The following is a 116701-nucleotide window of genomic DNA, read 5'->3' on the forward strand; positions in this document are numbered from 1 at the left end:
GAGGATGCGGGTTGGATCCCTGGCCTCGCTCAGTGGGTTAAGGATCCAGCATTGCCACGAGCTGTGGTGTAGGTCACAGAGGCAGCTTGGGTCCCGCACTACTGTGGCTGTGGCGTAGGCCAGCAATTGCAGCTCCAATTCAACCCCTAGCCTGGGAACCTCCATATGTTGTGAGTGCGGCCCTTAAAAAAAAAAAAAAAAAAAAGATTGGGCTTCTGGCACCAATCTGCTCTGTACAAGTCTTACTCCTAGCACTTACTTCCTGTGTGATCTTAGGCAAATCACATAGCACCTCTGTTGTTCAGTTTTCTAATCTGTAAAATGGGTGGTGTGATAATAATAGCTCCTTCTCCCCCTGCTTAGAGGGTTGCTTGAGGATTAAATGAGCTAATAATATGCTAATAATATATGCTGAGTAGGACTTTTTAATTTAAATGAAATACTCAAACTGAGAGCAGAATGAGATTACATTCTGGCCTTTATGTATTAAGCAATACTTAATACATCCTAATATTGCACAGCTTAGCTACTATTTCCTCTTTTCCTAAAAAGTCATGAGGAAGGCCTAAGTCATATTTATTTGAGAGTCATTCTTTCACATTTATTCAAGGCACTAATTTTTGTCCCTAAGTGTTTACAAGTGGACCAGATTGGTTCCTGGCCTTTATCTACATGTCTTTTGTTTCCAAATCCAACTCCTCTCTTTGATAACCACTTCTGAAAAAGCTACACCTTTTCTTCCCCACAGGCAAACTGATTGTGGCCAATTTTTTAAAACACAAAGCCCTCAATTAGGCTGTTTGCCCTTTTAAGGCAGGGATAGTGATTTCTACCTTTTAGTTACTTTAGCAGCCAGGAAGTTGCCCTACATAAAGTTTGAAATAAAAACAGTATGTGGTGCTGGTGATGGTGATGATGGTGGTGAGGGTGGTACCATAACTTATCCTTAGTTTCCATCCATTGATCTTTGTGGTAGTAGTAAGAGAAGGGAATATGGCGCTCTGAGATTCAAGTTCTAGTTCTACCACTGACCAACTGTATAGTTTCAAACTTAAAAACAAACACAATGCTGTAAATGGTTTAGTAACTTATTAGCAACTTTCTCTCCCCTCTAGTTCTTGCTGACTACAACTTTTAGAACCACTAACAGAACAATGTCCTCCTTAAGCCACCCCCGTCCTAAAACTTCCTCCCCCTGCCACCAGAAGTGAAAGGTGAGAATGCCTTTTCTGCCTAAAGTCCTTCATGCCACTACCTGTCACTTCCAATCTCATGGATTTTCCCTTCACCCACTGGGGCAGGTTTATTCCATGTTATGTTTATTTTTAAATGCTTTCCTTCTGTTCTTCTCCGGCACTACCCCATTTTGCAACATGCTCACCTCCTTCCTCTAAGATCTCTTTCTGCCTCATGCACAGTTGCTGAATTCTTGCTCTATAATACCTTTCATTTCCCCCTAAATATCTGACATGACTTTCATTTTTTCATGGTGTGAAAAATACACAACTATTTTTGCTTTTAACAGGGTATCTGTTAAACGTGAGTTCAGCTGCTCTGCCTGTGTAGGTTTTATGATGAGCGCTAAGGAGAGATGATCTGATCTACTTTGACTACAGCGAGTGTAGGAAAATATATGCAGATAATTTATAAACTTCTGGTTGCAGTGATGCCTTGAGAAAGGTAAAAAAATTAAAACATCTTTAACTCTCGCAAGAATCATATATTTCCATTTTTGATTACAAAATAATGGCATATACCCATCTATCACACACACACAAAATCAAGAATAAAGATTTTTAAATCCTTCATTAAAAGGTGGCCATTTCACATTAAAATCTTTATATGAGAGTTCATGTTTCATATTCAATTTAAAGGACATATTCAATTAAAGCTGTGAAATATTGACGAAAGGAGAGGCAAGATGGAGGAAAAAAAGAGAGCAAAACACGAGAACATCTTTTAAAATTTCCAGTAAATGATTCTATGTACAGTGGCATTTAATGTGAGAAATTTTACCCACACAAATCCTGAATTGTGCTTTAAATTTTTTAAAAAGTGTCTTTGCTTCACAACTTTCTGAAGGTATTTCTAGCTTGATTGAAGTACCTCTCAGACTTTATGCCTGTTATGAATACTCCATTATATATAATAATCCCACAGCCAATCTCCTTTCAAATAAAGACATTATTTTAAGTGTCATGTCTATAAAGTGACTATTTTTTAAACAGATGTACCCAAACTTCCAAATGTAGGAGAACATGATTTTCTTGGAGAGCTTTGTTTATTCCAAGAATGCAGCCACTTCTTAAGATAGTTTCTGAATCCCTCTTTGGAAGCATCTTTGGTTAGCTAAAAGCTACATAGGTTAGCCAAGCTTGTTATTTTATAGTGCTGTCATATATGTATATATGCATTACTTACCTGATTCAATCAACTTGACTTCAAATTACATTTTTGGCTGCATCAAAAATCAAATTTATCTCAAAAGCAAAGATTTTTCTACTATGAAAGTTACCTTTTTAAGACCAGGAAAGCTTTCTGAGAGTGGCAACTCTAAATCATTAGAAACAAAAGTTGCTGGTTAGACTAAGTTTCAAGTCTCAAAGCTTCCAAGGCAGATAATTTAGGGGTCAGATGGGGGCCATTAATTTATAAATATAATCTTGGAATACTTTTTAAAATAGCCACACTTTATTTTCATGCTTTTATTTGTCCCTCAAATGGTTGAATTTTATAGTAAGAAAACACCTTTTCAAAATCCTAAAATGGTTTTAGGTGGGATATAAACTTAAAATTTCACCCAAAGATTGGGGGTGGGGGTGGGGGTTGGGGTGGGAAAGAAATGCACGGAAGTGTGCGAAGTGTGTAAGAATAAGAAATTTCTACTCCCAACCTAAGTACTCAAAGCATGTGTCAGAGGTGCAAGTTCTAGAAATCTTAAGTTCTGCTGAATGCTGGTGATTTAGAGGGGCCTTCAAGCAATTCTTAAGGTCTCCATTCTTTCCTGAAACACTATATATTTGAACAGACACCAGTTGCATTTAATGAATTTTTTGTTTCACAGTGTGATTCCTGTAATATGAGCTTCTCAATAATTGTGAATTTTATTTTTGTCATTTTTGGCACTTACAGTTCACATCGCTTGGTTGTGTGGTTTAATATAGTTTTAATTTTTGCATTTTACATTGCTTTTGGCACTTCTGAAGGAAGGGTCACTGTCTTGGTAAACCTCTCCCCTAGGTCTCTTTCTTAAATGTTTGGCTTTACGAAATACACGATTCTCCCTGGAATCCTGTGTCATATGACGCTGGTGACAATTTGCCTTCACGAGCTGCGCATCCCAACGCTTCTTAGAGGCTGGTATCCCTGGCTTCGGATTTAGGCTGTTTGGCCGCGGCTCTTGCAGGCTCTGGCGGCCCCTCCTGGCAGAAAAGTACGACTGGATTTTTGCAAGCCCACATGGCCACGTCCCCTCCCGCGCCGCTCGGCGGGTTGGAAGAAGACATCCAGCTGCAGACCCCCAGGCGGCTGGTATAACGGTTTCGAAAACGATTGCGGCTTCTGGCCTGCAGAGCCCGGCCATGGTTGGGCAGGAAAGTGTCCACGTTCCTAGTCCGGTAGCCCTCTTCACGACTGCGCCCCAGGAGCATCGAAATGTTAGGGTTGCGAACGGCATAGATGACTGGGTTAATGGCCCCATTGGCCCAGGTCAGCCAGACGGCCACCACGTTGAGGAACGAGGGAGCCTGCGTGGCCTGGGCCTGCCGGGCGGCGGCCAGCAGCACCAGGAAGCAGTAGGGCCCCCAGCAACCGATGACGAAGACAATCATGATGAGCACGGTGGTGGCCGTGCGCACGTCGCTGAAGAAGCGCAACACGCGGGCGTAGGTGGTCAGCGGCCGCACGCGCACATCCCACAGGCGCACGGTCCTGCAGATGTGGTAGTGGCAGAAGCACATGAGCAGGAAGGGCAACAGGTAGCAGGCCACCACCAGCCCCACGCTGTAGGCCGCGCCCAGCTGCGCGGGGTCCGGGGACGCCCGGTACAGGCAGCCATGGAAGCTCTGCGCGGCCGGGGGCTCTAGAGGCCCGAGGAAAAGCTCCCAGGGCAGGGAGAAGCCCAGGGCCGCCAGCCAGGCGCCCGCCAGCAGCTGCAGCGCGCGGCGGCGCCCGATCTTGTCTCGCGGTGGCCGCACGATGGCGCAGTAGCGGTCCAGCGAGATGAGGGCAACGCTTAGCGTGGACACGATGCCGAAACACGAGCTGAAAAAGCGGCTGGCTGTGCAGAAGCCGTGCCAGGGCCGGGAGGCGGCATCAGCGGGCGCCGGGCCCCCGGGCGGCGTGAAAAGGTCCAGGAAGGCGGCAGGCAGGCAGAGCAGCGCTGTTAGTAGATCCGACAGGGACAGGGACAGGATGAAGGCGTTGGTGACAGTGCGGAGCTGCCGGTGCTTCACGATCACCCCCATCACCGCGCAGTTGCCCAGGCTAGACAGCAGGAAGATGAGCAGGAGGACGAGCGCCTGGGCCGCCATCGCCGCCCCCTGCGACAGCGGCGGCGCCGCCTCGGTGTCCAGCGGCAGCCTCCCCACCGTCCCCGCCGCCCCGCGCCCGCCGAGGCCGCCGCCTGCCCAGGAGCCAGTACTGTCGCCCCCGCCCCCGACGCTCTGGTTCCCCAGCGCCGCGGCCGCCGCAGTGCTGAAGGAGAGCAAGGCCGCCGCCGTCGCCGCGGAGGAAGTCCCTCCAGGCCTGCCGGCCACGGAGAGGGCGGCGGGGCGTGGGCTGCCCGACAAGGCCGTGGTCACTAGCGGGCGGACCGGCGGCGGCGACGGCTCCTCCATGGGGCCCCGCGGCTGCCGCGCGTCTAATCATCCCGCACCAGGGCCGGCGGCCACCAGCCCGAGACCTCTGCCGGGAGTCGCGCTGGCCAGAGGGGTGGCGGTCGCCCGGGACCTAGTGAAGCCTTTGACATGCGTTCCAGGCGTTGCCCAGGGAACCGCGTGTTTACGCAGGAGGGCGGGGAGGGCCGCCGGCCAGCGGAGTACTCTCCGAAAAGCCGGTCCAGAACATCACCTGTCCTGGAGGTAGGGAGCTGGGGAGCCAGGGAGCTGGGCTTCCAAGTGCTACGTCGACCTCCTCAGGGACCCTGCCCGGCTAGATGAAGCGGGACTGGCCCTCATACAGATGACCAAATTCAACAAGGGTTCACTCTCAACCTCCCTTGTTGGATACAAATGTCCTACGGGAAGGCCCAGGGAGGGGTGTGTGTGCTTTTCGTAGAATCTTAAGTGGAAAACAATCCAAATCCGGAGACATTAAACTTGGTGGGGGGCAGAAAATTTAAACAAAGTGTTCTCAAACTTTAGCATGCAACAGAATCACCAAGAGGGCTTGTTAAAACCTAAGTGGCTGGGCCCAACCCCAGAGGTTCAGAATCACTAGGTCTGGGGTCCTGGCCGAGAAATTGGCTTTCTAACAAGCTGCTGGTGGTAATGATGCTGGTCCAAGGACCACACTTTGAGAACATATAGTGGGCTTATTCAAAGGGATATTGACTGGCTGATTCCCAGAATTACCAAGGGTGGGCCCGAGAATCTAAACCCCTTAGGTGATTCTGATACTAGTGCTCTGGGGAGCTAGGATATGGATATTGGAGGTAGAATGTCACATTGTTTTCAAGGACCTGGACCTCAGACCCATAACTGGCTCCCACATGTAGGGGGAGAGGGGAGTGTGACTGGCTCCTTGCCCTACTTGCATCCTTCATAAATTCTCTGGAACAAGGTATGTTTTGAGTCTAAGATGCTGCCAGTCAGGCGGTTACCACGCATGCAGCTTCAGGTATCTGGTGGGAGATACAGGAAAAGGAGGGGCCTGCGTGCCCTGGGGAAGTTGCATCTCAAGTTGTTGGGGCATGGTCTGTAATGGGGGAAAGTGTGATAAACCCTTGGGTTCTCTAAAGCAGTGGTTTGCAAAGTGTGGACCCTGGACCAGCAGCATCAACAGGACCTGGGAGGTTGTAAGAAAGGCAGATTCTCAGGCTCCACCCCAAATCTACTGAAGCTCTGGGGGTGGAGCCTAGTCACATGACCCGCAAGTGCTCCCCATGCACTTCCAGAAACAATGATCTAAAAAAAAATGATGAGTTCCAGTGGTGGCTCAGTGGTTAACGAATCCGACTAGGAACCATGAGGGCATGGGTTTGATCCCTGGCCTCGCAGTGGGTTAAGGATCCTGCGTTGCTGTGGCTGGCAGCAACAGCTCCGATTAGACCCCTAGCCTGGGAATCTCCATATGCCTCGGATGTGGCCCTAGAAAAGACAGAAATAAATAAATAAATAAATAAAAATTAATTAATTTAAAAAATGACTAGTATAGTATACTGTTGCAGATCTTAGAATCAATCATATTAATGTTTGGGGTACTTCTTTCAGTGAGGAAAAATATCCTACTGGAAACTAATAAATAAAAATTCATTTTAGGTGGTTAACTAGGACAGGGCTTCTCAGTCTCAGCACTATATACATTTTGAGCCAGGTCATCCTTTGTTGTGGAGGCAACCCTATGCATTGTCAGATATTTAGCAGTATCCCATGCCTCTACCCACAAGATGCCAATAGTGGCAACCAAAAATGCCTTCAGATATGGGCAGATGTCCTGAGGTAGGGGGTAGGCAACCTCAGCTTAGACTCACTGAAGACAAAAATATGTAACAAAAATATGTATGATTAATTTATTTAGCAAATCCTTTCTATGCTAGGTTTTCAGAAACAACAAAGAACACCAGCCCAAAGAACATTTCAGTTTTAGGCAAACAAAAAATTTTTACAATGTCATTAATGTTGTTTCAAAACAAAAATGACTGGAGGAGGAGAATCTTGCAGCAGGGAGACTAGTTAAGAAAAGGCTTTGGGAGTTCCCGTCGTGGCGCAGTGGTTAACGAATCTGACTAGGAACCATGAGGTTGCGGGTTCGGTCCCTGCCCTTGCTCAGTGGGTTAATGATCCGGCGTTGCCATGAGCTGTGGTGTAGGTTGCAGACGCGGCTCGGATCCCCCGTTGCTGTGGCTCTGGCGTAGGCCGGTGGCTACAGCTCCGATTCAACCCCTAGCCTCGGAACCTCCATATGCCGCCTGAGCGGCCCAAGAAATAGCAACAACAACAACAACAACAAAAAGACAAAAAAAAAAAAAAAAAAAGAAAAGGCTTTGTAATAGCCCAGAGGGAGAAATGAAAGAGTCTGAACTAAGGCATTTACAGTGAAGGAGAAAATATTTTAAGGAGGATTAGGATTAGGATGTTTGAATGTAAGCAACAGAAACAGTGAGTGTACTGGCTCATTTAGGCATAAAAGTGATTTACTGGGAGGATAGGAGGCATATTCAAAAGGGGGGGGTCTAACACTGCCAAGAACAGGAGAGGTTGGGGCAGCTCTGCAGGTGGAGCAGAAGCAAACTGCAGGTCATATCTTTGGGCTCTATAGGAATAATCTGCTTCAACCGTTTTTCAGATCTCAAAATCTCAGATCTTGGAGGAGACTGATCATATCAAGTGAGTGTTATTTTTTGGAGATAAGAGAATTCTTTGCTACACAGTTTAATAGATAAGGAGTGGAAAACATTAGTTTTTGTGTATTTACTATAGAAATCAAGAACTTTAGAGCCTTCATTTTGGCCAGGTAATTCAATTACAGACCTAATAATTGGTTGACACAGCCAGTTGAAATGAATTAATTATTTCGTTGTCTGTATGCTCAGAAAAAGAAATACTCTTATCTCAAAAGAGTCTACTGGGAAGTTCCCATGGTGGCTCAGGGGGGTTGAGAACCCGAACAGTATCCATGAGGATGGGGGTTCGATCCCTGGCCTCATTCGGTGGGTTAAGGATCCAGCATTGCTTCAAGCTGCAGTGTAGATGGCAGATGTGGCTCAGATCTGGTGTTGCTGTGGCTGTGGTGTGGGCCTCAGGTGCAGCTCCAATTCAACCCTATCCTGGTAACTTCCACATGCCACAGGTGCAGCTGTAAAAATCAAAATATAAAAGAGTCTACTGAATATTGTGAGAATCACATATTGAATAGTTTTTAATACTTCATATTATAATTACTGAGGATGACCAAATTTTAGTTTTAACAGGCTCACAGACAATTAACTAGCAAGAATGCCAATAGGTAACATTTCTTTCATGTTTTAAATCTACCTGACCTATAGTTGGTAGAGCATGAGACTATAGAGATTCATTAATTGACTTCTACTGTGTACCTGAACTTGAATAAGGCAATAAATGACCCCTTTTATTAAAAGAGCCGTTAAGATACATCAAAAACCTGATTCTTGTTTGTCTCTCATGAGTCTGAGACTTCAGTTACCTGGGTGTAGGAGCTGGGCTTTGTAGCACAGAGGACATCCTGGCAGCAGCTACACCATCCTCCACCCCAAAAAAGCTGCCACCCCACTCCTCCTCGGGTTATGACTGCCAAGTGTTGGGGACCTTGTGATAATCCATCTCCCTTGCATCCTGCTTAGGAAAAGGGCATTATTTTACTCAAAAACTGGAAGGCCGAAATAATGAACTTGTAAGATTCACTGTTGTAAGGGCTACAATTCAAGCTATTATTCACATTTAATACAAAATATCATAGAATTACCAGAGAATAATATTTTAAGAGTAACAAGAACTAAGTTTTAATTTTTACCTGATGTGTGAACAGGAAGAAAAGTATTCTGCATTTTGTATTCTACAAGCATGCAAATATGAAGAATGACTTTATATTTAGCCACAGTGTACTATTTTAGAAAGAATAGAAGTTGTCTTACATGTACAATTTGGATATAGTTTCCCAGGTAATTCAGAGAAAAATTAATTATAATAATTTCTTTAAAAAGAACGCCCTTAAAAGTCACAGAAGTCACTTGAGAAGAAACCCATCCCTCAGTGGGTCATCATCTTCTACTATAAAGCTCGCTGTACCTGTGTAATGGGCTTGTCCAGAGACTTCCACTATGACAGCTTTAAAATCACCACATTTTGTTTCCTGAGAAAAGAAGATGAGAGTATCAAAATACTGCCTTCATATTGTATCTAGTCTCAAAGCTGTATTCTCAATCTATTTTTTTGTTTGTTTTTAGGGCACACCTGGGGCATATGGAGATTCCCAGGCTAGGGGCGAATCAGAGCTACAGCTGCTGGCCTACACCATAGCCATAGCAACGTGGGATCTGAGCCATGTCTGCAACCTACACTACAGCTCACGGCAACGCCAGATCCTTAACCCACTGATCGAGGCCAGGGATGGAACCCACATCCTCATGGATCCTGGTCAGGCCCATTAATCACTGAGCCACGAAAGGAACTCCCTATATTCTCAATCTTTATCATTTTAAAGAAAACCCAAGAGTTAATCATCTAGGCAATGGGAGGATTTTAAGGAAGGTGACATGATAAGATTTGTGTTTTTAGGTAAGCATGGCTGTAAAGTGGGGGACAAATTGGAAAGGAGAGGGACTAGAAACGCAGCAACCTATTAAGAGGTAACCTCAATCATCAATTGAATCTAGAGTCAGGAAGGTAGTCTTTAGTGAGAATTGAGAACAAAATATAGAGACACTTTGCAGATAGAACTTAGACCTGCGGACTGATGTGATGAATTAAATAAATGGCCATAGATGCTAGCTTGGAAGTGAAGGGGGCACCACCGGGGGATGAGAAGAATACATTTAGGAAGGAAGGACTTTTCAACAACTTGAGTTTGAGAGATCTCTGGGACAATAATCTTGAGATGGGTTTAATGCACACTGTTAGACTTTGGAGAGAGGCACAGGATAAGCATGGTAGGGCTGAAAGTTTGAGAGTAGTTGGGTGGTTGAGAGTTGAGTTCACCCTCAAGTGGGTGAAATGGCCCGTGTGCATCAAGTTGCAGATCAGATGAGAAGAAGCTAAAGATAAATTGCTGGGGGCCCCTAAATGGAAGGGCAGGAACAGACACTGAGAAGACAGCATCAGAGAACCTGGAAGAGCCCAGAGAGGGAAGGAGGGCAGTGCAGGGGAAGCTATTCTGGCAAATATAATTAGTAACCATAAAGGAAATAAACTTTGAATCTTAACTACAGGGTATCTTTATTTTCTAATTTTTTAAAAATGAGAATAAATCCTAAGGTAAAAATGTCAATTATTAGATTAGGGTACAGTAAGTTTATTATCTTTTTTATAAAGCTGCTATAAAATAAAGCCTCATTGAAAACTAGCTTTGTCTAAGAGTAGTAAAACAAGGTGCTTAACAGTGTAGAGTCTGATCAGAGAGACCCACCTTCATAGCCTGGCTCTGTTACTCACTATTTGACCTCTGGCAAATTACCTAAACTCTAATTCTCCATTTAATCATTTGTTTAAAAAAGATGATAAAAGTTCTGACCTTGTAGGATTCTTGTGAGAATTATATGACATGCTATATATATATAAAGTACTTAGCTTAGAAAATGATGCATGGTGAAGCAACCAATAAATGCTGGCAATTATTATTTTATCTTGAATCTCAGACCTGAAGACAATGTATTCCAAATTTCTGCATATAGAATAAATGGTTTGGTACCCATAAGATCACTATATTACATAGGAATCCTAACTTAAAGAAGACTCAATATACGGAAAAAACAAACTTTAAAAACAGCTATATTAGGATAAACTGTTTGCTATATTAAAGGACTCTTTACGAGTAGATTCATTTACTAGATGCAAATTAATCAGCCTGCACTATATTTCACTAACTACTGTGAGTAAATTCATTAGTTAGCTCTGCTAGTACATTTAAAATTTGATTCCATTACAAAAATTCTACTTTCTATAACTTTTCAGGATTTTTGCATCCTATTATATAAAATGGAACATTCCTATAGAGTAAAAACAAAAAATCCAAAACCTAATTTCATTCAATTGTTCTCAAACATTTTGATCTCATTACCCCCTTATGCCCTAAGATTTGAGGATCTCACCCACCATTACCCTGATATCTACAAGAAAGGAAAATGATAGGTTAATATCTTTGATGAATATAGATGCAAAAATCCTCAATTAAACATTAGCAAATCAAATTCAACAATACATAAGAAGGATCATACACTATGGTCAAGCTGGATTTATACCGGGGTCACATGGATGGTTCAACATACACAAATCAATGTGATACACCACATTAACAAAAGGAAAGACAAAAACCACATGATCATCTTGATATATGCATAAAAAGCATTTGACAAAATTCAATATCCATTCATGATTAAAAATTTTATAGAAGGAACATATCTCAACAAATGTCACTATGTGCAGTTGACATGATACTATATAGAAAATCCTAGAATCTCCACCTTAAAACTATCCAAACAAACGAATTCAGCAAGGTTGCAGGATACCAGATTAATTAACAGAACTGTCACAATTCTATGCACTAATAATGAAATATCAGAAAGGGAAAGTAAAAAACAATCCTGTTTAAATCAGATTTAAAAAAACACCTATGAGTAATAAGCTTAACCAAAGAGATGAAAGACCTATATGATGAAAACTATAAAACATCAATGAAGGAAATTGAAGATGATTTAAAGAAATGAAAAGATATTCCATACTCTTGAATTGGAAGAATTAGTATTACTAAAATGGCCATACTACCCCAAAGCAATCTATAGGTTTAATGTAACCCCTATCAAAATACCCAGACCATTTTTCACAGAACTAAAACAAAAATCCTAAAATTTATATGGAACCAGAAAGACCCCAAATTGCCAAAGAAATCCTGAAAAAAAAGAACAAAGCAAGAGGCATAACCCTCTTCAGACAATACTACAAAGCTACAGTATGTAAAACAGCAAGGCAGTGGCACAAAAACAGACACATGGATCAATGGAACAGAATAGCCCAGAAATAAACCCATTCACTTATAGTCAATTTACAATAAAGGAGGCACAAATATACAGTGGAGAAAGTACAGTCTCTTCAACAAGTGGTTCTGAGAAAACTGGACAGCCACATGTAAAGCAATGAGAATAGAACATTCCTTCACATCATACACAAAAATAAACTCAAAATGGTTTCAAGACCCAAATGAAACAAAAAACACCTAGAAGATAACACAGGCAAAACACACTTTGACATAAATTGTAGCACTATTTTCTTGGATCAGTTCTCTAAGGCAAAGGAATAAAAGCAAAAATAAATAAATGGGTCCTAACTAAGCATAAAAGCTTTTGCATAGCAAAGGAAACCATAAACAAAATGAATAGATAACCTACAGAATGGGAGAAAATGTCTGTGTCTGCAAATGATGTGACCAAGAAGAGCTTAATCTCCAGAATATACAGACAGCTCATACAACTACACACACACACACACACACACACACACACGGAGGGAGAGAGTGCACACTATACACTATATATATGTGCGTGCGTGTGTGTGTGTGGACATACACACATGCACACATATATAAGAACTAACAATCCAATAAAAAAGTGGGGAGATTTGAATAGATATTTTCCCTAAGAAGATGTACAAATGACTAACAGGCATATTAAGTTATTAGAGAAATGCAAATCAAAACAACGAGGTATCATCTCACACTGGTGAGAATGGCCATCATCAAAAAGTCTACAAATAACAAATGTTGGAGAGGATGTGGAGAAAAGGTAGCCCTCCCACACTGCTGGTAGGGATGCAAATTGGTCCAGCTCCTATGGAAAACAGTATGGATATTTTTCAGAACACTAAAAATAGAACTACTATATGATCCAGCAATTCCACTCCAGAGTATATATCTAGAAAAAATGAAAACACCTATTCAAAAACATACATGTACCCCAATGTTCATTGCAGCACTATATACAATAGTCAAGGCATGGAAGCAACCCAAGTGCCCATCAACAGACGATTGGATTAAGATGTGGTATACACACATACATAGAAATATTACTCAGCCATAAAAAGAATGAAATATTGCCATGTGCAGTGATGTGGATGAACCTAGAGGCTATTATGCTTAGTGAAAGTCAGAGAAACTCAAATACTATATGACATCACTTGCGGACTCAGAAAATAATACAAATAAATGTAAATGCAAAACAGAAACATATTCACAGATAAAGAAAACAAACTTGTGGTAGCCAAAGGGGAGAGGGAAGCAGATAGGGACAAATTAAGGGTATGGGATTAATAGATACAAACTATTATATCTAAGATAAGCAACAAAGATATAATGTATAACACAGGGAACTATTCTCAACATCTCATTATAACCTAGAATATAATATGCAAAAACACTATCACTATGTTGTACACCTGAAACATCATATTGTAAATCAACTACACTTCAAATTAAAAAAAAAAGATCTTAGGACCTCAAAGAATTTTTTATTTAGGTTATATCAATTAATATTTGTTGGTAGTTCCCATCATGGCTCAGAGCAGAAACAAACATGACTAGCATCCATGAGGATGCAGGTTTGATCCCTGACCTCGCTCAGTGGGTCAGGCGTTGCTGTGAGCTATGGTGTAGGCCGGTGGCTAAAGCTCCCGATTTAATCCCTAGCCTGGGAACCTCTATATGCCACAGGTGCGGCCCTAAAAAGACCAAAAAAAAAAAATTGTTATATTGGGAATTAAAGACATTTGCTCATGAATTCATTTAAAAATAATAAACCTATTACATGTAACAAAAACCAAATTTTTGTGAAAATAAGTAATCTGGCATAACAACAAAAAGAGAAATACGACATTGTTTTACATGTTTGCAAACCTCTTTAATGTCTGGCTGAACAGAAGGCAGCTAGACTTTCCTATCTGCTTCTGCATTCAACCAGCTGGGACGCCACATATCACGCTGCCCCCAAAGAACACGGCTGTACATTTGTGAAAGAATGAAAAGAAAGCAATGTCTCTGTATTATTAATAATTTTGACCCTGTGAACGCATGTATAGGACCCCAAGGTCCTTTCTACATTTTGACGACCAATGTCCCAGGTGAAGGGACATTTTTACAGACCCATCTTAAAATCCTCTTCTAAGAACTACATGAAGAAACTTACCTAACACTCAATTTAGGTCTCAAAAGGAACACATTTGCAGATGAGAAGCAAACGGTGCCACTCACCCTCACAGCCTTCCCTGTGAATATGGAGCTGGTTGCACTGCTTTTAAAGGCTCTGGTCTGGTTCAGTTTTAGCAGCCCCTTGTGATACTGTAAAGCAATTCGGGCTGTCACTCCTGAGCCGGTAGGACTTCTGTCAACCTGTTTCAGAATAAATGAGGATAAGAATGTTCAGTGTTCTAGTTCTATATTACCCTGCTTGTGTGCCTAAAAATTCCAGTTTTAATACCTGTTCATCTGCAAACACACAGATGTTTGTGGTTGGTTCCTCACTATAAGTGTCTTTTCCATCTGTTAATATAGTTCCATATAGAAAGGCAAGGTCTTCACTGTCAGGATGATTAATTTTAAACTGAAAATAAAATAAGCATCAACCACATATAAAATAAATATTTTGATACAAGTTTATCTTTTAATGCATATATATGGGGTACTCAGACATAATTTTTCATCTTTATCATTTAAAAATATATTTTGGGTCACAGCACTAAATACTAGAAGGTATGTCTTTGTCTAGATAAAGACAGTTTTTATCTAATCATTGGAAGTTCCAATTCTTATATTTTGAGTCCTTTCTAAGGAAGTTGTCCTGCACACAACCTGCACTTAGCCTCTACTAAAGGAACAGTCCTATTTTACACACACACACACACACACAGTTTGAAGCACTGACCCCAAGAGAGTCAATCCACAGACTGGCCAAGGATGCTCAAACAGGAGGAGCTAAGGCTAAGTTCTCTCTCAGGAACTTGGAGGGGATAATGTGGAAAAATTAAGCAGTGAGTATCTAGAGCTAAAATTAACAGCATCAATAGAACTGCCAGAGGCCATGAGCAAACAAAATGTGCAAGAACATAGAAGCTATTGGGTAAGAGAAATAACTGGATGGGGGAAAAATAGATTTATTGCAAAGGATGAAGTCCGTATCATAAAAAGCAGCAGGTAGACACAGAAAAGCAGAGTAGCTAAGTCAAGTCAGTGGTAAAGCCCAGTCAGGCCCACATGTGCAGGGCTTCCTGTTCTTGGAGGCCATGGTTTAACTTCTCCTGGATTTCTGTAATGTCTCTTAGCTTGACCAAAATGACTATCATCTTACTTCCATGTGTATTCTTAGAGTCAGCCCATTCCACTACCTTCCACTTAGCTGTCATTTATATCAGCGGAACAGATTTGGATTCTTAAAATCCAAAAAGTCCATCTATAACACAGCTAAAGAGGCCCACATAATGCTATCTGTCCCCTTGAAGCCCCTGCTCCCCACTCCATGCAGCACACAGTACTACACTGCACTGCTGGGGGGTGCTTCTCCCGATAGACTGAGTCCTTGAAGGTGGGGGATTGTTCTTCCTCTGGGTCTCCAGCCTCTAGCATAGGGTCTGACATACAATAAGGTCTTGGTAAAGATTTGTTAAAAGAAAGAAGGAATAAAGATAGACCTATGTTGTATTGCCTTTAACTGCCTATCCTGACTCGTGGCTTTTGCCTAAATCTGTATGAACAGTATGAATGGTCAGCAATTCACAGTAGCCCTACTGTCTGCTTCATCACTAAAAGAACTTCTCATCTTTTTCTCAGAATCCCTCCTCCTTCAAAAGTCTACCCTGGGCTACCTTGGTGAGAAGTCCTACCTTTAATAAGAAGTTCAAAATTACTCCTTCTCTTAAGAAAACGATGCCTTTTTCTTTTGAATTTGTTAAAAACAAGGTCAAATTATTTTAGGTCAAATTTTTAACTCAAATTATTAGCTGTCTGCTTATTGGAACAGAAGAATGATATAAATTCAGAGTTTCAGAAGTTACTATGAAAAAATAATTCTACCTATTGGCATTCACAGTCCAGAAAAAATAATTTAAAACAGGGATACGCTATCTTTCACTTTGTTACTTAAGTTATAAATTATGTTAAAACTTCAGATATATTAAATGAGCCCATAAATAATTATCGGTACAAATATATGATTCTATCTTTACCGTTATTTTTTACTTAGAATGATAACTGAATTCTCAAATGCTAAAACACTCAAATATGTATATCAGTTTTATTCATAGGTCCCAATTAGATAAAATGGCAGACTTTTGCTAGAAATGAAATATTCTAGAATTATTTACTTATACTGATTTTATTAACAATAGTTTTCTCAAAAGAAACTAGAGTTACTTGAGTAGTTATTTAAGTAACTTCTTAGCAATATAGGAAAAATTCACTAATAGGAATTAATGTTCTCTGTGAAATGAGAGTCTCAGCAGACTGAATGACATCTCTTTTGTAAGCTACATTTTACATTCATTATTTTCAAGTTCTGCAGAATGACCACACATAGCAAAGCATTTCAAATTAGTGGAATATTGCATGATACATTTTCTCTATGTTTAAATAACCACAAATTAAATTAGTATATATGCATTATTAAAGTTAGTAGTAACCATTTATTGAATATTTACTATAGCAAGGCACTGTTACAAGTCCTTTACATTTATTGACTTACTCTTACAACACCATACAAAGCAGGTATTTCATAATTTCCATTTACAAATGGGAAAACTGAGGCACATGGAGGTTATGCAACTCGTTCAAGGCTGAGGCAGTGAAGGTTATATAATGTGTTCAAGGTTACAAAAGTTACAAGTAGCAAAGTTATAACTCCCAGGTAGACTTGCTCTAGAGCCTAAAAGTAGAGCTAGTATCCTATTCTTAGTCCTAGTAATAATTTGAATATAGAAGATATTTAATTTTCTGTATAGAAGAGTCACTTATATTCACTCCATGCCACAGAAGAGGGTATGAACTGGAGATTGGCACTTGCTTTCTGCCTCTAATCGGATTGAATTGTGAGCTGCTGCAGCTGCTGACCCTCGGCACCCCCTGCGGGGAGCTCAGGGTGGAGATCAGGAATGGAGTGCTCTGTGTTCTGAGGAAACTGGCAAAAAAGGTCTTCACATAGTTAGATATTTTCAGAAGATTATGAGCCCAATTCTTGTATCTCCTCATATCTAGAATAGCACAAAAATCCTTCATGGTGATGTCTGCTCCTTGTGACCTTCATGAGACTAGCAGCAACCTTCAGCAAAATGTGTGCTTGGTTGCAAGTACCTCCCCCTTCACCAAAATCACATGTATACTGACCTTCCCCCTGCCTCTCTGGAGCAGTATTTCAGAGGCATCTGAAATGCTGCCTCCTGGGCTATAGTCCTCATTTTGCCCCCAATACAACTTAACTCTCAGCTTTTAGATTGTGCTATTTTTTTTTTTTAAAAGTTGATAAGGGCATCTGTTCCCATAATAGCATCTGTACTGACCTGGGCTTTCACGGCTTCTGTCACTGCACTTGCTGCATCCACAAGGTCCCTTGTCTTTGAGGAACATACATCGAGTCCTAACTTTTCAGCACTAACAAATGCATAAAATGCGCCACCATATGCAACATCCACCACTACCTTTCCATGACCAGGAACATCCACTAGGAGATCTAAAAAAGATGTGTTTGAAAATAAGGTTGTTTTTAGTATTTCAGCAATAAAATTCACAGCGTTTTAAATATGTGTATTTGGGGAGGGGGGGTCACTTTTTCCTATCATAAAAAAGGAATGAAGCAAAAATCCATTTTCAAAATGAGTATGCATCTGGTAAATAACAACTGAACTTTAGATCACTCAATTAAAAAGTAGAGAAATATACTTATTTAAAGTTCTTATCTAAAGCATCTCTCTCTTTTGTTTTTGTTTTTTTGTTTTTTTAGGCCCACTCCTGCAGTATATGGAGGTTCCCAGGCTAGAGGTCAAATCAGAGCTACAGCTGCCAGTCTACACCACAGCCACAGCCACATGAGATCTGAGCTGCATCTGTGACCTACACCACAGCTTACAGCAACGCCGAATCATTAGTCCACTGAGCAAGGACAGGGATCAAACCTGCAACCTCATGGTTCCTAGTTGGATTCATTTCCGCTTCGAAACTGGAACTCCTCATCTCCTCTATTTTTAACTTAGTGAGGTTTGCATAAGTTTTAGAACGAGTGCCATGTTTTCCTAAATCATACATACATGTTTTGTTAACTAATGTGAGGATCTTTTCCAGAAAACATCATAGAGGCAGAGAGAGAGAAAACCCTGGGACATGAACATGTGAAAACTACAAAGGAAAATGTAGGTCCCTTCTCATACTACCGGGAATGGTTTAAAACAATGAGGATTTTGGAGTCTATTCACAAAGTGGTCTTCTTCAGCTGTAATGTTATATACTCTCTCTCTCTATATATATATGTTATATATACTTATCTACTATATGTTATATACACTTATTTATCTAGATATTTTCATGTCATGAAAGTATCCTGCAGGCGAATACCAAGAAAAAAGTCATTGTAGCTTTGCATCAGGGTTTTTATTTGTGGGTATTTTATACCCCTGACATACCCAAAGTTTCACCTGAAATGCTGTTATTTGAAATCCTGAATTTGTATTTCCAAAGGGATGGGACTGGGTGATATTTGGGGACATTAAAACTGTTTTATCCCTCCCCTACCTCCTCCCCAATTCAAGTGGGCTTGGTGATCATAGCCTCTGGGGGAGGCACAGGGCAGGGGAAAAAGCAGGTCTTTATGCTTTTGTTTTATAGACACTTAAGCTATCGGGGGAGGTGACTGTTTGGCAAAGGAGTGTCCCAAAGGGAGAATACTTCTCCTGGTCAACAGAGAAACTACCTCTGGACCAAGAAAAGAGGCTGAAGGTTCTGAGTGCAGAGGACCTGTGTGGACTTTCCCAGGGCACCTTAAGGAGGCTAAGGGGTGTGACCGAGACAGCAAGGAGAAACAGAAGGCAGAGGACAGGGCAGGGTCACATGGCCAAAGGAGATGGGGCTTTGCTGGCTTACCCTGCAGGCCGTTAAGGCCCTCCTTTCCAAGACTTGGCACCTTTAAGAAACCTTTGCTCAGGCATACATCAGAAAAGGGGGCAGCACGTGGAGCAATGAGACTAAGTCAACCAACAGGGTAGAGTGGGGTCTTGAATTCAGAAATTAAGTTGTCCGCCAGAGCCACAGCAACTTGGGATCCAAGATGTGTCTGAGATCTACACCAGAGCTCACGGCAACTCCAGATCCTTAACCCACTGAGCGAGCCCAGGGATTGAACCCGAAACCTCATGGATACTAGTTGGTTCGGTAACTGCTGAGCCACAATGGGAACTCTCCTAAGTGGTATTCTTTATCAACTTGTGTGATTCAGCAGCCTGAGATTGCTATAAGACTCAAATGCCTGGGCTAACAATGCATCATTCATAGCAGTCATAATCAGGCTAATCTGGAATTCAAATCCAAGAGGAAGATCAAGATCAAATTAACAGAAGGATTTGCATGGCCTGAAGACTCTGGAGAAAAGGAATGATAACCCTGTTCCTGGACTGTCTAAATCAGCTTCCAGCTCACTTCAGTCAGACTACTAACGCATTCTCAGTGACAGAATTCAGCCTTTACTCATAGAATTTGTAGGAATCTCCCTCTTTGTAAGGATTACAGGCATAGACACTCCATTTCACATGACATTCAGGCTCTGTACCACAGAAACCACCAAAACCTTTGAAAGGCTCTGCACACCTAGAGAACTCTAACTAGCAACCCTAATATTCTGCAGTCTTTCTGTCTCTAAGAAAATATATATTTTTTAAAATTCTAAGTTCCTTGTATATACTCTCATTAAACCCTCACAAAAAAACTTCAGTGAGTTAACAAACGAGGACACAACAGGCACAGAGAAGTAATTTGACAAAGGCTGACAACTTTAAGGAGGTATAAGGATTTGGACCCAGGCAATGTCTGTTTCTATTCTTAAGGCAACGTCCATATCTTCTTGAAAAGATTTGATTCTTTAATTCTTCCCTTAAGAAGTGGGCAAAACACTTTTTGCAGACGAGTTTTAGTAACTTGTGTCTACTAACTTGTCAGGGGGTAATAACATGTTAGCAAGCAAATTCTGAGCCAGCCTGGAGCCCCGGTAGGTCGGCTGTTTTTTGTACTTTCCTTGACCCTAGTGGACCTTGCTTTATCCAACTGTGAAATCTCTAGGAATGTCTGACGAGTGGGGAACTAGGCGCTGAGTAAGGGAAACACGGAATTCTGCACTCCTCAAGGCTCTCCTCAAACCACAGTTGGACAGATCTGCAGGATAATCAAATTGCATGCACTACACAAATTCACAAGGCTAAGATGCTGACACACATTTGCAGTGATTTAGGATTACCTTCTTACTGATTGCAAAGGCTTGTGGAGTGGGTTAGTTGTGCTGCGTGCGTGAGTTCCAGCCTAGAGAGAGTTAATGTAATTAGTTGGGTCCCAGGCTGCAGGGCTGGAGGAGTCCTACGGGTTACCTGTGGCCAGCGCAAAGGCTGGGACGCTGTGGAAGCGCACCGGGCCGCGACTGCGGCCGCCCTCGCACTCCACGAAGGCGGTCACCAGCCCGCACGGGCAGTGGATGTTGACGTGGGCCTCGCTGGCGCCGGTCGGGGGCGCCGGCACGAGGCCATAGTCGAGCGCGAAGCGGCCCAGCGCCAGCACTGCGTGGCCACACATGGAGCTGTAGCCCTCGTTGTGCAGAAACAGGACGCCTAGGTGCGCTTCCGGCAGCTCGCTGGGCACCAGCACAGCTCCGTACATGTCCCTGTGCCCCCGGGGTTCAAACATAAGCCGCCGCCGCACGTAGTCAAGGTGCTGGCGCATGTAGCGCCGCTTGGCCAGCAGTGTGGGTCCAGCCACCTCCGGACACCCCGCCAGCACGATTCGCAGGGGTTCGCCGCCCGTGTGCATGTCCACCACGGACAGCGCCGGGGTCCCCGGGTCGTGCGGAGGCAGCTGAGCCATCGGCAGCCTGCTTGCCATTGTCGTCGACCGGGAGATCAACCACTACGCGACCACCAGCGCTTTAAGCCGCAGGCCCACTCGCGTCGTCCGCGCCAAGGGGGGGGCGGGGCCACGGAGCTTATACCAGGAAGCGCGAGGCGGGGCGGGGCTTCGGGACGGTCACCGGGTTACCAGGAGGCGGGGCCGCCGAGGCGGCTTTGGCCCGGATGTCCGGGCGCTGTGGCGGGGTTGGCTGATCCCGGAGCTTCTCCCGGGAAACCTACAAGCTGCTGATGGGTGAGTGGTCGCCGAGGTCCTGGGAAGCGTTTAATCCTAGTCCCTGCTTCTTCCCTATGCTGCCAGCTCTGGGCTCGGCCCCAGCGGGTGGCCTCCGAATAGCAGCGAATCTTTGTCCCTTGTTTCCAACCGCTGTCGGCTGGGCCGAGGTGGGATGGGGCTGGGCTGCGCTGCTCACTAGCCGCAGAGGGGAGACCGACTGCAGAGGGAGAACGGCTGCGTACTGCAGGGGAAAGGCCAGGCCTTTGTTGTTTGTTCAGAATGTCACTTCAGCCCCTCTGTTTCAGTCCCTTTGTTTAACATTCCTGTGGGTTGACTCGACATTTAAAGCAAGGGCGTAAGTAAGTGCAGGAAAACAGTAAAGGAAGCAGAAACTAATTGCTGCATAATTGTTGTGTCCTGCTTCAGCATCTAACGTAAGTTTTTACGGCCCTTCACAAAGAAGCAAGACGGTTGCAAAAAAAGTCCTTTAGACCTCCTTTAATAAGGGAAATGAAAGGAAAAAATGAGCGGACCCTGGGAGCCAGGGGTTTTTTTGGTCGATGATAAGCTGTTGCTTTCAGTTTATCATACCGGTTTTCAGGCTTTGGATTTGGGAAACTTTAGATTGTTTACACCCAAATGCATTTATTAAGCATCTACTAGGTGCAAAACCAGTATAGAAGAAGTTTCCAATTCTTAACTTCTGCTGTCTTGGAAAATCTGAAACAACTCGTTTCCGTCTATAAGTTTAGAACCTTATGATTGCACTTGGTGTATTACGATTGATTTAAAAATAAGTTCTAAGTAAAGAAGCCCATGGATTTTTTAAGAAGTCGGGAATTTGGCAAAAGTGAAAATATTAAGCTTGAGGCATTTAAGTACTATTTCTGTCTTTCTCAACAGCACACGGAGAAAGAAAGAAAAAGTCTACTTGAACTTGAAAGAAGAAAGGGTATAGTGGATCAGGCAGTCTCTAGATTGTGAATTCATGAAGAATTTCGGAAAGGGTTGTTCAAGAATAGTCATAAAATGCATAATTTCTCAAACTAGCTCACATTTGACCCCATTTGTTTGGGATTTATTCCACACTGGGCTGTAGGTTCTTTGACGGAGTGACTCTGTAGTGTTCCTGTGTGGGTATTTTGTGGTCCCTAACCTGTGGAATCAGACACTTAATGCATGTTTACTGATGAATGAATCCGTGATCAAAGGGAATCGGGTGTCACTGATATTAAAAAAACAAAAAACAAAAACAACCCTCCTTCAATAACTTCTTCCTGTAGATGAGGTCAATGACAGTTTGTAGGCTCTGAGTTTTTAGGTAAAAAGGAGCCACTTTTTAGGTTCTCCAAGCCTTGACATCAGGGGTTGATTCTAAAGCAGGGGTTCCCAAGTATTGGTCAGAGGCCTACTCCACCTTGATGAAATTTTCACCTGTCCTCCACAAAAATCACCGAAGTTAGGACAATTTACTAAGCTTCTTACGAATGTATTTATTTTAAAGTCCTTACCTATGTTCTGAAATTATGTGTCCCTTCTGCTTTTCTGGTATTAAAATGTGTTCTATCACGAAGAAAGGTGATAATAGATTTTGTGTGTGTGTGTGTTTGTCTGTGTCAACTTAATGTCCTGACTGTGTAGAATAAAAAGTGGTGATTGATAAGTCCTTTAGTTTTAAAAAAGAGAAATTCTAGACCATCTAATCAAGGGCAGTGGCTGGCTGGAGCCACTGGAGACCAACCAAGATACGCTTTGAGTTCTGAGGACAGAGTGTGCTCTGCTGTTTGGGGACCTTAATTTTTAGGAACAATATTAGCTACAAGGTTCCATATGACTTTCTGCAGTGTCACAGGGTAAAAGGAAAAATTTAAATAAACGCATCAAGACTTTTGTCTAATACATATTTTTAAATTGAAACTGTCTTGAGATACTTCGGCCAAATTTTCAGCTATTACTGATTTATTTTTTATAATCACAAGAGATGTTACTATACTGGCATTTGTTTTTAAAAAGCTGTCGATATTCAACCAGCATGCCTTGGACTTTATTGTGGGAAGACCCTGTTATTTAAAAATGGCTCAACAGAAATATATGGAGAATGTGGGGTAAGTGAACATTTATATATTATTTCATTTGTGAAACCTTTTTGCTTCTGAAATATTGTCATGTAGAAACTGTTTTCTTCAATGTACTCAACTTAGAATATGGAGGCATTAATAAAATCCTTATTTGTGTTGTCATATTGGTTGTGTATAATACATCTTCTGACAGTCACAATTACTATTTTTTAATTTGATAATTTTATAATAATTTCTAATGAACTTTTCATTAATATAGTACAGTGACTTGGACTGTAAGTTAACATTTACAACTCCAGAGCATTTCTCTGAAGTTACTTTCATTATGTGAATAACTAGGTTTTTGATGTAATATTATTCAACCATTTTGGTGACTTAATAAAGAGAGTCATTTAAGAGCATTATATAGATATAGCAAATACAGTGTAGATTGCTTTTTATTTTACTTATACTCTCTCTTAGATGCACATGTAAATAGAAGTTTAAATTGAAGTGGGATGTCAGTGAATGATTTGTGGGGGAGGCGTTAAGGTTCTAAAATAATATCTGTACATAAAATACTGTTCTTATATATTGTAGGTATGTCCAAGAGGACAGAGAACAAATGCACAGAAATATTGTCAGCCTTGCACAGAGTCTCCAGAACTGTATGACTGGCTCTATCTTGGATTTATGGCTATGCTTCCTCTTGTTTTACATTGGTTCTTCATTGAATGGTACTCGGGGAAAAAGAGGTTAGCACTTTCTGTGAATCTTCCTGGATGGACTGATGTTGGAATAATTATCTTTTATAAGACCTTATCAAGCAATTTTACTTCTATTGTTTTAAAAGTGACCAACCTGTTTTTCCTTTATCTTCTGATTACCTTTGACTGTGGTAAGAAAACTTAATGATAGGGCATACCTCAGTAAATATTAAGGGAAATATCCTTTGTTTCATGCTGAGTTATTTTTATGTATATTTTTATTTCTTAATTATAATCTTTATTGGTGTTCTACAAAGTATTGGCTATGATTACAAACTGTTTATTGTTCTAAAACAAATACTTTGCAGTTTAATTTAATACTAGTAATCTGATATAATGTTAAAATGTTATAGCTGCAATCTCATTAAAAAAACTCATAGTAAAATATTAAATCAATAAAAATATGTTGAGCACTGTGTTTTATGTTTAGAAGATCAGGGGAGGAAACAAAAACATAACTGATGTGGCTTATAGTCACAGTCTTGTAGAGAAAACAAAGGCACACACAACTGATTCTAATATAAATCAGTCAAATGTAATTAAGCAAAAAGTATATAAAAGCATTATAAACAAAATGCTTTGGAATCACAAAGAATAGAAGAGATAAATTGTGCCTGGTGGCATCTGAAACACTTCAAAAAAGGAACATTCTAGGCAGACGCAACAGCATGAACACTGGCATAGAAGTGTGAAATGCGTGATCTGTAGTGGGTGGGAATGGCTGTAGTTGGGTGGTCAAATGGTGGATTGTGTATGAGAGAAAGGTAACATTAAGGGGAGTAAGAAAGGGGGTTGAGGCCAGAATGTGAGAGCTCTTGATGATGTGAACCTTATTCCCCTGGGAATGAGGAACCACTTTCTACCTTTCCATCCTGCCTGTTAGTTTCTCTAACATCTCAGCATCTTTCTTGCTTTATTTCGGTCCTGTCTCTTTCCCCAAACTCTGCTCTGCCTGAAATACTTTCTTCTCCCCACAGCTTTTTACCTAGCTGCCTTTTTTCCTTTCAGATCTCAGTTTAAATTACAGCTACTTGGAGAGGCCTTCCCTGACCCAATCTAAAGTCAGTCTGTCCTCCTTACTTTTCCTTTTTAACAGCACTCTCATTTTGTTGTTGTTTTTGCTTTGTATTTAGCACTCAACACAATTTGTCATTATGTTTGCCTCCTCTTGTAATGTTTTCCCCACCCTGACCATAGGCTCCATGAGGGCAGTGGCCAGCACTGCTGTTGTTCTGCCTGGAATCTCCAGAGACCAGTACAACCACTGGCACATGATGGATGTGCACTTAGTATTTGCTGAGTGAATGATTTATTAGTGAAGGTTTTGATTTAGAGAAGTAGCATCTTGGTTGTGTATTTTAGGAAGATAACTTCTGTGGAGAGAGGGTTAGAGGTGAGATGTGTGAGAAGGCTGTGGTCCAAGAAATAGTGACGGCCAGCTCCAGTGGTGGGAATGGAAGTGGAAAGAATGGTCAGATGGGAATAGAATCAGCACTTTTCTGGACCTACCTACTAAGTCCACAGTGATTATTTATATGGGAAAAGCATTTGTTATTTTTCAGAAGACTCTATTAAAAATTTTTAAAATTTTTGCTCAGTTAACTATTAGAACTCAGCTCAGAGTAGAGAAGAGGTGAGGTTAATGGAGGTACCTCACCAAATGCATTTGAACTAAAATATCAGCTATGTTTTGAGGGAGAATCTTAACTTGCCGAGAGTAGAGCTTTGGTTTGGGGGGTAAAGCAGAGGTGTGATCAATGCTTGGGCAGGAAAAGAAGTAGGTTTAAAAAGAAGGAGTTTGCAGAGTTCCCATTTTGGCTCAGCAGGTTAAGAACCTGACTAGTATCTATGAGGATGAGAGTTCCATCCCTGGCCTCGCTCAGTGGGTTAAGGATTCGGTGTTGCTGTGGCTGTGGTGTAGGCTGGCAGATCTAGCTCTGATTCGACGCCTAGCCCTAGAACTTCCATATGCCTCGGGTGTGGCCCTAGAAAGAAAAAAAGAAAAAGAAAAAAAGGAGTTTACTTAGCTATGCTTTGCCTGGGGAATTAGTAGCAAGGAACACAAGGGCCATCTTTTGCATTTTCCTGAGATGTTTTACCTATAATCAAAGAAGTAGCGGCTAGACCTGTGTTTCGCAACCTTTCTTTCACTGTCTCTTCCTTAAAGAACCTTTTTAGTTACCTTTTTTTTCCTAATTCCACCTACCCCATGAAATTTTAATATCACAGACATACTATTTATTGGTTTGTATAGGATATGTATACATGTGCTCTCTCTATAAAAAGTGTAATGTTATTTTATACCCAAGGATCAATTCTTGTCCCCTTGGCACTTCTGTCATCCATTGAGAATATATGGACTAGACACTAATAAAAACTTCCCTTTCTGGCACACTTGCTTTCCCCAGAGTTTAGTTAAATTTGTTTTTCCTTGAGGCCAGCGTGGAAATAGGCACAAAATGCATACTTGTATGTAATACAGCCAGAAGCTGTGCTGCTTCTATAATTTTTTTATATAATTTATAACTTTTCAAAGGCATTCATTCAACAATCTTTAGGGATGTTTTCAGTGCACCAGGTACTATACTAGGTTGTGGGATTCAGAGATGACTAAATGTGGATGAGATAGACCATCACAATATATGTGAGGCGCTATAATAGAGGTATGCACCTGGCATAAAGAAGGAAGAAGTTAATTTTGTCTTCTCAAAATAGGGCAATGTCACAGAATAAAAAACTGACTTATGTCCGAACTTTGAAAAATGAATAAGTTTTTGAGAGAGGAATCGAAGAAAGAGTCTGTCAGACAACAGGAAAAATATGTGCACAAGTTTAGAGCCAAGAAAGAGCACCATATAACCAAGAAATGAGAGCTGAGGGTGCTGAGAAATAGGGACTAAGTGAGATCAGGATATAAGATTTGGGGGAGGGGGAATAACCCCAAAGCTGACCTTGAAGGGTACACCTGTTGCCAGATAGGTGAGATGTGTTTTGAGGTGGAGTATGAAGCATGCTCAGATGAATGGAAGTGTGAGGAAATGCAGTCATTTAGTACGGCCATGAAGTGTGGAAAATAATACTTGTAGGAAATATTTTTCCTGAAAGACCTATGGGACTCACTGAAGTAGTTTAATAAAGGGAGTTCTATATTCAGATTTCATTTGGTAAAGATCATGTGGTTGACTGCAGAGGGCTTGAAAGGGAGCATGAGAAGAAGGGACCATTAAGGAGGTTGCTAACATCATGGCAAGAAATGCTGAGGTTGGGATTTTGCCTTTAAAAATATGAATTCTGTAAGGAAGCAAAAGATCAGATTATATAATATGAAAGAGTACATGTTAACTTACATATTTAGTGTCTTCATCTGTGTGATATGGCACAGGAATTCTGCTTCTGGATGTGGGCTAATTAGGAGCTTCTGCATGAAATAACTAAAGTCTGGAAGAGACATACCATTGAAGACATTGCTGGTCTCATAGGAATAGGGGGATCTCCGAGAACCCTTCTTTTTGGAAAACAAGCAAACCCACCCAGAGCTGGGGTCAGAGTGACAGAGCCGGAGATAGGGTTGGGGGGGTTGCCTGAGGTTAACTGCTGATAGCTGCAGTTCTGTCTGGGTACTGAATCTTGGGCAGCCAGGGCTAAACTAGACTCTCGAAGAGTCTAAAGCCCAAGGCCGTGGTGGACAAGGCTGCTGGCAAAAGCAGCAAATCCTCTTTGTTGGAAGCTTCCTCATTTGCAATTTAGACCCTTCTTTATTAAGATATATTAATGACCTCATTATCTGTGATTATTAAATAAGAACTATGTCTGACAGTAGCTATAACAAACAGTATATTTATGCTACAGATAATGGGCTTTCAGGTACAGAACTTGTAACTTTATAATGCTTAAATAAAGGGTGCAGTCACAAAGATCTTCAGTCAACAAGAGATTATTAGGGATGCACAAACAGATTTGGTAAAATAACAGCACCAAAAAAAGAAACTTTCAGAAATGAAAATTTGCACTAGCCTAAATTAAAAGTGATAGATCAATCAGTTGATTAAACAGTTGAAGATAGAATTAGTCATTAGAAAATATATGTATATAAAGGAATAAAAGAATGCAGCACTGGGAGAAAAAGAGATGGAAAATTTGAAATATGTTAAAAGACATGGAGCATAGAATGAGAACCTATAATATGTATCTCAAATACCTACAGAAATCCACCTGGGCTCAATTGAACATTCAGACTTACAAGACTATCATAGGTCACACCCGGCACCACTCACCTCAGAAGCAACACATCCTGCCAGCAGGACAGCATGAGACATCTCCTGTCAGCAGTAGCTTTTGAAGCAGTTTACCTCGGCTGCAAGGAGATCTACATTGAGTAGGTGTGGAAGTCATCTAGGCTTAAAAAAGGCTTATGCTCCAAAGGAGCTAGTCTTTCTATAACATCTCCATAGGTATAGCTTCCAGAATCCTACCAATTACAAGAATCACTGAACTCAGGAAAGCCAAACCATGGCGTCCCCAGCAGGTGTTTATCATTTATTTATACTTCACCCTAATCCAAACTGCTAACCAGAAATTTAAAAATTGATAAAGCCAACTGTATTAAAATTGAGAATATCTGTTCATAAGATAGACCTCACAAAGAAAATGAAAATTCAACCACAAACTGAGAGGAAGGCATTTACAACATATTCACTAACAAAGCAGATAAATGGACAAATAATGGAAAGGTCACATAGTGGAATATTATACAGCAGTTAAAATTTAAAGAACATAAGCTATAAGCAAGACCATGAATTAATCTTAGAAATGTAATTTTGAGTGGAAAAAAATCTCAGAAAGTTTACATCACTTTCTCATGTTGAAAAATAAGTAAAACTACATATTCATTTTGAAACATAAATAGAGTAGGAATAATATATTAAACTATTTAGAAAAACCAATGAAGACAGTGTAGAAGAATGGTTATTTCCAGGGGTGAGACAGGAATCTGGAATGGGGAAGAACAGAGGTAGATATAAGTTGTTAATGTGCTAGTTATTGAGTTAGGTGGTGAGCTTACAATGTTTATGGTATTTTATAACTAATATATATTACACATAATTGCTTGTGTACCTTTTATGTTGAAGATCATTTAAAATGATATATAGATAACTTGAATTTTTTTTTTTGTCGTCTTTTAGGGCTGCACCCGCAGCATATGGAGGTTCCCAGGCTAAGGGTTGAATTGGAGCTGTAGCTGCTGGCCTACGCCAGAGCCACAGCAATGCCAGGTCCAAGCCATGTCTGCCACCTACACCACAGCTCATGGCAACGCCAGATTCTTAACCCACTGAGCAACACCAGGGATCGAATCTGTGTCCTCATGGATGCTAGTCAGATTTGTTTCCACTGAGCCATGATGGGAACTCCTGAAATTTCTAATAATTCGGTGAGATACTGAAGATAAGTATCCTGTCCTCTACACATTTAGACAACACTGGCACAGTGTTATCTGGGATGAGCATTTATCCCTTTTTAGTAAACAAGGTTAAACTCTTCTGAAGTGGTTTTCATATGTGTTTGGCTTTCTTACCTACTTAGAAGACTTTTTAGTTTCAGGATTTGTCAATTCAAACTTCTCTTTGAAGCATACACGGGTCTTATTAAAAACCACTAAAATTTGAGAATTTCCTGGTGAACATGCTTCCTTTGCTTTTCCAGTTCCAGCGCACTTTTCCAGCATATCACTGCACTGTGTGAGTGCAGCGCGGCAGCCCTCATCACCCTTCTTGTGAGTGATCCAGTCGGAGTGCTTCATATCCGTTCATGTCGAGTACTGATGCTTTCCGACTGGTACACGATGCTTTACAACCCAAGTCCAGATTATGTTACCACAGTACACTGTACTCATGAAGCTGTCTACCCACTGTAAGTATGTACTTAGACTTAAGATCATTTTTTTAAAAAGTGGTAATTACAGATTTCATTCATTTCAGCAGATTGAGCAGTGTGAATGGCTTCTAGATGCTGGGGGAGACACAGGGAAGTGATTTTCTGCTCTTAAGCAATACACAGTCTGATAGGAAATTGAAATACATTTTAGTATAATAGACACGGAAGTGTTTTTGTGTCAGTGTTGAAGTGCATCTAAGCACTTCTAAAATCAGCTACATCTGTTTCTTAAAAAGGGAGTGATAAGGAAAACCTTTTTGATATGCAGAAAAGTGATATCTGAATAATAGGAAAGAATATGGGCTTTGGAGATAAAAACAGGCTTGAGTTTGAATCTCAGGTCTGTCAGCTGTTAGCTGGAGCATGTTAAGAGCCTCTTGTAACCTCAGCTTTCCTGCTGGTAAAAATGGGGATAATGACACCTTATAAGGTGACTGTGAGGATAAAATAAACGCCTTACATGTACGAAGCAACAAGAGGCATTATCGTTAGAGTTCTTGGATTAATGTTCTTTCTCTCTTCTTTTCCCAAATAAATGTTTGTCATTTTCACCAGAATGTTTTGTTTTAAAAATATCAGGTTCATAAGACTGTATAATAATTACGTCAGACTACATTTATAGAATTTCTGTGAATTGTTGGTGTTCATTTTCATGTGTTTTTCTTGGTAAAAGTATTAATAGAAGCATCTAGTATTTATGTTCTCATAGTTGTAGCAAGTTACCATTATGTAATATGCTCAATAAAATAGTCCTTTTTGTGTAAGTTCTTAGTAGAACTAAGTGTCAACAACACACTCTGTAAAAAGGTAATCTTCAAAAAACGAGATCCAGAGATGTAAAAATCTTATCTACCTGCCTACATTTAAGTTCTGCAAACTATTTATTCCATGCATGTATAAATTATATATATATATATAGACAGCCAGACTTACAATTTATATATATAAACTATCTAAAAGACTGATGGTATGTTCTTTGTTGATTTCATAGAGCTATAACATTCAGCATTGATTGTTTTCTTATCATGTATTGTCCTAAGGACATGTGGAACTTAACCTGGTCCTATTTAGAGAACTTAGTAACTGAATCAGATATTATATTTAAACAAGATGTATAACCATCTTATTTAAAACAAAATCAGGCTTATTTACTGCTAGTCACATCTATAGTGTTTCTCATACTATCTATAAATCCTACAGTAGGAGAGTCAAGAAAAAATAAGAAATTAGAACAGAGATGGCAAATAGGTGCTCCCAACTCTCATTCTCAGTCATAACAACCACTTCTAATTTATTACAGCACTTATCCTGCCGAGTTGGGTATAGCCTCTGAGTCTCGTCACAGCACTCAATCAAAATCATTGCACAACTTCATTGATTAGGACATTTTCCATCTGTTCAGCATCTTTGAATTTAGGTATTTTCCCCTCAGCACCTCTACCAATAGTCACTGTGGGATGGCCTGTCTGCCTTGTTCTATTAATTAAACAAAACAATGTTTTATTAAAAGTATGAGAAGATTTTGTAGTATTAGCATTTGGATTTATACATGTTCTGTACTTTATGTAACCATTTAAACTTACATAATGACTAGACTGGGCCTAAACATTTCAGAAAGCTGTCGGACTACCAACTCACAAAAGATTTTTTTCTTTTGTGAGTCAACAAAAAGTAATGGCACAATATTATCAGAAACCTTTGGAACACTATTACATTAACTAATGGGGTATATCTTCTCTGTTGGTATATAAATTCCTTATGAACTGAAAAATATCAGAGTACTTTTGCTGGTAGTTGTAGTTTTGAGGGGACATGAGATAGATATGGAAAAATATGCAAGTTTCTGTCATCAAAAACTTAGTGCAAAAAGTAGCATTTACCAAAACTATGAATTACTGACAACGAGTAGTAATTACTGTTGTAACAAAAATTAGCTTTAGCTTGTCAGATTTATCCTATCTCCCTAAGTAAGTGGCGGGGGCATGGATGAGGGGGAGGAGGTGGAAGATGAGTTCTGCTGGAGGGGGGGTGGGTACCTGCTTCCAAAGACGAGTTTCCTAGTTCTTTAGGCAACATAAGGCAAGATAGTTTCCTTCTGATTAAAATAATCATCTTTTGGAGTTCCTGCTGTGGCGCAGTGGCTTAATGATTCAGCTTGTCTCTGTGGAGGTGCTGGTTTGATCCCCGGTCTGGTGTAGTGGGTTAAGGATCTGGCATTGCTGCAGCTGTAGCACTGCTGCAGGTCCAGCTCGGATTTGATCCCTGGCCTGAGAACTTCCACATGCTGTGGCTGGAAAAGGAAAAAAAAATAATTAAAAAATAAAATAATAATATTTTTGGAGCTCTTAAGGAACTACAAGCTGTAGAAATAGATTTTGTTTTGGTATTGGTAGAAAGTAGCCTAACAAGATAAAAACAAAAACAAAAACAAAAAAACTCATCATCTAAGAGGTCAGAAATGTAATAGTGCAGTGTGGTACAGGGCTGGACCTGAAAGCATCATGAGAGCACAGGGACCTGGTATCATCCTGCTGTGTGGAGAGGAGGCATGTGGTCAGTTACTTGAGACAACTTCTTTGCTTCCCGTGACTCTCCCCTGCATAGGGAGATGGTTTGAGTAAAAATAATATGAAAATTCTCATGAAAAGGAAGTTATAAATAAGTGCATAGAAATCATATTATTCTAAATGAAGAGCTAGAAACTATAGACTGGCGATTCAGAGAGATCTTTTTGCAGCTTTTTTTCTGGTTATAAAAAGTATATTATAGGATATTTGAAAAACAGAAAAACTACACACAAAAGAAAATAATCAGTAATTCCATTTCTTAAGATAATCACTGCTAAAAATGTCTTTCCAGGTGCATTTCTGTACGTATGTATTTTTATAGAATAGTTTTTAAAAGAATATTAAGGTTATGCCATCACATGCTATTTTGTAACCTGTTCTTGTTACTTAATGTATGAGCACAGCTACTTTTGTCATTAATAATTCTTTCATAACTAGATTTTTAATGTCCACGTAGTATCCCAGCAAAGATTTACTCTAAAATGTAACCAATTTCCTATTGTTGAATATTTATTTTCTTCCTGAGTTTTATTATCTGATTCAATAAAAATGCTTATTTATCAGGTTTTTGTATATACTTGATTGTTTACCTTTGATAAATTTCTACAAGTAAAACTGGACCAAAGGTTATAAACATTTTAGGATTTCTGATACACATTTTCAAACTACCTACCAGAAAGGAACCAGCCTACACTTTCCAGCCATATTTTGGCCAACTCTCCACCAGTCTGAGTATTTGATGGATAGGCTGTTTTTAGGATCTGTGGTTTTAAAATAATCAATACTAAAAAGATATTTGAAAACATTTTTGATGTTATAATTTTTTGTTTTCCAGATATACCATTGTATTTATCTATTACGCATTCTGTTTGGTATTAATGATGCTGCTCCGACCTCTTCTGGTAAAGAAGATTGCCTGTGGGTTAGGGAAGTCTGATCGATTTAAAAGTATTTATGCTGCACTTTACTTCTTCCCAATTTTAACTGTGCTTCAGGCAGTTGGTGGAGGCCTTTTATGTAAGTGTGACGGGTAAAGTCAATGAAATATGTTTATTGTATGTGATAAACAATATTTTCTCTGGGGATAATTTTGAACTTTTTTCTTTAGACTAGTTTTTTGTTTTTATCCTTGAAAATAGACCATAGGATATATTTTTGCTAAAAAAATATGATCATTCTAATCAAAACTTATTTCTGTTTAGAGATACTTTGTATTTGTAGCTTTTAATAGGAAGATTTTAAAAACCTGAGTATAAATTAAAGACCAAAAACTGATTTTACATATACTAAATAGAAATTACTCTTGATAATACATACTGCTTACCATTAAGTTAGGTCTTTGTTTTCTGAGTTCCTTTATGAAAAACTTTTAGATACAGTAAAAAAAAAATCCTCAATATATTTTTTATTTTAATATAACCATTCATTCATGTATTCAGCAACCATTTAGACTGTTCTGTGACTCAAAAGAAGAATGAGAAAAAGTTAGTGTTAAAAGAGCTTACATACTACTAGGAAAGCTGTAAATAGCTGAGAAACATAGTGTGGTACTTTTTGAATGTGTGACACTGACTGATTGTAGGGATGTTGGATACCATCTTTATATGGAGACGGCAGGATGCAGAGGGCAAGCCTCTGGCCTAAAGGAACTGTGCCAGATGGCATCATGATGCAAGGTAGTTTAGTCATGAACCTGGTTCAAAGTGAGGGTAGAGCTGAGGGTAAGGCCAAGGGAAGAGGAAACTGGAGACTCGTCAGGGGTCCTTTATTCCTCATATTCTGGTTTACAGATGTAGTGTTTCTTTTGGCCTGATGGTGTTTGAACATCTATAGTTTCTTCTAGCTCTTAACCATTTCCTATTTTCTTAGATTTGGCCCACTTGAGTTATCCTCCTGGCTGACCTCTGTAAGCATTTGAGGTTGCTGTTCTTGCTCCAGGACTAGAGACCTACCCTTAAAAGGATTTCAGGAGGAAGAGTGACATGGCTAGGCTTGCATTTTAGAAAGACGCCTTGGTAGCAGGGTAGAAGATGGGCTGGAGGGAAGAGAACCTGGGGCTCAGTTAAGAGATTACTGCCGTCAGCCGAGCCTGTCTGACCTAAAGCAGAGAAACACCGGAATGGAGAGCTCTTTCAAAGACAGAGTTAACTAAACTGGGTAACTAATTAAATACAGGGGTTGAGGGAATGGGAGGAGAATATGATAAGGGAGCTTTCTGACTGAGTAACCAGTAAATATATGGACAGTGAATGTTAAAAGAAGCAATTGCTGGTGAGAACTGAATTCAGTTTTAGGTGTTCATGGAATATTCAAGAGTACAGGTAGTTGTTTGTACTAGACAAGTTTGGGAGAACTGACTAGGCTGTAAAGATTTAAGAATTGTCAGCCCTCAAATCCCAGTGTTGTAGAGTGCAGCTGATTATTGTATAGAACCTCTTGGTTACGAAATGCAAGGAAGGGAAAAGCTGTGGAAAACAGGGAAAGGTTTGGAAAGTTAACCTAAGGAGACTGTCAGAGAGTGTTGCTGCCTATATTGAGAGATGCCTTTTCCTACACCAAATGGCATCCATTCAAAGCACATTCATAGGGAGGATCAAACAGTTATTGTTTATCAGCACTAAGTGTAAACTCATGCAGTCTGTTGAGCTAATCACAGAGGGTATCATATCAACTCAATTTTATGATGTTGAAAAAAATGTAATTTTTGGTTTGTAGGAGTTATCTTAGTTCAGGCTGCTATAACCGATAGATCACAGCGTGGCTCATGAACAACAGAGACTTATTTCTCACGGTTCTGGAGACTGGGAAGTCCAAGAACAAGGCACCAGCAGATGTGGAGGTGTCCTGGTGAGGACTCGTTTCTTGGCTCACTGATGACTGTGTTCTTTCAGTGTCCTCACCTGGAAGAGGGGAGAGGGCTCTCTGAGGTCCCCTTTATAAGGGATTAATCCCATTCATCATTCATGAGAGCTCTACCCTCATGACCTAATCACCCCAAAGGCCTCAGCTGTTTATCTCACATTGGGGGTTAGGATTTCCCCAATAAGAATCTGAGGAGACACAAACATTTAGTCCATGATAAGGGAATTTAGCAGCTCTGAGCAAAGTAGAGCAAAGAGGCTGATAGCTTAAGATAGCAGGGTCTAGGGAGAGGGTCACGGAGGGGACCTGGGAAGAATGTCAGTGACAAACTTTTACTTGTTTGAAAGAATATTGAAGCCAGTTTTTAAGTACGATCTGCATCTGAACCACCGGCAGAACTAAAATGCAGCTTTCCAGGCACTAAGGACATACCTAGTTGCTCAAAATTTGCATCGTTTTAGACCCTAGAGTAAGAACCACTCTACATCCTGCCTCGAGCCCAGAACCTCGCTCTATTCCCCACAAGTCTGGGCCCTGTTGGAAACTTCCTCTTTCTCCTTTTTACTACCAGCTCTTAAATTGATATCATTAGCAACAATGTTTAGCTATTTCTAAGTTAATTAGGATTTTTTTTTTTTTTGGAATGGCTGGTTAGGACCTAATCTCTGTCTAGGAAATAAAAGGTTCTAAATGTCAGACAAGTCATTCAGTTATTTAGTAAGTTGGAATCAGGCCTGCATAGATAATTCAGAGTTTCTGGCTGTCACATCCTTAATTAAGATTTGAAAATGTTCCAGATGGTTTCCACTTTATTGTAGAATGACTAATAGTTTTAATAACTGAAGTTAATTGTTTTAAAATAATCATATAAAAAATAATTCGAGCTTTTCTTAATTCGTCCGTTTGTTTTAGTGAGCTATAAATTTATTCAAAACATTTTAAGAGAAAGGTGGTATTTTTAAGAAGAAATTTCACTTGAAGTATTATTTTAATATTATCTATATTTGAATTAGAAATGTCTAGAATTTTGACATTAAGAACACTGAATGATCCATTTAGCCTTCGAGGTTTTCTTTTGACACATGACCTTTTCTAAAGAATAATTAAAGCTGAGTTATTCTTATATATAGCCTTTCTCAATTTAAGTTCCTCACCTGGATCACAAAATATAGAAAATTGTATAATTATTTTCCCACTTCTCCCAAGTTTGATACATAACTACTGTCATTCTAGATACATAGGAGAGAAGCTAATTCTTTACAGCAGCAGAAGCCTTAAAGCAGGCGTCTTCAAAGCTTGGCTGGAATAGTTTTACATTTTTTTAATTGCTGGGAAAAAAAGAAGAGTAGTATTTCTTGAAATGTGAAATTTGAATTTTATTGTCTAAATAACTTATACCTTACAGACTTATAAAGTAAGTTTTATTGGGACACAGACGCATCACTCATTTATGTAATATCTGGCTGCTTTCCCACTATAACTGCAGTTAGGTGACCGAGACGGACACTGCATGGCCCACAAAGCCAAAAATATTCACTGTCTGGCTTTTTACAGAAAAGGTTTGCTGACACCTGCCTTAGGGTACCTGCATTAGGGCTTCAGTCTCTCACAGGACTGGTTGAGAAGGTTTTGGTCTATGGAAAGAATTATACTGTTTGAAGTTTCTGATGGTTGATTCAGAAAATTTCATTTTCAACATACTACCAATGTTTGTCTTTCAGATTATGCCTTCCCATACATTATATTAGTATTATCTCTGGTTACCCTGGCTGTGTACATGTCGGCTTCAGAAATAGAGGTAAGACATGTTTTTTACCTTTGTTAGAAGTTTTTTTTTTTAACAGATTTGACAAATGGGAGAGTAGTGGATATATGTTACAACTGGCTTAGTAATCCTTGGCTGAACAGTATCACTCAGTAGCTTTTAGCTCATTGTTGATGAAAGGTTGTATACTAGACTATTTGCTTGGGAAATCAGTGAAATAGTGATGCTTAACTATCCAGAACATTAAGAGAAAAAAATCATTTATCATTTATCCACGTAGAAAATGTTTTATTGAAATGTTGAACCTTATTTAACACTCTTTTGTTAAAAATGCTTTATTGAATCTAGAACTCTAGACTTTTTAAAGTAAGTACATTGTGCATTCCATGCCCTTATATGTTCTGTCCCTAATTTTATTTTCTTGATTTTGGAATGTACTTTTGCCCTCTCACATCTATAATATTTTGGTGATTTGGAAATAGCATTAACACTCACATTAGTTCTGATACTATTCGTGTTTTGAGATGTCCTTTCTGTGCTTCTAACTTTTTAGTATTCCAGTGGAAGGCCACTGTTAGAAAGAACTCTTTATTTTGAGAGGAAACTCTAAAGGAATCAAAGTGTAACGTGTCTTAGTATTATTCTTCCATCCTGTGCTTGCTAATCCAGTGCCTATGTGCTGTTTTCAGCTGCCCACTACAGTTGATATATGCTTTCTCATAAATCTTTTTATTTATTTATTTATTTATTTATTTATTTATTTTTAGGGTCTCACTTGTGGCATCTGGAGGTTCCCAGGCTTGGGGTTGAATAGGAGCTGTAGCTGCTGGCCTACACAGCAATACCAGATCGGAGCCACATCTGCGACCTACACCACAGCTCACAGCAACGCTGGATCCTTAACCCACTGAGCAAGGCCAGGGATCGAACCTGCATCCTCATGGATACTAGTCAGATTCATTTCTGCTAAGCCACAATGGGAACTTCCTTTCTCATAAAACAGGAAGGTTCAACCCAGAGAAAGTATGTCATTAACTTATTTTGGAGGGGTTGCTGTCAAAGCTCCTGTTTCTGTTCCATTAGTGAAAGAATGGGGGGGTGGTGGTGGCGGAACCTACCTAGAAATCATAGTGACCTTTAGGTAGACTAGTAGTAGCGGAACTAGACAGACAGTTTCATGGTCTCCATTTGTTTTCTGCCCCCATTTCGCCTTTGTAATCTTTAATCGACATTGCAATATAATTGATTAAAGAAGATAAGCAAATTAGTTTTGGCACTTTATCAACTATAGGGAAATACTTGCAGGGGGAAATGATTGGATATTTGAGTAAAATGAAGTTTTTGAATTTTTGTTTATTATCCATACCTACCATACCTACCATACCTACCATACCTACCATATCCATACCTAAGTTCCATTAGCTTGAATTACATTAGTTTCTCTGCTACTGGGAATCCCCCCTGTAAAAAAGTCCATGCATTTCAGTTAGCATGAATCAGAAAAAGGGATCCAAATCAGGAAAAGACAGTCAAGCTCCAGGTGAGTTGATGAGCCATTTAATGAGGGAACATTGTTAGCTTACCAATTGCAAATTACCTTTCAGTGTGTTTAATAGCACATTTGGATATTACTTTTATTATAATTTGGTGCTTCCAATTTCTGTATATTATAGAGTGGTATTAAAGATGAAAAAGAAATCAGAGTAGTTACATGTCATTTCTGCTCCCTTCTAATTATCCGAGCAGCAGACTAGGGATGCTAGGGGTTAAGGAAGGTGGGTGTACGTACCTCCTATTTCTCACCCATAGATGCAGCTCCTGTGGATCAGGGCAGGAGGAAGGCACGTCATGTGGCACTCCCCTTCCAGTGCAGATCTTTCGGAAGAAGCCATTGTGTCCAGGGTCAAATGGTGGTCTAGACCAGGACTTAGACGCATGGACTCTGGTCTTGGTGCTGCCATTGAGTGCTTATACATAGGGAGCCTCAGTTTCCTCATCTGTAAAGTACAGTAGCAACACTGGGTGATTTCTAAGGTGCTTTTGGCCTTAGACAGTCTGTGATTCTGAGGTTATGATTTTGTGTGAAAATAATATGTTTTAAGTTAAAATGTAATAAAATATGTAGCTGATTCAGCACGATGATCTGTATTTCTTCTCTCTTTTTTAAAATTACATAGAACTGCTATGATCTTCTGGTCAGAAAGAAAAGACTCATTGTTCTATTCAGCCACTGGTTACTTCATGCCTATGGAATAATCTCCATTTCCAGAGTGGATAAACTTGAGCAAGATTTACCCCTTTTGGCACTGGTGCCGACTCCAGCTCTGTTTTACTTGTTCACTGCAAAATTTACTGAACCTTCACGGATACTTTCAGAAGGAGCCAATGGTCACTGAATGTAAAATGCCAAAAAAAACCCTAAGAAGTGTTCTTAATAAAAACGTAAAGAAATTAAAAAGTGTATTTTACTCTTCTGTCATACATAGGAATATAACTGTCAGTGCATCTAATATTTGGGGGAGTTTTGCTGTGTGGTTTTGTTTTTTGACTTAGACTTTGTGATATGATAGAAATTATCAAATCGTAGAATACTATACTGTTTGTTATATTACATAGTATAATACAGTACACACAGCACACTCTTAGGTTAGTTACTCTAGGAGCCTATTAGGAAGCACTTGCCTCTTGTGACAATTCAGCTATTCTTTAGAGCAAAATCATATTTCTGTGTATCTAGCACAGTTGTTCCCATTTTTATTTAGAAAAACTGTAATAAGTATAATTTGAAATCCTTAGCATTGGCATAATTGTGCATTCCTGTTGTGTTTCAATTTGTTTTTCAAGCAAAGTGAATTATAAAGACATGTATTGGTGGGGTCTGATAGCAAACATGGACATAAAGTACGTTGTTTTTTGTTATCTATTTATTTTCACCAGTACAGTATTTTGAGCTATTACAAAAATAGAGTATAATTTATATTCTGTTCGTAGGTGGTTTGGTTGAAGACATCTTCAGATTATTCCTGTTCCTGTAAAGAAAAACAATAATAAAAAGCTAAACTACCAAAAAAAATCTCCAACGTCTGGTATTTAATTTTATTTGCCACACTAATTGTGGAAATAATTTGAAATATTAAGTAGTAAGGTTAGTGTCTCTTTCCCAAATGAATAAATATGCATACTCAAATATTTCCTTCCTCTTATGTCTCATTTTTGAAGGATATATACACATGCCATATTTTATAAATCCTAAGACATTTTTTTTGTCACATTGTGACATCTCTGAGTTAGGATGCATTAGTTACAATTGAGTTAGTTACAATTGATGGCTTCTTAGATTTAACAAAATACAGAATATATACAGTATATAAACAGATTTTTTCTGTAGTTGGTTAGTAGCTATGCTCTGACGCCTTCAGGAGAGTCATGGTTGCAAACATAGGAGCAAAATAAGACTTTTTTCACTTATCTTAATAATCTGACCATGCTTATTCATTTGTATTATTTAGAAGGTTATTTTCTGATTCTGCTCCTTGGTGAGGGTTGCATGAGTTTGTTAAATCTCCAACTTTTAAAAGACTTCCATTGACAGTTGCAAAATACGAAATAAAGTGCACTCACTTTTTCTGTAGTTTTGTACCTTTTGAATTCATGACAGTTGTATTCTTTTAAGTTATTTTGCTAGTTTTTCTTTGTTGATGTTTTTTTCATAGTACATTCAACCACTGGGAAATGGATTCTTTTGATAGGACTGTGTTTCTTCTTCTTTTCTGTAGGAATAAATAAAATATAAAAGTTCTATATGTATCTCACTTAGGTTTAGGTGGTTATTAGTGTCCGTTACAATTTGAAATTGCCCAAAGAATTCTCAATTAGGTGTAAATCTGGGGAAGGGGTGATGGTGCCAGGGGACCTGCAGGGCTGCAGTGACCTATTGTGTCCAGAAGGTGGCAGGAGAGGGCTGTTACACTGGTAGAGCTTGACGTGCTTCTGAAATGTCCAAAAGCTGACAGCAGGTGGCTCAGAGATAGTCTGGGTTGGCCTAGGGGCCAAGGTTGACTATTATCTCCTCAGCAGGGCAGCAGATTTCAGGAATCTCAGTGCCTAATTTGTGTCTGAGGCCTTATTTATTATTCCTGTTAGTTACCACCCATAGTTTACAACCAGGTGAACTGAAGAGCAGAGGTCAAATAACATGTAGGAAGCAGAGCTGAGGCTCGATCCCAGGGCCACCTTCCTTCAAAGCCCACGAGCTTCTGGAGCAGAAACAAGTGGAGTTAGGTAACCCAGAAATTCTCCTTTACATCTTAGCTCGCTTTCAGTCCTTCTGAAAACTCTTGATTCCTTTCTGGGTCAAGTCTCTCTCCCTCTTAGGCTCTCTCATAGTTCTCATGCCCTACCTATAAATTCACCATCACAAAAGGTTTTCCATACATTTGTATGATACCCGATTCTCCTACTGTATCGAGGTGGGCACACTAACGGGTGCAATTCTGCTACAATGGCAGACCTAAGTAGCTGCTGCAGAGACATTATGGATGGCAAGGCTAAAAATATCATGGTCTTTTAACATGTGCCAACTTCTGTACTAGACCCTGAGTTCCATTTGGCCAGGGATTCTGTTTTCATCCACCAGTGTAACCTTAGAGCCTAACACGGTACTTGGCAAGGAAGAGGCATTCAATAAATACTTGCTGAATTCAAGTTGAGAGTTAATAGTGAAACACAGATGGACCCTAAAAAACAGGGAATTTCAAGTATCAGTGTTCCCAGTTAGGAACATTCCAGTGGCTGCAAATAGTACTGATATTTTAAATAGAAATTCTCCTAGTGATCTAGTGACTGAAAATATTTTTGGTAGGAATATATATTTTTTCTTATAAAATCAAGTGGCATTATTTTTACTTCCAATGACAAAATGAGAACATTTAACTTTTCCCAAATTGTTCCTTGTGTAACAGAGTTTGCTCATCATTGCATGGCCTAGAACAAAGAACTCTTCCCTCATTCTCTATTTGTCTCTGCCGATGTGATCCTTAGGGTTTGCCATGTTGCCAGGAAAGCTCTCTCACTCTATAAGTGATGGAAGGAGAAGATGCAACATTCTAGTTCAGAGTTTGGCAAAACTTTTCCATAAAAGTCAGGTAGTAGATAATTTTTTAGGCCTGGCGAGCCACAATGTCTCAGTCACAGTGTTTGCCACTGTAGCACAAAAGCAGCCATGTGTAATATGTGAATGTATGAGCGTGGCTAGGGTTCAGTAAAATTTTACCATAGAAATTTGAATTTTATACAATTTTCTGCTATCAGGAAATAGAATCCTTTTGACTTTTTCTAACCATTTGAAAATATAAAACCCATTCTTAGGTCTGTGCCCTATAAAAATAGGCAGGGGGCAGGTTTGGCCCCAAGATTGCAGTCCACTGACCCCCTGTTGCAGACAGTAAGACTTGCCCAGGAATCTCCACAACACTGTTAACATCTGAGAAAATGGGCAACAACTGGGGAGGAGTTTGAAATTAAAAGGCTCCAAGCTTCCTTTCTCCACAGCTCTCATCCTTAAGGTCTGTGGTTTGGTTATAGTGAAACTGTGATCACAGGAGACTGAGATTAGTGCTCTCCAAACTCTTCTGACTCTTCACCTATATCATGTGCCCCAATTTATTTATATACTATATATATATATATAATGATGCATATAATATTAAACAGACACAAATATAAGTTTTAAAAGGTAACAAAATATTGAATACAAACAGAACTTTTAAAATCTGCTTCCTAGGTGTGGATTAATCATCACATCACAGTTTGGAGGTCCTTGACTGCTCTAGAATCTAGAATCTATGATCCAGAGTCTACATCAGAGCCAAATCTCAATGTACCAGCCCTCAGCTGCAGCTGGAGAAGTAGGAGTGCTCCAGAGTGGCCAAGAGACAGCTTGACTCCCCCTGGTGGGCATCTTCTGGAATTGAGCCCATAGCTGGATTCTAGATCCAGTCACCTTATCATTTAAAGGGGAAGAAGATATATTGCTGGGTTGTCCAGGTGGGAAAGTCTAAAAAAGTAAATATTCATTTGTCTTCTCATTTTACTAGCATTTATTGAGACCTTATTATGTATGATGCTCTGTGCTATACACTGGAAATAAATAGTGCACAGGCCTTCATGAAGCTTATGATGTGGTAGGAGAGACAGACAAAAACACAAGCAAACAAATAAAATAGCTGCTAGCTATAAAAATACTCATATGGAAATAAATACTGTGCTACGACAGACAGTCTACATTAGAGGCTCTTGTAAGATGTCTCCTTGGAGGTGACCTTGTTAGTCCAGCTCTAAACCCTGTAGCATAGGGAAGAGTATTCTAGGGAGTGACTCAAGGTAGTGATAGGATGTAATGCAGGAGGCTCTGCTTACAGTACTATTATCACTGATGATCAAGTCTTTCAATTTATTATGAACTTTGGTTTCTGGGAAGGATGAGTAGACTAATCAGAAAGCCCTCCTTGTATACTAAAACACCAAGAAACCTAGGAGGAGTGATAAATTTCCTTTTCAATGTGGAGCTAAACTTGCCAGCAAGTAAGGGTTATCTGCAAGGCCCAAACAAACAGGGGATAAAATCCTGAGTAGTTAATGTGAGCTTTTGCTTTGTCTTCAGCCTGAGGTGGGAGAGTGGAGAGGGTGTGCTTCTCTTAAGTAGGAGGAAGAATTCAAAGAGAGGCATTGATTTTCTTCCAGGCAGGCGACTGGGACTGAAAAGACCCCTTGGAGACAGAAAAGACCCCAAATAGCCAAAGCAACTTGAGAAAGGAAACAGAGCTAGAGGAGTTAGGCTCCCTGACTAAAGACTATACTATAAACCTACAGTCATCAAAACAGTATAGTACTGGCACAGAAACAGAAATATAGATCGATGGGACAGGATAGAAAGCCCAGAAATAAACCCATGCACATATATTCGATTAACCTACCATGAAGGAGGCAAGAATATACAATGGAGAAAAGACAGTCTCTTCAAAAAAGTGGTGCTGGAAAAATGGGCCAGCTCCATGTAAAAGGCTGAAATTACAACATTCTCTTGCACTATATAAAATCAAACTCAAAATGGATTAAATATATAAATGTAAGGCTGAATACTATACCACTCTTAGAGAAAATCACAGGCATAACACTCTCTAATATAAACCACAGCAATATCTTTTTGGATCTACCTCCTAGAAAAATGACAATAAAAACAAAAATAAACAAATGGGAACTAATTAAACTTAACTTTTGCATAGCACAGAACAAAAAGACAACCCACAGAATGGGAGAAAATATTTGCAAACAAAGCAACTGACAAGGTACTAATCTCCAAAGTATAAAAACAGCTCATGTAGTTCACTATTGAAAAACAACCCAATTAAAAAATGGGCAAAAGACCTAAATATACATTTCTCCAAAGAAGACATATGGCCAAAAAGCTCATGAAAAGATGCTTAACACTACTAATTATTAGAGAAATGCAAATAAAACTACAATGAAATATCACCTCACATTGGTCAAAAAGACCATCACCAAAAACTCTACAAACAATAAATACTGGAAAGGGTGTGGAGAAAAGGTAACCCTGCTACACTGTTGGCGGGAATGTAAATTGGTACAACCACTATGGAAAACAGTATGGAGGTTCCTTAAAAAACTAAATATACAGGTACCATATGATCCAGCAATCCCACTCCTGGGAATCTATCTGGAGAAAACCATAATTCAAAAAGACACATGCACCCCAATGTTCATTGCAGCATGATTTACAATAGCCAAAACACAGAAGCAACCTAAACGTCCATCAATAGATGAACGGATGAAGAAGATATGGTATATGTATACAACAGAGTATTAGTCATAAAAAAGAATGAAATAATGCCTTTTGCAGCAACATAGATGGATCTGGAAATTATCACTCTAAGTTAAGAAAGTCCAACAAAAACAAACATCATGTGATATCACTTATATATGGAATCCAATTTTTAAAATGATACAAAAGAACTTATTCACAAAACAGAAACAGAGTCAAAGATTTCAAAACCAAACTTAATGTTTCCAAAGGGGAAACATTGGGGAGAGGGACAAATTAGGAGGCTGGGATTAACATACATATACTACTATAGATAAGTAACAAGAACATACTATACAGCACAGAAAACTCTACTCCATATTCTGTTATAACCTATATGGGAAAAGAACCTGAAAAGGGATGGATATATGTATATGCATAACTGATTCACTTTGCTATATACCTGAAACTAACAGAACATTGTAAGTCAACTATACTATACTCCATATAAATAAAATAAATATGCTATTTACCCCTTTGGGAAATGAAGGAGAGAGGGAAATGGAATTAAGCAGTATATAAGGGATTGTGATTACATCTGTTGTTTTCGTTCTTGAGAGAAAAATATCATAAGTAAACATGGAAAAATACTAAGGTTTGTGCTTGATAGTGGATATACAGGTAAACTGGTATGTGTATGTGTGTGTCTGTATGATTTTTATACTTTTTATACTTGGAATAGTTCATGATAAATATTAACTTGTTCCTTTTATCTAGAATAAGGGCAGTTTAAGTCATATATACTGATTGCCTGTCAAATGCACTTAAATTTTAATTAAATGACTCTACCATTTGCATGAAATAAAAATGAATGGCATATACTGGATTGGCCTATTATTATTATTTTTTTCTTTTTTTTAAGGGCCGCACCCACGGCACATAGAGGTTCCCAGGCTAGGGGTTGAATTGGAGCCTACACCACAGCCACAGCGACGTGGGATCGGAGCTACTTCTGTAACCCACACCACAGCTCAGAACAATGTCAGATCCTTAACCCACTGAGCAAGGCCAGGGATCGAACCTGCAGCGTCTTCATGGATACTAGTCAGATTCACTTCCGCTGAGCCACAGTGGGAACTCCCTGGATTGGCCTATTAGTTACTTTTTTATTGGGGTTGGTTTTCATCCAACACAATTTACTCTCATCTGAACATGATACTTTAAATTGAAAATGGAAGTAAAAACTAAAATTCATGCTAAGAGACTGAGTATACAAACTGACAATGGCCAGATCATACATGATGACAGAATTCTGAATCGCAGCCTCGGCAATTGGTCCAGAACAGTCATAACTTGTTCAATAACCATCAACTTTATGACCCTTCTTCTAACTCAGGACCAACCAGAGAAAAGCCACATATGCTCACTAATCAATCACATAGGCTTTCCTGCTTCTAGTTAGCCTGTTATTAGCTTCCACATGTCAACAACCTCCAATCAGACACTCCTGAATTCCTCCCTTTTTTTCCCCACATTAAACCCCTCCCACTCCTCCACCTGCCTCTGAATCTCTACCAAAAGCAAGGGATTGTGATTCTGACCCCCTTACTCCACCAAGCTTTATGCCTTGTAAAAAGGCATAAAAAAGCCTGTTCTCTTTTGGGAGGCCTTCCATTATTTCCATGCTACAAAAAGATAGTTCTCAAAATACATGAAAAACAAAATGTGATACAAGTTACTCAGTAGGTCTAGCTTTTCAATATCATCTATTTAAATTTGCTCCAATGCAAAGATTCCATCAGGTTTCTGACAGAAATGGAAGATTTTCTCATGTGAAAATAGTGCAACGGATACATAGGGATGACTTGGCTCTTAAAATTTTGCTTGATCTACAATTGATAGGGATGGCTTGGCCTAGCAAAAAAATGCAGAGTGAAGCAAGACTCTCCAGGGACCCTTATGCATTAAAACACAGTAAGTATCACCATGCTGAAGCAGGACCACCAAGACAGCGTTTAGGTTGATAAGAAGGTTCATTCACAAAATTCCTCATTGGCTGCTTTTGACTATTTCTTTGGTCAAGCAATACTTTCAGAACTCTTGGCTTTTCCAAATACTGAGATGTTTTTACTCCTATCACTTTCTCTCATTTTATGTTTATCTCACTTCATTTTCTATAACTCACCTTCAAAATTGCTTATCTAATGATGATGCTCTTTGAAATTAAACCCTAGTCACCTCTAAAAGAGCCATACACTCAGAAAGAAGTTGAGATTCACTTATTTAGGTGACTCATTCTGATGGGAAACTTGCCTGAAACTATTGCATCACCAGCTCCAACCCCACCAATGAAAATCAGCATTCACTGAATACAGGTGACATTATTAGGAATGGATTATTGGGGATAACTAAATTATTGGTTGGCAGTTTTTTTTTTTATTTTCTGATGTCACCAGCTACAGTTAAATAAAAGAAAGTTCTTTTGTTACCCAAAGCTATAGAGGTTATCGAGGTGTCACTTACTGAGAAGGTCCATTTGTGATTCCTGTTGCATAAGTAAACGCAGCTCTTCAAGATTCCCTTGTAGCCAAGTACTGATTTGCTCAATTTTTTCATCTCTTTCACACAGCTTGTCTATCAGATTTTTTATTTCTTGCAAGGTCTCATTACCTTTCTCTAACAATTCCTTTGAAAAAACAGTATTTGGGGGTATGTGAATATAAATTTCAACAAAATAAATTAAAAATTTTGTATGAGTGAATCATGTACAAGACAAAAATACATATACAAAATTGGTACTGGTCATATAAAATAAGTGTCTGTACACAGAAAATTCACAAAATTCTGCAAAATATCTCAGGAAAATGGATTAGCAAATTAGAAGATTTAATGGAATGCTCACAGATCTTCCATTCTTAACTAGGTAGGGTAGTGGTGGTGGCATAGAAAGCCAGTTCATCTTAGGAGCAGCAGAGAATTGCAGAGGAGATTCAGAATGGCTTAAAACTGAAGAGAAAGAACTTTGGAATTAGGCTGGATCTGAGCTTTAAATCCCTGTAAGTTCACTAACTGGTCTTGGGCAAGTTGCTTAAACCCTCTGAGCCTCAGAAGCTTCATGTAAAAAAGGCACTTTTAACCCTTCCCTTATCCAGTGTTTTAAGGGTTAAGCAATAATCACATGTAAACTTTAAATACTTAGAAAATATCAGAACCAGACTTTGAGCTCCAATCTACCTGCCTCTCAAGGCGGGGAAGGGAAGGGATGGTGTCTGCCTGATAAAACATGGAGGACAGATGGAGCTCAGAACTGGCAACTCTGGTCTCCAAGAATCTGTGTTCAGTTTGTGCTTAAATCAAAAATGTCATTCCTCACATTCCCACCTAAAGGGGAATTAAGTGGGATTGAGATTTCACAGTGACGGCTGGCACTCTTAAAAATAAGACCACATGGCCCAAATGGAGTTGCTCACACCAAGCTCCACATTACCAAACTGAGGCTTTACTTAATTATCGTTTCAGCTCTCCTAGAAAAGGAATCTTAAACCAGTCATTCAGGAATCACCTCACAGATCCCTGCCATCCTCTAAAGGACAGCAACCTTGCAATAGCCAACCTGCTATAGCTTCCTTGTTCCTGCTTCTTTCTGCCTATAAATTCATGTTGTACAGCTCCTCAGAGCTCCTTTCTTTGCTTTTTTTTTTAATAATTTTTAAAAGATTTTATTTTTTTCCATTATAGTTGGTTTACAGTGTTCTGTCAATTTTCTACCATACAGCAAAATGACCCAGTTACACACATATATACATTCTTTTTCTCTCATTATCCTCCATCAGGCTCCATCACAAGTGACTAGATATAGTTTCCAGTACTATACAGTAGGATCTCATTGCTTATCCATTCCAAAGGCAATAGTTTGCATCTATTAACCCCAGCTTTCCAGTCCACCCCAGTCCCTCCCCCTCCCCCTTGGTCAAAGCTCCTTCCTAACTGCTAGCTTGGATGCTGCCTGATTCATGAAGCATTGAATAAAGCCAAGAAGATCTTTAATATTTACTCAGTTGAAATGTGCTTTTTTTACAGCACAGAGAACACATTTTAGGATATGATAGTCATACAAGCTCTGCCACTTCCCTGGAATCCTGACCTTCCTTACACACAAACACACACACACACACACACACAATAGGTGACTATCTTAGAAATATGATACTTATGGAGATAATACAAAAAGGCTCACCTTAAGTGTAGTCTTAAATTCAGCCCACAAATCTGAATATTGTGCTAAAATAAAGATGTTTTAAATGCAAAGTTTACTGAAATAATTTGAATATTCTTCTAGAAGTAATACAAATTGTTTTTAAAAAATTATTTTTATCTGAAATTTTCTATTTCCAATGTCAAAATAACTGAATCACACTTGCCCCCCCCCCAATATAAACAAGGAGAAAATGGGGTTAAATATATTAAACAAATGCATTTAATATCCAGTTTTCAGATACTGGAGAATGGGCAGCACAAGACTGTGACACCTGAAAGGAGGGAGACAAATGAGGGGAGCCCTATGGTCACTGGGCTCTCTGCAGGGCCACTTTCCAGCCCAGAGTGCAAGCAGAGCAAGGCAATCTCACAGAGAGATGCAGGCATCTGTTCAAAGATTAGCAAATCAAATCCAGCAACAAATGAACTTAGTAATAGCTTTTGAATAAGTGGATTTTAATCCCGGGAGTGGAAGATTGGTTTGACATTCAAAATAATGCCATTTGTAGCAACATGGATGGAACTAGAGACTCTCACACTAAGTGAAGTAAGTCAGAAAGGGAAAGAAAAACACCATATGATATCACTTATATCTGGAATCTAATATACAGCACAAATGAACCTATGTACAGAAAAAAAAAAAAAACCTCATGGACTTGGAGAACAGACTTGTAGTTGCCAAGGGGGAGGGGGAGGGAGTGGGATGGACTGGGAGTTTGGGGTTAGTAAATGCAAACTATTGCATTTGGGGTGGGTAAGCAATGAGATACTGCTGTATACAGGTAACTATATCTAGTCACTTGTGATGGAACATGATGGAGGATAATATGAGAAAAAGAATACATGTATATGTATATGTGTGTGTATATATATATACATACATACATACATACATATATATATATACATACATACATACACATATATATATATATATATATATATAACTGGGTCACTTTGCTATATAGCAGAAATGGAATCCTGTAGCTGCTTGAGTAGCTGAGGTCAGTCACATAGGCCCACCCAAACCCATGTGAGCTCCCCCTGCCCACACCACTTTGCATGCGTTGCAAATCACTGTTGCACAAACCCCACAGGGAAAGGACACCTGGTTTCCTCCATGTCCTTTTTCCCTTTGCTGATTTTATTTGCTATTCTTCATTGAAATAGACAATAATCATATATAACAACTTCTGAGTCTATGAATCCTTCCAGTTAATCATTGACACTGAGGGTGGTTTTGAGGACCTCTGAAACAATACTAAAAACTGCAAAATCTTGCTGAGAAAAATTAAAGAAGTTCTAAATAAATGGAGATACTGTGTTTTTGGATTGGAAGTCTTAATTCTGTTAAGGTATCAATTCTTTTCAAATTGATTTAGAGATTCAACTCAAACTCAATTAGGATACCAGCAGGTATGTAGGTATGTGTGTGTTCAGATTAATACGCTGATTCTAAAACTAATATGGAAATCAAAAGATTTAAAATAACAAAAACAATTCTAACAGGGAAGCACAAATGTGGCTAAATGAGAAGCTATAGTGAGCAGGACAGTGCAGTATTGGTGTAAAATCAGATATTTAGAATAAAGGAACAGATTCATGAAATTGATTTTTTAAAAGTTGTTTGGATAATACAATGCTAAAAGGAAAGTCTTTTCAAAAATGGTGCTAGAACAACTGAATATGCATAAGCGAAAAACAATGAAATTTCAACCCTTACCTCACACCACACAAAAAGTTAATTTTTTTGTTTGTTTGCTTGCTTTTTAGGGTCGCACCCACGGCATATGGAGGTTACCAGGCTAGGGGTCTAATCGGAGCTGTAGCTGCCAGCCTACACCACAGCTAAGCAACATGGGATCCAAGTTGCATCTGTGATCTACACCACAGCTCACAGCAATGCCAGATCCTTAACCCACTGAGCAAAGCCAGGAATCGAACCTGCATCTTCATGAATCCTAGTCTAGTTTGCTAACTGCTGAGTCACAAAGGGGACGCCAAAAAAGTTAATTGGAAATGAATCAGGGATCTAGACACAAAAGCTAAACTAAAAACTACTAGAGAAAACATAGGGGAAAAAATCTATGAGACCTTTGTGCATTTTTGCCTAAGCCTAAGGCAAAAATGTATTAGGACACAAAAAATACCAATCTTAAAAGACCAAGTAGATAAAATGGACTTTGTTCCAAAGAAAGTTTTTTACTTTTAAGACACCATTAAGAAAATGAAAAGTGGAAGCTCCTGTCATGGTGCAGTGGAAACAAATCCGACTAGGAACCATGAGGTTGTGGGTTCGATCCCTGGCCTCACTCAGTGGGTTAAAGATCTGGCACTGCCGTGAGCTGTGGTGTAGGCCAGCAGCTGTAGCTCCAATTGGACCCCTAGCCTGGGAACCTCCACATGCCACAGGTGGAGCCCTAAAAAGCAAAAAAGAAAATAAAATGAAAAGTGAAGCCTCAGACAGAAAAAGGATCCATTTCCAGACTATATAAAGAGTTTAGCTCAGTAAGAAATACAAACAACACAAAGCAATGAGCAAAAGATTTGGGCAAACATGCGGCAGATTATATTTTCTAGAGATGGACCCACAACGTATTTCATCTCACATGCTCTTCCCCAAACATGATGTTAACACTCCTTCCATTAGGGTGATGCCTCAGTCCCCACCCCTGTGCCTGGGTGACTGCCTCGACCATTAGAACATTGTGGAAGTGGCACTCCGACTCCCAAGGTCAAGTCCCAGAATGCTATGAACTTACACTTTGTTCTCTTGGAATGCTGGCTTTTGGAACACAGTAGACAAGCAGTTACACATATGGAGAGGCTGCAAGGAGGTGTTTTTGTTAATGGTCTGTCCTGAATTCAGCTGACAGCCAGCATCGACACCAGACATGTGAGTGGCTCTTCAGATGATTCTGGTTCCCACCTGCTAAATTGTCCCTGGCCATCAAGCTGCCCCAACTGATGTCATGTAGAGCAGACATGAGTTGTCTCTACTAAGTTCTGACCAGATTGCCCATTTGTGAGCAAAGTAAGTGATTTTTAATATTTGTTATGCTGTAATAGATAACTGATTCAAAATACCTCCTCAAAGGTGAAATATGGGGCCAAAAGGCACATGAAAAGATGCTCAACAACATTAATCAATAGGAAACTTTAGTCAAGAGGAAATATCATTACGTACCTATTAAATGGGTAAAATGTTAACAATTTTAAGTGTTTCGACAATTTTAAGTTTTAGTAAAGATATGGAGTATTCCATTGCTAGTTGGATTATAAATTTGTACAACCATTTTGGCAAACTGGTCATTTCTTACAAAGTTAAACCTGCAATTTAGCCCAGCCATTCCCAACCTTTGTATTAACCCAAGAGAAAGGAGGATAAAAATTCTCAAAAACCACTTATAAACAAATAGTAAACACAGGCCGGAAACAGTCCAATGTCTTTCAGCTGGTGAATGAATGAACCAAACATGGTATATCCATATAATGGAATACTATACAGCTATAAAAAATAACAAACCAATGATACATGCAGCAACATGGATGGAACTTAAAAACAGTCTGCTGAGTGAAAGGAGTCAGGTGCAAAACAGTGCATGCTCTATCATTCCATTTATATCTAACCCTTAGAGACAGAAGACAGATCAATGGTTTTGAGGAACTGGAGGCAGGGTGGGATATCAACTACAAAGGGACATGAGGGATGTTTCCAGTGATAAAAATGTTCCATATATTTGTTGTGGTAGTAGTGGTTACAGTGATATGCGCATTTGTCAAAATTTACTGAACTTTAGATGGGAGCATTTTATTATATGCAAATCAGTAAAATGGATTTAAATAAAACTTGATTTTGTATATGTACAGTTCACCCACGACCCATTACTTACTGTTAAGAGCTGTTAGCTGACAGAATAGATCACTTGAGGTGCACCTGAGGTCTTCTTCCTTTTTGTATTTCTCTATGTTTTTCTTCATGTACTCAATATACTGGAAATTAAAGATGTCATTGCTTTAGGCTGTAGAGTTACTTATCCATCCAGTCACCTGGCAAATATCTATTGACCCCTCCTCTGTGCTACCTTCCATTCTAGATGCAAGAGTAACAGTGGTGAACGCAGCCCTTGTCAAGCTTACCTTCTGGTGAGGAAGATAAAGGATCTTGCTTCCTAGTAAGCATTTCGGCACCCAAATAAACATGGTATTCTGAATTTACCACAAAAATAAAAGTTATTCTGCTTAAATGCAGAATTGTGTCCACAGGGGGGAAAATGATCCTTTTGCAAAATGTGTGTTCAATACATGTCACAAGGCAGGGATGCTGCCTTCCTGGAAGAATTCATAAGACCTCAAGAAAGGAATATGATCAAATCAGGAGACCCTGTGGTATTGCTCACTCTAGCTGGATGTTTCATTGGGTAGGCAGTGGTGGTGGCAATGGTTTGGTTATTAAAGTCCTGTATTTCTGTTCTGACCACTCAATGCTCAGAAACTCTAAAGTCTGTGGAAACTCTAAAAGCATGGCTTTGGGATGTGAAGTTGGTACTGGCTCAGCTTTGAAAGAGAGATAGTCAGATACTAGATAGAAACTGCTGATAAAAATCATAGAAAGAGTGCCCAGTACCACAGGAGGAGTAGACACAGAATTGCTCTATAGGACTGATTATAAACATGGATTAGAGGGTCTCATATGCAGCCTTGATCTTGTGTCAGTCTTTGCATGGCTTGTTGGAAGGTTTTGGAGTAAACCAAATGAAAGCCACCCAAAGCCAAATCCAAGTCATTCGTCTTGCTCTCTCTGAACGTGGATCACTGTTCACAAACTTGTCTGGTTCAGCTGGCCTCCCCTACCTCTCTGTCCTCTCTTAGTAGCTTTTTTGGTCTTTTCTTCCAATGTTTACTCTTTCAAAGTTGTCTTTCCCAAGAGCTCTGTTCACATCTCACTGTTCTCATTCAGTACACAATCCCGGAGGAATCTTGTCCATCTCCCAGGTGTTAAGTCCAACTGCTATGCTAACAACACTGTCAGACTTTTCCCTTGAGCTCCTCACCTGGTATGATTAGATGCTCTTGCTCTGGGTGATTGTGTATATGTGCCCTGGATAGTCACATTTAACAACTGAATGGTAACTATACTTTTGTATAGTGAGCTTTCTAAGGGCTTGGGATACTAACTCCTATTCGTATTCACTGTACCTCTCTTCAAGTTTGGGATTCAGTGGTGTGGTGCTTAAAACATTTGTTGAATTAAGGATTGTGATCATCAAAACAAAAAGTGGCTAGTGACTAAGATGAAAGCATGGGGTCATCCAGGGGCTAGAAGATGGACCTTGAATCCCAAAACAGAACTTTTAGAATCAGTCTTTCACAAAGTCAGTCATCCATTTGTTCACCCTTTGCCAAAATAGCAATTAAAATTTCAAACCTTTTGGGGAGGGAGTGGGATGGACTGGGAGCTTGGGGTTAACAGATGTAAACTACTGCTTTTGGAATGGATTAACAATGAGATCCTGCTGTGTAGCACTGAGAACTATGTCTAGTTACTTAGGATGGGGCATGATAATGGGAGAAAGAAGTATGTATACATGTATGTGTAACTGGGTCCCCATGCTGTACAGTGGGAAAAAAAATTGTGTTGGAGAAATAACAATAAAAAAATTTCAATCCTTTTTTCACTTAAAAATTTTTGAGAGCTATTCTCTCTTTTTTCTCTGATAACTAGTACAGGTATAGCCCAATCAACAAAGATCAATGCACAAGTGAAGTGCTCTTGAACTTACCTCTTTTAACCTTTTATTTTCCAGGAGCAAAGCATCTGTTTTTAGGTCATGTACATAGATTTCATACTCTAAGTTCTTTAGAATTTCAAAATGAGTTTTGATTTTATGGCTTTCATTATCTCGTAATTGTTTTAATTCTTGCTTCACTTTCTTCTGCTCAAACATAAAATCCATAGTTATCTCACAGAGTTCAATTATCTGGGCACCAGTGTATCAGGTTATCTGGACCACATTTAGAGAGGGTTCTAATTACAGCTGACTCTTGAGCAATGTGGTACCAACCCTTGCACAGTAAAAAAAAAAAAATCTGTGTATAAGTTTAGAGTTGGTCCTCTGTATTCTGTTTTGCACCCACTGATTAAACCAACCATGGATCGTGTAGTACTATAGAATGCATTCATTGAAAAGAAATCTGCATATAAGAGCACCCACATAATTCAAAGATATATTGTTAAAGGGTCAACTGTAATTTCTTGACCATCAGCAAAGGCTACAGACACCTTCCCTTGAAAAACTTTATATTAAATTCCAATGCTAATGGACTTTGGGAAGTGAGTTTATGGATCCCAAGACCCAAAGTTGTTCGAACCATATCACACAATAGAATATACTTGGATATATATATGAACAATTGCTTCACATAAATAGGGAAGAGGAGAGTGGAATTTAGTGAGGCTTTTTCAGGGAGAATTTAATATTTCAAAAAGAAGAATAATATCACATTACGGATTTTTCAGAATTCTCTGCAGCATTCTCTACTGAATTGTCTCATCAGTTCTTTTTGTTTGTTTGTGGCATGCAGAATTCCCAGGCCAGGGATCAAACGCTCATCAACAGCAGTAACCTGAGCCTCAGCAGTGGCAATGCCAGATTCATAACATGCTGAGCCACCAGGGAACTCCTCTAGTCAGTTCTTAATCATTATACTATTATAAATCACATAATTTTTATACATTGTATACCCATCCTTAGCAGCATCTTATTAAAAAAATGGAATTGTATATATAGTATAGTTACTAATAAATTTCCCCTTCATGTTTTTCCACTTCTATAATGTATTGTTACTTTTGATATCAGTGAATCACAAATAGAATGTTTCTATTTTTAATTAACCAACTCCACATACATATGTTGATCATTAACTACTGATTATAAAATTTTAAAAGGTAGTAAACATCTATTTTACCTGCTCCCATTTCATTCACTCCCTCAACCCCTGCAACCTTTGCCCACTTATCCTTGTCTTCATAGGAATTTACCAGAACAACAGATCTGAAAAGAAACCTGGAAAGCGCAATCCAATCTCTACCTTGTAAATAAAGAAACTGTCTCCACCTCCAGTAGTTTTCCAACAGTTACAGTTACACATTAATTGCTTCTAAAGTCTCTTTCTCTTTTCTCTCTCATTCATTCTCTCACTCCACAGACACACACACACATATGTTGTATCCTGTGACTAAAAATTTCAAAACATTAACAGAATATGTTTTAAATATGTGAATTTCTTAAAGGTATCCAAACTGGAAGGGAAGAGATAAAATTGTCATTACACACAGATGACATGATACTATATATAGAAAACCCAAAAGACTTCACACGAAAATTACTAGAACTGATAAATAAATTTAGCAAAGTATCATGATACAAGATTAACATACAGAAACTGGTTACATTTCTTTACACTAACGATGAACTATTAGAACAATACCCTTTAAAATCGCATCAAAAAATAACCCTGACCAAGGAGGTAAAAGACATACATGCTGAGAACTATAAAAGACAAACCCAATAGAAAACTAGTCACAGGATATAACAGGCAACTTAGAGAAAGAAAATACAAATGATAAAGGGATAAAAAGACATTCAACCTCATTGCTAATAAGATAAATGCAAATCAAACAATGAGATGTAAGAGATGAAAACTTTTACCCTTCAGATAGGAAAAAGTTTAAAAGGTTAATAATGTCCAGAATTGATGTTAAAAAAGAATAAGGTGTATCTAAACACAGAGTTATTTATGATAATGTTTTATTATACATTTAATTTTTAAAAATATTAAGTTTAAAAGCAACACAAAACAATATAGACTTAAAAACAATATATATTTTTAAAAAGATGAATAAAAGAAATTGAAGATGGTTCAAAAGTTGGAAAGATATCTCATGCTCTTGGACTGGAAGAATTAATGCTGTTAAATGGCCACACTGCCCAAAGGCACTCTATAGATTTAATGTGATCCCTATCAAATTATTCATGACATTTTTCTCAGAACTACAACAAATAATCCTATCAATAATAATAATCCATACAATCATCAAAACCATATGGTACTGGCACAAAGGCAGAAATACAGATCAGTGGAACAGGATAGAAAGCCCAGAATTAAACCCATGCACCTATAGCCAACTAATCTATGACAAACAGGCAAGAATATACAATGGAGAAAAGACAGCCTGTTCAATAAGTGGTGCTGGGAAAACTGGACAGCTACATGGAAAAGAATTAAATTAGAACACTCCCTAACAACATACACAAAAATAAACTCCAAGTGGATTAAAGACCTAGATATAAGACCAGACACTATAAAGCTCTTAGAGGAAAACATAGGCCAAACACTCTCTGACATAAACGACAGCAACATCTCAGATCCACCTCTTAGAGTAATGACAGTAAAAACAAAAATAAACAAATGGCCTTAATTAAACTTAAAAGTTTCTGCACAGCAAAGGAAACCCTAAACAAAACAAAAAGACAACCCACAGAATGAGAGAAAATCTTTGCAAGTGAATCAACAGACAAGGGATTAATCTCCAAAATTTATAAACACCTTCTGCAGCTCCATACCAAAAAAACAAACAACCCCATCAAAAAATAGGCAGAAGATCTAAACAGACAAGTCTCCAAAGAAGACATACAGATGGCCAAAAAAACACATGAAAAGATGTTCAACATCACTCATTATTAGAGAAATGCAAGTCAAAACCACTCTGAGGTACCACCTTACACCAGCCAGAATGGCTGTCATCAAAAAGTCTACAAACAATAAGTGCTAGATCGGGTGTGGGGAAAAAGGAACCCTATTACACTGTTGGTGGGATTGGAAATTGGTGCAACCACAGTGGAAAACAGTATGGAGATTCCTCAGAAAACTAAACATAGAACTACCATTTGATCCAGCAATCCCACTTCTGGGCATCTATCCAGAGGAAACCATGACTCACAAAGACACATGTACTCCGATGTTCATTGCAGCACTATTTGCAATAGCCAAGACACGGAAACAACCTAAATGTCCATCGACAGAGGAGTGGATAAAGAAGATGTGGTACATGTGCACAATGGAATATTACTCAACCACTAAAAGGAATGAAGTACTGGCATTTTTAGCAACATGCATGGACCTAGAAATTGTCATGCTAAGTGAAGTCAGTCATACGATGAGACACCAACATCAAATGCTTTCACTGACATGTGGAATCTGAAAAAAGGACAAACTGAACTTCTTTGTAGAACAGATGCTGACTCACAGACTTTGAAAAACTCATGGTCTCCAAAGGACACATTTTGGTGTGGGGGGATGCACTGGGGCTTGGGATGGAAATCCTATAAAGTTGGATTGTTATGATCATTGTACAACTATAAATGTAATAAATTCATTGAGTAATTTAAAAATCCTAAAATTTATATGGAACCATAAAAGACCCAGAGTTGCCAAAGTAGTCTTGAGGAAAAAGAACAAAGCAGGAGGCATAACCCTCCTTTTCAGACAATACTACAAAGCTGCAGTCATCAAAATGGCATGGTTTTGGTACAAAAATGGACAAATGGGTCGATGGAATAGAACACAGTTCAGAGATAAACCCACACTCTTACAGTCAATTAATCTTTGACAAAAGAAGGAAAGAATATCCATTGGAAAAAAAGACAGTCTCTTTGGCAAGTGGTGCTGGGAAGAAGTTGGACAGCCTCATGTAAGTCAATGAAGATAGAACACACCCCACACCATACACAACAAAAACTCAAAATGGCTTAAACACTTACATACAAGACATGACAGTATAAAACTCTTAGAGGAAAACATAGGCAGAACACTCTCTGACATAAACTGCAGCAGTATCTTTTCAACTCCACCTACCTATTTTTGTTGTAATAAAAACAAAAATAAACCAATGGGACCTAATTAAACTTCAAAGCTTTTGCATAGCTTTTCCTAAACAAAATGAAAAGACAAAACCACAGAATGGGAGAAAATACTTGCAGACAAAGCAATGACAAGGGATTAGTCTCCAAAATATATAAACTCATGCGGCTCAGTATAAAACAAACAAACAAAAAACCCAATTGAAAAAATGGGCAAGAAGACCTAAATAGACATTTCTCCAAAGAAGACTTACAGGTGGCCAATAACACATGAAAAGATGTTCAACATCACTAATTAGAAATGAAAATTAAAACTACAATGAGGTCCCATCTCACACTGGTCAGAAATGCCATCATTAAAAAGTCTACAAACAACAAATGCTGAAGAGGGTGTGGAGAAAAGGGATACCACCTATGCTATTGGTGGAAATGTAAATTGGTGCAGCCACTATGGAAAACAGTATAGAGGTTCCTCAAAAAAACTAAAAACAGAGTTGCCATTTGATCCAGCAATGCTACTCTTGCACATATATCTGGAGAAAACTACAGTTCGAAAAGATACATGCATCCAAATGTTCATTACAGCACAATTTATGATAGCCAAGACATTGAAACAACCTAAATATCCTTTGACCGATGAATGGGTAAAGAAGATGCAGCATATATATATAGGTATATATATATGTGTGTGTATGTGTGTATATATATATATATATATATATATATATGTATGTGCATATATATGTGTGTCTGTATATGTATATATGTGTGTGTGTAATATAGAATAGAATATTACCCAGTCATAAGAAGAATGAAATAACACCATTTGCAGCAACATTGATGGACCTAGAGATTATCATGCTAGGTGAAGTAAAGCAGAAAAAAAAGACAAATATCATATGATAGCTATAACTTACATGTGGAATCTAATATATGACACAAATAACTTATCCAGGAAACACAATCAGACTCATATAGAGATGAGACTTGCCAAGGTGGAGGGGGGTTGGGGGAGGGATGGAATGGTAATTTGGGATTAGTAGATGGAACCTATTATATATGGGATGGATAAACAAGATCCTACTGTACAGCACAGGGAAGTATATTGAATATCTTGGGATAAACCATAATGGGAAAGAATATGAAAAAGAATGTATGTGTATGTATATATAACATATCACACTGCTGTACAGCAGAAAAGAACACAACATTGTAAATTGACTATACTTCAAATAAACTTTAAATCAACTATACTTTAAATAAAAAATTTATTTAAAAACAAATGTTTTGGGAGGCAGAGCAAGATGGCAGAGGAGTAAGAGGTCACGTTCACCTTCTCCCACAAACGCCATCAAAAAAACACATCTATTTGTAAAACGACTCGCACAGAACATCAACTGAATGCTGGCAGAAAAACTTAAACCTCCAAAAAGGGCAAGAAACTTTGGACATAACTGGGTAGAACAAAAGAAAAAAAGAGAGAGAGAAAAGGAATCAGGATGGGACTGGCATTCCCAAGAGGGAGCAGCGAAGGAGAAAAGGAACCCACATCCTGGGAAGCCACCTAACTGACAGAAAGATCAGCTGAGTCGGCAAGACCCCAAAGTCTCCGAGAAAAGTGCAGCAGCTGGACTGAGAACTGCAAAGCAGAGTGAGAGCCGCATGGATCATCTGAACCACTGGCCTGGACACCACAGTGTGAGATGCTCGGCAGGGGCTGGGCGCTGAGACTCAGGCTCCAGAAGTCAGTCCCTGGGAGAGGACTGGGGCTGGCTGTGCAGGGACAGCCTGAGGGGCTAAGGAGCAGTGTACCACTGGCAGGGGAGCTGTATGCCACGGGCTGAGGAGGGGAACACCACAGCAGAGGGAACCTGGAAGAAGGTCCGGATCCACAGGAGAGGCAGGGTGCCATTGCTGGGGAGGGGAGAGGAGGAGGGGTGGACTGCCATAGGAAACTCCCTGCACTGGAGCGTGTGTGTGCCCGCAGACTCTCAGAGGGTGGGGCGGCTTGGCCATAGGCTACTGTTGGTGAGAAGCCTCTTGCTTGTTTAGGGGAGACTGGGCACTCCTTGTGCAGGCTACAAGTAGCCAAGCACCTCTTGTGTAGGCTAAGGGCATCAGGGGGCTAAGTGTGATGTGGTGCCTCTTGCATGATCTACAGGTGGCAGGGACAAACCTCGGCTGTCATCTCAGAGGCCAGAGGGAGGCATGGCTTGCCACCACTGGGGGCCTGTGAGTGGGCTCCACCTGTGACCCCAGTCACCTCAGGGGTTGGCAAAAAAGAAAAAAACAGGGCACTGCAACCAAGCACCATATACTGTTGCTCTCACTCCCTTGGGAACACACCTGCCCTGCAGCTGCCACTGCCAAATGCTCTGGGTGGCACCCAGACACTTTGTCACTGTCCCTTCCCAAGACCCTACAACTAGGAGCAGGTGGTGCAGCACCTCCCATGTGGCCTAAGTGGAACAGGGTAATTCTTGTGTGGTCTGCAGGTGTTGGGGGCAAACTGCCACAGTTATCTCTGACTCCAGAGGTGGGTGTGGCCCACCGCCACTGGGGATGCCTGAACAAAAATCAGTTGCGGCCCCAACCACCTCAGAGGGCACCACAGAGAAGAACATTGCGACGGAACACCACCTTTTGTTGCTCTCACTCCCCTGGGAGCACACCCATCCTGCTGTTGCCATTGTCAAATTCTCTGGGCAGTGCCCAGATGCTTGATCACTGTCCCTTCCCAGAAACCTGCAACTAGGAGCAGCTTGTACAGCACCTCATGTGGGGGTGGCAGGATGAGGTGCTTCTTGCATGGTCTACAGGAGGTGGGGGCAAATCGCCACAGTTATCTCTGGCTCCAGAGGTAGGAGTGGCTCACTACCACTAGGGATCTGTGAACAGATACCACTTGCAGCCCCATTCACCTCAAGGGCACCACAGAGGAGGGCGCTGTGACCAAACACCACCTGTTGGTGCTCTCGCACCCCTCGGAACACACCTGCCCTGCTGCTGTCCCTGACAAATGCTCCAGGCAATACCCACACACCTGATCTCTGTCACTTTCCAAGATCCTGCAAGTAGGAGCAGCCTGTACAGCACCTCCTATGTGGGCTAAGTGAGACGGGTTTCTTTATGCATGGTCTACAAGTGGTAGGGAGAAACCACCACAGTTATCACTGACTCTAGAGACAGTTATGGCCCGGTCCCACTAGGGATCCCTGAACAGGCACCACCTGAGGTTCCAGTCACCTCAGAGGAGGGCACTGCAATCGAACACAAGCTGTTGTTGGTCTCACTCCCCTGGGAACTCACGCACCCTACTGCTGCTTCTGCCAAATACTCTGGTCACCTTGGAGATCTTCCTAGAGCTCATTACCACATCCCAGGGCCTTGCAACTAGGAGCAGCCTGTGCCACCTTCCTGCAGGTCCTTGCTGCTGTTGAGAGCCCAACGACCAGACACTGACTGCTGGCTCTACCCATTGCCTCCTTTTCCCTGAAAATATACTGATCATCCTTGGAATAACAGTCTGCTCACACCAAAGAAAGAGACAGCAAATATTCAAGCTCCCACACCAAAAATAAATAGTAACCCCCCTGAAAAATACAAAGGGGTACTCTTGCATAGAAGTAGCCTTACAAGACTACAGTTTGGCTTCCCCAAACTCACAGAAAAAGAAAAACACAAGCAAGATGAAGCTCAGAAACCATTCCCAGTTAAAGGAACAGGAGGAATTCACCTAGAGCAGTCAACAATGAAACAGACCTCTGCAGTCTGACAGACATTGAGTTCAAAAGGGAAACAGTGAAAATACTGAAGGAATTGAGAGGCTACGAACAGCAATGCAGATTCCTTTAGAAAGGAACTAGAAAATATAAGGAAGAGCCAAGAAAAACTAGAAAATTCATTTGCAGAGATGCAAACTGAGCTAAAGGCAATAAAGACCAGAATGAATAATGCAGAGGAACGAATTAGTGATTTGGAAGATAGAATAATGGGAATCATCCAATCAGGACAGCAGACCAAAAACCGAATGAAAAAACATGAAAGCATTATGAGACCTATGGGATGACATAAAGTGGGCCAATCTACACATTATAGGAATTCCAGAAGGAAAAGAAAAAGAAAAGGGGATTGAAAATATATTTGAAGAAATTATGGCTAAAAACTTTCCAAATCTAGAGGATACTGATTATCAAGATACAGGAAGCACAGAGGGCCCCAAACAAGTTGAACCCAAACAGGTCCACACCAAGACATATTATAATAAAAATGGCAAAAGTTAAAGAGAGGATTTTAAAGGCAGCAAGAGTAAAGAAAAGCATTAATTATAAGGGAACCCCCATAAGGCTCTTAGCTGGTTTCTCTACAGAAACACTACAGGCCAGAAGGGAGTGGCAAGAAATATTTAAAGTGCTGAAAGAAAAAATATTGCAACCTAGAATACCCTATCCAACAAGAATATCATTTAAAATGGCAGGGGAAATAGAGAATTTATCCAAAAAACAAAAGCTAAAAGAGTATAGCAATACTAAACCCATTCTAAAAGAAATACTGAAAGGGCTTCTCTAAATTTAAAAATAAAAAGTAAGAAGAATTAAGAAGGAGGAAACCACAATTGGAAAGCACTCACTTAAATAAGCCAGCATACAGATCTAAACATGAAGATGCTAAAAAAAAAAAAGACATCAAAATCATACAACATGGGGAAGGAAAGTAAGAAAATACAGATTCTTTTTTTATTTTAATGGTGTGTTTGAGCCTATATGACTATCAAGCTAAAGCAAGCAGATATAGGAAAGGAATAACATACTTAAAAAACAGGGCAACCACAAATCAAAACCAAACATTACATTCACAAACACTGAAAAGAAAAACACTCAAGCATAAAATAAATGGAAACCATCCAACCAAAAAAAAAAGAAAAGAAGAGAAGAGAAACAAAGAATCAACTGGAAAACAAGGTTTAAAATAGCAATAAACACATATATATCAATAATCACTTTAAATGTCAATGGACTGAATGCTCCAATCAAAAGGCACAGAGTGGCAGATTGGATAAAATAGCAAAAACCTTCAACCCGCTGTGTACAAAAAACTCACCTTAGGGCAAAGGACAGATTGAAAGTGTCAAAGGATAGATTGAAAGTGAGGGGATAGGAAAATATATTTCATGCCAATGGACAAGACAGGAAAGCAGGAGTTGCAATACTCATATCAGACAAAATGGACTTTAAAATGAAGGCCATAAAGAAAGACATAGAAGGACACAATTTAATGGTAAAAGGATCCATTCAAGAAGAGGATATTATAGTCATCAATGTATATGCCCCTAATATAGGAATACCCAAAAACCTACAACAAATCCTAACAGACATAAAAGGAGAAACCGATAGGAATACAATCATAGTAGGAGACTTTAACACCCCACTCACATCAATGGACAGATCCTCCAGACAGAAAATCAATAAGGCAACAGAGATCCTAAATGACACAATAGAAAAGTTAGACTTAAAATTGACATTTCCAGGACATTACATCCAAGAAAATCAGAATATACATTCTTTTCAAGTGCACATGGAACATTCTCAAGGATTGATCACATCCTGGGGCACAAAGCTAACCTCAACAAATTTAAAAATTTAGAAATTATTTCAAGTATCTTCTCTGACCATGATGGCATGAAACTAGAAATCAACCACAGGAAAAGAAATGAGAAAACACTGACTATATGGAGGCTAAACAACATGTACTAAAAAAAACAATGGGTCAATGAGGAAATCAAGAAGGAAATTAAAAAACACCTCGAGACAAATGATAATGAAGACACAACCACTCAAAATCTATGGGATGCCACAAAAACAATGCTCAGAGGGAAAATCATAGCAATACAGGCCATCCTCAAAAAAGAAGAAAAATCTCAAATCAACAACTTAACCTACCACCTAAATGAATTAGAAATAGAACAAGAAACAAAACCTAAAGTCAGCAGAAGGAAGGAAATCATAAAGATCAAAGAGGAAATCAATAAACTAGAGATTAAAAAAAATAAAACCAAGAGCTGGTTCTTTGAAAAGGTAAACAAAATAGACAAACCTCTGGCTAGTCTCACCAAGAAGAGAAGAGAAAAAACCCAAATAAACAAAATAAGAAATGAAAAGGGAGAAGTCACAACTGATACTACAGAAATAAAAAAAGCCATGAGAGAATACTATGAACAATTGTGTGTTAAAAAAATTTGACAAGACGGAAGAAATGGACAACTTTCTAGATACTTACAGCCTGCCAACTGAATCAAGAAGAAATAGATCAGCTGAAAAGACTGATCACTAGAAATGAAATTGAATATGTCATAAAAACACTCCCTACAAATAAAACTCCAGGACCAGATGGCGTCACAGGTGAATTCTACCAAACTTACAAACAGGAACTTATACCCATCCTCTTTAAACTTTTTCAAAAGTTTGAAGAAGGAGCACTCCCAAAGACATTCTATGATGCCACCATCACCCTAATTCCAAAACCAGACAAAGATACCACCAAAAAAGAAAACTATCGGCCAATATCTTTGATGAATATAGATGCAAAAATTCTCAACAAAATTTAGCCAACTGAATCCAACAACATATAAAAAAGATCATACACCACGACCAAGTGGGATTCATCCCAGGTGCACAAGATGGCTCAACATATGCAAATCAATCAACGTCATACACCACATTAACAAAAGAAAAGTCAAAAACCACATGATCTTCTCAATAGATGCAGGAAAAGCACTGGACAAAGTTCAACATCCATTCATGATAAAAACTCTTACCAAAGTGGGTATAGAGGGAACATACCTTAACATAATAAAAGCCATTTATGACAGACCCACAGCAAATATAATACTCAATGGAGAAGAGCTGAAAGCCTTCCCACTAAAATCTGGAACAAGACAAGGATGCCCACTCTCACCACTGTTATTCAACATAGTACTGGAAGTCCTAGCCACAGCAATCAGACAAACAAAAGAAATAAAAGGCATCCAAATAGAAGGAAAAGAGGTAAAACTGTCACTGGATGAAGAAGACATGATACTATATATGGAAAACCCTAAGGACTCAACCCAAAAACTACTTGCACTGATCAACAAATTCAGTGAAGTAGCAGGATATGAGATTAACATTCAGAAATCAGTCGCATTTCTGTATACTAACAATGAAATATTAGAAAAGGAATATAGAAATACAATACCTTTTAAAATTGCACCCGAAAAAATCAAATACCTGGAAATACACCTGACCAAGGAGGCAAAAGACTTACATGCTGAGAACTATAAAACATTAATCAAGGATACTAAAGAAGATGTAAAGAAATGGAAAGATATTCCATGCTCCTGGGTTGGAAAAATTAATATCATAAAAATGGCCATACTACCCAAGGCAATCTACAGATTCAATGCAATCCCTATCAAATTACCCAAGACATTTTTGACAGGACTAGAACAAAGGATCCAAAAATTTATATGGAACCATAAAGACCCAGAATTTCCAAAAAAAATCTGAGGAACAAAAACCAAGCAGGAGGCATAACTCTCTAAGACTTCAGGCAATATTACAAAGCCACAGTCATCAAGACAGTGTGGTGCTGGTACCAAAACAGACAGACAGACCAATGGAACAGAATAGAGAACCCAGAAAAAAAACCCAGACACCTATGGTCAGTTAATCTTTGACAAAGGAGGCAAGAACATAAAATGGGAAAAAGACAGTCTTCTCAGCAAGCATTGCTGGGAAACCTGGACAGCTGCATGCAAATCAATGAAATTAGAACACACCCTCACACCATGCACCAAAATAAACTCAAAATGGCTGAAAGACTTAAATATAAGACAAGACACCATCAAACTCCTGGAAGAGAACATAGGCAAAACATTCTCTGACATCAACCTTACAAATGTTTTCTCAGGTCAGTCTCCCAAAGCCACAGAAATAAAAGCAAAAATAAGCCAGTGGGACCTAATCAAACTGACAAGCTTTTGCACAGCAAAGGAAACCAAAAAAAAATAACCAAACAACTTACAGAATGGCAGAAGATAGTTTCAAATGATGCAACTGACAAAGGCTTAATCTCTAAAATATACAAACAACTTATACAACTCAACAGCAAAAAAGCCAACCACCCAATTGATAAATGGGCAGAAGACCTGAATAGACAGATATTTCTCCAAGGAAGATATACAGATGGCCAACAAGCACATGAAAAAATGCTCAACAATCCTGATTATTAGAGAAATGCAAATCAAAACTACCATGAGATACCACCTCACACCAGTCAGAATGGCCCTCATTAATAAATCCACAAGTAACAAATGCTGTAGGGGGTGTGGAGAAAAAGGAACATTCCTGCACTGTTGGTGGGAATGTAAGTTGGTACAACCACTATGGAGAACAGTATGGAGGCGCCTTAGAAACCTATACATAGAACTAACATATGACCCAGCAATCCCACTCTTGGCCATATATCCAGACAAAACTTTACTTAAAAAAGACACATGCACTTGCATGTTCAATGCAGCTCTATTCACAATAGACAAGACATGGAAACAGCCCAAATGTCCACTGACAGACGATTGGGTTAGGAAGATGTGGTATATATACACAATGGAATACCCCTCAGTCATAAAAAAGAACAAAATAATGCCATTTGCAGCAACATGGATGGAACTAGAGACTCTCATGCTAAGTAAGTCAGAAAGAGGCAAATACCATATGATATCACTTATATCTGGTATCTAATATTTGGCACAAATGAACCTTTCCACAGAAAAGAAAATCATGGACTTGGAGACAGACTTGTGCTTGCCAAGGGGGGAGAGGGAGGGAGTGGAATGGACTGGGAATTTTGGGTTAATATATGCAAACTATTGCCTTTGGAATGGATTAGCAATGAGATCCTGCTGTGTAGCACTGGGAACTATGTCTACTCACTTATGATGGAGCATGACAATGAGAGAAAAAAGAATGTATACATGTATGTGTAACTGGGTCGCCATGCTGTACAGTAGAAAAAAAATTGCATTTGGGAAATAACAATTAAAAAAATTTAAAAATCAAAAAATAATGAAAACGAGCTGTAAAAAATAAAGTAAATCAGTTAAAACTAAAAAAAAATAAATTTTTTAAAAAAAGAAAAAAATGAGAATTTCTCAAAAACTCTAATGATGGCAGGTTAAGTATTACTATCTATATATACACCAGTCTTCTAATAAAAGAAGGAAAGAACAAATACATTGACTCTTTACCGCATTGTTCAAGTATCGTAAAAAGTCTCTCGACAGTTGAGAAATGAGATTGTTCAGTAAATTGTGATCCTGTTTTTGTGCTATAAAAAAGAGAGAAAAAAATGACTATCTGCAATGTTCTTTAATTAAAAAAAGTAACCAAAAATAAGACACATGCCTGGTTTTAAAAGCCAAATATTTTTGTAAGGCTTGTAACAAAAACTGGAAGTCAGGTGCTCTCCAGTGCTGCAGCCACTCGGTACAGCCTGAGGGTTCGACTCCTCAGAATCAACCAGTTTAAACTTATTTTAACTTCTTTTTCTTCCATTTTCTTTAAAAATGTTTTCTTAAAACATGCTTATATAGCTATTTCTTGATCTGTCATTTTATGACATTTTCTATGTACTTCCTGCTACATAGAGGAGGACAGAGCTGTTTCCATCCCCACATCTCCCACCTACACCCACAACCCACCTTGCTTCCCTCTAACCTTCTCTTCAAGTCAGTGGATTTCGTTTAAGTGAATTTTAACTCTTTGGATCATTATGACAATGTAAATATTGTTCACTAGTGAGACAAATGGTATAGTAGGATTATATTTCCTTTCTGGCATAGTTTTTTTTTCTTTTTTGCCTCACTTTTTAAAAAATTGCTTAGTTTTCCACATCCATATCACTAATTCATTTCAAAACCTATACCTGTAAAATCTTTCTGAACATGACTTCCCATGTGGTCAGTTAACCCATCAGTCCCATTTCTCTGCCCGTTCCTGCTACTTTGTATACACTTTCATTAGTTCTACTGCTCAGGGGACCTCCTGGGACTTCCCCCTTGCACCTGCCTCATGTCGCACCTCTTGCTTTCTCATAGCTCCCCCTTCTCTTCATTAATTTCCTCTACTTCTTGAGGCAAATTTTGTGTAGTTTCCTGAGAATGAGTAAATGAGATCTTGTATATCTAGAAATATCTCTATTCTATATCTATACTTGACTGATAGTTTGCTTAGGTATTTAGTTAATGTTGGGAATTATTTTCTCTCAAAAGTTTGAGGGCAATGCCTCCTAAGCTCTAGTGTGATACTGGTGTTAAGAAGTCTGAACCATTCTGATACCTAATCTTTTGTGTGAGATCTGATTTTTCTCCCTAGAAACCTTTAGGATCTTCTCTTTTTTTCCTCTCCTGAAATACCACAGTGATGTGGCTTAGTCGTTTCTATCATATACTGTACTGGGGGTTTGACAGGCCATTTCAAGTAGAAAACTCATATTTTCCAGTTCTGAGAAATATTTTTGTATTATTTCATTCATAATTTTATGCTTTCCTTTTTATTTTCTTTTTCTGGCCTTCCTATTAGTTAGATACTTGATATCTCAGAATAATTTTATAATTTCATTACCCTTTTATCCTGTAATTTAATTTTTTGTTCTATTTTTGGAGAGATTTCCATAATTTTTCTTATAATCCTCCTATTGAATTCTAAATTTTTAGTTATATTTTTATTTCTTTTCTATCTTTTTTTGGGGGGGGGTCTTTTTGTCTTTTTAGGGTTGCACCTGCAGCATGTGGAGGTTCCTAGTCTAGGGGTCTAATTGGAGCTGTAGTGGCTGGCCTATGCCACAACCACAGCAACGTGAGATCTGAGCCATGTCTGCGACCTATACTATAGCTCATGGCAACGCCAGATCCTTAGCCCACTGAGTGAGGCCAGGGGTTGAACCTGCATCCTCACGGACACTAGTTGCGGTTGTTAACCACTGAGCCATGACAGGAACTCCCATATTTTTTATTTATAAGAGCTATTTTTTTGTTGTTCTGGCTGTTCTTTCTTTTAAGCACTTTGTTCTCTTTTCATAAATGCAGTATCTTATTTTATTTCTCTAAGACTATACATTTAAGATATATTCTCTATAATAATAGAATAATATTCTCTATTTCCTGTGTGATTTAGTTTCTGTCATTCACATTAGAGTTTTTCCTGAGATGTCTGGTGATCTGCCTATCCTATTTAAGAGTGAGGGACCAACAAGTTTGGTCCTAGGTGGGCTTCACTGCACAGTGATCAGGAAGGGACCAGCCATGCTGTTGGAGGACTCTCGAATGTTAGATTCTGTGGGGCTTTTCTCTCAAACTGTTCAGTTTCCTTGGGGAAGAATCCAATCATCTTCTCAAGGTGGGGAAGGGATTATAGAAGAGTCATAACACAACTGGCTGGCAGCCTTCAACAAGCTGAGCCATGGAAGAGGGTCGCAAAACAGCATCTGTCTTCTGCCCTCAGCCACATCTGATATCCTGAAGTTTAAAACCCTCTGGCCCAATTTCTCTGCTGGCATTGGGGAAGAACGATACTCAGCTGTACCTAAGAGAGGACCTTGACCTGGAGGTCTAGCTGCTCTGCTTGCTATAAAGACTTGCAGCCCATCTTTAGCTCCATGACTTATCTCTGGCTTCACAGCATCCTGAGTCAAGGATGTCCCTAGTCCTGTAGAGAGAACTTCTTGCTCTCATGCCATGATTCTCTGCAAGCACCTGCTATTTACACTTCTCTTTCAGCTAATAGCTTTATCCCATTACACCTTCCAAAACTTTGTTGATATTTATTATCTGCTGATGTCTTCTCTGCCAACCTCATTGCACTTAACAGTTTATATCTTTAAAACAACCTTTTGCACATATTTTTATGAAGTTTTATTAGGGAGAAAAGATAGAAGCGTGTGTTTTACCCATCATATTTAACCACATCACAGCATTCTTCTGTCTGCGTACTGAGCCCTTATATATTATACCCTCTCTAAGTCTCACTGAGGGCAGGTAAGGTACATTTTCCTACTCGCTGAAGCACATTGCTAGTAGGCCCCCTTTCCTTCTTTTCTTCTACCTGCCCCTCTTTTCTCTTCTTTCTTCAGTATTTTACCCACATTTTCTTTGATCTAAGAGAATCAGTCCTTACAACAGACTGCAATATATAGCTTACTTTCATACTCATAGGGTTTCTTATAAGCCTCCACCTAGTGCAAGAAGGTATGGAGGAAGGTTAGGGAAGTAGAAAACTGGGAACATGTATATTGTAAGTCTTTGTAAAAGACCAAGAAAACCTAAATTGACTAAATGAAAACCTGGCAAAAATGGAAAATCAACTGAAGAATGGGGATCAGACCAATGACCCACGTACGTACCCTTACACTATTCTTATACTCTTAAAAATCCACCTTCCTTGACAGTTACCACTCTTCACTTGAATACTTGTTTATTTCACATTTGGACATATTTAGTTTCCATATGTCTACCCTGTTTTGACACACTCTTTAAATTCCTGTCCCCATATTCGTCTTTGCCAGGTGATCAGTTCCACTGCAGTGCATGTTTATATACTCCTGTTCCAGTATTTTCTGTAATTTGGGTCCTGGCCTTCTGATTCCAATGGCATTTCTTTAATCATCTAGAAGAAAGAAGTTCTGGAGGTCGTCCTGCTTAATAACCTAAATCCTTTACTCCCCAAGTTCAAGACAAGACTTACACCTCTAGCGATGGTTCTGGATCTGTGAACTTTTGTGTTCAGGGTTGGATGACCACACCCAATTTTTGTGGAGAAAATAATTGCTTTTATATTAAACACACACGGTTGTGCCATGCAATAGAATGCAAAATATGCATACTTTCAGACACATTTCACATCCTCTATGAAGCCCCCAGATCTTGGATAAACTCTTATCCACCTCTTCCTCAGGGGTAGGTTATGGAAAAAATCTGAGGAGTACCTACCTGATAAGCTTCATGATAAGAAACAAATAATTCCCCAACATAGTAGGAGATGAAGGAGCTGGCACTACCTTTACCAAGTACATAGAGAAACTGTGTAATATGGTTGCTACAAATTCTTAATTTTAAACATCTTTAAAAGAGAAAAGGAAAAAGTTGACAAGAGTAACAGTAATACTGTGGTATGGAGGACAGGAGATTAGTGGAAGATGCAAAAACTAGAGAATAGAGAGTTAATGCTGATGGGAAAAGATTGGAGAATTTCAACACTGGCTTGTGATGAATGACCCACCTTTGTTAGAACACAACAGTGAAAACCTTACCTGGGCTTGAGGTCAATTACTGCTTCATATGTACCTGTAATGACATCAGTGAGCTCTTCAAATTTTTTGTTTTTGTCCATGTACTCTTCTTCTGCCACATGAAGTTGTGGAAGACACTCAACCAGTTCATCTTCCTTTACTTTGTTAATTTGTGCTTCTTGAACAAATCTTTGCTTTAAAGACAGTAAAGCTGATTATGAGGTATGATTGTGGAGAATTTCCACCCTATTCTAGAATAGCATGTCAGGTCTTTGATGGGGAGAGTTCTGTCTATCTTGGTCTCCTCCTATCCTAAGATGCATAGAAAGGTATCTGGCACATAATAGGCATTTAATGAACATTTATCAGCCAACTCATGGGCTTTCTATCAATCTCTAGTGTTAGGAGATTAAATTCACTGGACTCTACAAAGATCCTTTCAGGTCTATAGCCCTACTGCTATGGTTCTAATACTGCTACCATAGATGTATCCCCTAAAACATATCTGAGAATAATTCTATTTATTGATATTTTATGGAAAAAAATAATAAAACCAGGCAGCAAAACAAAATGTACACAAGCTCTAAGAAATGTGGCTGTAAGGAAGAAATGGGGAGGGGTAGAAATAAACGGATATAATTCCACACTACAGGGGTTAAAAGTGCCCAAAACAAAACATGAAATGCTTGCTTATATATTCAAACTCAGGTTTTATTTCATTTCAAATGGAATATAGTTGAACCTCTCTTAGGAAGTCAGGGTGGATTTAAAATGGTGACTAAGGCAAAGACAGCCAATTGACATTTATAATCTATTCCCCCATCCTCCAACATCAGGACTGCTGAGTTTTAGTTGAGCATACAGCTGCCAATTAGAGTGATTTCCCAGCTTCCCCTGCAGGAGGGTATACCATCGGGTTCATGGACAGGGTGCTGCATGAGGTTTCTGGTCCTGCCCCTACAGTAGGAAAGGGGTATGTGCTCCCTGGGTCCTTCCTCCTTCCCCCGTCTGGAAGTGGATGAGAATGAAAGCTGCCACTTGCACCCAGAGATGTCACCCTCATGCTGAGGGTGGCACAGCCGCCCTTCCTTTCCTCCACCTGTTTCATTCAGCCTGTACTGGGAAAGATTTTCTCCTCTGTAATAACCATGTCAGGGAGACTTCTCAACTAGATACCCAGACTCTTAAGATTTGAATAGGCCGTACTTGACCCAGTTTACTCTTAAAGACTTTTATTTTCATTTTTTATTTTTATCTAAGTTTCATATATACATAATTTGAAGGAATCCCGAAGTACCAGAAGACCCCCAGACATGCTTCTCTGGTGGGAGGTGTCCTCAGAACACAGCCAACCAGAGACTAGCTCTATTGATAGTGATAGCTCGGTGCAAGAGAAAGAGACCCACGGGGTGAGGTGTGAAGGCCTCCCTGGCTGAGAAGCCCCATGCTCAAATAGGAACCAGCATCTCTTAGGCATACAGCTCACGGCAATGCTGGATCTTTATAACCCACTGGGGGAGGCCAGGGATTGAACCCCCATCCTCATGGATACTAGTTAGGTTCATAACTCCTTTTGAGGGGGGTTGTCTACTGTTTATCTTGCTTATTTTCAAGCCCCACCCCCATAAGGGAAAGCTCTTCGGTTTGGGTTTTTTTTTTTTTTTCTCTCTTTTTAAAAATTTCTGTTTTTCAGCACTTAGAAAAATCCTGGGCACCCCAGGAGTCTACAACCAAAAGAGAAATAGTTCCCACCTTTCCTCTCCTCCCTTCTGTTCCTTCTGATTTTGTATGATTTGTGCAATGCTTTTTTTCTCTTGTTTGTTCCCTGAGTGGTGCCAATTTCCATCTCTCCTCTTCCTATTTCTGGCCATCCCCTTCTGACGTCTCTTCTCTGAGTTCCTATATTTCCATATGGCTGATCTTCCTTGGCACCTCTATAAAATGATTTATTCTGCATTCATGGAGGAATGTTGAGTCACAGTTTTCATCTTTCCGGCACCATTTTTCTAAGGGTACTTCCTTTGCTGGAAAGTTTCACTCTCCTATCGCTTGTTTTTCTCATAACATTTTTGTGTGGAGGACGTATCTGCTTCTTTTTTGCTATTCATCTTAGAAAGAATTGGCTTTTCCTGGGACCAGTAATCTGCAGAGAGTTTCTGCAGGACCTGGCAGGGTGTGTGCGATGTGGGAGGAGTGGGCTTGGATCTGGTAAGATCTGAATTTTGACATATAAGGACTGCTCACATGTAAGGACCTACTCCCTTGCTACAGCCAGGCACTGCTGCCTTCAAATAAAGCTCCTCTTTGGGTACAGACAGGCCTTTTCCTCTGTCTTCAAACTGAATCAAGCCTTGAAGCCTTCTCCTCCCATCCCTTTTTTCCTCAGCTCCTCCACCAACGGTGGTTTCCAAGAAACATGCCTTGCCTGTCCAGGTAACGCCATCTCCTTAAAAGGTTTGTTTTCCTTGTGTGTCTGGAGACCTGTCTTCTCTGGGCCTCCTGGGGCCTTTCAGTGCCGTCTCCCTCCACTTCCCCAGCATCCCTGCTCTATTCTATCCCAGGCTGGCTCTTGGCAGTTCTCTAGCAAATATAATGGCCTCTCTTTAAGGAGGTCTGAGGTCGGCCTCCCTCGCCCTTCATTACTCTCCCCAGCCTTTCCTGTTTCAGTGGTCTATGGTTTTCTCCAATACGCCACCTCTCTCTACGGACTTTGCCAGCCTTCTCCTAATAACTTGGAGTGTGCAATATTTTTTTTAACTGAAAAAAGAAAGAGATTTCTAATTGCTCTATTTCTTTTTTAGGAAAAGAAGTAAGATTCTGAGTTCAATTGCAGGCTTGCTCATACCAGGAGATTTACTTTACATTTAACTGATCAGAATGGCAGGAAATACCCCCCAACACACACACACAGCCATCTAAAATTGTTCTTAGATGTAAAATAAAATTTACCTCATATATGCTCAACTCTTGAATTAACTTTTTTTCTTTCACAACAAATTCCTCCTCCTCTTGTTTTAATTGTAATGTAAGTTGTTCAATCTGTGCCAAAAATTCATGGATCTCCTTTTCTCTAAAACTGGTCTAATTGGGAAAAAGAAAAAAAGAGAATGTATCATTTGTCTTATAGTGTGCAATACAACATTTGCAACATTTTCAAACAGCCAGGTAAATTAACATCTCTGTGTAGGAGACTTGGCTCTGATTTCAGGTTATATTATTTTTCCTGGAGGGGGATCTTTTCACCCTCTAGTGATTAATTCCTTCCCCAAACAGTATCTATAAATGACATGAAGAAATGGGGAATGGGAGTAGCAGGGGATGGAGGGTAGGCAGAAGATAAATATAGGAGCTAAATAAATGATGCTTCGTCTCTATTTTTAGAGATAGTTTCTCTAAATGCCATTCTCAAGTTTTAGTTTTATGCTTCAAAGCCATATTCTGCTGAGAACTGCTACTCTGCTAAATTCTGATAGTTAATACATAGCAAATGGATACATTTCTGAAGTTACAAATTCACTCTAAACTTGAAATCAGCAGAAAGGAAAATACCTTTTAATAAGGAAAGTATAATGAAATACTGAAGAGTTACTGACAAGCAATATAGCTAGCCAGTACTAAGCCTCTTAAGTGCCTTTACCTCTTGCAATAATCCACTGCGTCTCAATTCAGCATCCTGAATTTTACCTATAATTTCTTGTATTTCAGCCTTTATCTGGATGGCCCAACGTGTGTGTTTCTTTAGCAAACAAGCTTTTTTCCACTGGGTTATAATACTAGAGATTAGAACAGAAAGTGTTATCATCAAATTGACCTCACAGTTTCCTGAAAAGATGAAGGAATTGAAAACAAAACAAATCCTATTATGATTATACAAAATTGTTTGTGCTGTTGATGATGTAGACTAGGCACATTAACTGAAAAAATAAGATAGGACATTAGCTGATTCAATGTCATCTTTACATATTAAGTTGTGCTGGTACATCCAATAGGACAATGCGCAAACCACACGTGGTAGCCTGGTAGCTTGCCTGCTTCAGGTAAAGGACAGAAATGGGGAAGATCCAGGGGTAGGTGGAAAAAGATAAGTCTCAGGCAGAAATACTAATGGAGTTACAAATTACTCAAAATGCTAGTAAGGGATTTCGAGCTACTGGGCTCTCAAATTTTTCTCTCCACCATAATATTAAAAATCTGTATAATTAGAAAAGGATAAAAATGTCCCTTTGGAGTTTTATGAATAGTAATAATAACAATGACAACAACAAAAATATAGCTAAGTTTCTGCAAGTGTCTTCTAGGCGCTGGGCCCTGAGCTACATACTTTTTACATGGATCTTACCCACAGCAACCCACTAAGGTAGGTGCTACTATCATTCCTCACTTTATAGGGATGGGAGCAGAGACATTATTAAATAACTTAGCCCCGTCACAGAGCTAGTAAAAAGCAGAGCAACCAAAGCAGTCCATCTGCATAACCTGCGTGTTTGACCACTCGCCTCTGGCCTGCAGATCACCTCCCTCACTGGTCCACACAGAAGCCTGGATAAGCAAGAGGCACTGTGCAGATCTTGGCAATTTTACTCTTTGGAGACTGCACATGATTGGAATGAAAACCTCTGGTTCTGTTCAGTGATGAAAAAGGCAAACAAACAAACACATCTGGATCCAAGAGCACTCATATCATTTAATTTGGGAGAACAATTTCCTTGGACTCTAGCAACTGACAGACACTCTGAGGAACTGTTAATTAAGATAACCTATATTACTTATAATATAAGTAGGCTTTTTTTTTTTTTTTTTTTACCATCTCTCATGTTCTCTTTGCCGGTTATCACTCAGGACTCTTATTTGTTTCTGATATACTTCCTTTGTTGCTCTAAAAACAAGAAAAATATATTGGATTTTGCATTTGTGGGAGCTGTTAAAATGTATAAAAGACTTTCTGCATAATTCTTATGCACAATAAAATTACTATCTAATTTAGAGACAAAACAAAGCTTGTGACGGACTGATAGACAATCACAATTTTCTGCAAGTGCAAACTGCCTTTGCAAGTATTGAACCCAAGAATATGTAAGGACATATTTTAAGGAGATAGTTGAGGAAAGGTTATTAGTGGATAATGTTTTATAGAAGGAGGAACATGGGATGCCAGGATGGCAGTACAATCTTACCAAGGAAAGGATATCGTCATGTGCAAAGACACAGTGGAAAGGAGAAAGTCAGGATTCTGGTGGCCTTAGGCAAACTTCCTGCATACAGAGGACACGAAGGGAAGTAACCCTCTGACAAAGGAGGGCTGAAGATTAACAAAATGGTGAGGAATCTGGATTCTAGACTGAGTGCTGATTTGATGCGATGTATAGCTTAGAAAGTCAATACAGATTCTTGAACTAGGGATGAGTGGTAATTAAGGATGGAAGATGTGCCTATGAATCTGGGATAGAGGGGAATGTGAAGGCTCTAACACAGATATCAGAGCAGCTTACATAGAATTCGGCTCCTGGCTAACCTTTCAACAAAAGAATCAATGAAAACAATTTATCTGGGCTGTCAAACAGTGAAAGCCAATTAGGAACCTCCTCTTCCATAGTATATGAGCAATTGACATAGATTTACTATCACCATTGATTAAAAACATAAATGCAGAGGAATAAAGATTAAAAATTTCAAAGGCAACAAACATACCGATGAAGATCATTGAGGGTGATAAGTCCTTCTTCCATATTTTTGATGTCCACCCTTCTTTTTGATAGGAAGTTTTCTTTCTGAGCTATAAATGCCAGTTGTTTCTGATTTCTACCATGACAAATAACAGTTATCATTTGTCAAAGGTTGAAATAATCATTTTTAATTTCTCAGTATAATAAAATATGCAATCACAAACAAGAATTTAAAAAGTCGTTTGCAAAGTTCAATTCATGAACTAGCTACCAAATAAACTATTGAAAATAGAAACAAAGTCTTTTTGATAGTCATGGCTAAATCTAAACTTATGAAACTCTTTGAGCCATGAAAGGCACATTAACTGCAATAGCAACCATAAAACCATAAGGACAGGTCTACAGTACTTCATCCCTCTGAGTAGGTACGTCTCTTTGAATGAATTTATCAGTTCTGTTATTCTTTTGTAAAAGGTGAAGGAGTCGATCAGGTTGACTTTGGATAGGGCTCTACCTCTTTCCAGCAGTGTAACCTTAAAAAGAAACTTCACCTGTGGGTGATCCTCAGGATCCCCCTCCAAGAAATGGGAATCTCAATACCTATCTCACTGAGTATAAGGATTAACGAAGATGTAACGTGCTCAAGCCAGTAGGTGGTAGCCATAAGGTATTTTATTAAAAGTTGTTTTATTTTTTTTGTCTCTAAGTTTCAGAGAGAATAATGAGATGTTTTTGTTCAAACTTCCAGACATTGACAGGAACGTGCCTATAACAGGACATGCTTTAAGTGTCTCGTCTTCTTCAAAATTGTTGTGGACTATATTGTGTCCCCCTGCCACCCACAAATTCATATGGTGAAGCCCTGGCCCCCAGTTCTGTGGTCTTTGATTTGACTTATAGGAAGTCATGAGGGTGGAGGCCTCTTAGGCAGAGACATCAGAGAGCTTGCTCTCTTTCTCTCTACTGTGTAATGACACAGTAAGAAGGCAACTGGTCATCTGCATGTCAGAAAGGGGGCTCTCACCAGAACCTGACCACAATGGCACCCTGATCTCAGACATCCAGCCTCCTGAAGTATGAGAAATTTTTCTATTGTTTAAGCCTCAAAGTCCATGGTAATTTGCTATGGTATCCCACGTTAAAGAAGACAAAACCCAACAAAAATGCTTTAGTGTTACAATTGTTTTTGTAATCAGTACATTTTATGATTCAAACTGATAACTTGGTATTAATCTGAGGAAAGATTTTGCCTGAAGAATATTAAAGTATCATTCTTAGTAGGTTGTTCAACTGGATGAGATAAAATGATTGCAATAACACTTAAATGCTAAAACACTGACCATAAATTCAGCTGCACACAAGTGGGCCTTGACCCCATAATTACACTTCCATATAGCTTAACTCTGAGTGTAGTAATGGATTATTACTTACATACTTCATGCTTGTAAGATGTTATTCTGTAATACTCACTAGGAAAACACTGGTAAATGCCCACTACCTCATAAGCAATGGGCAAGATCCTGGGAATACAGTGCTGAGTAAGACAGAACAACTGACAAGGCAATTTGTACCCAGCTGGTAACAATGCAGTGAATGATGGAAAAGGAATGGCCACAGAGAGATTTTCAGAAGGACCATTCTGGTGAAAGGGAAGCAGACAAGTTAGGGGTGGTAGAGAAGAAAGTAGAAAACTTTTTTTTTTTTTTTGCTTTTTTAGGGCCGCACCCATGGCATATGGAGTTTCCCAGGCTAGGGGTCGAATTGGAGCTACAGCTGCCAGCCTACACCACAGCAACACCAGATTCAAGCTGCGTCTGCCACCTACACCACAGCTCACAGCAATGCAGGATTCCCAACCCACTGAGTGAGGCCAGGGATCAAACCCACATTCTTATGGATACTAGTCAGATTCATTTCCACTGAGTCACAATGGGAATGCCTGGAAAGAACTTTTGATAGGAAAGCCAAACCAAAGAGGCTGAAAGGAATGAAAAGAAGGGAGTTAGAAAGGAGGATAGGATATATTTGAGAACTACTTGAGAGGTGGAATTGACAAGCCTTGATGCTAGAGCAGAGTTTTAGTAAAAGATAGGGGTTTCCTTGAATAATTTCCCATCCTCTGAGTTAGGGGATTGTGTCAATGACCAAATCTTTTTCTGAGATAGGAAATGCAGGTGCAGAGCCAGTTTCTGATGAAAACAGAACTCATACTTCTTATAGACAGTCTCCTAGAGTAAAGGCATGGTTATTCTTTTTTAAGAATCTGAGTTAGAAGTAAAAATAGCGGATTTAGTATTTATGGGTTCTGTCTGGCTTACATGAGGAAAACATTATGCAGTATATATAGAGGTGAATTAGGAGTATATTTATTTATGATTGGGTAAAGAATATTTTATTGTCAACAGATCTTAAAACTAGAATAAGCTTAAGTGGAGAGTGACCATTTTGATAGCAAAGGAAGCATAACTATAGCATGTGGATTCATGTATGGATCATGGATAGAAACATACTCAATATGAATTTTCCGTTTCTGCATGAAAACTTTATTCTCCTCATTTAAGACAATTTTATATTGTCTGGTAACAGTGTTCAATCTCTCTTGTAGATCTTTGTTCTCTAAACGACAGTTGTTCAGTTTTTCAGCCACCTAGAAAAAAAGGAATTGAAGTAGAAGATTTGCTTTATGGCTTTTTTGAGAGGTTCAGGGCACAGTCATGGGGGTAGCTCTCTAGAGCATTGGGTATATTACTTCATACACAATGACAATACCATGAATGTTGTGGGGACTCTCCTATAAATTATGACAAAAGTATAGAAAGGTAGTAAACACTGATGCAAAACCATAAAGTAATAATTCATTCTGAAATAAGGATTGGGATTGATAAACTGGGACCATTCAGCAAGATCTGTTATGTCCTTTTCCCAGAAGATAAACTACACAGGGAAAAGAAAATGTAAAAATCAACAGAAGCTCTTTCTCAAAACCTGACTGGATATCATGCTTATCTATTGTTAAATATTTCTATTCAAGAACAAAGGATGATACCCATCAGTGTTCTGAAGAACTTTGTGTTTGGATGTCTCTACTGAATTGCTTCAAATGAAGTAGGCAAGTTAGGTTAGGAAGGGATGTATATATGGATATATAATAGAGAGAGTCCATTGGTCTGATGTGTCATTTATGGCTCTTGTTTCCTTATTGATTTTCTGTCTGGATGATCTGTCCATTGATATAACTGAAGTGTTAAAGTCCCCCACTATTATTGTGTTATTTTCAATTTATCCCTTTATGTTTGTTAATATTTGCTTTATGTATTTAGCTGCTCCTATGTTGGGTGCATATGTATTTACAATAGTTATTTCTTCTTGTTGAATTGATCCATTTTTCCCATATGTATTGTCCTTCTTTTTCTCTTGTTATAGCCTTTGATCTAAAGTCTATTTTTCTGATATTAGTATTGCTGTCCTTGCTTTCTTTTTATTTCCTTTAGCACTGAACACCTTTTTCCATGTCCTCACTTTCAGTCTGTGTGCCTTTATCTGAAGGGAGTCTATTGTAGGTAGCATATATATTTATTTATTAATCCATCAGCCACTCTATGTATTTTGATTGGAGTATTTAGTCCATTTACATTTAAAGCAATTATTAATAGGTATGTACTTACTGACATTTTGTTGATTGTTTTCTGATTCTTTTGGTAGTTGCCTTGTACATAGCCAATTGCTTTTCCTTTTCTGCTTTTTAAGATTCTCTCTTTATCTTTAATTTTTCCCATTTCCATTACAATGTGTCTTGGTGTGGATCTCTTTGGATTTATCTTCTGTGGGAATCTCTATGCTTCCTGGACTTAGATAGCTATTTTCTTTCTCAGGTTAGGGAAGTTTTCAGCTATTATTTCTTCATTTATGTTCTCTGTCTCTTTCTCTCTCTTCTCTTTCTAGGATCCTTATAATGTGAATATTAGTATAATGATATTGTCCCAGAGGTCTCTTAAACTATGTTTATTTTTTTAATTCTTTTTTTTTGTTTTTTTCTGTTTAGCTTAGTTGACTTCCATTATTCCCTTCCAGCTTACTGATTAAATCTTTAAATCAGTCACAGTGAATGACCAGGATTATTATTGGTTAATGAAAATGCCACTTATGGAAATTTTTACATTTTCAGATATACTTAAAATATTAACTAAAAATAATTATAATCTTAAAGTCATCATTTCTATGTTCCTACCTGTTTTATCTTCAGCAATAATTCACTTTTTTCAACATTAGATGCATCATCCAGTTTTTCCTTGTTAGTCCTAAAAAAAAGCCTATGAACAAAGGAAGCCAAATAAATTCCTATTAGGACATGTTTTCCAGCAAAGCCACATTTATCTCTGACATCAGAAACTTCCAGTCCCCATCTACCTATGCAATGTTTTTATTTATAATTTATTAAATAATCATTTTTATTCTTTTGAATTGATATATATTAATACTTTATATATTAATTAAGAATCAATTTTTGAATAATATGCTCTGAAGGTGTTATAGGTACTAGAGATACAGAACAAGATAAGTCTCTACCCTCACGGAAATTATACTCTAGTGGAGTACTCAGAATATAAGCAAGTTATAAAAAATAAACATATTTCAGAGAGTGTTAAATGTTCCAAAGATCACAAGGTAGGGTAAAGGGTAGAGAAATCTTGAGAGTGAGGATAGTACTATAGATAGGTGATTAGGGAACATTTCTTGGGATAACTTGCAAAAGACCTGAAGGATGAGATGCTTTTAAGGAAGAGCTCTTCATACAGAAGGAAGAGCAGGTGACAATATCCTGAGAAAGCAACAAGTTTTGTGTATATGATGAAGAAAGGAGTGTGAAATTGCTGAGGAAGTATACACAGCCCACATCATTTAGGGTCTTGAAGTAGAGGTTCAGATTTTATTTTGAAGGGAACCAGGGAGAATTTTTAAAGGAAAATGGTGATACGAACTGATTTGCATCTGATAATTCTGGCTACTTAGTAGCAAAAGACAACAGTATAGGAAGACAGGCCATGTAGGAGTTTATGACAGTGATCCAGAAGAGATAATGGCAAGTGGCTCAGATTAAGATTGTAGTGGTGGAGGTGGTGATAGCTGGGAATCAGGATATATTTTGAAGATGAAAGCAAGAGGACATGGCTTCAGATTTGACTGGAGTTAGAGCTGGGTTAGGGTTATGTTAATTGGTTTGTTAGGTTAGGGTTAAGTAATGGGGAAAGCAGGAATGGTGGATGACTCTTTGTTTTTCTGGCTGGAGTAACTAGGTAAATGGTAATATGGAAGATGAAAGGAAGACCTATTTCAGAGAGATGGGAAATTAAGAAGTCTGTTTGGGACATGTTATACATGAGATATCCTCCAAATGGAAAGGGCAAAGAAACTGTAGACTATATCCATTTAGAGATCATGGCTGGATATATAAATTTGAGAGTCACTGTAGAAGAGAAAGTCTGAGGTTTAATGAAATCATGTATAGAGAGTACCAGTAGAGAACAGAGAATCATGAAGAGTTGAGAACTCCAAAATTTAGAGATAGAAAGAAGAATAGTACAACTAGGGTAAGTGCAATAGAGTAAGTGAAATAAGAGAATGTGATGTTTGGGAAGCCAACTGAAGAAAGTACTTCAAGAAGATGGAAGTAAGTGTCTGTGTCAAATTTGATTAAGAACTCAAACATTTTAAGGAGTAGACAAGATCACTAAAATTTTGCAGGATGGAAGTCACTGGTAACCTTGACAAACCTGAAACTATTTCAGCCCTTTAAAAAAGCACCTATATTGGGAGGGTGGGAGGGAATAACATATACACACTACTATATAAAGTAGGCAATTAACAAGAACCTACTGTATAGCAGGTATACCTACTGTATAGGAAAATCTACTCAATAGTTTGTAGAAACCTATATGGGGAAAAAGAATGGATATACTTATATGCATAACTGATTCACTTTGCTGAACACCTGAAACTAATACAACATTGTAAGTCAACTATACTCCAGTGAAAATTTTTTTAAATAGTAGAAAATGAAAAAAACCATCTATAATTTTCATAGCTTCCTACACTGTAATGGCAAGTACATAATTTGGGACACAATACAATTTCATTTATATAAAATATTTAGCTTCCAATACCCCACATCCCTTGTGCTGAAAACTAGCTGATTGGCAAAGAAAGGTCACAGAAATTTAGAAAGATAGGCACTGATTTGCTTTATTATGTAAACACATAATGCTTGTTATCAATAATAACAAAGAAAGAGGATTAAAGTCCTGTGGACTTGTGGAAAATTTGAGGTACTTTTAACTGTCCACATACAGAATTTAAACTTGTTGAGTGATTTTTGGTTTTCCTCAATATTTTGACCTCAAAATACTAATGAGGTGTGGGGAGGGGAATTAAAACTTACAGATCAATAGGAAATTGAGTACAAATTATTTCATTTTCCTGTATAATTTTTTCTTAAAGAATCTTACAGAATATTATGAAACAACACTGTTTGATTTTTCACATCCATAAAACAAGAGCTAAGCTGCCTCTTCCCACTTCCCACGGAGAAAATGAACTAGGTGAGAAAATAAGAACATAGAGAATTTTCATTTAATTTACCAAGTGGTAAAGAGGAAAAAGTAAAGCTTTACTAATAAAAAGTAGGGAAGGGCTGAAAAAGAATGGATATATGTATATGTATAACAGAATCACTTCGCCGTACACCTGAAACTAACAACACATTGTAGATCAACTATACTCTAATATAAAATAAAAATTAAATTAAATTATATCCTCAATCACAAATTAGTCAAAAGCACTTTTCCTCAGTAAGATTCCACATGAAAACTCTTGAAAAGATGGCATTAAAAAAAAAAGATGAGCCATTCAAAGTGAAAGATAAGTGAATCTCAATTTCCTTCTAGAACATATACTTAACACCAGTTAAATAACATGAATACAGATTACAAATAAAACTTCATAAGTATAGCAAGGCTTTTCATCATAACTCCTAAAAGTAATTTAAGAGGTAATCTATATTTTACACTATGATTCTTTGCCTATTTTTTTTAAAGTATCAACTAAAACTCCCAAATCACTTTTAAAGAAAAAGACTTTTTATTCTGAGTTTAAATTAATGTATTACTTGAGCTTTCCTTTTTTTTTTTTTTTTTTTTGTCTTTTTAGGGCTGCACCCATAGCTTATGGACATTCATTCCCAGGCCAGGAGTCTAATCAGAGCTGTAGCTGCTGGCCTAAGGCAATGTAGCATCCTAGCTATGTCTGCAACCTATACCACAGCTAATAGCAACACAGATCCTTAAACCACTAAGCAGGACCAGGGATCAAATCTGCATCCTCATGGATACTAGTTGGGTTTGTTATCCCTGAGCCACAATGGGAACTCCGAGCTTGCCATTTTAAAATCTGGTACTGAGTTTAAAGATTATTGCATATTTTATGGTATGCCTATTTTATGCATATTTAATGGCAGAGTAGCACTGTACTGTGCAATTACTGTTTTAGAAGACATAATTTGAATTATAGTCAAACCTTTTTTACTAAAGCCTTATTTTAACAAGATCTCACAGATGAAATTACTTGTCTTTTGGGGTATCTGCTTAATCCACAATTTGTCTTTTAAACTATCAGCAAACCCTGAAGGTAAGCCCAGAAGTAATATTCATATTAAAAGACCTGACCTTCCTGTCTAGAGTTGAGTCAAAGAGCTTTTGCTGGGAAATATGGTAATTATCCTAGGAGAGAGAGCTGTTGGTCAATGTCTTAAGATGGATCAGTGACAAGTGAACACAGAGGATTTGGAACAGTCATACTTAGCCATGGGCTCACCAAGAAGAGAAAACAGCATGTAAATAGAAGAACAAACAGTTTTGCAGAAAGTAGCAAAGACTTTGGGCCTTGGGATGGATGGAATATTTCCCATGGGTAAAAGTTTTTGCCCTGAGGTTCCCTTTACTTTCTCAATAAGTTCTGCAGGTCCCTCTTGACTAAGAACAATAACTCTGGAGTTCCCGTCATGGCGCAGTGGTTAACGAATCAGACTAGGAACCATTAGGTTGAAGGTTCGATCCCTGGCCTTGCTCAGTGGGTTAAGGTTCTGGCATTGCCGTAAGCTATGGTGTAGGTTGCAGACGTGGCTCGGATCCTGCATTGCTATGGCTCTGGCATAGGCTGGTGGCTGTGGCTCTGATTAGACCCCTACTCTGGAAATCTCCATATGCCACAGGAGCAGCCCTAGAAAAGGCAAGAAGACAAAAAAAAAAAAAAAAGAACAATAACTCTAATAGCATGGTTAGGTGAGTTTGTAGTCTTTTTGTTGTTGTTGTTGTTATTGTTGTTGCTATTTCTTGGGCCGCTCCCACGGCATATGGAGGTTCCCAGGCTAGAGGTTGAATCGGAGCTGTAGCCACCGGCCTACGCCAGAGCCACAGCAACGCAGGATCCGAGCCGCGTCTGCAACGTACACCACAGCTCACAGCAACGCCGGATCGTTAACCCACTGAGCAAGGGCAGGGACAGAACCCGCAACCTCATGGTTCCTAGTCGGATTCGTTAACCACTGCGCCACGACGGGAACTCCAGTTTGTAGTCTTATGGCGGTGCTTTCCTCCTGGGACATATTCATTTGTAGGGAGTCAGGATCTGAAGTGAGGACAATACATATTCAAAAGTCTTTGCATTTTCCTAAACTATGTCATCCTCTATTTTTCCCCTTGATTTTCCAAAAGACTGGTTAATTTCAAAATGAAGTTGTTCTATAAAGCTAACAATCACACAAATTTTCATAAAATAAAAGAATATAATTTTGATCTAATATTAATGAATTTTAAATCAACAATAACACAATAATACTGAGGGACTTTTACACCCCACTTATAGTAATGGACAGATCATCCATACAGAAAATTAATAAGGAAACAAAGGTCTTAAATGATGCATTAGACTAGATGAACTTAATTGATATTTACAGAATATTCCATTCAAAAGCAGCAGAATTCACATTCCTCTCAAGTACACATGGAACATTCTCCAGGATAGATTCCATTTTGGGCCACAGATTAAACCTCAGTAAACTTATGAAAATTGACATCATATCAAGCATCTTTTCTGACCACAACCCTATAAGACTAGAAATCAACTGCAAACAACTCAAACTTGTGGAAACTAAACAATATGCTACCAAACAACCAATGGCTCACTGAATAAATCAAAGAAGAAATAACAAAATACTTAGAAACAAATGAAAATGAAAACACAATGATCCAAAACCTATGAGATGCAGCAAAAGCACTTCTAAGAGGGAAGTTTATAGCAATACAAATTTCTCTCTGGAAACAAGAAAAATCACAAACAATCTAACCTTATACCTAAAGCAACTAGAGAAAGAATAAGTAAAACCTCAAGTTAGTAGAAGGAAAGAAATCATAAAAATCAGAACTGAAATAAATGAAATAGAGATGAAGAAAACAATAGAAAAGATCAATGAAACTAAAGCTGGTTCTTTGAAAAGATTCATAAAATTGATAAACCCTTAGCCAGACGCATTAAGAAAAAAAGGGAGAGGTCTCAAAGCAATAACATAAGAAATGAAAAAGGAGAAATTACAGTGGATGCCAAAGAAACACAAAGAATCATAAGAGACTACTATACACAACTATATGCCAACGAAATGAACAACCTAGAAGAAATGGACAAATTCTTAGAAAGGTACAGACTGAACCAGGAAGAAACAGAAAATATGAACATACCAATCATAAGTACTGAAATTGAAAATGGGATTTGAAAACTTCCTAAAAACAGAAGTCCAGGACCAGATAGCTTTACAAGAAAATTCTATTAAACATTTAAAGAAGAGTTAACACCTATCCTTCAGAAATTATTCCAAAAAAACTGCAGAGGAAGTAACACTCCCAAATTCATTTTCTGAGGCCATCATCACCCTGATAGAAAAACCAGACAAAGATACCACACACAAAAAAAGAAAATTACAGGCTAGTATCACTGATGAATATAAATGAAAAATCCTCCACAAAATACTATCAACCTGAATCTAACAATACGTTAAAAGGATCATATACCATGATCAAGTTGGATTTATCCCAGGGATGCAAGGATTTTTCAATATCTGCAAATCAATCAGTGTGATACACCATATTAATAAACAAATCAAAAAGACAATCCACAGGATGGGAGAAAATATTTGCAGGAACTGACATGGGATAATCTTCAAAATATACAAACAATCCATTCAGCTCAATATCAAAAAATCAACAACCCAATCAAAAAAATGGGCAGAAGACTTAAACAGACATTTCTCCAAGGAAGACAGGCAGATGGTCAAAAATCACATGATGAAAAGTGCTCAGCATTGGTAATTATTAGAGAAATGCAAATCAAAACTATGATTAAGTATCACCTTAGTGTTGTCAGAATGGCCATCATCAAAAAGTCTACAAACAATAAATGCTCGAGAAGGTGCAGAGAAAAGGGAATCCTATTACACTGTTGTTAGGAACATAAGTTGGTACAGTCACTATGGAAAACAGTATGGAGGTTCCTAAAAAACTAAAAATAGAACCACTATATGATCCAGCAAGCCCACTTCTGGGCATCTATGCAGAGAAAAGCATAATTTGAAAAGATACATACATCCCAATGTTCACTGTAGCATTATTTACAATAGCCAAGATTTGGAAGCAACCTAAATGTCCATTGACAGAGGAATGGATAAAGAAAATGTGGTACATATATGCAATGGAATATTTCTCAGCCATAAAAAAGAATGAAATAATGCCAATTGCAGCAACATGGATATACCTAGAGATTTTCATACTAAATTAAGTCAGGCAAACATCATACAATATCACTCATATGTGGAATCTTTAAAAAGGATACAAGTTTACTTAACTGTAGATCAGAAACAGACTCACAGACTTTGCAAACAAATTTATGGTTACCAAAGGGGGGGAGGAGGGATGGATAGATTGGGGCTTTGGGATTGGCATATGCACACCATGATATATGGAATGGTTGGCCAACAGAGACCTGCTGCATAGCACAGAGAATTCTACCCAATATTCTGTGATAATCTATGTGGGAAAAGAATCTTAAAACTAGATCACTTTGCTGTACAGCAGAAATCATCACAACACTATAAATCAACTATACTTCAATGAAACTTTTTAAAAAATACATATATGTGTTCATGATTATGATATAAAGTCCTTTTAAAAATAAAAAAATAAGAGCTGGTAGGTATGATAATGGAAACATATGTTTATTGTACTATTTTATATCCTTTTTTTTAATATTTAAATTTTTTCTCAAATCCTCCTAACCCTGAAAAATTAAATGGACTAAGATTCAGGTCAATTGCTTTTTAAAAAAAATATTTCTGTAATTTTTAATAGAACTCTTTCCCATAAGACCACAAATTCTTGAGGTTCACCATTATGTCTTACAGGATGGCATACAGCAGTTAGTGAATTAAAAACTTTGAAGCAACTGAATGAAAGCGAGTAAATGAATGAATGAATAAAATTATATTGTAAATAAAAAAAATTTTTTTAAGTGAAAGAAACATGATATCTAGAAATGCTTCAGTAAAATTATAGTATCAGGAGTTCCCATTGCGGCTCCACAGGTTAAGAATCTGACTAGTATCCATGGGGATACTGGTTTGATCCTTGGCCTCGCTCAGTGGGTTAAGGATTCAGCATTGATGCAAGCTGTGGCTTAGGTCACAGATGCAGCTCAGATCTGGCATTGCTTTGGCACAGGCTATCATCTAAGGCTCTGATTCGACCACTAGCCTGGGAACCTCCATATGCCTTCAGTTCAGTCACAAAAAATGACAAATACATATATATATATATATATATATATATATATATATATATATAGTATCATACTTACATTTTATCCTCTAGGTTCTTACAGGATTTCTTCATGTCTTCAACCTGTTTTTCCCAAGATTTTATTGATTCCTGTAATCGTGCTATCTCTAAATTGTGATCACTAAGAACCTGTTGAAAATTCAATAAAATTATGGCATTCATTGCCAAGTGATCCATGACAGCATTAAATTCACTAAATATTCAGGTATCATCTACTCAACTTTTACACTGGGAGTGTCCTTTAGTTAAAAGAAAAAACAATCATTATACTAGTTCTTTCTTTATAAAACAAACAGAGACAGAAATAATTCTAAAATCACCAGAAAAGAAAACCAATTATAACAATAGGAATGTGAAAACTATAAAAAGAAGTTTCAAGACATGAATTCATTTTGACTATAATTTCAACAAATTAAACATATATTTTCAAAATATCATTCCAGGATATAAGGATGAGTAAAAGTCAAATCAAAGTGGGTCTTTTGCCTTCCTTGATATGTTTATGTGGAAAGGAATTTTTCTTAATATTTAATGAGTATTTTGGAAATGGAAAGACTGGGTACTATGAAAACATTAGCATGATTAAAAAGAAGGAAATATGGGTGGAGAGAATCCATAGTGAAACAAGTGTTTTTACAAAACAGTTTGCTTTTACAAAAAAGTGAAAGCAAACCTATCAGAACTTGGTTCTACATTTAAACTTGTGAGGGAGAGTGGAACTGAGAGAAAAGCTGATTAAACAAATTCCTTTGCTCTGGCATAGAATTATCATGGATGGATTATTCAATGCCACCTAACCCTGCACATCAGTGTGGGGCCTGAGAAACACCTGTTGGGGGTGTAGAGGTGCTCCCGGTCATACCAGGTAAGACAGGTGCGTGAAAGCTCCTCCAAACTACTTTTTTTCTCTAAACATTCACATGACTGAACTCGTGGGCTATAACTAGTTCCAGAGTTAACAATGCTCTGAAATCACAGAACTGCCATCAAAAATTAGCAGAATGTTCAAAGGACTCTGACCAATCATCAGGATTAGTGACTATATGCTGAAGGCTCGTCCAGCCTGATACCCCTAACCTCTAGCCCTCGGCCCTCTCTGCCCTGCATGTGTAGGGTACCTTCAGAAGTACACATCATTATTCTCTTCTGCCAGCATCACAGCAGCTTGACTTGGCTGCAGAGTTTTCTAAACTAAAAGCACCACATGGGAGTTCCTGTTGTGGCGCAGCAGATATCCAAGAGGATGCCAGTTTGATCCTTGATCTCAATCAGTGGGTTAAGGATCTGACATTGCCGTGAGCTGTCATACAGGTCACAGACACAGCTCAGACCCTGAGCTGCTGTGGCTGTGGTGTAGGTCGGCACCTGTATCTCCAATTCAACCCCTAGCCTGGGAACGTCCATAAAGCAAATTAAAAAAAAAAAAGTAACACATGAAGATAAACCTGAAATTCCCTGCAGTCTCAGTCCATAGCCAAAATCTGTTTTCTAATCTCAGACAATAACAACAATAGTACCATAACAACAAACTTAACCAAATTCAAAGCACTCAGCTAAAAGCCTTATAGGCATGACCTGATTCCATCGCCACAAAGCCCTTGGAAGTAGGCAATATTATTACCCCCTTTATTTATTTATTTATTTATTTATTATTTATTTATTTATTTTTGGCTATTTTAGGGCCACACCTGCGGCATATGGAAGTTCTCAGGCTAGGGGTCGAATAGGAGCTACAGCTGCCTGCCTATGCCACAGCCACAGCAACACCAGCTCCAAGCCATGTCTGTGACCTACACCACAGCTCAAGGCAACGAGGGATCATTAACCCACTGAGTGAGGCCAGGTATTGAACCCACGTCCTCATGGATACTAATCAGATTCGTTTCTGCTGAGCCATGACGGGAATTCCCACTACCTCCACCTTATAGGTGAGGAAACCAGGTTGGTAGAGCCACGATGCAAACCCAGGTATCTGTCAGATTGAAGTTTGTGCTTTAAACACTCTTCTCCACAGGTGAGGTGGGGTGGGGTGCTGGATTAGGGAAGGTAGCGATTGACACTGGAGGTGAGTTTATCCCTGCCACCTCAAGCCTTGTCTAATTTGGCCTTAGAGATCTTAGAAGTACAGGTGAAAGAACATATGCTTCATTTTCCCAAGCTATGCTTGTGCTGTGCTTGACATAATTTATGAGGCCCAAACTGGAATTATGAGCTTAGGCATACAGATAAAATGTTTTATACAAACTCTGTGTTCTCTTTTTTTTTTTTTTTTTTTTTTGCTTTTTAGGGCCACACCTGCGGCCTGTGGAAGTTCCCAGGCTAGGGGTTGATCAGAGCTACAGTTGCCAGCCTACACCACAGCCACAGCAACTTGGGATCTGAGCTGTGTCTCTGACCTACACCACAGCTCATGATAACACTGGATCCCAGACCCAGTGAGTGAGGCCAGGGGTGGAACCTGCATCCTTATGGATAGTAGTTGGATTCGTTTCCACTGTATCACAACAGGAACTCCCCTGTGTTCTCCTTTGAGCATAGCCTGACTCATGCTTCCTTACTATGTTGATATTTTTAAAAAGTGATAATGATCTGGTTTTTTTGTTGCTGTTTTGGGGGTTTGTTTTTGGTTTTTGGTTTTTTTAAGGTTGAATCTGTGGCATATGTAGGTTCCTGGGCTAGCCTACACCATAGCCACAGCAACTCCAGATTCAAGCCACATCTGTGGCCTAAGTGCAGCTTGCAGCAATGCCAGATCTTTAACCCATTGAGTGAGGTTAAGGATTGAAACTGTATCCTCATGGATACTAGTCGGGTTCTTAACCCACTCATCCACAATGGGATCTCCCAGATAAAGATCTTTTAGAATGTACATATTTGCAGCAAATATTTGATTTTACTTATGTTTTGTAATGGGATGTCACAATAGATATATCGTAGCTAAAATGATCAGAATCACCCAACACAAAGTTAATGGAATTAACATTCTGATAAGAAATATGTTTTAGTAGTTCTCTTGCCCCATATAGTTTTACACATAATTCTCAAAACAGAAGACAATAAGACTCAATTCACCTAATTGTGATAGATTAACAGGTGTTTCTGTTTTAATTAACATGAAAATGTTAACCTCTTTAATTACTGTCACCTCCATAAACGTCAGTTTTCTTATCTTTAAAATAAGGATAATTTTCACAAAATATTTATCATAGAGTCCTGGCTTTAAATCAATGTTACCAGTTTTTAAAAACAAAAGTGCAGAACTCTGAAGCATTTTCTAGTTCAAATAGACAAATTCCCAAATTCCCTTCACATATTAAAGCTCCTGTACTAAATATAAACGGAGAGCCTAAATTCTGTTTTATTACACATTCAAAATTAAGGAATCTGCCCATGATTATTCACTTTATGTAAAATAAAGCAGTTTCACAGAAACATTACATATGGGTCTATATACATTTGGTTGGTTTTGTATTTTTTTTTAAATCATTTTTGCAGTATTTTGGCTCACTAAATGCAACTTGTACCTAAGGCATTCCAAACTTCCTTCTTTCCATCATATTCCTAAAGAGGAATACACAATTGCACTGTAACACTTAAACAGAGTGTCAGAAAACGTTCACATGCCAAAACATTCTCCCCAGAATGCCATAAAGATGAATTAAATCAATTCCTTTTTTTAAAAGATCTGCTACCAGTTATACTGAAGGCACTGTATATTGAGGTGCATGGCGTCAGGCTTGAAAAAACATATTCTTTCTTACCACTGTGCTGGTAGTAACTGTTTCTCTCATTTTTGTCACTTTAAGCCTTAATTTATCCAATTCTTTCTTCTTTTTGTAAGTCTCCTTTCTCTTAAATTCACAGAGTTCTTTATATTCCTCAATCTGTAGTAACAAACATAATAAGCCGACTCAAAATGTTTGAGGACTACAAAGTTTAGGATTTTTTTTTCAACCTAATTCATATTTAATTTAAATATGCCATATTCAATCTATTATCAAATTAATTTTAAAAAAAACAGTCTTGCTTATTTTGAAGCAAAGGAAAAATAATGAACCACAAGGACCAAACTGTAATTATAAAATGTTGAAATAGTACATTTAGAATAAAATAATGATCATTAATTAATAGCAAATTATAAAAGTAACTGCCATTGTAAAACTTACTAGTAAAATTGGTTACCAGACTTACAGTGTGTTAAGCACATCAGGAGAGTCAAAGTAAAGAATGGAAAATTCTTTGGAAATCTAAATTCACATTATTTAATGGGAAATTAAACAGACCAAAACCAAAATCATGAAAGGGCAACTCACAATCCAGGACAATTTACCATTTTGTTACTCATACCAGTCCCTGAGAGCTAAACGATCCTTGCCTTAATTTACCTCCGTTTATTTCAAAAACACCTGATATTTGGCAGAGACACTCCATAGCTGTGCTTTAAGCAACATGCAGCAGTCAACTGCCCAGAATTGGCTGTGCATTGACCAAAGGAAATGTGTGTCTACGCAGATAAGACCTGGAGGTGTCCTAAAGTTACCTTTGCTTCATTTCCATGCTCAGATCTCCACCCAAACTGGGCCAATTCTGCTCAGCACAATTCACACCCTGCGCTAAAAAGCATGGAGGATTGCGCATGCTCCAGCTTGACCCCCCCCCCTCCCCCTGGGCTGTCTCTGGAAATCTCCGCCCCTTTTCTAGAGCCCTGAGGACCTCTGCCTTCCACTTCTTAAAATTCCCTTACTGTTCTCCACTCAAGGGGAAGGTGGTTCTAGAGGACAAGCTCTCCCTTCTCCAGTTCTTGACCTGAGTGGAGTTTCTGATCTGCTATACTGAAACTGATTTGATTTGCAGCTCTAGGGAAAGAACCCATTGAGGGGTCACCGATCTGTTGGAGATAAATAGCAATTTTACTCAGTCACCTTATCTAAATCAAACACATTACAAACTGGTCTGGCAAAATGAATTATAAAGAACAAAGTAAATAAGAGAGTAGTAAGGCCTGAGAATACATATTTAACTCTGTATTAAAGAGTTATGAGAACACATATTTGGGTGGTTTCCAATTCACCCAAAGTGACTGCTCTGAATGAATGTGATCATTATCAATTACCTCTGCACTAGGGCACAGCTGCATTTGAATGAAACATGGTGATTAGCAAATGTTGTTGAAAATTGAAATTCTGTGCTCATACTTTGGCCTCAGCCTTCTGCCAACGTCTTAGGTCTTGCAATTGTAGAAATAGTGTTAGAAAAATCTGTTCTGTGTTAGGGGAGACCATATGGGTCAGTCGTAAACAGTTTTTCCTTTCTTAGCAGGTAAAGGGAATTAACAGGCTGTTAACTATGGCATATCACATGCATTTAGTGAACACTGGTAGTTGAACATTGGTGGTATATCCTGGCTGGTCTAGCCCACTGGCACAAGGCATTCCCTTAGGATCAGTATTGTTCCAGAGTGGGAAATGTCTTAACCTGGCTGGAGTGGACACAGCAAGAAGATTTCTGTGCTTGGTTGGGAAAGATTTTCTTCTTTCTACTTGAATAAGGAAGCATATCATGCAGCTGTCACTGGCAGCCATCTTGTGACGATGAGGGGAACCAGCCTTAGGATGAAAGGTGAAGGAGGGATGAGCCACTGCATTAACTACTCTTGGAATCTGCCCTACCTCAGGAATTGCAATTGTGTAAGGTAATAAAGGCCCTTACTATTTAAACTAGATTGAGTCAGAGCTTCTGCTATTTGCATCTGAAAGTATCCTAACTGGTGCCCTTTTCCAGAGAAATAGACCAGGGGTAGGCAAACTACTACATGTGGGCCAAATCCAGCCACTACCTCTTTGATTTAGTTGGTCCTTTTGGCTCTTCTGTGCTAAAATGGCAGAGTTGAGTAGTTACCATAGAGACTGTATATGGTCCACAAAGCCCAGCTACCCTCTGGCCCCTTTCAGAAAGAGTTTGTGGATCCCTGAGAAACACTATTCAAAAAAGGAAGGATAACCTATCACGTTCTCAAATTCCCAATCTGAAGCCCCTCTGGGCTTCCTTTCTTGAATTTAACATTTATATTAAAGAATAGAAGGAGTGGAGGTCTTAGCTTTAAGGCCTAAAATGAAGTTAGAAACTCAATCATTCAATAAAGTAATATTATAGAATGTTTCCCATGTGTGAGGTTTGCCAGGAACTGATCATGGTGCTAGGATTCAGCAATGAATAAAACAGACAAAATCCAATGCCTGGTAGAGCCTTTCTTCTGGTGGGCAAAGCTCAGATTCCATGCCACCAATGACCATTGCTTCAGCCCCAGGGGAAATAAGGAAAAGGGACATGGTTTCGTACTCCTCACCCCCACTGCCCTGCAAGCCATCCCTCAGCTGTGTCCATGAAGACACATCCCACATTTTTCCCCTATAACTTAAGTGATCCCCTCCAGCATGGGGGCTCCAGCTTGCTCAGAGAGAACAGTCCAGCAGAGGGCTGGAAATAGTGGGTGAAATGAAGTCCTTTCAGCATTATTGTGGGTAGAGAATGAAAATAAGAAAACCTCTTTTGGTCCTTGTTGCCCTGACACTATTTCATCGAGATAACAATAAATCCAAGTAGGTGTAACCCAGTAACGGGAGTCATGGATGTGAATTGACTCCATGACTTACAGCTAGCTTCATCCCCTGAAAAGGTCCAGGGAGCTCTGCTTTCATCAATTCTGTTTAGTGGCTGCAAACTGCCTGAGAGACTCCTTGTCAGCAACTTCACAAAGTGCCTGTTCTAAGGACAATTAGGGCTGAACCATCTGTACCCAAGAAAAATAAGCCACAGTTTTAGTGTAAAACTGTCTCTGAAGACATAGGTGCTCCAAGGGATAGAAACTCTTGGACCTGAGCGGAACTTATGAATAGTCTTATCATGAGACCAATCACCACAAGAACCAAATTGAGACAGGAAAGCCAGATGGCAGGCACAACCATTAAAAAAATGAGGAGGGGGACAAAGCCATTGAGAAACAGAATACAACAAAACTGATTAAAGCCACCGGGAGGCCCAAGACAGCAGAAGATTTGACTTCCAGTGGACCTCAAGCCTCATTATACATGCATTGCAATGCATCAGCAGCCAAGTGACACACCCACCAGTGCCATGGCAGTTCTGAGGCCCACCATAAAAGGTCAAAAAATGGGTGGTGCAGAGACGGGATTAAGATGGCAGAATAGAAGGACTGGAGCTCAACTTCTCTCCTAAAAAACAACAAAATTCACAACTAAAGACTGAGCAATCTCCACCCAAATGGACTGGAAACCCATACCCTACTCCAGAAGAAAAAGAGGAGGCCACATCCACAGGTAGGAGGGGTGATTTCGTGATACCCCATACCTCCCTGGTGGGAAGCTCCACAGACTGAAAACTAACTGGCTCACAGAGACTCACCTACAGGAGTGAGAGTTCTGAGCCCCACATCAAACCCTCATATGTGGGGATCTGGCACAGGGAGAAAGAGCCCCTGGAGCATCTGGCATTGAAGGCCAGTGGGGCTTGTGCACAGGAGCTCCACAGGACTGGGGGAAACGGAGACCCCATTCTTAAAAGGCGCACACAGACTTTCATGTGCACTAGGTCCCAGGGCAGAGCGAGGTCTCCACAGGAACCTAGGTCAAACCTGACTGCAGTTCTTGGAGGACATCATGGGAAAACAGGGGTGAATGTGGCTTGTTGTGAGGGAAGGACATTGAAGGCAAAGCTCTCAGGAATATTCAGCAGCAGTGCCTTTCTCTGGAGGTGGCCATTTTGGGAAAATCTGGCCCCACCCGTCAGTCAGTGCTGAGAAGCCCCAGGGCAAACAACAACCCAGGTGGGATCACAGCCCCACCCCTCAGTAAACAGGCCATCTAAAGAGCCTCAGGCACACAGCAGCCTCTAATCCCATCCAGAGACTAAGCCCCATCCACCAGAGGGATTAGAATCGGCTCCACCTACCAGGGGGCAGGCATCAGCCCCTCCCATCAGGAAGCCTACAGCAAGCCCTCCATACCAACTTCAGCCACAAGGGGGGCAGACACCAGAAGTAAGAGAGGCTATAGCTCTATTATCTATAAAAAGGTCACCACACCAAAAACCTATAAAAATGAAAAGGCAGAGAACTATAACTCAGATGAGGGAGAAAGGAAAAACCCCAGAAAATCAGCTAAGTGATGAGGAGGTTCTCAGCCTCCAGGAAAAAGCCTTCAGACTGTCAATGCTGAAGATGATGCAAGACATTGGAATAAACTGGAGGCAAAGATGGATAACTTACAGGAAACACTAACCAAAGAGATACAAGATATAAAACTTAAACAAGAAGAGATGCAAAATACAATAACTGAAATAAAAAACTCACTAGAAGCAGCTAACAGCAGAATACAGGAGGCAGAAGAACGAATAAGCGAGGTGGAGGACAGATTAGAAGAAATTACGGATGCAGAACAGAAAAGAGAAAAAAGATTGAAAACAAATGAAGAGAGTCTCAGAGAACTCTGGGACAACGTGAAACACACCAACATCCGTATTATAGGGGTGCCAGAAGGAGAAGAGAGAGAGAAGGAGACAGAAAAAATATTCCAAGAGATAATAGCCAAAAACTTCCCTAACATGGGAAAGGAACCACTCACTCAAATCCAGGAGGCACAACGAGTACCATATAAAATAAACCCAAGGAGGAACACACTGAGACACATATTAATCAAACTGACCAAAATTAAAGACAAAGAGAAAATCTTGAAAGCAGCTAGGGAAAAGAAACAAATAACATACAAGGGAACCCCAATAAGGTTATCGGCAGATTTTTCAGCAGAAACTCTGCAGGCCAGAAGGGAGTGGCATGATATACTCAATGTGATGAAAGGAAAAAACCTCCAACCAAGAATACTCTATCCAGCAAGGCTCTCATTCAGATATGAGGAGAAATAAAAACCTTCTCAGATAAGCAAAGGCTGAGAGAATTCAGCAACACTAAACCAGCCTTACAAAAAATACTAAAGGAACTTCTTTAGGCAGGAAAGAAAAGATCAGCAACAGGAAACAAAAATTCCACAAATGACAAGGCTCACCAGTAAAGGTACATATACAGTAAAGATATGAAATCATCCATGCACAATTATACCATCAAGATCAGAAATCATGAGAAGAGGTGGGTACAAATGTGGGACACTGGGGATTAACTTGCAATTAAGAGAACAACTTAAAACAATCTCATATACATATAGACTCTTACATCAAAACTTCAGAATAACTGCAAACCAAAAATCTACAATTGATACACAAACAAGGAATGTCTGGAGAAGAAATATATCTCATAGTAAATAAGTGCATAATCCACCATGAAGGGGGTCATTTGACATCATTCTTGGAATGCTGAAGTCTTCTTAGATCTGATTCTGATTTCCTCTCCATCAAAGAACCTATGATAATTATAATTAAATAATGCCACTGTACAATTAAATAATACAGTTCTACAATTGTATTATTAATAACCATTTCTCTCCATGGTACAATGTAAAGTCTATAATGTCTTGTTTATCACATCACCTAGAATGGTGTAATGCCTTTATTGAAGAATCAATGAGATGGAACAAATTGTGAGGACATAATTATATAGTTACACTGTTTTTTAACCAACTTATGCATTTTATATTTTACTTATTTTCAGAGGGTGTATTATTTTTGTTATGCTTACCAGTTAAGTTATTCTTTTGACTATGCTATATAAAATATTTAATGGTATATAAGGCTTTCTTCTTTATAAATTTTAGTTGCATAATATAACAACTTAATATAATGCTAATTTTTAAAGAAAAATTGAAATGTAATAGATAAAACTAAGTAGTAAAGATGAAAGCCATAAAATTGGGATAAAGTATAGAATAAATTTCCTATTTGTCTCAGCATATTTTCCATTCCACTTCTCCAGTGGGAGTCACTTAATCTGTTTCTTAAGATCCATGTTATAATAATCTGTGTGAATGTAATTGTGTGTAAATGTATGTATTTTATTCTGTAAAAAAAGAAAAAGAAGCTAAAAAAGAATATATATATGATACATATATCTGAATCACTTTACTGTATACGTGAAACTAACACAACATTGCAAAGCAACTACATTTCAATAAAAACTTAAAATTTTTAAAAATAAATAAATAAATAAATAAATTCTCATGAACCAAAAAAAAAAAAAAATGGGTGGTGTCCCAGTTCCTGGAAATTCCCACCCCTTCCCTAAAATGGAATATTCCTCCCACTTGCCAGCCTATGAATTTACCCAGCCCATTAAAAACTAGCCAACCCCATACCCTGAGGCCACTCTCACTTTCTGAGATGGTCCACATTCTGCCTAAGGAATGTGTGTCTCTCTAAATACGCTTGCTTTCACTTTATTTTGGCTCACTCTTGCATTCTTTCCTATAGAAGCCAAGGACCTTTACTTGACAGTCTGTCCTAGAGGCTTGCACCTCCTGGGAAGTGACATTTCTCTGTCCTGCATCAAAAGGTTGCTCACTGCCAGACTGTATTCCACTGTGGGTTTTTGTTTGTTTTTGTTTGTTTGTTTGGTGGTGCCTGGGGCATGCAGAAGTTCCAGGCCAGGAATCAAACCCAAGCTACAGCTGGGACAATCGCCTAATCCTTAACTGCTAGCCTGCCAGGAAACTCCACTACATTTTAATTAAGACTAAAGAAATCCAATTCAATAAACATTCTTTTCTTTTTTCTTTGCACACACACACACACACACACACACACACACACACACACACACACTGCACTCAATATGGCAGAGTTGCAAGCCAGATCCAATTGCCTGCATTATAGTGATCCCAGTTCTCATGATGGAGAGAGCAGCATCAGGAGCTCAGTGGCAATTCTCATCCTGGGCTAGGCCCGCAATGCTTGGGGGGAAAAGAAGGCTGTTGCTGGGAGCACCTAATGTGGAGACAGCCCTGCTTCTCCTGGGACAACTGAAGTAGCACAAAGAGGAATCGATCAGAAGCCATTCTGAGGGTGAATACTTAAGAATTCAGGATCCCTTGCTGACTCTCACAAAACTGCTGGTCTCAACATACCCTTCTCTGTTGGGGCTGGGGACAAAAAAAAAAATGTTGCCATTTCAGTAGACAACAAATGTTGCCCCCCATCAAACCATCAGCCACTGTGTAGCATTGGATGATATGCCCTGAGGGGAATTCAGGATGGAGAAAAACAGGATGCTGGCCCTAGATATTTAAGATGCATATCACCATTTGCAGCAACATAGATGGACCTAGAGATTATTATACTAAGTAAAGACAGAAAAAGACAAATATCATATGCGATCCCTTATACATAGAATCTAATAAAAATGATAGAAAAAAGTTATTCAAAAACCAGAAACAGAGTCAAATATTTCAAAAACAAACTTATGGTTACCAAAGAGGAAACATGAGGGGGAGGGATAAATTAGGAGTTTGGGATTAATATATACACATTACTATACATAAAATAGATAACTAACAAGGACCAACTGTATAGCACAGGGAAATCTACTCAATATTCTGTAATAACCTATGTGGGGAAAGAATCTGAAGAAAAAGAGATATATTTGTATATATAACTGAATCACCTTGCTATACTCCTGAAACTAACACAAAATCGTAGATCATCTATACTCCAATAAATTTTTTTTAAAAAGATGCATATCCAGAGTTCCCCATGTGGCACAATGGGATCAGCAGTGACTCTGTAGCCCCAATACAGGTTTGCTCCCCAGCCCAGTACACTGGTTATAGGAGCCACTGTTGCCACAGCTGAGGTGTAGGTATCGATTATGGCTCTGATCTGATCCCTGGCTCGGGAACTCCATATGCCCCAGGGAGGCCAAAGAAGAAAAAAAAAAAAAAAAGATGCATATCAAAGTAATGATTTCAATGAGCCCAGACTCTTACATCTTCTCATATGTAGAAAAGCAGTAAAATGTTAACTCGAGATGTCTTTTTTGTGATTAGCAATTTTGATGTTCAACTATATTTTTTTATCTCAGCAAAAACTTCTACATATCCTGGCTCCTCCTTTACCTTGTTGGAACAGTTCCTCAGAGCTGTCCCTTCAGGTCCTTAAATAAAATATAACTCACAACTTTTAGGTTATACTTTTTTTTTCCCTCAGTTGACAAGGCCCTTGGCTCTGCCTGCCCCTCTAAGGCTTTTCCCTCTTGGACTCCTTCAGCAGGAGGCACAAGTTCCAGCAGAGGTGAGCTCACTGATCCTATCTATAGAGACAGGGCCTCAGAACTGTCAAAGGCAGCCAAATGACACAGAAGCAAATGCCTAGTCCCTATAGGGCTGCATTTGAGCAAGGAGCCAGCCCAGAGTTACCATTCCTGTCACTCACATTCCTTCCCATGAACTGAGATGCTACTACACAATCAAATGACTTCCCCAAAGGGTACCAGTGTCCTTGAGTCTTTGTTCTATCCCTGTAGAAGATACCATGGGGAGCACAGGCTAGCTTTAAGGACAAATAAGTTATTTCCTATTTCCTGCCCTCAATTCTGTACAATTGTTTGTCTGTTTGTTTGTTTTAGAGCTGAACATGCAGCATATGGGAGTTCCCAGGAGAGGGGTCGAAACAAAGCTACAGCCGCTGGCCTACACCACAGCCAGGGCAACTCGGGACTGAGCTGTGTCTGCGACCTATAACACAGCTCATGGCAATGCTGGATCCCCGACTCACTGAGGGTGGCCAGGGATCAAACCTGCATCCTAATGGACACTTTGTCAGGTTCTCAACCCCCGAGCCACAACAGGAACTCCTGTAATTCTCTATTTTTAAAAATAAATCACGCCACTTACCTCTTGACTCAATTGTTTTTTTCTTTTCAAATATTCTGCTTTTTCTTTTTCCATTTGCTCCTCTACTTCTTGAAGATATAGTTTTTGCAACTCTAGTTCTTCCTTCTCTGAGTTAATTTGGGTATAAGTCTCATTGATGTAAACAGTGGTAGTAGCTTTTTCTTTCATGGCCTGGTTGAGTGACAGGACAATCTTCTCATGCTGCCTCGATAGCAACTCCTGCTGTTCACTACGAGAAAAAGAACCATTTATGGCATGAAAAGGGCTTTCAAAAGAGAAAATTTAAAGTCTGTTTGGTGAGACGAACCACCGTAAAGAAGGAAATTGGAAGGGATATTTATTTTAGCGTTTTATTTATAATTGTTTAACCTTGGTTGAGATGAAGGACACAAGGAAACACAAGTGTGAATCTTCCAACTGTTTACCACTGCAGGGGGGTCTTGTGGTCCTGCCTCACCTCACCTACCCTCACACACTAGGCGGTAACTATGGGCTATTTTGGTTTAAAGCACACAAGGATTCACAGTTTTAAACAGGTGAATGGAATCTGGCCAGTGTGATACATAGCATTGTCCCAGCTATCTTAACATCCTGAGATATGTGGTTAAGTCAAAGAATGAGAAACATCCCACCACCCCTCCAGCCACTTTCTGACATCACTGTCCTGCAGAGAGGGCCCAGGAGAAAACTAGTACTCCTCTGATGGACAGGAGGTGAGGAGGAGGGCTCTGAGTCTACACTTCTCAGAGTGTGCTTGAAATCTAATTTAAACCCTCTTATCTTCTCATAGCTGCAGCCAAATATGAGTTCAGGAGGAGACATGAACCTCACATATCCATTACTGGCCACATCTATTGGAAGAAGAGCCTATAAGATTGTAAGAAATATCTACCCCAGGGCTAACAAGAAAAGGTTTGAGGAGGCACCATTGGTGCTATTTCTATATTTTCCTTTTTTTCAAAGCACCTACAATGTAAAGACCTTTATCCTTGTACTAGACTCCAAGGCTAAACACTTTAATTCAGGGGGATTGTGTGCAAAGGCTCAGGAAAATAAAAACAGGTTGTTGGTAAGCTTATTTTCCAGAAGTCAACTCCACCACAGAAAGGCAATTAAAAGAAGCCTAGGCTAGATGGGATAAGATAATGGGTACTTTGTAGGTTTAGGAGAGGACGCTTTCTAAGAACGAAGCAAAATAAGGATCAAGTACACTTAAGGAAATAAAACAAAACAAGTCAAATTAATACATCTGACTAGGTGTATGTTGATGAGTTGGGAGAACTCTCAGAAACTGAACGTAGGATCCAAGGAAACCTCCCTCCCCCATTCCTAAACGACTTGCACATGTCTAGTGTCTGAGGACCACCTGTGGGCACCTTGATATACCTCTTTCTTTGAAAAATGGATACAACAAGTGACTTCAGCTTGCTATTGCTAGCCTATCAGGCAACCCACCTTATGTTTATATTTGGCTTTCCACAAAGATTTCTCTAGATCAGTGATTCTCAAAGAGTAGTCAGGACCAGTAGCATCAGCAACATCTAGGAACTTGTTAGAAACGCAAATTCTTATCCATATTCCCCAGACCTACTAAATCAGAAATCTGGGGTGGAAGTCTCAGTAATTTGTGCTTTAACAGGCATTCCAGGTGATGGTGATGTACACTCAGGTTTGAGAACTGCTGGTCTATAGAAGTGTGATAGTGCTGGCTAACTGATGTGAGTATTCCAACCTGGATGTTATCTTCCTGGTTATTTAGAAATTGATAGTTTTTATAGTGGTCTCTGGTGATTGAGGCTAGCACACACCATGCACAAATCTGCAGTGTGAGTCCCCAACAGGAGTTAGGGTATGCAGTCTCTCAAATGTAGGCAATCACAAACTTTTCCATGGAGCATCTCCCAGAATAGGTGTTCTGAGGGCCTACTTTGGGAAACTGTCCCTGGGCCTTGAGGTTCCCATGTAATAAATAATGACGCTTTGATATTCTGTGCACCAAGTAGCCTTCTGATTATTTTAGCTTCCCAATATACATTTTTTTAACTATGAGTGCTCTTTCAGTATTTTTTACTCTAACAAACTCTAGACATTTATACCTCAGTCTTGCAAATCTACTCGTAGTGCTGAGTTATTCTTCAAGGTTTTTGGTGTTTCCCCCCCCCCACTCCCCAGAATATATATCTTCCTCCTGGGTAAATCAAGATTTGCAATCCCCATTTTGATTTACAGAGGGAGCAAATGAGGCCCATCCCACAGGGGAAGTGCTGGCAACACAACTGAGGAATAAAGAAAAGAAATTAACAGGTAAGCAGCTCTCATTTAATCACAGATAAAATCTAGAAACAATCCCATCCTCAGCCCTCCAGTAGACTATGACTGAATGTATTTAAGGACCTAAACTAGCTACAATATATCTGTTGATATTATACATGCAAATATACTACCCAGCAAGATTTCTCACTTTGGTGGTTGAGGTTTGTAAACTTGATTTCACTAAAAATGAAATGAAAACCACTATGTGCTTCTACTTTTGGAGATAGGGTGCAAGGCAGTGTGTGATTTGCCCACAGTTGCTGCTAGCAAGCTGAATTATCTGAAATTTTACAGGTCTCCTGGCTGCAGTGGTTGAAAATTGACTGCTCTCTTCCCAGCTCTCTGCAGCCACCGCACACCCCTCATCAGCCCAGGTCATCTTCTGTAGGTGACCTCCACCTCCTAATTCGCCCTGCACCAGTTCAGACCAGAGGACAAACCCCTTAGGAGAAGTTTTCCACTTCGACTCCAGATACTGACTCCCTCAAGTACTAAACAAACAAAAAATACCTACCCCAGAGTTGTATTCATCTTTTTCAGATCGAGTATTTTCTTCTTCCAAAACTCTATTTCATTATTTATCCTGGTAATTTTCAAGTGTAATTGATTTATCTCAAAAAGATTTAATCTTCGAGCATCCCTGACACATTCTTAAAAGTAAATGGAAGAAATGTTACTCAATTATGTGAGAAACAGCACAATTGTAGCTACTGACTTTTCAAATGATAGATTTTGTCTTTTTTTTTTTTTTTTTTTTTTTTTTTTGCCTTTTTGCCATTTCTTGGGCCGCTCCTTCGGCATATGGAGGTTCCCAGGCTAGGGCTCTAATTGGAGCTGTAGCCACCGGCCTACGCCAGAGCCATAGCACCGCGGGATCTGAGCCGAGTTTGCGACCTACACCACAGCTCATGGCAACGCCGGATCCTTAACCCACTGAGCAAGGCTAGGGATTGAACCTGCAACCTAATAATTCCTAGTTGGATTCGTTAACCACTGAGCCACGACAGGAACTCCATAAATTTTGTCTTTCTTTGAAATACTCTTCTGATCATGTTCCTGTACCAGACACCTCTTATGCCTTTGGATCCTCTCAGTCTTACCTATCAGTTAGTTCCCTTATTTTAGCTACTGCTACGGTCAGTGACCAGCTTTCAATGAGCTCTGAAAAACTTCCTACTAGTGCAGTCTGATTCTTATCTGTCCTATACACTTCTCTCCTATCTAGGACTTCCATATGGCCTTTACTGTGGGACTTCCTAGACACCCCTACCCCCACCCATGCACATGTAACCCAAAGTTTAGGAGGTATGCAAGCAGTGAACCAATGGCAGACAGAAGCCAGTGCCTGGGTGTTCCTGAAAAGAGGTGACCCTGTGTCCTGGGAGCATATTCTCATACCTAACTAGTTCCCATTAGTGGCAATGAACATCACATTGCACTTCATATTAGCTCTCCCTTCTCCCTGCTTTTGTTCCTTATCCCATCCTCCTCCTCTTTGGATCGTACTTCCTGATAAAATAACAGTGCAAAAGCCATTGCTTCTGGCTCTGCTTTCTGGGGAACTCTGCCTGTTAAACAATGAATTATTCACTAGTAAATAATAAATCAGTGTATTCACATAAGACTTCAGAGGATTACCTAAGTGCTTGATAGATAGATGGTAAAAATGCATGAATTTTTAAACACTGCTGCTTTTAAAAGGGTACTGAGCTAGTTATTTCTACACAACAAATTCCCTGAAAACTGCCCGATAGCTCCCCTGAGAGAGCTAGGTTATTTTTTGTAGGCTACTAGTTAAATTACTCATGGCAGCAGGGTTTCTTAAACTTTATGTCTTGAATATGCATATGCATCTCCTGGAGATATGGCTGAACTACAGACTTTGACATAGTAGATCTGAGGTAGACCAAGAAAGTCTGCATTTTGTAACAAGCTCTCAGGTGATGCTGATGCTACCCATCCAAGGACAATACTTATAGTTGAAAAGCTTTATAACATAAGGCCTATTAAATTTACTTGGTTAAATATTCAGTATGTATCAAGTCTTTATGGATCTTATAAGCGAGCATGGCATTTATTTTTCCTTCCAAAATATTTCTCCTGCTTAAAATAACCCAATCTAGACAGTAAAGAAAAGCAACCAAAGAAAACAAAACTACTCTTAATTCTGCCTGAGCACAGACCCTTTTAAGTCTTATTTTTTCTCTGCATGTGGGAGTTTGTTGTGTATTCCCTGCCAAACTACACTAACACTGTGGATATTGTTTTATAATTGATTATATCACTCAGAGTTTAATTGGGAGATAGAAATCTTATAGTAAATTGGATGGGGGAAATTTTAATATAAAGAATTCTTATCTGGAGTTCCTGTTGTGGTTCAGAAGTAGAAAACCCTACTACTATCCATAAGGACGTGGGTTGGATCTCCGCTCTCTTCTCAGCTTTCTGCAAGCACCACACATCCCTCATCAGCCCACATCATCTTCTGTAAGTGACCTCCACCCCCTAACTCGCCCTGCACCAGTTCAGACCAGAGGACAAACCCCTTAGGAAAAGTTTCCCACCTCAGCTCTGGATCCTGACTCTCTCACTTAGTGGGTTAAGAATCCAATGTTGCCATGAGCTGTGGTGTAGGTTACAGACATGGCTCGGATCTGGTGTTGATGTTGCTATGGTATAGGCTGGCAGCTGCAGCTTTAATTTGACCCCTAGCTTGGGAACTTACATACACCGTGAGTGCGGCCCTAAAAAGATTTTTAAAAATAAATGGGAAAAAATAATTATTATCTGTAACAGAGGGTTAGAGTAATGAGGGAATGAATAGTAAGAAAGTAAACAAAGCTCTAAAGAATTCAGGAATACCAGGCATAAGGAGCAGCACTATCTTGAGGGTTGAGAGAGAGTGCCTTCTAGGAAGGGGCACCTCCAGACCTGAGATCGAGACCTCATTGGAGAGGGCTGTGGCTCACTGGATGGCAAAGAAGTGCATGAAATGCTAGGCTGGCAGAATTTATTAAAAATAGGCTTCTGGGGGTCTTGGGGTGAAGGGCTGTCCACAGGGAATTGCTGTACTTCCGAATTCATTGGAAAACCATGGAGGTTGTTCACAGGAAGGTGCCTCATGGTAGCAATCTATCATGAAGCTGCCCAAGGGGTATTTAAGGAAGCTGCTTGGTGCGAGGGCTGCTGCACACTGCTGGGAGAAGCTACCTGTACTGCAAGATTTGGCCAGGTTGAGCACCAGAACGGGAGGAGGACCCGTTTCCTCCAGTGTCCCTCCAGTGCTCTCTACTGACAAAGCTTAACACTGTGCCAGCAGACAAAGGGGAAAATTCACAGGGCTCAGCTCCCTTATGACAGAAGAGAAAATGAAGGAAGATTTGGAGCTATGAGGCAATAAATGGATCACTGGAACATCTACTTTAAAAATAATTTTTAGAGTTCCCTAATGGCCTGGTAGTTAAGGATCCAGCATTGTCACTGCTGCGGCTCTGGTCTGATTCTCTGGTCTGGACAATTCTGCATGTCATGTGTGCAGCCAAAAAAAAAAAAAAATCATTTATTTATTTATTTAGACTACAGTTTTAGGTTGGGCTTCCTGGGAAACAAATTTTAAAATTTGTGTGTGGAGCTCTTAGGAACAGCTCCTCTGAGGAAATAAGGGTTGGGCAAGGGTTAGGGGTTTGAATGATGATGAGCTTTGCAGTTGTGATGTTGTTCTACATTGAGCGAGGGAGACAGACCCTTGTATCTCTTGGTGAGCAATCATTGAATATGGGTGGCACTTGGGAAAAGACTAGAACCTGGAAAGAAGCCTGTCCCTTTTGTCTAGGGCAATTCCTGCAGGGCAACTGAGCTGTGTGCCTCCATCAACACTCCTCGCCACTAGGAAAATAAAGCTGGAGCCTTAACTTAAACCAAATAGAAAATTTAACTCAAAATAGATCAAAGATCTAAATGTAAGAGACAAAACTAAAAAATCCTTAGAAGAAAGCATAGGGGAAATCTTTACAACATTGAATTTACACATGATTTCTTGGATATGACACCAAAAGCATAGGCAAAAAATGAAAATAAAAGCTAGACTATACCAAAATTCAAACTTTTGAGGTGCATCAAAAGTCATTATTTTAAAAAATCAACTGAAAAAAATAACATAAGTCATTACTAACGAGAGTGATAAGGCAACTCATCGAATGGGACAAAATATCTGCAAATCATATACCTAATAAGGAGTTAACATTCAGAATATATAAAGAATTCCCACAGCTCAACAACAACCTGATTAAAAGATGGACAAAGGACCCAAACAGACATTTCTCTAAAGAAGATATACCAATGGCCAATAAGCACATGAAAAGATGTCCAACATCACTAACTATTAGGGAAGTGCACATCAAAACCACAACAAGATACCAATTCATATCCATTAGGATGACTTTTATTAAAACAAAACAAAACAAAACAAAACAGAAAATAGCAAGTGCTGGAAAGAATGTGGAGAAATTGGAATGCTTATGCATTGCACAAGGAAAGGTAAAATGGTACAGCCACTGTGGAAAACATTGTGGCAGCTTCTCAAAAAATTAAACATAACCTTACCATGTCACCATATACTTCAGCAATTCTTTTCATTTATACTTAGAAGTATTGGAAGCAGAGACTTGAATAGATATTTGCACATCCATGTTTGTAATAGCATTATTACCTATTTATATTATTGTTATTATTATTATTTTGTAATAGCATTATTTACAAGAGCCAAAAGATGGAAACAATGCAAGAGTCCGTTGATAGATGAATGGATAAATAAAACATGTTATGCACATACAAGGGAATATTGTTCTGCCTTAAAAAGAAAGGAAATTCTGCCACATGCTACAACATGGATGAACCTTAAAGATGTGCCAAGTGAAATAAGCCAGTCACAAAAGAACGAATATTGTGTGATTCCACTTACAAGAGGTACCTATGGTAGCCAAACTCATAGAGAAATTAGAATGGTTAAGGTCAGTCAAGCTGCCTAACTTATTTGGATATATATCAATTTGGAATGAGCTGATCTATATATCTTTAGCCCATCTATGGATAATTACATCAATTCGTCTTTTATATATACATATATATATATATTATGTCCACTAAAAATTAAAGGAAAATTATTATGTATCTCACTGTATTTGTGTTGTATACTCTTTCTAGATATTTTTTATATGAAATAACTATTAAACTAATCTCATTACAAGTACTGCAGTCTATTTTCTTATAAGATAAACTAAATTTCTACAGTTGATAACCTTAAAAGTACCTTCCAATTCTCTGCTAACACTATTGGGAATAGTTTCCAATAGAAAATACAGTCTGCTGAGTTCCATGCTTTCAATTTCCAGAAGATCAATTGTGGTTTTTCTCATTTCTTCCTGAAAATGTAAATTACATATTTAAACAGTTAAGACATTAAAATAATAAGACTGATTTTCTAAACAATGCCTTGTAAATATTTTAAAAGATCTAAATCTGATTTTCAGAAAATACCTTTTGCTAGTATTTTTATTTGGAATAGAAAGTGGGAAAAATCACTTCTCAAATCAGTTTTTAAAGTGTCATTGTTAATTTATCTTTTAATACCTGCTGATTTTCTTCTATTCAGAAATTATCTTTCCCTATGTGTATGTGTTCCTGTATGTAGTTTCAATCAATTTAAAAGTAAAGACTCCAAAAAAAAGGAGACATTGAGAAAGAAAACTACTTAATTAAAAAATGGAAAATGCCTATAAAAGTATGATTAGGTGTAAAAACAACAATGGTTTTCTTATACATATCTAAAAGTCCAAACAAATAGGTAGGGATATATATATATATATGGATATTTTAAAAAAGTAAAAAACATTAAAAAATCTGATAGTGGAAAAAATAGATAAAACATCTTTTAAACAAATTTGTTGTAATGGCTATACAACGGCTATAGTTATTTTGTGACCTAAGAAATTGCCATTATATTTTCTGAATAATAAAAAAGCAGGCTGCATAATTTTATGTCTAGTATGATCACTTTCCTATAAAAAATAAAATTTAATACATGCATTATCTATATCCTGAAACTAGGAAAGATATTCATTAAAGAATTAATCGTGATTATTTTAGGGTAGGATCATAGTGATTTTTACTATAATCCTTTTGCTTGTCTATTGTTTCCCTAAATTTTCCAGCACAAACACAAATGCTTTTATAATAATGAAAATGTGTTACTTTAAAAAAAAATGGGAGGACTCTATTTAAGTGATTTCACAGCTTGGATATTAAATGGAGACATAGTAGATACTTTAATAAGCCACAGTAAATATTTTGACCCCTTCAAGTCCTGGAGAAAGACATAACTACAAGAACAAATCAGAAAAGGTTTCCACAGGGCCATAGTAAGTACAACACACACCAACTCCCAGGGTTTATATATATGTACTTAAACCAGCTGGGCTTATAAAGTCCAATTCTGTAGTATACATGCACAACTACATATATTTACATAAAATTAAAAATATAATTATGAAGTAATGAGATTAACTTTTCTCAGTAGTCTGTAGATTCAAGCTCATTTACTTTACAGCTTTATTTCTACACTTTCAGATATTTGATATGTAGTAGATTCTTATTATTTTTAAATCAAATAAAGAGATGTCACTATTCAGACCCTGTTGGGGAAGCATTGTAAACACCATCTAGAGCCAAAGAGAGATATGTTGGTAACATTTCAAAAGAAATTCTTTAAATATCTTTGATGGAGCCAAGGTATAATTGAAAGGTCCTTGTTTGTTTTCACTGAAAAATCACTGTCTACTTCAAGGGAGTAGCTGCCAAATACTCTTTCAGCAGTTTCGTATGGAATTGCTTACAGAGACCTGAGAAAAGTGGCACATGTGTGCCATTTATCCTAGAGGTTGTTTGCTGTTTTTAAGCAATGCTCACATATTGATGTCACAAACCTTTGCCCATGTGGTCCACCCCTTAACTGAGCTCTGCTATCACCAGGGTCTCTTCACCTGAGCAGTCTTTTTTTCTTTTTTGTCTTTTTGCCATTTCTTGGACGGCTCCCACGGCATATGGAGGTTCCCAGGCTAGGGGTCGAATCTGAGCTGAGCTACCAGCCTATGCCAGAGCCACAGCAACGCGGGATCCGAGCTGCGTCTGTGACCCACACCACAGCTCAAGGCAACGCTGGATCATTAACCCACTGAGCAAGGGCAGGGATCGAACCCGCAACCTCATGGTTCCTAGTCGGATTCGTTAACCACTGTGCCACGATGGGAACTCCCACCTGAGCAGTCTTGCCCTCATTCATAGCACAGGTCCTTAACTCAGTGCCTGGCATGGGCAGCAATCCACAGGTGCAAATGCTTAATAAACTGAGGGAAATTTTCATTCGGGGCAAATATTTTCCCTATTCATCTACTGAAGTACCTTGAACAGAATTGGTGCTAAATTAAGGTTTGATGAAGAAACAAGCAGAAGATTGAAAAAAGTAGCACTTATGGATAATACAATACCAATTTCTTAACAGCGATAGCAACATCCTTAAGAAAGGTCTTAGCTTCTTCGTCGCATTTAAAATAGTCACTTTGCAGCGATTGTTCTAGAAAAAATTAGAAAATTAAACCCCTTATTTATCTGTTCAAATCCTATTTAACCCTTTTAGTTCAAATGCTTACTCAGCTGAAAATTACATCTCTCTCTGAATTTCTATAGTACATGATATTTCTCTGTTTATAGTGTTCTTATTTAGATATATACTTTACGCTTCTTGAATACAAACTCCTCTGAAGATTCCATCTTTGTATCACTCATGGTAGAAAGAAGGAATCTGTATAGGATAGCACAAAAAGAATTCAATAGATTTATGAAAAGGATAAAGACAACATGCCTATGATACAGGTTTAAGAAGGTTTTCATACACATAAACATATATATGCACACACACACACACACGTATACATATATCCTAAATGTACTATTTTTGAAAAAAGCAGTTTTTTTAATTCTTTATAAATCCATTATGTCATTTTCACTTCTGTGCCAATATTTTAATCATGGAATGAGAATATATATTTGTAAAACTGGTAGATCTGAGGTAGGCAGAGTTTCTAACCCTTTTCATTCATTGACATATGAAAGATACTGCCTTTTCTCTCCCACACTGTTAAGTCCACAGCACATGATAAGACAGGTTTGGGAAATATCGGCAAAGGTAAGGAAGACAAGACACATGCAGAATGGAAAGAAAGAAGGAAAAAGAAAAGATGAAGAGAAGAGTGAACAGAGGAAGCTTCACTCACCTTGGCTTTTTCACCATTGTACTCTGCAGATTCTGTCTAAATGGATTTGGGGCCTGCCTGCTCATGTGTGCGATGAGTTTGATGTGCTCAGTGTTTTACATGTATGTATAATCTAAGCTAATTCTTATAACCTCATGATGATTCTCATTACACAGATGAGAAATTTAAGACTTGAGGTTATGTCATGTGCTTAGGGTCACTGAGTCGACCACTGATAGAGTTTGGATTCAGAACCAAGTGCTTTGACTCCAGAGGCTATGCTCTTAGTGGCCATCCTCACCTTTCAGAAGAGTTAATAGCAATTTCCGCCTTCGGTTTCAGGGAATGTGGATTCTCTTAATGAACTAAGCTCACAACCCAAGTGGAAATTAGTTACCAAGTTTCTAAGCAGGTGTTTATTAGGAAGGGACAGGCATTGGCTGCTGTCTCCTTTCTTCTATGAAGTGAGTGAGCCCAAGTGTGTTCCCACTAGCAAATGGGCTGAAGAGTTACATGTTTTATAACTCACACTCAGGGAAAGAAAGCATGATGGGTCCAGAAATTATTAGCAGGAAAAGGGTCCAGAAATTATTCGCAGAAAAAGTTATTTATGCCTAATGCACAAGTCCTTGCCTAACGCGGTAGGAGATTCTTCACCATCCCTTTCTTATTTACCCGTTAAACCCGCCCGTTTGCCATGGTAAAGTGTTAGAGGAAATGAACTCGTAAAGAAAAGGGAAGAAGGGGCAAGCTACAATTCAGTGTATAATCTAAATGCAGGTGGGCACTCCAGTCACAGGCAAATGGCAGGGGCCTGGGAGTCCAGGATTTGTCTGGGACTTGCCAGCTACTAGTGAGAGCTGGCCCAAGTCACAGAGCTGAGCTCTGGGTCCCATACCGCTGCCCCTCTCTCCCACAAAGAGCTGGAGAAGGTTCTGGGAAGAGAGTCCCCACAAGGGTTCCCACTGAGTGCTGCCTGGGCGCCACCTCTGAGAAGTCCTTCCGGGAACCTACAGGCCTCTCACCCACAACAAAGAGCTGCTCCAGCGCGGCAGCAGCGACTGAGCATCCCAGCGTGGAGGGAAAGGTGCATAACTCCAGGGAGGGGCCAGTGGAGACAGTGGCTGCTGCCTTTAGTGCCTTCTCGCTGCCGCCAAACCCCAGCTCTGGGGACCAGGAGCTCAGAGCCATCTTGCTGCTCCTGCGTGGCGCCTCCTGGGCGGTGGGAAGGACTGCCAGTTGCCAGGGGCAACAAGGACGCCTCGGAAGCAGCGGAGGCTGCGCACCAGCTCGAGGCTCTCACCTGGGGTGGGTACCTCGCCGGTTCTCTAACTTTATCCACAATAATTGAGCGATCTTGTAAGGATGAGACCCTCTTTAGCTGTCCTTTCCTTCTTCCATTTCCATTTCTTTAGCTCACGCCTTCTACTCAAACACCTGCACACTTGAACCAGAGGAATCATATTAATGATCACCTTTGAAAGCATTTCTGTGTTAGATACTATAGGAGGAGCTTTAGGTGCAGCTCCCTTAATGTTCACAATGTCTTTATCAGGAAAGTTCTTTTATTATCTACATTTTTACAGACTAGGAAACTAAGGCAGGGATGATTAAGTGAATTGCCCAGGGTCACAAGGGGATAAACTGGGGTTTAAAGCAAAGTGTGTACAGATCTTTCCACTATGCTACAAAACCTGTCTCTGTAGTCTAGAACTTTCCCTGCATAGTTTCTACCACTGAGCATATTTTACCTTGAATCAGTGATCTTCTGCCTTCTCATTACGCAGTAAGCTTTTTGAAGACTAGGACATTATTTTTCTCTGTGTCTCCAAAAATCAGGCCCACATGAGGCTCAGATTGAGTATAACTCTTAGTTCCCCTTTTTGCTGGTCGGTTAGAGAGCAGCAAAGATGATTTAACCCCCCTCCTTCTTAAGTTTTTTTTAACGATGGCAAAATTGAAATCAGAGTGAAAGTAACAATGACAATAGCTATATTTGTTGGATGGATCTATGTTCCAGGCACTGTTCTAAATTCTCTATCTACCATAACCTATTTTGCCCTCATAACAATCCTTTGAGGTAGGTTTTATTGCCCACTTTGCATATGAGAACACCTAGCCTAGGCCCTGAATCACTATGCTATACAGCCTTGGAGAGGACATAGCACATCAACAACAGAACTAGCTCTAGAATCCAGAACTCCTTCCTCCAGGGAGAACCATATGCTGGCAATGAACACTCTCCTAGGCCCCCTCTTTTGCAAGATTTGGCATCAGATCTGTCCCAGCCCTTCTGTGCTCTCCTCTGAGCAGCAGGGGCAGGTGCCTAGCAACTTCATGTCTCAAACACCCTCGTCTCCTGGTTGGAGATGCTAGAGGGAGATTAGCTGGCAAAGAAGCCATTCCTGGAGTGGCAGTTTCAGTTGACTGTACACCCCAGCAGTTTGAGAGGCTCCAGAGGTGGCAGGGGTGGGAATCAGGCCTCCAGCAGTCTCCAGCTCTTTATCAGTCACTGCAGGCACATGGGCATGGTACTGGTTTGTGGCAGCTTTCTGGTCTCTGGGATCTTCTTTAAGTAACTTCCTTTTGGTTTCTGCAGCCCTTGTAGAATATTTCCTGTGATAAATACCTCTCTTCTTGGACTATCTGGACTGGACTACTTTAAGCCAACCTTTATGCTGTCACTAGAATATTCTTCCCATTCATCACCTCACTTGGATCACGTTGCTCTCTATTGTCTATGAATGAGGCCAGTCCCTAAGGGGACATTGCATGTTTACCTTTATAATTAGAAAAGAAAGTAAAGCTACAAAAAAAACCCCTAAAAATAAATACACAAACCTAAAATAATTGAGCTTATTAAAAAAGCTTTCTGGAGTTCCCATCTTGGCTCAGTGAAAATAAATCTGACTAGGAACCATGAGGTTTCAGGTTCAATCCCTGAAACCTCAGTGGGTTAGGGATCCAGGTTTGCTGTGAGCTGTGGTGTAGGTCACAGATGCGGCTCAGATCTGGCATTGCTGTGGCTCTGGTGTAGGCCAGCAGCAACAGCTCCGATTAGACCCCTAGCCTGGGAACCTCCATATGCCGTGGGTGCAGTCCTAAAAAACAAAACAAAACAAAACAAAAACAA

At 39.1% G+C, this 116701-nt stretch overlaps 4 protein-coding genes across 6 annotated transcripts; 1 reads left to right on the top strand and 3 right to left on the bottom strand.

Moving 5' to 3' along the window:
- Window positions 1-3085: 3085 nt before the first annotated feature.
- On the bottom strand, window positions 3086-6171 carry GPR135 (G protein-coupled receptor 135). Its single transcript, XM_047767454.1, has one exon. It carries the CDS (start codon window positions 4836-4838, stop codon window positions 3351-3353), a length of 1488 nt encoding a protein of 495 aa, XP_047623410.1. The 5' UTR covers window positions 4839-6171; the 3' UTR covers window positions 3086-3350.
- A 2416-nt stretch (window positions 6172-8587) lies between these two features.
- On the bottom strand, window positions 8588-21093 carry L3HYPDH (trans-L-3-hydroxyproline dehydratase). Its single transcript, XM_047767455.1, has 5 exons — window positions 20487-21093; window positions 17424-17593; window positions 14357-14479; window positions 14131-14268; window positions 8588-9030 (listed from the first exon to the last, which is right to left on the bottom strand). The coding sequence occupies exons 1-5, from the start codon at window positions 20992-20994 to the stop codon at window positions 8905-8907; spliced, it is 1065 nt and encodes a 354-aa protein (XP_047623411.1). The 5' UTR covers window positions 20995-21093; the 3' UTR covers window positions 8588-8904.
- Window positions 21094-21156: 63 nt separating this feature from the next.
- Window positions 21157-40261, top strand: JKAMP (JNK1/MAPK8 associated membrane protein). Of its 3 annotated transcripts, none has more exons than XM_047767456.1 (7): window positions 21157-21252; window positions 23248-23339; window positions 23892-24046; window positions 29762-29968; window positions 33395-33576; window positions 37143-37219; window positions 39364-40261. In XM_047767456.1, the coding sequence occupies exons 1-7, from the start codon at window positions 21249-21251 to the stop codon at window positions 39580-39582; spliced, it is 936 nt and encodes a 311-aa protein (XP_047623412.1). In that variant the 5' UTR covers window positions 21157-21248; the 3' UTR covers window positions 39583-40261. The 3 variants fall into 3 exon arrangements, with proteins under 3 accessions (XP_047623412.1, XP_047623413.1, XP_047623414.1); XM_047767457.1 differs by having other exon boundaries at window positions 21181-21252; window positions 23266-23339; XM_047767458.1 differs by lacking the exon at window positions 21157-21252 and adding an exon at window positions 22168-22186.
- A 354-nt stretch (window positions 40262-40615) lies between these two features.
- CCDC175 (coiled-coil domain containing 175) lies at window positions 40616-114885 on the bottom strand. The gene is made up of 20 exons (XM_047767459.1): window positions 114594-114885; window positions 112804-112889; window positions 110571-110682; window positions 105777-105912; window positions 102950-103178; window positions 93863-93985; window positions 90121-90230; window positions 82397-82478; window positions 80679-80815; window positions 78194-78304; window positions 77310-77381; window positions 76143-76278; window positions 75455-75586; window positions 72561-72699; window positions 68469-68548; window positions 55046-55198; window positions 53156-53255; window positions 49243-49286; window positions 47529-47691; window positions 40616-40956 (listed from the first exon to the last, which is right to left on the bottom strand). The coding sequence occupies exons 1-20, from the start codon at window positions 114757-114759 to the stop codon at window positions 40868-40870; spliced, it is 2400 nt and encodes a 799-aa protein (XP_047623415.1). The 5' UTR covers window positions 114760-114885; the 3' UTR covers window positions 40616-40867.
- Window positions 114886-116701: the final 1816 nt, after the last annotated feature.

This window comes from Phacochoerus africanus, chromosome 2 (assembly GCF_016906955.1).
Source record: "Phacochoerus africanus isolate WHEZ1 chromosome 2, ROS_Pafr_v1, whole genome shotgun sequence".
NCBI lineage: Eukaryota > Metazoa > Chordata > Mammalia > Artiodactyla > Suidae > Phacochoerus > Phacochoerus africanus.

Bases quoted from the DNA above. Each gene is read 5' to 3' on its own strand.
- GPR135 (XM_047767454.1), bottom strand. From the start codon at position 4,838: ATGGAGGAGCCGTCGCCGCCGCCGGTCCGCCCGCTAGTGACCACGGCC.
- L3HYPDH (XM_047767455.1), bottom strand. From the start codon at position 20,994: ATGGCAAGCAGGCTGCCGATGGCTCAGCTGCCTCCGCACGACCCGGGG. The intron at 17,594-20,486 runs GTAACCCGTAGG...CATCTTTTTTAG, and splicing joins AGCCTTTGCGCTGGCCACAG to ATCTCCTAGTGGATGTTCCT. The intron at 14,480-17,423 runs GTCAGTACAGAT...TTTTATTTTCAG, and splicing joins CAGAAGCCGTGAAAGCCCAG to TTTAAAATTAATCATCCTGA.
- JKAMP (XM_047767456.1), top strand. The intron at 33,577-37,142 runs GTAAGTGTGACG...TTTGTCTTTCAG, and splicing joins AGTTGGTGGAGGCCTTTTAT to ATTATGCCTTCCCATACATT. The intron at 37,220-39,363 runs GTAAGACATGTT...AAAATTACATAG, and splicing joins TGTCGGCTTCAGAAATAGAG to AACTGCTATGATCTTCTGGT.
- CCDC175 (XM_047767459.1), bottom strand. From the start codon at position 114,759: ATGGCTCTGAGCTCCTGGTCCCCAGAGCTGGGGTTTGGCGGCAGCGAG. The intron at 80,816-82,396 runs GTAGGAACATAG...CTTTTTTTCTAG, and splicing joins TATTGCTGAAGATAAAACAG to GTGGCTGAAAAACTGAACAA. The intron at 49,287-53,155 runs GTAAGTAATGGG...TCTTTATTTTAG, and splicing joins TCAGCTAACAGCTCTTAACA to CACAATATTCAGATTTGTGG.